The 118,968-nt window shown below is 50.5% G+C and overlaps 9 protein-coding genes across 17 annotated transcripts; 8 read left to right on the forward strand and 1 right to left on the reverse strand.

The window, feature by feature from the left end:
• Positions 1–7,548: 7,548 nt before the first annotated feature.
• Positions 7,549–11,369, reverse strand: YOD1 (YOD1 deubiquitinase). The gene is made up of 2 exons (XM_086765894.1): positions 11,148–11,369; positions 7,549–10,656 (listed from the first exon to the last, which is right to left on the reverse strand). The coding sequence occupies exons 1-2, from the start codon at positions 11,353–11,355 to the stop codon at positions 9,950–9,952; spliced, it is 915 nt and encodes a 304-aa protein (XP_086622020.1). The 5' UTR covers positions 11,356–11,369; the 3' UTR covers positions 7,549–9,949.
• A 256-nt stretch (positions 11,370–11,625) lies between these two features.
• Positions 11,626–29,956, forward strand: PFKFB2 (6-phosphofructo-2-kinase/fructose-2,6-biphosphatase 2). Of its 6 annotated transcripts, XM_086765367.1 has the most exons (16): positions 11,626–11,717; positions 12,338–12,463; positions 12,582–12,678; positions 13,029–13,095; positions 13,243–13,317; positions 13,431–13,487; positions 13,976–14,100; positions 14,472–14,679; positions 14,890–15,036; positions 15,608–15,712; positions 16,349–16,478; positions 17,042–17,104; positions 17,673–17,746; positions 19,327–19,572; positions 20,906–20,928; positions 21,561–22,064. In XM_086765367.1, exons 1-16 carry the CDS (start codon positions 11,627–11,629, stop codon positions 21,616–21,618), a joined length of 1,692 nt encoding a protein of 563 aa, XP_086621493.1. In that variant the 5' UTR covers position 11,626; the 3' UTR covers positions 21,619–22,064. The 6 variants fall into 6 exon arrangements, 4 of the variants coding, with proteins under 4 accessions (XP_086621493.1, XP_086621494.1, XP_086621496.1 ...); XR_015260961.1 differs by lacking the exons at positions 19,327–19,572; positions 20,906–20,928; positions 21,561–22,064 and adding exons at positions 23,819–23,929; positions 29,890–29,956; XR_015260960.1 differs by lacking the exons at positions 19,327–19,572; positions 20,906–20,928; positions 21,561–22,064 and adding exons at positions 23,819–23,929; positions 26,246–26,433.
• LOC104475489 (complement component receptor 1-like protein) lies at positions 29,914–37,548 on the forward strand. The gene is made up of 13 exons (XM_086765363.1): positions 29,914–30,048; positions 30,555–30,746; positions 31,260–31,359; positions 31,915–32,000; positions 32,375–32,587; positions 32,687–32,869; positions 33,438–33,626; positions 34,094–34,291; positions 35,135–35,317; positions 35,646–35,834; positions 35,963–36,142; positions 36,292–36,455; positions 36,653–37,548. The coding sequence occupies exons 1-13, from the start codon at positions 29,961–29,963 to the stop codon at positions 36,806–36,808; spliced, it is 2,121 nt and encodes a 706-aa protein (XP_086621489.1). The 5' UTR covers positions 29,914–29,960; the 3' UTR covers positions 36,809–37,548.
• Positions 37,549–37,889: 341 nt separating this feature from the next.
• On the forward strand, positions 37,890–44,030 carry LOC147598011 (membrane cofactor protein-like). The gene is made up of 9 exons (XM_086765958.1): positions 37,890–37,965; positions 38,900–38,962; positions 39,652–39,831; positions 40,318–40,497; positions 40,964–41,146; positions 41,702–41,890; positions 42,019–42,198; positions 42,675–42,874; positions 43,092–44,030. Exons 1-9 carry the CDS (start codon positions 37,890–37,892, stop codon positions 43,251–43,253), a joined length of 1,413 nt encoding a protein of 470 aa, XP_086622084.1. The 3' UTR covers positions 43,254–44,030.
• A 939-nt stretch (positions 44,031–44,969) lies between these two features.
• Positions 44,970–52,650, forward strand: LOC147598012 (complement decay-accelerating factor-like). Of its 2 annotated transcripts, XM_086765374.1 has the most exons (11): positions 44,970–45,105; positions 45,373–45,561; positions 46,055–46,246; positions 46,801–46,900; positions 48,112–48,194; positions 48,664–48,858; positions 49,074–49,133; positions 49,256–49,384; positions 49,494–49,682; positions 50,008–50,104; positions 50,900–52,650. In XM_086765374.1, the coding sequence occupies exons 1-10, from the start codon at positions 44,970–44,972 to the stop codon at positions 50,097–50,099; spliced, it is 1,365 nt and encodes a 454-aa protein (XP_086621500.1). In that variant the 3' UTR covers positions 50,100–50,104; positions 50,900–52,650. The 2 variants fall into 2 exon arrangements, with proteins under 2 accessions (XP_086621500.1, XP_086621499.1); XM_086765373.1 differs by having other exon boundaries at positions 50,008–52,650.
• Positions 52,651–53,770: 1,120 nt separating this feature from the next.
• Positions 53,771–64,032, forward strand: LOC104483176 (uncharacterized). 3 transcript variants are annotated; one of them, XM_086765365.1, is made up of 16 exons: positions 53,771–54,115; positions 54,495–54,791; positions 56,862–57,053; positions 57,722–57,913; positions 58,148–58,244; positions 58,410–58,495; positions 58,709–58,903; positions 59,364–59,435; positions 59,996–60,022; positions 60,691–60,754; positions 60,937–61,047; positions 61,278–61,469; positions 61,642–61,737; positions 62,422–62,538; positions 63,255–63,452; positions 63,592–64,032. In XM_086765365.1, exons 4-16 carry the CDS (start codon positions 57,778–57,780, stop codon positions 63,611–63,613), a joined length of 1,413 nt encoding a protein of 470 aa, XP_086621491.1. In that variant the 5' UTR covers positions 53,771–54,115; positions 54,495–54,791; positions 56,862–57,053; positions 57,722–57,777; the 3' UTR covers positions 63,614–64,032. The 3 variants fall into 3 exon arrangements, with proteins under 3 accessions (XP_086621491.1, XP_086621492.1, XP_086621490.1); XM_086765366.1 differs by lacking the exon at positions 53,771–54,115 and having other exon boundaries at positions 54,224–54,791; XM_086765364.1 differs by lacking the exons at positions 53,771–54,115; positions 54,495–54,791 and adding an exon at positions 55,219–55,309.
• A 1,405-nt stretch (positions 64,033–65,437) lies between these two features.
• Positions 65,438–74,605, forward strand: LOC104483969 (complement component receptor 1-like protein). Its single transcript, XM_086765372.1, has 12 exons — positions 65,438–65,605; positions 65,889–66,074; positions 66,784–66,880; positions 67,618–67,700; positions 68,598–68,789; positions 69,222–69,404; positions 69,908–70,090; positions 70,229–70,322; positions 70,672–70,757; positions 71,323–71,529; positions 71,925–71,948; positions 72,169–74,605. The coding sequence occupies exons 1-12, from the start codon at positions 65,554–65,556 to the stop codon at positions 72,210–72,212; spliced, it is 1,431 nt and encodes a 476-aa protein (XP_086621498.1). The 5' UTR covers positions 65,438–65,553; the 3' UTR covers positions 72,213–74,605.
• Positions 74,606–75,378: 773 nt separating this feature from the next.
• CR1 (complement C3b/C4b receptor 1 (Knops blood group)) lies at positions 75,379–100,151 on the forward strand. Its single transcript, XM_086765362.1, has 39 exons — positions 75,379–75,451; positions 77,109–77,291; positions 77,969–78,151; positions 78,322–78,498; positions 78,673–78,855; positions 79,484–79,666; positions 79,837–80,013; positions 80,192–80,374; positions 80,654–80,878; positions 81,173–81,364; positions 81,621–81,720; positions 82,029–82,114; positions 83,076–83,270; positions 83,665–83,844; positions 83,939–84,130; positions 84,289–84,388; positions 84,555–84,640; positions 85,661–85,843; positions 86,193–86,372; positions 86,904–87,086; positions 87,239–87,421; positions 87,606–87,688; positions 89,855–89,859; positions 90,528–90,624; positions 90,813–90,993; positions 91,145–91,327; positions 91,625–91,831; positions 92,033–92,224; positions 92,479–92,578; positions 93,106–93,191; positions 93,917–94,096; positions 94,518–94,565; positions 95,844–96,026; positions 96,332–96,514; positions 97,822–98,001; positions 98,232–98,261; positions 98,420–98,495; positions 98,754–98,838; positions 99,620–100,151. The coding sequence occupies exons 1-39, from the start codon at positions 75,379–75,381 to the stop codon at positions 99,641–99,643; spliced, it is 5,550 nt and encodes a 1,849-aa protein (XP_086621488.1). The 3' UTR covers positions 99,644–100,151.
• Positions 100,152–101,256: 1,105 nt separating this feature from the next.
• LOC104473901 (membrane cofactor protein) lies at positions 101,257–114,240 on the forward strand. The gene is made up of 11 exons (XM_086765741.1): positions 101,257–101,414; positions 102,540–102,728; positions 102,937–103,033; positions 103,743–103,828; positions 104,356–104,562; positions 105,323–105,505; positions 106,404–106,592; positions 107,212–107,403; positions 107,736–107,762; positions 108,456–108,522; positions 112,335–114,240. The coding sequence occupies exons 1-11, from the start codon at positions 101,315–101,317 to the stop codon at positions 112,384–112,386; spliced, it is 1,389 nt and encodes a 462-aa protein (XP_086621867.1). The 5' UTR covers positions 101,257–101,314; the 3' UTR covers positions 112,387–114,240.
• The last annotated feature ends 4,728 nt before the right edge of the window (positions 114,241–118,968 follow it).

Raw genomic sequence — 118,968 nt, forward strand, 5'->3', positions numbered from 1 at the left:
CCCCGCCGCACCCGCCGCTGCCGGCTCCGCTGCCTCTCGGACTTCGGAAGACGCTGACCCGCAATGCTGCTGCTTAGTCACGGCCCTCGCTCTTGCCGTCAGCTTCCTCCTGGCAAAGAGCTTCCCCCGCCACCCTTCCTCGGGGGCCGTGGGGTGGTGTCCCCCCGCACCTTTGGGGCACGCCTGGGTGTGTTTGGGCACATGCCTGGCATAGCTCGCGCGGAGCAGGGCAACACTGGGAGCCGTGCCCGGGCTGCAGCGACACGCCGCGTCTCCATCCACCCCAGGGGTGACGCCAGCAGCACCCCAACGTCCCTTCTGCTTGCAGCAACCATTCTGGACGCAAGCCGGACCCCTGACATCGGTGGGACACAAATATGGCAGCAGCTGACCGACAAACAGCCTGCCATGGGGATTCCCAACAGCGAGGCCGTCCCGGGCGGCGGAGGGGCCAGTTATGCTCGCAGGGTGTGTGGCTCAGCTCCCCGCGGCGAGAGGCTGAGCAGCCTACAAAAGGCGTAATTACTTTCGGATGTAAAGCATTAAGCTCCCAGAACTTAACCACCGATTAGGTGTTTTCTCCGCGCGCGTTGCCCATCCTTCGGAAGAGGAGGATGGGGCTGCGGAGGCTAACGAGAGCGGCAAAACCAACATCCCCCCCCCCCCGCAACACGCGCGGGCCCACGCAAGCGGATTTTGCCTGTCAGGAGACAGAGGAGCTCTTTGTGCTGTAACCTGGCCGCGGCACGCGGGAACGCACTGCTGCTTTCTTCCTGTGGTTGTTTTGGGGGTTTTGGGTTTTTTTTTGGTTTTTTTTTTTTTTTTCTCCTTGTAGCAGGATCAGGGAATTAGATCTAGCGATAAGCCAGCAGAACTGGCTGCTTGTTCAGAGCGTTAGACCCTGAAAGAATTCCTTTGTAATTGGAATATGCCGCAAAAATCAGATTTCAACACCCACGCGCTGACAGACCTAATCCTTCCACGCAGGAGGAGTTTAGCGTTGCAGTCTCAGCTTTGCGTTATTTACTGCTTAAGTTACGTTTCAGTAAGCGGCGGTATTGGAACAGTGACACCTTTGATTCTTTGAATTTGGATAACTTCACAGCCAGAGCTTTTAGCAGAGACACCAGCGGAGTTTGGGGGTTTTTAGGCCTCTGTGAGCCGCGCGGTTTTGCTGTGCGCCCAAATATTTGCAACGCGAAATGCAAATCTAGTGCTAAGCAGCAAGGGGCTACCGCTGCCTGGTCAGGATTGCTGCAACACCCCTCGCAATTTGAGAGAGAAAGAAAAAAAAAAAAAAAAACCACTTTTGGGAAGTGAAAGTCTTGCTCAAACTTGACCCAAGCAGCTGGATGGAGCCAGCGTCCACCGTGCAGGGCCCAGCTCCAACTGGGGTCCCAACAGAGCCGATTTCTCCGTGAGGATGCCCACCATCATCAGCCCACGGGAAGAAATAATTTGCTCCGGTTCAAACGGCACTTACAGAAACACGGAGCAGCAGCCGGGGCTCTGGCGCCCGCCGAGCTCCAGCTCGCAGGGAGGCAAAGTTCAGCCCCGAGTTCGTCGGGCGCTGGAAAGGATCGGCGCAGAAACAAGAAGTTCATTTTCCTGCCCACTAGTTCTCTGATGCGATTACGGCTCTAACGCCTTCATCCGGCTCAGGAAAGGGGAAAATCAGTGTTGAAAAATACCAGTTTTTATGATTCAGAAGGATTTTACAGTTCCTTCCTTCCTCTGGATAACACGGCAGTTCAGCCACAAGCTAAAAATACGATTGAGCACTAAAATTTAAAGACTTGGTACTTGAAAAGCCATTTTTCAATGCTGTCTGTATATTCCTCCACTAAAAATGCCTTTAGAAAAAGCTAGTTTTTCTCTCAAATAAAAGGCCATCTCGTGCAGCTTTTGTGACAGCTGCTGTAACTGTCCTTCACGAAGCTCGCTGAGCCCTCAGACATCAAAGAGGTGCTGGGTAGCAATTAATGCTAATTGCTTTATGTGAAGAGGCCACTTTCTTTTAAGCCCAGTGCTACTACAAGCGCTCTATCCCAGCTCTCCAGCAGTGTTAAAGACCCTCAGTAGTTTTTGCCGTCAGCTGTTCCCCCTCTGCCTTACGGCTGCTGGCAAAGGGCTTTGTCCTGGCCAGCCCAAAACACGAAACAGAGCAGAACACCCGGTGTGGGCATTGTCCCAGCTGCTCCTGCTCTGCAGCGGCTCGGACCCCACCCCAGGGCGAAGGGAGACGACGGCAGCCCACCCGTAGTTCCTCCTATCCGAGCAAGTAAATCAAGCGCACGGAGCCGTCGCCCAAGCTCTTTGCTGTCCCCAGCACAAGTTTCTGGTCTCCCCAGCTTCCCTCCCGCCGCCACCTTTAAACCACCTCATCCGTCTTCGCCGGTGCCACCTCCTGTGACACCTCCACCACGCTTTCCCCTTCCAAAGACAAACACGTCTGGAGCCCCGCGTCCCATCCAGGCAGAGACGCTCAGCCCCTCACCCCCAGCCATTCAGCAGGAAAAGGACAGAAAGCAGAGGACAAGAAAGAATAGAAATTATTTTTTTTTTCTTTTTTTACCAGGACATCCGTTGTTCTGCGCTGCCTAAATCCTTGTCCCGGCCGTGCCTATCCCAGGACTTCTTTGCTTTTCTGGGCTAACCAAACAGAGCCGGGTTACACATTAACTCACCTCCTCGGCAGAGATAAGGCTGCGCGGGTGCTCGGCAGGTGGGTGCCACGGGTGAGCCCCCGGCCCCTCACCGGCATCCAGCTGCGCCGGGGCGAGAGAAACTCATCTCGCACCCGTGCAAGGTGGGTTTGCTACTGCTCCGGGCTGGGATCACAGCACAGCCAAGCCCCTAAAACAGCTTCGTGTCCTGACCTGAAGCAGCCGGGTCCCTGCGTGCCGCGCGCTGAGCTGCTTTGCTCCGAGCCGGCGCGGCGCAGGCAGAGGCGCAGCTGCAGAAGCGGGTGGCAGCCCCGGCACCCAGTTGCCCGGGAGGCTGCGTGCGGCTCCGCTCGGTACCACCCAGCTCACTCACTTCCCGGCTTGGCTGGCGTCCTCTGATGTCCTCGGCGCGGGTTTCGCTGGAGACTCCTTAATCCGACAGCCTGTTCTGCCGCATAGCTGCTCGCTGACATGCGGAGGAGTCGAATGCGCAGCCCTGACCAAAGCGCTTTTGTACATAATAATTAAGTCCTTTGCTGGGTGTTTGCGCCCTGCGCTGCTGAAGGCATTACCCCACAACAGGTTTATTCTCTTCGGTGGTTTTGTGCACAAGGTCCCTCAGCTCAGGGTAGGACCTGGCTCCTTGTCGGCTCTGAAAACACAGGTTGTTGCCAGAACAGGTATGTACTTGCATATCACCAGAGCTTTCGCAGAGACCGAAAGTTTGCCGCCTGCTGCTCTACGCTGTAAGGAATTCTTGTAAAGACAGGTTAAAAGCCATTTGAGAAGGGAAGCTCCACCACTAAGCATTGTTTGTGTGCTGGGGGAGAGGACGCCCGGGTCGTGCGCAGCTCTGCAGCTCGATCTGCACGCGCTGCCCGGCTGCAGCTCCCCTTCGCCCCTCCTGGCATCCTCCCCTGCAGGTGCTGGGCCCCTCTGTGAGTTCCCTCCCCATCTCTCTCATGCTGGAAACTCTTTCCTTCAAGAGGCAGCTCGAGTCCTAAAGCCTGGGTAAAGCTAAAGCCCCCGAGACACCCATCACACTCCTCTTCCCCTCAGCCCCCCTCGCTCACACTGACACCTCAGAAACTGCTGCCAGGGCATTTCCTTCAGCAGCATCCCATCCTCTGAGGATGAGGTACCACCGCTGCTGCCTCTCTGCAAGGGGAAGGTAAAGAAAAGCCCAGTTACTCCATCTCCAGCACTGGGTGACACCGAACCCCAGCACCCAACCTGCCCAGGTGATGCTGCAGAAGCAGCGGAATGAGCTGCAGTGACTCATTACTCCAACTTTGGGCTTTCCTATTAAAATTACAGCTTTTCTCTCTGATAAACAATGCTTAGGCCATTGCTCCTCCCCAGCGTAGACTTGTCTCTGCTCTGCAAGGCGCTCCTCACGGAACAACTATGAATATCCAAGCCGAAACCCTGCAGCAAACTTGCAGAACTGATACAGCCACCAGATTTACTCAAGTTTTCATGCTTCAATGTTTGTTTGTTTGTTTGTTTGTTTGTTTTTAAAAAAAAAGGTTGTGTTGCAATGTCTGTTCCCTGCTACACAGAGCAGGGAAGTGGAAACACCAGTTATTTAAAGCCGTGGCAGGATGGAGAGCAGCAGATGAGGCAGGAAGCGCAGAGGTTCCCACCAGCGCTGCCGAGCCCCAGCTGTGCGCGGTTAGGAAAGGGAAGGTGTGTGCTCAAGAGCAAATCAACAAGGCACAGGCTGCTGGGAGCCCCAGCCAGCCCCGCTCTGGCCCGCAGCAGAGGTAAGAGATGCGAACGTGGCACCTTGGGAGCAGCAGCCCGCGCGCGGTGACAGTCGGCGGTTGCAGAGCTGAGCGCGGGGCTCTGTGCGAGCACTTCTGGACGTGTTAACTGGTGTCGGGCTGGGTGGTGTGGCTGTTTAAAGTCAGATTCACGCGGGTTTTGTTCAAGTCGCACCTAGTTCTGAGCCTGCTGTAAGAGAGGGAGCAGCTCAAACCCAGAGCTATTTTCTGATTGTACAGGCACAGTGTGAATGAGCAACCGCTCCAGGACAGGGCCCAATAGTGGGAGGACTTAAATCTGTGCAAAAAGAATAGGCAGAGCTCACTGCCTGCAGGGTCTGTGCAGGTCAGGAGACTGTCATGATCCATTAAGAGAAGTCTTGAGCTTCTCTGAATCAGATGCCCGGAAAGAACCTGTTCTTTTTCCACATTCCTCTTCCTCCGACAGCTATAAATAGCTAGAACCCAAAATAAAGCGTGATTTCATATATATGGCATGAAGTACATGCAAGTAGTCAAGTGATGCAGAGAAAACTGCACAATGCCATGGAAGGACTTTGGCAAGGTAACAGACTCGTCGTGCCTCACCCTGTTCATAAACAAAAGAACAGAAATGATTCAGTCCTGGCCCTGAAGGAAACGCGGCCGCACGGCGTCACTGATAAGATACCTGTTAATGTGACGACGTTTATTTGACTCTGTGGGACACTTTCCTCACACCAAACTGTATGCACGCTATGTGTGCTGACAAATCAGTTACGAAAAATACCAGGTAGTTAATACTTAGTGTTACACAGCAGGTTAGAGAAATAATTAAATCTCAGTATGGCTATGAACTGAGCAAGGAACCCCATTTATTATCCCTGTTTTACAGAAAAGAGGTAGAGAACTGAGGCGATCTGTTTCATAGCTTGGTTAGCATTAACTCTACATCAGAAATAAGGCGTCAGCTCTCAATATATAATACAATTCCCAAGATTTTCCCCAAGGCTTTAATTAAAAATAGTAGACAAGGACACTGCAATCTTGGACAACCTGCAGAAAGCATTCTGGTGCTCAGACCCAGAGGAGTGAAAAAGCAATATTGATTTCAGCCAATTCGGAGAAATTTTATCTGTCCAGTCCAGAGCAGAGCAAAACCTGATGGCAGTTCTACAGCTGGATGGGTCGTTTGATTTAAAATGCAAGCAGACATTTAATTTGTATGATGAAGCGTTGTAATTTTCAAAATAGCAAGCTGAAATTTTTTTTGCTCCTCTTATTAAAGAGTTTTCCTGCCAGGGAGAGGTTTGCAGGGCTTACCCAGGGGAGGGTTCGCACGGGGCAGGAGCCAGAGCCGCCCGCTGATGCTGCCTGTGCTGCAGGCACTGAAATCTGCCCAGCGCAGATGCTTCAGCAGTGATGCGTCAGTCCGATTCCTCAAAAACTCCATCGATACCTGGATTGCTGTGTTTAAGGCAGTCAGCAGAGAAATTCTGCATTTTCTTCAGTCGTGCCCGTCCCCTCACTCTGGCTTCCTCAAAAGTTGAGCAGGGCAAATAGATGCTGCTGCCCAGGTCTGAAATGCAGATGAAGACGAACGCTGCGCTCCTGTGTGGGGTTTCTTGCCCCAGGGCGGATCACGATCGTAGCACTCTTGTATTCTGGAACCGGTCTCTAGAAAAAGCGGGATGGTTACAGGAGACACTGCTCCCAAACTCTCTGTACAGCTGGTCCTTTTGGTACCTGGCTCTAATTACACAGAGGAAATATTTAACTCTTTTTTAAAAAAAAAAAAAGTTATTGTTGAACAAGTTGAAAGTGAAGAAGCTGCAATCTGAACAGGTTGTGAGGCCACGTCCCTCTCTCAGCATGCCTGTCTCGGCCATGAGTCAAGGGAAAAAGGGAGTGAGACAGAGGGAGAGCAGATGCAAACTGCTCGAAGGCCGCACCGCACAGATGCGAAGACCTAGAAAACGCACTGGTGAGCGGCAGTGAATAGGGCACAAACCTGAATTCAAGAACTGAGGCACAGGCTACGCTAAACAAGTATGCATGCACGTCGTTTATTGGTGCATCAACAATTTTTGCGATTCAGGGCACGTGTTTAAGGAAATACGTTATAGCAACTGATCCGTACCGGTGACACACAAACCAGACCGCTATACCCCCAGATTATATCTGTAACTAAAACTTTTTGAAACGTTTGCTAACGCTGCTCATTTTATTGCCCTGGGAACGCACGCTGCCATCGGTGAAAGTCCTTCCTTGACACCTGCTCCATTTGTACGCTCAGACCGGCTTTCAAAGTGCCGTCGTAACCACGAGGCGTGCATCTCTTCATACAAGGTGAGGTGTTTGTGAAAGGCCACGTGATTAGTGTGTGTTAGGCTCTTCTTTAATTAAAGAATGAATTTAGTGCTGGTGAAACAGCCAGACTGGCACCAGGAAACCAGAATTATTTATTCAGTTGACGATCCAGAACTGCATAGAGTGGTAAAACAATACCAGTAACCCAGCTGGTAGTGAGCACACTGCAAAGGTAAAAAATTCAGTTTCCAGGGTCCATTGAGTAACTGACCTCTGCGCTGAACTATTCCGCAAGAAAATGAGGGCTTATTTTAAATGGAAATATGAGTCAGGGTAAGGACACGAGCCTGTATCTCGCAGGCTTTCCGGACTGGTCCGGGCATGTGATTCTATTCCCCGCCAGTACGTGAGCCTACGTCCCACAACACCTCTATTCCAAAATACCTGTAACTAACATCTTGCTGTAAATTAATCACAGCTCAGTGCAGAGGTATGAGTGATGTTCAGAAGTTCATCCTACTCGAACTGGGATGCCATTTTTGTGACCCTTCTGTAACTGTATCATTAAAGGCAGGCCAATGCTGGCAAAAAGATACAAAAAAACCTGCTAACACTTACAGCATTTAGAAAAAAGGGAGTTGTATGTTAAATGTATCCGTATCTTACATTTTAAATAGTGTCAATACTTTCTGTTTTGGAGAGTTTAGGAGAATCACGTAAAGTTTGCCCACTTGCAGTCAGTACCACAGGTTCCTTGCTCTTTCAATGAGTTTCTCAGTGTGCAACGGTACCAACAGCTTTATAAAGACGAATTACAGCAGTTCAGCTGACATTTTTTAATCAAAGAGATTTTATTTTCTAGGCAATGAAAGAAAACATCCAAGCAGTGATGTTGACACATTTCCCTCCAATGGAACTGATTATCTGTTAGCAGGTCTCCAACGCAAACATGACATAGCAAAGCTAAACACTCCGGATTAAATAAAGATAATTTTTAAAATACTGCAACTGAGAAATACCAAAAAAATATTTTTACACAGAAAATCCATCCTGGATACAAAGCTAAAACCTAAGTGTTGCTCCCCAAAGTCAGTGCATTTGCAAACATGGCAGACAATAAATACGTATCTTCCACTTCTGTTTCAAAGACAGTCACCTTGCACACCTCGCTGAGGTAGGTAGTACGTCCATTTTACAGATGGCAAACGGTGAGGATCAGCTCCTTGTCCAAGGCGTCCCGCTGCTTCAGTGGGAAAGCTGAGAACACAACTGAGGGTTGACAGTCTCTTGGTCTCATTCCTAGACAGTATTTCATCTCAAGCAGTTACAACACAGTGTCATCTTCAACTTCTTTTGACCTGTCAGGTATTTCTTGTAGGTTTATAAACATCAGCTTCTAGAGGGCTGGTCTTAATGCTGGGTTTGGGGTTTTCTTTCTAACGACAGGCTAAAAGAAAAGTGGGCTTTAACACTGGAAGCTAAGTGGCTCTCTATAGGAAACTCCTAGCAGTGCTGATGTGTATTTTAATACTGAATTTAAAAGAAACCTGGTCCATAGTGCTCTTGGTGATTCTACTCTTCACACTTAATTATTCATGCCTCAATTCAGCAAAGCACTTATGTAATTATGTTCCTTCTTAAAAAGGCCCTCCTGTATTTCAGGGTCCAACTGGGAGTCTCTGCTGAGAACTCCAGTGAAACAGGCTTTTTATAGAAAAGAAGGTTTTGCTGCACCAGGGGTTTATCAAGACGCCTTAACAAATGGAGGCCTCCAAAACTGGACCTTAGATTCCACTTGGAAAGCAGGTTTATTTCTGCCTCAGTCTGAAGATGTATGTTCTTGCTCCCCATTTGTAAAAGTGCAAGGAAGGTAACTCAAAACAGAGTAACAGAAAATAGCAGGCTAAGAGTATTTTAAAATTCAGTAAAACAATTATGTGTTGCAGGCATTTCAAGGAAAAAAATCCCTTTCAGTAATATGCACCTTTACAGCACCTTTTAAAAGACCCCAAAAGCACTTATTGTTAAGCCTCACAACCCCACTGTGAGGTAAGATATATCACACCAATTTCAACCTCCCTGATTCTGAACAGTACGAGAAGTAGGGCAGTTCACGTAGCTTATTTTGTTCTGAAAGTTAACTGCACCCTTCATTATCAGAATTAAAGTCTTGCTACTAAGTAGTCACCGGTGACAAACCAAACACATTAAGGCAGAACGCAGATGAAGAAATTTCAAGCTTCCCTTCTGGGTTAGCACTTTGTCCTTCTAAAAAAGGCAAAACTTTTTACCGGCAAAGAGCGAGAACTACACCTTAAAGTGCTAATTTACAGTATTTGGAATCTGGTACAGCTTAGTAACACTGTAGCAGCGAGATCAGCTATACTCAAGAAAAGTCTGCTTAAATGTAATTAACAGATGCAAGTTAAGTCACTTCCCTAACTATGATATTTCCCTCTTGCCAGAATTCCAGATATTATTACAAGGAAGAATCCAAAGTATTTCAAGAAACGTGCCTCCGTTCTGACACAGTGTAAACTCCAGGGGGTTGATAGTTATTTTTCAAGCAACTAAAAACTACCTACGGAGGATTAATAAGTTTATTCACTTAACCACCTACTCGTTAATTTAAAGAAGGCTATCTTAAAGCTGAGAGGCCATTTCTTTCTCTAAAGCCATGACTTCACACAAACAATACAGTCTACTTCTGACGGTAACGCGGTACAGGGCAGCTTTGGAGATACTCTTTCCGTTAAACGTTGTGCACCGAATGAGCAGTTTCCCCTGCAGAGTCTAATTCTTAGTACAGGTAATGCTGATACGTGTTTCCCATATCCTTGGACTGATTTAATTACCCTGAAGACACAATACAGAGAGATTAACTCAGTAATTTAGAGGCTAGATTTTACGCTAGCGTTGAACAAGCCTGGTTTGTACGTGTGCTCAGATCACGTACCCAAAGAGAAGATTATTTCAGAACTCGAGTTTTAGCTGCCAGTGTATACTACCTGCCAAAGTTCTATAAGTTAGCATGCGAGAAGATACCTATTTCAAATCTGTTGGAAAAGTCACTAACCATAGCAAACCTGTGCGTCTTGGCCGTCGTTAAGTTAATACGCTTTTCAAGCTTTGTGAACGGAATCTTATGATTATATACAGCTTATCTGGAAATCCAGAATTTGATTCTGGATTGGTGAGGTAGTCGATGTAACCATCCTCATGCAGACGTCACACTTCTCCGAAGTTGGTGTGTCCAGTCTCCTTGGCGTGTTCTCTGGCTTCCACTTGTCCCGTCAGTCCCTTCTGGCACACCATGCACCTCAGCGTAAAGCGATTCACGTCGGTAAACTGCCTCTTCCGTCTGGCTTCATCTGCCAACTCCAACGCTTGCGCAAGAACAACATCATCAGTTGTGGAGAAAATTGTCTGCGGAGGAATGTCCGAGTCGGGGATTTTACGCTCAAGTGGGTCGTAATGAATCCCATCATAAATTAAAAGGACCCGCTTAGTGTAACCGGCGTCTTCCCCAAAACGGTCAATTCTGACTGTCTGTGTGTCCACCACACAGATTTCGCACTGGTAAAACTTGGATAAAATGGACACTTCGATGGCTCCTCCCCAAGTCTCTTCTCTTCTGATCCAGTCGCAATACTCCCTGTTAGTTTTCCCTAGAACTGCCTCACAGTAGGATTCAGGATCGCTTGCTACTATCTGGGCTATAAGGCTGCGCATCTCCGGAGGGCAGGCTGGGTCATAAACGCCTCCCTCCACCACGTAGTACACACTGGTGAAGAGACAGGAGTTATCCGCCGGGACAACCCTCCTGGCGAGCACAGGCACGGCTTCCCTAACCAAGTTAGACATCGTTCTTTTCGCAACTACAGGCGACTCAGTCTTGGGTTTGGACGTGTCCTCTTCAACTATGAGAGTGTCACCTGTCAGACACAGAAGGAGGAGGAATTGAGAGAAACGTGCAGACGGGAGTTAAAGACGATCCCCCAGAAAGAGAAGGCGGTTTCGTTGTTATTAAGGCTTGCTCTCGTTTTCCCCAGCCGCACGCTATCCTGATGGAAAACAGCCTCGGCCAAAGCAGCCGGTAGCACCGACCGAGCGTACGCGGGGTGCTCCGCCGTACTCACCCGCCGCGTCCCGGCTCCCCGGCCCCTGCCAGCCCCACGCTTTTGCCTCCGCACCCCCGGGAACGCTGACAAAACCAGCACGGGCGAGGAGTCACTGCCGAGCCGGGTGTTGACAGCCACCCCCGGGAGGAGGAACCGGCCCGGCAGCCGGCTGACGAGGGGCGTGCTGGGCCGCAGCCTCTCTTAATTACGGTAATTACAGCCGGCGGGGCAGCGGAGGCCATAAAGCGCCGGCGCCGGTGCCCGCCCCCCGCGGCGCAGGCCCGCGGCGGCCGCCCGGCCCTCACCCGAGTGGATCCCGAGGTCGCCCAGCCGCCGCTCGCCGTCGCTGAGATCCAGGCTCCGCGGCGGGAAACCGAGAAGGAGACGCTGCGCCGGCACGGGGACGCCGGTGAGGGCGGCCAGGGCGGCCTGCATGTCGCGGAGGCGGGAGTGTGCCGTGAGACCGGGCAGCGGGTGGGTGCCGCTCCGGGCCTTGCAGCGCAGCCGCAGCATCCTCGGCGGGGCCGCTCCGCCGCCTCCCCGCCGACCGGCCGCCGCTTCCGCCCCGCCGCTCCCGCCCACTCTCGCGAGACCTCCCTCCGCGCCCCGCCATTGGCTGGGCTGCGGCCAATCGGCGAGCCGCCGGAGGGGTAAAGGGAGGGGGGCGGCCGGACGCCGGGCTCATTTGCATCGCGGGGCGCGCCCGTGACGTCGCGCCGTTGGCCGGCGTGCGGTTTGCATCTCATTTGCATCTCATTTGCATGCGGCGCGGCGGCGCGGAGCCATGTCGGCGGTGCCCCGGCACGGCGGGACCCCCCGGGACACGGCCCCCCGGGGCAGGGCCGGGGCGCTGCGCGGCGGCGAGAAGAAGTGCTGTGAGTAGCGTTTAATGGGTTTGGGGGGGGGGGGGAAATTAAAAACATGCGTGTATAATTAGGGGGTAAGGCTGCTCGTGCCGCTTAAAAAAAGCGCGAGTCTTCCCTAAAACGCGTTTCCATCCCGCGCGGGGGACGCGCTCCCCGTGCCCGGGGGGAGCCGGTCCCGCGTGGGTGGGCTGCTCTCACCCCCAGCCTCCCGGGTTTTGTCTTTAGGATCCCCCGACCCCCCGCCTGGGCTGCTTCCCCCCCAGAGCCGCCCCTCCCCGGGCGCTTTCCCGGCTCGCTTCGCCCATTTTCCGAGAGAACGTGACCGCGCTCTTAAAAGCATCTTTCTGCTGCCCTTGACAGCTCCTGCCCCGTCGGTAAATAATTTTAAGGCTAAAAGACCTGTGTTAGTCCCATTAGTGCTGATGCGCCTCATTAGCTAACGCCCGGGAGAGCGCAGAGCGAGCCAGCCACTTAATTAGCGGCGATGAGCCCGTTATGAGATGCACGGTGGCGGTCTGCCCGGCCAGGACGCGGGGATAGCTTTGGGTTGGGGCTCTCTCCTTGCTCTCAGATGCTGCTGATGCCCCTGTTTGGGCTTTTTAATATATTTTTTTTTTTTTTTTTTTCAGCCTGGGCTTCCTACATGACCAACTCCCCGACGCTGATCGTGATGATCGGCCTGCCGGCGCGCGGCAAGACCTACGTCTCCAAGAAGCTCACCCGCTACCTCAACTGGATCGGGGTGCCCACCAAAGGTGCGTGCGGGGGGCCGGCCCGGGGCGGGGGTGGCTCTGCCCTTCGCCGAGAGCGCTGTGAGATCCGTCTGCCAGTGCCATCGCTCTCACTGCGCTCATTTTTTTTTTGTGCGTGAAGTGTTTAATTTAGGAGTGTATCGCCGGGAAGCCGTCAAGTCTTACAAGTCCTATGACTTCTTCAGGCACGACAACAAAGAGGCCATGGAAATCCGCAAGTGAGTCGGCGTCGGGGGCCCAGCCGATCCGCGGCGGTCTGGTTAGGCTCAGTTCTTGGCAGCCTCTGCGTGTGAGGAGCGCAAAATGGCGTTCAGTGCCCGTGAAACCGGGGGAGGGGGTAGCGCAGCCTGTGCGGGGATGCTGGCAGAGGGGCTGTGTGTGCGAGTTTTGTCGTTGGCACGAAGAGCAGGGGCTGCGAACGCCGGGCGATGGATGAAGTGTGAAGGGTGCCGGGGTGGGCGCTCCGTGGGCGGAGAGGGAAGGCGTTGACATCCCTCCTCGGTGGTTCGGAAGCCTTTGGTCTGAGCGCTTCGCGCCAGCTCTGACCGTGCCCCGCTTTCTCCCGCAGGCGCTGTGCCTTAGTGGCTCTCGAAGACGTGAAGGCGTATCTCTTGGAGGAGTGCGGGCAAATAGCGGTAAGGCTTTTTCCGGCCTAAACACGGTTTTATGTCCGGGTAGTTCAGCATCCCATTTGGGGATGCGATTGTAATCTCAAACTGGTGGGGGCCGGTTTAAAAGCTGTAGATAAACTTGCTCATTGCTACTTATTTGTTTTCCCCTAGGTGTTTGACGCGACCAACACAACTCGAGAAAGACGGGACCTGATCTTAAATTTTGCTAAAGAAAATGGTTTTAAGGTAGTGCTTCTGTAGTTAATGTGCAGTAGGGACTGCTGCGCTGAGGGTCCCGACTTTTGATTCAGGGTATGGTCCTTGACTCTCTGAAATATGCTTCCTTGCCTTCTTCGTAGGTGTTTTTTGTGGAGTCGGTCTGCGACGATCCAGAAGTCATCGCTGCCAATATCCTGGTGCGTGCCCCATTTTCCAGGCTCAGCTGCCAGCGCCTGCCGCGGGAGCTCGGTGCAAGGTCACCGGCTGCGGTAGCTTACGGCGATATCTGCAAATGCCTTTGCTCTGACGTTTCCCCTTGGAAATAAGCAGCTAAGGTTTGCAGGTTTACAAAAGCTGAGGGTGCCATTAGTTGCGTGAGAACGTGGAAATCAAACGAAGCTGAGGAATGTTTGACCTTGAAGCGTGTTTTCGTGGCTGGGGAAGGCAGGCAGCGAGCGGCTTGCAGGGCCGGCTAACGGCGAGCCAGCTGTGTCTGTCGTGGGGCCAAGCGCTACAGCGCCTTCAGAGCTGCCCTTTGTTCCCTCTCCAGGAGCAGGTTTTTCCACAGGGCAGCGGTAAACAATGCTCATTTGTTTCAGAAGGGAAGAATAATGTTATTCAGTTTTGCTTTTGCTCCGTGTCAAGTTTGCTCAGCTCTCACAAAGCGTCCCTGTCTGTTGATCAGGAGGTGAAAGTTTCCAGCCCGGACTACCCGGAAAGAAACCGGGAGAACGTGATGGATGATTTCCTGAAGAGGATTGAGTGCTACAAGGTCACTTACCAGCCTCTCGATCCCGACGCCTATGACAAGTAAGCAAAGCCCTGGGGTGGCTTTGTCCCCGCGCGCGCGAGCCGCTTTGCGTTGTCGCTGCTGTTCTCCGGCTCAGGATGCTGCAACGCCTCCGCTGCAGCCTCCGCTGCCCCCAAAGCACGATTGCTTGTGTGAAGGTGATGTCCTCGAGCCCCAAGGGATTTGAAAGGATCTTTCTCTAGTGCGCTGCAGTGTAGTGCAGCTCCGTGTTTGAGCAGGGCAGTTTGGGGTCTCTTCTGTCCGCTGGAGCGACCCAGCGGTAGTGCTGATGCCTGTACTAGAGGATAAATAGCTAGATTACACCCACCAGTGCACGTGCTTCGTTTTTAAAACCAGTCGTGTGGGTGTTCTTATTTTATGTTGACTCCAGAGATCTTTCCTTCATTAAAGTGATCAATGTGGGACAGCGGTTCCTAGTAAACAGAGTCCAGGATTACATCCAGAGTAAAATCGTCTATTACCTAATGAACATTCATGTCCAGCCGCGTACCATCTACCTTTGCCGACACGGTGAGAGTGAATATAATCTTGTTGGCAAGATTGGTGGGGATTCTGGTCTGTCGCCGCGCGGGAAGCAGGTACGTGCTTGGCAGCAGCCGGGTTGCTGTATTTGTGGAATGTTGTGTGAGCAGGGTCAGAGCCGGGCTCTGCATCCCACCCCTGCGAGGGGCAGCCCCGCAGCTGGATGTGCCGCGACAGCCACAGCCCAGGAAATGATGCTTTTGATGGGAGCAGCGGCTCCTGCTCCCTCCTCACCTCCCCCGACTTTTTTTTTTTTTTCCCCTCAGTTTGCTCAGGCGCTGAAGAAGTTCATCGAGGAGCAGGAAATCGTTGATCTGAAGGTGTGGACGAGCCAGCTGAAAAGGACGATCCAGACGGCCGAGTCCTTGGGCGTGACCTACGAGCAGTGGAAGATCCTCAACGAGATCGATGCTGTGAGCAAAACCCTGATGGGAGCCTTGAGCTTTTTCGAAATGAAAAATATGTTTAAAAACAAATTCATCACGATAAACTTTACTATTTCCTGTTTGTTGATGACCACATCCGTGTGTAATGTACTCCAGCCATCGTCACGGGGTGTGGGATGGTTTGGTACAGGGCTGGCAGTGCTCGCAGCTGCTAGACCTTGCTGTGAACGTCTCCAGCTGGTGTGGAGAGAAAATAACGTTGAGCATCCCAGGCGTCTGTCACACCGTCCTGGGTGGACAAAGGTTACTGCTCCCGCTCCCGTTCTTTCAGGCAAAAGAAATCGCAGGGCTGCTGCTGTGGAAATGAACGCTTGCCTTCATCCCTGGCAAGCAAGGGTTTCGAAATGAAACCCAAAGCCCGTCCTTTGCAAACCACCCTGGACGTGCGGCGCACAAACGCTGAGCGTGTGGCTGTGCCAGATGCGACACCTACAACTTCTGTCGCGTAAAGGGATCACTGATCTCAGCCGCTGGCTTTTGCTGCGTTGTTGTACCTGCGCTGAAGCAAGCTGTGGCGTAACGCGATTGTCTTCCTCAGGGGGTGTGTGAAGAAATGACCTACGCAGAAATTGAAGCCAAGTATCCAGATGAGTTTGCCTTGAGGGATCAAGAGAAATACCTTTATCGCTATCCTGGAGGCGAGGTGAAGACCCTTAAGACGTAACAATAAGCTACAGTATACATAAAACAAATACATATGTGTAGAAATGAAGGGCTTTACTTCATTTTAACTTTTTCTGCCCACGTTTGTATGAGAAACTGAAAGCATTAGGCTCCGCAGTTATCTTTTGGAGGAAAGGTTTCTTGATTTCCTTTATCGCTCAGTCAATCAGCTGGGCCACTTGCGGAGCCCCTTGCTGCTCCCCTCAGACGCAGAGGGGTTTCTGCGTCCCGCTCCTTCAGCTGAGCCCTGGCTTGTCACTGTGGAAAATCATCTCGGAAGGAAAACGGCTGTGGGTGGGGTATGGAGTCGCTTCTGGTTTTCCTTCGCAATCCTGTTGAAATGTGTAATTTACTGTTTTATTTGTTTTTCTTACTGCACTCATTTAAGAGTTACCAGTAACCTGAATGCTCCTGTAGTCTGAGGGTTGCTGACATTAAATTTCACCTTCTGTTGTTTACTTTTTTTTTTTTTGCTATATTTGCCAGCTCATCCATAACTTCTGCATTTTGATATTTTAACTGATGTTTTCCTGAATGGGAAGCTGTGTTAATTGCTACTTCTGCTTTAAGCCTCTGTTTACAAAACTCCCTGAAAAATTCCTGTTTTGTTTTTTAGTCCTACCAGGACTTGGTCCAGCGCCTGGAGCCGGTAATTATGGAGCTGGAGCGGCAAGGCAACGTGCTCGTTATCTCCCACCAGGCGGTTATGAGGTGCCTGTTGGCTTATTTTCTTGACAAGAGTGCAGGTACAAAAATAAATGTGTGATGTTAGGGGCTGGCTTCTCTCGCTGCTTCCTTTACAGAGCTTTTTGGGAGGGTGGCTTTTAATTGCTGGTTTAATTTTTTTCACAGTGGAAGAGCTGCTTAAAAAAAAAAAAAAAGGAAAATATTTCTGAAAATCTTTAACCGTTGCGTTCCAGCGGTGCACGGAGCTTAGCAAGAAGCTGAGAAGCTTCTCTCGTTGCGAGAATTGCAGATAGGTGTGCTGTGCTGCTGGTTTTCTGCTCAGCCGTGGTTTCTGGAGCTGTTTCCACCGGCAGCATCCGCATAATCTCCGGGGGATTGTTTTTTCATGTAAAAAAAGTTGTTTTTTCTGGTGCATCGGGAGCCCGGGAGGGATTTGCAGCAGCGCTCCATCTCAGCCAAACGCTGATCCCTCGCATGGCGTGCTGGCCGGAAACCAGCTCCGGTCTGCTGGGGAGGGCGGCCGGAGGCGCGGGGGGGCTGCGGCAGTCGTGTCCGATATTTGCGATGTGAGGGGGGGACGGCTGGCCCGGCACAGCCCCCGTAACGCCCGCCTCTGCCCTAGACGAGCTGCCCTACCTGCGCTGCCCGCTCCACACCATTCTCAAGCTCACGCCTGTGGCGTATGGTAAATATTGTCTTTTTTTGTTTGTTTGTTTTGTTTTCCCCTCCTGGTCTGTGTGAGTGTGTGTGAGTCTGACGCAAGTTTGTGTCTGCAGGCGTCAGCAACCGGACTTGCTGTCGGTATTTTCCATGTATGTTCAAATACAGCGCTGGGGAGCGGGAGGGTTTGGGGGAACGGGGGAGAGGAGGTCTGTGCGTGTTCTCCCGTGGCCCCTCTGAACCCAGCGATGATGGTGGATGTCACCTGTTGAGGAAGAAGCCCCGTTTGTGCCTCCAAAGTTGGGTTTGGCTCTGGGGTGCGATCGGTTAAAACCGGCTTTTCTGTGTAGACCTGTCGTCCGCGTCACACAGGGCTGCGCTTCTGCTGGGAACGTCAAAGCCAGAAAGCAGCTAAAGTGTAAAAGTCTGTTAATAGGTTGAACTGTTTATGAGCTGGTTTATTTAAAAAAAAAAAAAAAACTAAGAAATTTATTCCTGCTCGCTTTCCATGCTGTTTTCAATATAAAAAAAAAAAAAAGGTTATTTAATAAATTAGCCTTCCTCATGTAAACTTCTCGTTCTCTTTGGTGAAGGGTGTAAGGTGGAGACGATTACCCTGAGCGTGGAAGCGGTGAACACCCACCGCGACAGACCCTCGCTGATCGCAGTAAGTCTCGCTGCGCGGCTCCGGCTTGTTCTCTTTTGTTTGTTTGTTTTTTCAAAAAATAAGTAACTAAACTGAAACGCTCTCAAATACCTGCTAGAAATGGCTGATTGCTTTCAGTGACCAGGACTGCTGCAGAAATGGTTCCCAAAAGCAGAGTTAACTGTAGGTTGAATTTATCAGTGTCCTTCCCAGGCCAGGGCTTGATATTTTCCAGAGCTGTTCTGGGAAGCAGAATGGGCAAATTCAGGACGTATATTTTTAAATTCCAGGTCTTGTTCTCAGTTTTTGGTGAAGTATTTGCTGTTGATGCTCATTAATCATGACAATTTTGAGAATTTTTCTCGTCTCGATGAGCTTTCTCTTTCCGCAGCCGCAGACAGGGTAAGGCTGGGCTCTGGGACGGGTTTTGGGGGCCGGGCTGGCTGCTGGCACCTGGGAGGAGTGGAGGTTTTTCCCTTGTCTCTGCAGATTTCTTGCGTGTTTTACAAGTGTTTGGTGCAAGGCAGGGTTGTGGCGTTCCTAAGCTCTGTGTCCGCCGGAGCGGGAGGAGGTGGGTCCGGTTGACCTCCCTTGCGCCGGAGCACTGGAAACGCAGACTTTGACCGGTTTTGTGAAATCCCGTCTCTCCTTAAAGACCCGTTTGGCCATCCCCCGTGTCAGCAGAGCGCAGAGCTGTGTGCTAAATCCGTGGAGGCTGCTGCTGTTTCAGGTGCTCACTTTTGCAGAGGGAGTGCCGCATAGCCGTTGCCTGCAATTAACTCCCCCAATTAAAGAGCACAGAGCAGCCCTCCGCTTTCCTAGCTCGAAGTGCATCACGTTTTAAGTTCTTTTGGTACGTTTAGGCTTCGAGCTGCCTCTCGCCGCTGTATTTTATAAATTGCTGTTGGCCGCTTGCCTGGGATGCGGTTATTCCTGTGTCCCAGCGTAAAGGAGCCCTGCAAACAGGGGTGGAGGAGCCAGGACCTGGAGGTTTGCGGAGCTAAATCCAGGGTGCTGGAGGGAGGATATCTGCGGCTGGTCCCATTCCGCTGGTTTCCAGCTGGGCGTTTATCGCTTTGCAGCTTTTGTGCGATGCCTGCGTCGGAGCTGTTGCTGCCCACACAGAAGTCGGAGGCTGTTTCCGTTGTTCTTCGCTTTGCTTGGGCAACGCGGCTGCTTTGAGGGAGCAGAAACACAAAGAAGGGAAAGTTTTTTGTTGTGTTTTGTTTTTTTTTTTTATTTTATTATTATTTTTTTTCCCCCCTAATTGATGGCAGGGAGAAAAAAAAGAAAATTAAAAAACTGAAAACCAAACCCAAACAAACAAAGCCACTTAAGCAAAAACAAAAATCCCAAAGGGAAGTAAAACTGCTGAAAAAAGCAGACTTTTCCAGTGGACTCGGAGCCAGCTGGTCGGGCAGAGCGGGTCGTTTCCCAGCGCTGGTGCTCAGCTGGGGAAGGCAGGGAGCAGCGGTGCTGGCACGGGGTTCACCGAGCGAGCGTGGGGTGCCTGCGGGTGGGGATGCCGGAGACGCGTGCGATGCGGTTCTAAACTGTGGCTCCCCTTTCCTTTCCTTGCCGTACCCTCCGCCTGGGACCAGAGCAACCCTCCCGCCAACCAAACCCCCGTAAGGATGAGAAGAAACAGCTTTACGCCGCGGGCCAGCGCGGACACGGTAGAGCGCCCGCGGCACCACAGCGTCGGGAGCAAACCTCTCGACCTGCTGGGGCCTTTCCCGTCCCTGCAAGCTCGAGATGGGGCCGACCGGTCGCAGCTGCAAGGGGGTGTCCAGGCGGTCCCTTCCCTACGCTCCCCCTCCCCGCCGTCACCGTCGCTCCTCTCTGAGGTACAGACCCTTCCCGGGGTCCTAATCACTGTCTGTGTTCCCACGTGAAAGTCATTCTGGATTACACTCCCTTTAAAAGAAAGAAAAAAAAAAAAAGGGGGGGAAAAAAAACCCTAAACCAAACAACAAAAAACCTCCCAAACCCCCAAATTTGCCACATTAAACTAGAATTGTGATGCCAGAGGCTTTCAAAAATCAGGCTCCGTGCAGGCGAGTCTCCACCCGTGCAGTGGGGTTTTGGCAGGGTGGTTAATTCTGGGCAAGATCTCAGCAAAAACCTGGTGGGGAAGGAGTTACAAATACTCTTTCTGTCCTGACTTGGTATTGCAGCCAGGTGCTGCTGTAGCCCCAGAGTGACTGGGCAGAAAATGTTTGCGTCCCTGATTTGCTGGGTGCTGGTTTCCCGCAGATCCCGATGTCAGCAGCTTGTTGAGCAAAAGTCTGGGCTTTTTGGGTGCCCAAACGAAAGCAGCTGGGGTTTTGGTTCCTGGCGTTTCTTTATAAGCAAGTAGGTCCTCATCAGTGCTGGATGTGAAGCCTTCTTTGCTTTTTTGATCATTTAAAATTGTTTCTCTGCTGAATTAGGAGTTTTTCCGTGCCTGGGAGAGCGGGCTGCACACTGCTGCCCGTCAGACGAGGCGGAGAGGAGACGCGTGAGGGGCTTTGGGGGTTTTGGATGGGCTTTTTTAAACCAAAGCTCTTTAAAAAAAAAATAATCCTGGCTACTTTAGAGGTTAATGTTTTCCAGGCTATTCAGTGAGCCCAGTTTCTGGTTCCCCTCCTCCCTGTTAGCAGAGTAAGTGGCTGGGGAGTAAAAGAAGGGGCGATGCAGCACTGGTGAGCATCACTGGTGTTTTCGTACTCGGTGAGGAGCGTGGGGCTTAGACATCCCCAAAATCCCGGGGCTCCAGGGGGAGCTGAGCCAGACGGGGCTTTGCGTTGGGGTGGGTTTGGCCACCACCCGTTCTGGATGAAGCCTCAGCTGGAGAGGACCCCGACTGCCCGGGGTTTGGTTTGTGGGTGTCTCCAGCTGGGCGGCCCCAGGACAGGGCCTGGGATGAGGGAGTGTTTCGAGACCCTGGGCTGCGGGGCCGTGTGGGTGCCAGAGAGTTGTGCTGTCCTGGGACCTCTCGCCTGAACGGAGCCCCGGCAGTGGAGGAGGTGGCCGGGCACCGCAGCGCGCGATGTCCATGCCTTTTATCATCTCCTGACGTGAAATCCTTGGGGCTGCTTCACTTCTTCCCTCCTTTGCTTTGCTGCTTTTACTGCTGTTTCAAAATCTCCGTTAAAGTGCGCTGTGAGCTCTCCTGTGCTGTTTCTTTTTCCTTTGCAGCCTCAAGGGGGAAACGCTTGCCTGTGAGTACCGCTGCGAGCAGCTCTGTGTACTCTTTGGGTTTGTAAGTAGGACGCCTCTTGATTAACACTGCATGGGCACGGCTTGGGGAAAGACAAATCGTGGAGCAGAAGGAAGTGTAATAATCTGTCGTTAAGGGGGAGGAATGTGTTACTGGGCTCAGCCCGTGGATCTGCAGGGGCTCCAGCTGGACTTAACTGGTGTGTCGTGCTTGTGCTGGCTGCCTGCAAAGATGTGTTTCACCCTGAGCTTGCTCTGTCCCTGACCGGGACGCGGGACGGCTCCGCGCTGGCACTGCCGGTACTGAGCGGGTCCCGCTTACATCTCCTCTCCGCCCGGGATGGGGGTGCGGTGGTGACACTCACCACAGGGATTTTGTGCGAGTTGTTGGATCGCAGCCTGGGTGGGAGCGACGCTGCTCAGCCCCGGCTCCCCGTGGCGCGAGGCAGCCGGGTGGGTTTAGCGCGTGCTTGGAGAGAAGCTGGGTGGATAAACCTCTCTGCGTGGGTGGCGGTTGTCACCAAGCCCTCACTGTTGTGTCCCTTTGGAGGCATCTTTCCGTGGTGGCAAAGTGCAGGATGGCATTTTCCGTGCCCCAAGGGGAGAACGTGTCCTTGTCTGTCCCCCTCTCCAGGGAGCCAGCGGCCAGCGTCACCTGCGAGACCTTGGCTTCCCTCTCAGCCTCGGAGTAAGGGGCTGGGACGAGACCTGGGCTGCCGGCCCGCGTGGAAAGGCCAGAGACGCCCTCGCTTCGCTGTGCTCCCGCCGGCCCCGTGCTCTGTGGCTGTGGCAGACCCCGCTGCACCCCCTCGCTTGGCTTACCGGGCGTTTCGCCTCATGCTGACATTTTTTTCTTTTGTAAAAGTCCTTTGCAATGTGGGTGCTGTGTCTGGGGGCACAGCAGGTCCCTGCGTGGGCCCGTGGGACGGCTCTTGGCGGCGTGTGGCTCCCGCAGTGCCCGTGCCGCGTCCTCCACGCGGTGCCACGCCGGTCCCCGTGCGCCGGGGTGACCCCCAGCACCCCGTTGCTCCTGCCCACCTTTGGGAGTCCGACGGTCTCCTTCTGTGGGAGCAGCAGGCTGTGCCAGGGAGCACCCAAGGGTGGGCTCTGAGGGGGCACAAGCGTCCTCAGAGCCTTCGTGTCGCGGCGCGTGGGCTGCCAGCGTCGCTGCCGACCTGCTCTCGGCACAGCTGGTTCGGTTTCCAGATCCGAGGCGTTACGAGAGGATTTGGGTTTGGGCGGGGAAGTCGCTCCCGTTCCGCTGCGGCAGGGCGGTCCCCGCGGCGACGGGGCGCGGGTCTCGCTGCCGTAGGACGCAGCTCGGCTCTTCCAGGGAGGAGGAAGGCCCAGCTCCTGCCTCTGCCCGGGTAGTGTTCCTCCAGGCCTGAGACCCTGCTGCTGGACTCCGTTTGGCCGTCTGGATCTGCGGTTTTTTACTTTAATTGCACTTTGTCCTCGAAATCGCTCTTCCAACGGTTTTCTCCATGCGGCTGCTCTTTCTCCATCGCTGGTATTCACGCACACGTCCCAGGACACACAGGCGTGGGATTGATCCTGAAGTGCCATCCCTCTGTCTCCTGTTCCCCAGTTTGCGGTGGTGTGTTTAATAATGCTGGGAGCTCGTGATAAATCTGAGAAATCATCGTTCCTGTACTGAGTAGTGTTAATTTAGAATTAAATCAGAGGGAAATGATCCACAGGCTGAAAATCAAAGCCTTGCCCCTGTGGGTTTGCCTTTGCTCTGGGCTGGAAGGAGCCGTGCGTTTAGAAAATGAATATGCGGGTCAGCTTTGCAAAATTACATTTCTAACGCTGTGCTGAAAGTGTTTCTCTTTCCCCTGTGTTCAAACAAATAACACAGAATTCCTAGGAGGGTCTGCAGGTAAATGACGGTACCTTGGTCCAGCTTGATCCCAGTACAAACCACCTCCCTTCTTAGCGCTGGTGTTTTGCTTGAGAAAGGAGCCTGTGAGCAGCCGTCACGGATTACCTCTGCCTGGCGATGGTTGGGAAAGCTCTTTAGAGAAATATTTATTTATTTATTTATTTTTAAATTGCAAATAGAAAATATGTAGGGTCCGGGTTTCCTGACTGCTGGATTTTAAGTGTTGATGCACACTGTTAATTGTCAGCAAATTGGCTCCATAGCTGTGCTGGCGTTTTTTATTGCGAAACGCTGCTGGTTAGGTGAACGACGAACTGCACGTATGGATTTACGCGTCGCTGTGCCGTCTCCAACAGCTGAGCGGGGCGGGCACGGGACGCCGCGCAGCCGAAGCCCTCCGGAGCATTTTCTGTGCTCTGAGACGTTGCGTGAACAGCTGTAGGAAATCCTGGCTGACAGATTTTTAACTCGTGATTGTGCGTTTGTAAATATATAACTCACTCGCGCTGACCTGAGCGTGTCCTGTTGTCCGGCGGAGCAGTAGAAGGCGTTTTATCGAAACTATAAGTATTTGTTATGGGTAATATGCAAAATATCTACTCTAATGCTTCTGTAATGCAAACATAAATTTTTCCTGGAAGTGTGCTTCCCTATGGAGAAGGTAAATAAAAGCGACTAACCCTGAGTAGCCAGCCTGCTTCGTTATTGCCGGCTGTCCCACGAGGTAATTGCAGTAAAGCTGAGCTTGCACGGACGGAGCTTTGCGAGAGGTTAAAGGACGATGCAAAATGTGAAGCCGCTTCGTATTTACTCAAGGAGGAGGAAATGAGTAAATCCTTAGGTACCGTCACGGAGAAGAACGGCGTGGAGCTGGTTGGATCCTCCTGCGCCGGCGGCCGCTGCGGCGTCTGTCCGTCCCCAGCGCCGAGCTGAGCTCCGCTCTTCCCTGCGTCTCTTCTCCTGACTCACCCTTGGGATAACCTGTACCCTTTCTCTCTCCTTTGTAGCAGATGGCCGGTTTAACGGCGTAGGAGTCCGCGCTCTCCCCTCGGATTCGGCTGGGATTTCCGTGGCCGGGAGGAGCCCTGCGGATGGGAGCCGAGCATCCCCGGAGCACAGTGAGCCGCGCACTGCTTTGGCCAGTACTCTCCTCTGAAATGTGTTTTTAGAGTCTGTCTGTGCCTTTTCTGTCTGAACGCTGGAATGTCTGTCAGTGAAGTTGGACAAAATTTATTACGGAGGTTTTTCAACCTGCTCTTAGCGCGTGTGAGCTAACGCATCCCTCGGCATTGCTGTCCCGCGTCTTTCCTCCTGGTTAGAATGCAAAACTAACGGCAGTGCGCGTGAGGGCAGAGTGATCGTATGAACCCGCTGAAGCAGCTTTTCTTCAAAAGACGTTTTATCAGACCAAATCCCAAGTTTTTATTTAGCTGTTGCCGTTTCCAAGCTCAAATGCAGTTCTTGTGGTGTTTAACCGTTGAAGGAGCTCCAGGTATTGTTTGACTTTGCTTTCATGACTCCAGATCTGAGTCCCCCAGTCTGGGGGGGCTCTGGGAAGGCTTTTTGCAGGCGGTAGGACGCGAGGCGCTGGTCAGGGTCAGCGGATCCTGCGGGATGTCTCCTGTGAGGGGCAGAGGGGAATGAAAGCTCCTGCACTGGGAACGGCGCAGCCGCCAGCGCTGTTGAATCTGAAGTCGAGTCCCGCTTTAGCTTTGCGCCCTGGTCTAAGCCTCGTCCTCTCACTCATTTTTCCTGGGTTTCGCGGACGCTTTTACCTATTCCAACAGCAAACCAGAGCATCGGTTTTCTGGGTGTCTGGGAACAGCGTTGGCTGTGTGTGCAGGGTTTGCAAGAAGCGTGTGATTTTTACCAGTTGTCTTTTTAATGTACCAAACTTTAGGCCCACAGTAAGCTTTTAAACTTGCCTAGAAGTAAGCTGTGAATGTTACTGATGTATCATGCTGCCTTTAATAGAGATTAAGCTGCTTTCGTGCATAGACTGTGAAACTCCCCTGCGGCGTGGCCCGTGTGATGGCCGCGTGTTACTTCAGTCCCCACCAAAACCCCAAACTTAAGTTTTCTTCCGTAAATCTTGACTCGTGTTTTGCCAAACTCCATTTTACCCATTCCTGTTCCTGCAATAAGGGCAGAATCCTCAGGTTGGGTGAGGAAAGGAGCGTTTAGCTACGAAGCAGGAGGCTCTGCTGGACCTGCTGTGTCCAGGGACTCCAGGATTTGTACAAGCAACTTCTGGGACGCAGGTTGCTCGTTTTTAAATGTGTAAATAAATGCTGGTCATACCCACAGCAGGGATTTGCGCTTGAGAAATGTCGGCGCCCTGGCCACGGAGGAGCTCAGCCCTGAAGCCTGAGGTTTACCTGGGGATTTTGAGCTCAAACCCAGATGTTTTAAACACTCTGAGCTTTGATTTGATAAAGCTGAGGTGGAGAGGCCCATGGCAGAGGCCCAGGCTGTGATCCTAAGCATTTAGGATTTATGTGGAGCAGAAGCGTGTGTTGGTCTAAAGCAGTTGCGCCGTGGAGGGAGGAAATTCGGTGGCTGAGAAAAACTGAGTTTTATTAGTTTTGTTCCTTTCGTTCCCACCGCGGCGCAGGTTTGCCGCAGCCTTCTGCAGGAGCAGCACTGTCTGTTCTTTGCTTTTAAATGTTACAATGCTTAGAAACAAGCCAGAAAAAAAAAGGAGGAGAAAAAAATACATTGAAGGAGGAGATTTCTGGCCTGCTGCGTGGCAGTACTCGCTGACGGTCTCCAGTAACGCTCTGAACGCACAAACCTGGGCTGGCTGCTCCGACCGAGAAACCTCCCGCTCCGCGGGGAACGCGGGGCAGAGATGTACTGTAGGACGTTTACGCACAATACGCTGTTGTAACTTGCTAAGGAGTTAATTATATTTGTATCTCTGAGTAGTTAATGGCTGTAAGGAGACAATAAATATATATATATATATATATGTATTTACCCGCCGGGATTCGTGAATGTAGCTGCTGACACGTTGGCGGTCGGAATTGTTTAATCACCGCTAAAAAGCGGCTCTGCAGGTTTGGGTCGCCGATGTGGGTCCCTTCTCCTCCTGAGCGGGTCCTTGCCCTGGCCCTGGGCTGCGGGATGGAGCCCTTCGCAAGCTCTGCAGATGGCAGCGTTTGTGCCCCGGTGCTTTAGTTAATTTAATTTAATCATAGCTGCCTCCTCCTGCATTTTAACTTTCAAAAGGTGTAAATACACGTGTCTAGAGCAGAGCAGCAGCCAATGTGTGATTGTCGTTGCTGCTGTGTGGGTGGACCATAGCTGACGTGACCGGTCCCGGGGTCCTGCCGAGCCCCGAGCTCCTGGGGCAGCCAGGCTGGGGTGATGGCAGCGAGCTGCCGGGTCCCCGTGCCAGATATTTCCTTGCAATCACCTGATTTCCTTGGCAGTGTGCGGGCAAATAACCTCAGAATAAACAACGATTGCACAACGCGCCTGAACTGAGGACCAGCTTGTGCTGTCGCTCGTACCGGAGCTGCCGGTAGCGGGCTGAGGTGGTGAAGTTGGAGGCGTGGAGGTGGGCTTGGCGCCTTCGCGAGCGTTGCACCCCAACTTTTTCTCTCCGCTTCTAGCAGCAGATGCGCGGGACCCGCGTCGCCGTCCCTGAGCTGGGGACAGCTGCCCCAGCAGCGTTTACCGGTCATCCAGGAGAAAAGCGGTCGCTCGGGCAAAGCCTGCTCCGTCTCTGCTGCCAGCAAAATTGGAAAGTGAGGAAAAAGGCTTAAAAGCAGGCCAGGTAGCCTGAGTTTGTGTACGCTGGCTGTGACGTGAGAGCTGCCGCCTCTAAGGCGTCCCCTTCCCGGCAGCTCGGCCATGGGTGATGGGGGAGCCGAGGAGCGGCTTCCCGAAACCGCCTGCCCCGGGGTACGTCCCGAACCCTCACCCAAAACCTCCCAGAGCCCGAAGGGCGCTGGGTGAGCTCTCCCGGTGCCACCTCCACCTCTCCCGCTGCTTCTCTGAGCACTGCAAACAGCGTCTCTGTGTTTAGTGTTTGGCGAGATAGGGGTTACACCTCCACTTGCAATTTTGCTACGTTACTGCTTTCTAATTTTTTTTTTAGGTTTAAAAAAAATGCAGCGTATGTGAACTTGTGCTTTATGTTGTCCACTCTGTGCCCTTGAGCATAAATATCCCGTGAGCATTTATTTACAATAAAAGAGATTTTAAAGAATACAGATCTAGTTTCCTCTGTTATTTTTCATTATTATTTGTTATAACTTTCTATTGTGTGCCGGTTTTGTGAGGTAACGGTGGATTCGGGAAGGCCGGGCAAGAGCGTTTGGAGGAAGAGGCTCTGCGGAGGAGGGCGGGTGTCCCTGGCTTTTGGGAGTTGGCCTGGGAATGGTGAATCCTGCACCCCGGTGCTACTGCTGCCATTCCCTTCCCTCATCAGTTTTATGGGTGTTTTTTACTGGAGCTACTGGCTTTCTGTGGAGCTATTAGGGTAGGAATACTTTTTTTTTAAAGTGCATCTCTTTTTTTCCTAGGAGTAGGGGAAAAAAAAAAACAGTCAAGAGGAGCAACTGGTGTGGCTCTGATTTCCAGTATCTGGAAACCAGCTGGTCCCGAAGGGACCCGGCCTGAAGCCTGAACAGAGGTGACCCAGGCTGTGGTCAAGGAAAACCCCTTTTATCCCGTTTATCCCTCGGCAAGCTGCGGGTTGAGGAGCTCTGAGGGGCGTTTAGCAGCCGTCGGAGCCGGGGGTGGCTTTGCCCTGGGTGATGCTGGGGGGCACCACCGCCCCGGGCAGGTGCTGAGTAACCTCTGGGGTGCCCCCGGGGAAGCTGCTGATTTTTCGGCACACAGATCAGCTTGTTCTGAGTCATCTGGGGGGAAAAAAAAAATAAATAAAGAAATCTTGAAAGCCTATGTTTGTGTTTGAGATAAACCAGATTCTTGTAAATATTTAGTGGAGGTCAGTTCCTGCTCAGGAGTGACGAGGGGCCTGTTGTGAGCAAGCCCCCGCTCATGGGGCGAGGACAGGCAGCTTTGCGCCCTGTTTTACAGATTAAGAACTGAATCCGCTTTGTTGCGTTTTGGCACGGACTCAGGTGAACGTCAGAAAGGTGCTAGATCCCACCAGAGGCGAGGATGTGGTCAATCTTTCTGGCAAGAACTCCTCAGGTTTGTCAGAACAAAGCAATACTTGCGAGAAGCGCGGCGCGGGGTAGAAAGGCCGTGGCCGGGTTCCCGACGGCGATTCAAGCCTGGATGGAACTGCAGCCAAAGTGCAAAAGGAGCAAATGGTCACAGCTTCTGCGAAAACGCTTCTTACTGGGAAATGACCCGCCAGCGACGGCCGGATTCGGGAGCAGCTTTTGTTGAGATGAAGGGCAGCTGGGTTTCCCGGCGTGGACCGGGGTGTCCAGCTGTGAGCGATGCTCCCTGGCACCTCGTGTGCTGCTGAGCTCCAGCCAGCCTTGCTCTGATGGAATTAGATGGAGCTGGTTGAAGAAACCATATTTTGAATGCTGGCCGTGGGCTTTTGAGGTCAGAAGAGACGAGCTCGCGGTTGAGATGCCCCCAGGGCATCGCCTGGGGACCAGAACCGGCCCAGTGCCGTTGCTGCGGAGTGGAACGGGCAGCGTCCCGCTCACCAAGGATCATTTCAACAAAGAGCTGGCAGCTCTGCACAGAAAACAAACAATTTCAACATCTGCTTGGGCTGCATTCAGTATTCTAATTTTCACTTTGTGGGTTGAATAAACTACTTCTTTCTTGCTCAGAGGAGGAGTTAATGATTTATGGGTCAACTGGCACAGCTCTGGTCTCTGCAGAATTCAAACTTTTCTGCGCGGAGCCATGCCCAAGCGTGTAGGCGTATCATAACTCCTCCTTCGGCGCTGTGGTGCCCGGAGCCGGGGGGGACCAGACGAGGACGGTCATCGCTTGTTCTTGGAAGAGCCGAACGCACCGGGTCTCTCCATCTCCTGCCACCAGACCTCCAGGTGAGACAACTTCCAGCCGTACCGCGGTAGGTGATGTTGCTCTTGGGAACTGGATTGGAGCTTGCTTCCAACGCTAGCAGGCAGAAAGATTAGTAAATGAAATCAAATTAAACCAAGGGCTGTAGCAAGGACTGAAGGAAAGCCAGAAGAACGGAAGAGCCAGGAGAAGCGTTAGGTTTAGGGCAGAAAGACTCATTTCCAGCAGGAAGGCAGGCGCTTGGGGTGCAAGTAACGCTGGGAGGGTTTCAGCTGGTAAACGATGATCCTTGATAAAAGTCAGCGAGGACTCTTGCTGATCTCCAGGGGTGCCAGGTCAGTTCAAAGAGCACTTAAATTCCAATTTGTAAAGCAATTCTCTCCTGAACGGCTTGTACGCTTCATAGCTGTAGTTTATGTCGTTTGCACGAAACGGATGTGCTGTTTCGGTTTGATGCTTCTCTCTCTCTCTGCCTGTCGTTTATTCTTAGGGGACCGTACTCCCTCCAGCAGGATTTCATCTATGAATTTGCTTCCGAGAGATTTATTGCAAAACCAAAATGCTTTACCCGTTAGATGAGTTTCAGGGGACTTTTCCCAGAAGGCACAGATAACCTCCTGGCCCTGCAAGCACTAATCTGGCTGATTGGCTGGGAAGAGCACTGTGTTGGCAATAAAGTGGTTTTAAGTCAAAGCTGACCAGCTATAAAGTATTTATGTTATGGTTTGAGTGGAGCTGTTAGTCTTCCTTTTTTTTCCTTTTTAAAATTTCAATCAAAAGCTGCATTCTCAAAAATGCAAAGAAATGAGACTAGTGGAACAAAGCCTCTGGGAATTGCTTAACTTCTACAATCCGTTGTTCCGGTTATGTTGTGTTTTCACGTCTCTGGGTCTGATCTGCTGGAGCCAGCCTTCCTCACCCAAATCCAGCTCTGCCCCGGCGACCCCGATCCTCCGCGCTGGGTCCGGGTCTCGTCGGCCGGAGCGGAGCTCCCGCAGCTTCTGGTCCCCAGCTGCGGCCGTAGGACCTGCTTGGGGCTGGAGAAGGGAGACCTGTCCGAATGGGCTACGGCTATCCTGAGGATAAGGACCCCCTGCTCTTTTTACAGGTGTTTGGCCTCGAAAAAGAATGTGGTGACTTCTGTGGGATCTCCAGACGGAGAGGCTGGAATAAAGAAAGATGCCAGCTTGGGAGCTGGGGAGGCAAAGGGATCACGCCGCTGTCCTGCGGTTATTCCTCGCCGCCACTCTTGTTGTGGCCGCCCAGAGTAAGCGAACGCAAGGAGGAAGCGAGTCCGTCGGGATAAACAGATCTGTCAAAGAAAACCTTTTCCTGGGGTTCGCAAGGCTCGGATCCTTCTCTTTTCCTCGTTGCCTTTGCATTTCGAGAATGAAATCTTTGTGATGAGAATTTGTCTTCCTCTGCCTTTTTTGCTTTTCTGTGTGAAGCAGACATAAAATTATTCCAGCTGAAAAAGATGCAAGGATTTATGCTAATTGGGGAGGGGAAATGGCTATCTGGGCTTTGTGCCCAGCCTTTGAAACTGCTGGTGAGGTGTGAGGAGGGAGCAGGACCTCGAGGGGTGATGCTGCTCCCCTGTCCCTGCCAGCCCCAGCCGTCCCCAGCCGCAGACTGTGCTTCTCCTCTTTGTTCCGAGCTTTAAGGAGTTCTGAGGCCACCAAAGTGTCCTCGCCTGGCCCTTCAGAGTAAATCAGGCCTGAACTCCCACTGCTTTTCTTCCCAGCATCCTTCTGATGGCCTTTCTGTCGGCAGGTGCCTGCGGTGTTCCGCCGCGTCTCCTGACTGCAGAGCTCAAAGAGCAGTACCGTGGCATTACCACCTTCCTCCGAAACTCAATGGTGGAATACGTCTGCCGTCCAGGCTACGTGAGAAGTACTAACACCCGAAGCGCCCTTGTTTGTGGAAGGAACAACGAGTGGCACGGAACAAAGGAGATGTGTAAACGTGAGTATATTTTGGGTTGACTTTTGATTTTGTTGTTTATTCGCTGATGCTATCCACTCATTTTATCCAAGGTGACCTCGCGGGATGGTGGGGGATGAGTGACCTGACGTGGAGCACCGCTTGTGTTCTGCTGAGTACTGGCAATGAGGGCAAAAGCTGAAATTTGCTTTGGTGCTGGCTGTGGTTGATTGCTGATTCAAAGGATGTTCCAATGCTCAGGCACTTTGTAACTCTTGGTTCAAAAGAAGTATTTCAGACTTGCGGTAGGAGAATCCTTTAGCTGTGAAGAAAGGCTGTCATGCTTGCCGGGGTTACTGCAAAGCCCCACTGAGGCTGCAGGTCATGATGCAAGTCTTAACAGCATCATGAACCGTGGAATCCTTTAGGGCTGGAGGTCTCTGGTCCATCCTCCTACTCAGTATTGGAGGAGACTTCTGCTTTCCTGCTGCATTTTCCTGATCCTTCAAGAAACTGAAAAAAACCCAAACTAACTCCAGTCCTGTTGTCCCCCAGCAAAACCGTGCCCCTACCCTGGAGAGCCAGCCAACGGCAGACTCATCCTAGAAGAAAAGTTCAGTTTTGGCTCAGTGGTGAACTTCACCTGCAACACTGGGTAAGCCAGGAGCACTCAGGGCACGGGTCCTCTTCTTGCCCAGTGATTTTTTTTGAAGTCTTTTCCCTCTGGATTAAATCCCGTGCTGTCAGAAGCCTTAGGAGTGTAGGTAATTGCAGACTGTGATTGAAATATCTATTTTTTTTTTTTTCCTTCGAGAGCTTTAAGATTGACTGAGTTTTCTTAATCTTGTACTTTGAGGCAGTTCTTCCTGAACTGGAGTCCGCTCTCCTGGCCCTTTCTGAACCATTTCCAAGGTTTTCAGTATCTTTTTGAAGAAAAGACATGAATACTGAACTCAGAGCTGTAACGATAGCTACAGCTGGCTGATAAAGTAGATGTTTTTCCTTAGAAACCATATAGGTTGGGTTTTTTTGTTTGTTTAAAATTGCTTTTGTCAAAAGCCAGTGTGTTATCGAAAAAATGATGTTGATGGCAAATTTCTGATCAGCTGTAATAGTGATAACGAGGACCAAAACCATCCTGATGGTGATGTTATGGGTAATACACAAACCTGAGTTTGCTGAGCAATTCCCTCTCCCCTGTCTCTCACAGGTACAGACTGATTGGAAATTCTCAGATTCACTGTGTGCTTAAAAACGGGATTGTTACGTGGGACAGAGATATTCCCATCTGTGAGCGTAAGTAGAGCTCCTTGATTGATCTACAGCCTTGATGTTACTGGGGATGGGTTAAGAAGCAGCCGCCGTGTCCTGCTAAGGATTTCAGCAGTTTGATGCGTGAAAGACTTTTTCCGTTGTATTTTTCTTCCTGCCGGAAAATTTATTCACTGTCTGGGAGTAAGGCTGGTGTGTAAGACTGGTGTGTCCCACACTCGCTCAGCTGCCTGTGGGCTGGCGATGTGCAGCTCCCTTGAGACCTGCTCTGAATTTCTGGCCCTTCTGGTGCCTCGTGTTTCAATTTTTTTTTCTTACCAGACCTTTGGTTCTAAACAAATTGAGTTCTCTCTCTCTCTTCTTCTTCCCTCCTTCTACCGTTTCTCCCCCCTGCCCAGCGATACCATGTTTGCCGCCTCCGGAGATAGCGAACGGGGAGCACAACGGAGGTGACAAGGAGCTCTTTGAGTACGGCATGTCCGTCACGTACTCGTGCCACCCTGCCCAAAGGGGAGAGAGACCTTTCTCGCTGGTGGGAGACGCCTCTATTTTCTGTACAACCACAGATAACGTAAACGGTGTCTGGAACAAGCCAGCCCCAGAGTGCAAAGGTGAGCCCATGCTGTGCTACAAGAGTGTTTTCCATACCCTCATCTCCCCTCTTGAGCACAACCGCTGATTTCCTGAGCGCTGACCTTTCCCTGACGCAGTGGTCAAATGCAAGCACCCGCGCGTGGAGAACGGGAAGCTGCTGAGCGGGTACCAGGCCGAGTACACCTACAGAGACACGGTCATGTTCGACTGCAACTTCCGCTACAGCATGAACGGCAGCGACATGTCCACCTGCACGGAGAACGGCCTGTGGGAGCCCCCGCTGCCGCTCTGTCAGCTCGGTAAGCGTCACGGTCCAAGCGCAGCTCCGCGTGGCCCAGCAGCTTTGCTTCGGTGGAGCTCCTGCCCATCTAAGAAAGCGTTAGGGCTTGAAAGTGATGGCTCCAAGAGTTAATTTTTTGGATGGTGTTTTTTTTTGTTTTGTTTTGGTTTTTTTTGGCTAATCTTTCTGTAGCGCTAAGGTGACTTTAGGAATTTATGACTTGGGCCGTAGAGATTAAAGCCTTGTCCCGTTCAAGCTGGTGCGCGTTTGGTAGAATTCAAAGGGACTCAGTTAACCTTCCTATACTCAATGTTTCGGAACTTTGTTGGCAGAGCCTCAGGTAGTATAAACTTTTAGGAATTACATCTCATTATAACAGTGAAAATTACCATACGTTCTGAAATTATTCATATGCTTTCATTTGTCTCCTTTGCCTTCTCTCTTTAGCATCACTGAACTTGACCAATTAAGAAAGAACAATGTGAGCCCCTGATTTTTCCCCAAATTCTCTCTCTTATTTTACAGACCGTTATGGACCTCACTGATTTGTCGCTGGCAATGCCCTTACGTTGGTATTTCATTTCCAGGTAGCTGTGATGACCCTCCCGACGTGCGCAATGCTGTTAAAGCAAAACTTGCTGGCAATCTGTTTCCTGCGGAGACTGTGGTCACCTACGAGTGCAGGGATGGCTACCAGTTCAGGCCGGGAGAAACCACGCGGCACATCACGTGCCTGCCGGATTTTACGTGGACTGAAACTCCGCAGCCTTGCGAAAGTCAGTGTCTGTTCCTTCGGCTTCCCTTACCCTTGTGATTTGGGAAAATCATTGCTGAGTGAGGAAAGCGTACGCAGTCTGCTGTTGTGCAGATGGCAGGGTCGGGGAGAGAGGAGAGGATGCTCCGGGGGCCCAGCTCAGCGCATCTCCGGCCTTTGACTCCTGAACTCCTTTGGTTTGTTCCCCAGCCGCGGAGTTTTCTCTGCCTTATTCACCAGCTGTGCTTTCTAGCGCCTCGAACCCGTGGAAAAAGTGTCGGAGCCCCTCGGTCCATCCAAGGGGAGGTTGCAGTCGCAGCATCCCTTGCGAACACCCCGGGAGCGCCCAGGGACGGTGTTGGGGCAGACTTAGCATTGTGATATGTCTTTGTCCTACAAAACATTCACCCTTCTGTTTACATCTAATCTGCTGTCATCCACATAGCTTTCGCCATGGTTTCACGCTCGCTAATGTCTGGCATTTCTCAGGAGTTCACTGCCCAAATCCAGACGTCAGGAATGGAAAGCCCTTATACCTGTGGGAGAGGAAAGACAATTACATGTATGGAGACAGACTGGAAATCACGTGCAACGATGGCTATGCTGTCAAAGGCCACAGCAATAGCGTTGTGCTGCAGTGTATGAGTGATGGTAGTTGGGATCCAGCGGTACCGGAGTGCACTCCAGGTAGGTGGGAGTGAGTGAAGCACGTTGGCTTGCTGACTGATTATATCTGACTGCGAAGGTTTGGGTCACTCTGTACCGTGTAGCTGTCTGCTGACGTTCAGAGAAAAGTCTGCAGGTGGCCTTAGCTGATGGTAGCAGCAGGATACACTGTCCTGTATCCCCAGACCTGGTGCTCCTGCGTTAACTTGGAAGAAACAGGCAGCAAAAGATCCAGGTGGATCATTATTTTGGGGTTTTGGCAGGGAGCTGAGCTAGTCTCTGGGGAGGTGGGATGGGAGGGGGAGGTGCTGGTAGCTTTTAGAGGCGTTGGAGGTTCCTAAGAAGCCTGGCAGATGTTTACTCAGCTGGAAGGAGATGTGGTTTCTGCTTTGGACAGCAGCTGAGCTGCTTTGCTGACATGTGGCTTGGGAGCAGAGGATGTTCTCAGTGCATTTCCCCTCTCAGAAGAAAATGCAACAGCGTGAATAGCTGACACTGCTGAAGCTGATAACCCAGCCATGGGGCACCATAGCAAATTTGGTGAGGTGCTGGGAGTGGCCTGAGCCCAAAAGCTCAGGAAAACCTTGCCAGGAGGAAAGAACCTGCTCCACCTCATAGGGCAGCCAGCATTAGAGCATGGACCATTCCTTGTCGTGGCCTCAACAGCCTCTGAAAAACCTGCTGGTAGAAGCAGAATCTCCTTTAGGTTACAGAGGAAGCTTTGAGACCTGCGTCTGGATGACAGCCACCTTTTTTTCCCAGGGTTGTTCAGATGTTCTTGATAACTGTCTTCCCAACAGAAAGCGTTTTCCCTGGAGTTCTTTCTGAAAATATATTACATCTTTTATTTTCCGTTGTTTCTAGAACTTCGCTGCCCAAAGCCAGAGATTGCTCATGGAAGGGAGAGTTATAAAAGCAAAGATGACTACACAATTGGGACCTGGCTGAGGCTGGCGTGTGATTCGGGCTATGCCCTCCTGGGCCAGGACTTGACCGAGTGTCAAGCGGGTCAGCGCTGGTCTCCCCCGTTACCGTTCTGTGATAAAGGTATGCGGCACACAGTGCTGAGCAGAGATCTCGTGCATCGGCGATCAGAAACAGCAGCCAGTCGGTGACCTGCCTTCAGCATCCGCTGCTGGGGGACGGGATGATGGTGGTGGGCTCGTGGGCGGAGAGCGTTCGGGTGCTCTCTCCCTGGAGATGGGGAGCCTTGAGCTGGTGGGAGAGGGGAGGAGCCAGGCAGCAACTTCTTGTGCTTTGCCACACCACAAACATGAAGTTAACTCTTGCACTGATTTCCCAGATGTGATTTTGATTCTCACCGGAGCATGATAATCGAGCATTCCTTTTCTTACCAGTTCCCTTTATTCCACAGTCTGTGGCCCTCCTCCACAAATCGCCAACGGGCAGCACTCCGGCCTGGGAAGAGAGCAGTTTCCCTACGGCGCAAAGGTGACGTACAGCTGCGCGCAGGGTCTGTCCCTCATCGGGGACGACTCCATCTACTGCACCTCCGAGGACGGGGAGAACCTGGCGTGGAGCGGCCCTGCCCCGCAGTGCAGGGGTGAGCGGTTTCTCCTGGGGTGACGGCCGTCAGGGGGTCAGGAAGGGGGGGCTCCGCCTGGATCCCCGTTGTCCCTGGGGACGGGCAGCAGCCAAACCGCCGCTCCCAGCTCTGCTCTCTTCCCGCAGTGGTTCGGTGCCCCAGGCCCGCGGTGGAGAGGGGAAGGATGACTCCGCAGCGGTTCACCTTTCCCTACGGGGCGGCCGTGCGGTTCTCCTGTGACGAAGGCTTCGTGCTGCAGGGCGATGCCGAGAGCCGGTGCCTGGCCGACGGCGCCTGGCACCCTCCCCTGCCCACCTGCCGCCCAGGTGGGTACCAGACCCGGGCAGATGCCCCGGGTTTGCCCAGGCCAGGGGTGCTGCTCCTTGAATCACCAGTGACAGGTGGAATTCGCAGGGCGTTTTCTCCTCTATTTCTGCCCATTACGTTATTTTTTTGACATGCATTTTCCTTTCAGTTCAGTGTTCCCGACCCTCGGGACAGGAGAACCTAGTGATTTCCTCTTCTGAAGACCTGTACAACGTGAATGATGCGGTGCTCTTCTCCTGCAAACATGATGACCATCAAGCATCAAAAAGTATCTGCTCAGCTAATGGCACTTGGACACCCCCGCTCACGTGTGTAAGTACCACCATCTGCCCAGACTTTCTCTGTGTCTTGCTCCGCTTGTAGCCTGGAATAGCGCTGGTCCCACTTCACGAAAGTAGCTGCTTCTTTCCGGCCGGGCTGGCCTGATTGAGGGGCTGCAGGGGGATGCTCAGCGCGTCGGTCCCTGCAGCAGTCTCATGCCCTCTGCGTTTGTTTTGGTTTCTTTAAAGAAAAAGCGTGATACATGTGAGAAGATTCTCCGACACAGGGAAGATTTCCAGTGCGGAATTCCTCTGACAGAACTGAAAACTCTGCTGGAAGTCCAGAAACTGTACCTGGAGATCCAGAAACTTGAGAAGGAGCTAAAACCCACGACATATGGCTGACTGTCATCATGGTATAACAACCGTCCTCTTCGCTTGTTGAATAATCATGCTGACTGAGGATTGTTTTATTCCTTCATAATTCATACTAATACTTCAGTAGCCAGAACAAAAATTACCGATCAGTCAAGGAACAGCTTTGCTCATCTGGGGAGTCAGGAAGTGACGACTTCTGTTAGAGCTCTCTGGGTTGGGTTTGCACATCACTTTAGCCGTTTTAAAGCTTTACATTCAGTTACGTTTGTTACACTGACCAGCACGCAGTTAGAAAGGAGCCGAGTGGAAAGTAAACTTCTGTCGGAGCCGAGCAGACGCCGCGCGGCGAGGTAAGAGCCGCCAGCCCACGCTCGCCCCACGACTGCTGCTGCCCTTCAGCCGCGGTCCGCGACAGCCACGCTGTTGGTGTGTGTTGCATTCATTATTGTGAACGAGCACGTAACTGCCTCATTAGCTGTGACCCTCAGAGCAGGCACAATGAAGAGAACTTCCAAGCCTGTCTTCTAGCAAAACAAAACCACCAGATTTTCTTCCCAGGCAGGGCAGGTGTATCTGAGGCAGTGGCCGTGCCGCGCGCTGCATCTTTGCGCACCACGAGCAGCTGTTGGAAACGGAAGTGTAAAAAAGAAGTGGCTGAACTGTTTCTGCAGTGTCCAGTAAAGGAGAAGCGCTCTGCTAGCACGCGTCTTGTGATCAGACCAGCGCTCCTTCACCACGCGATTACAATAAAGCTGCAATTGTATTGACGGCTGTGTCTGGCCTTTAATAATTCTGTCCTATGTAAGCAAAGGAAAGGGAGGCTTCGATATCACTGCTTCCGGCTGTGAAATAGCTTCATTCTGGCTGTCCCCAAACGGCACAGCAGCGTTCCCTCCCGTGGCACGTCCTTGCCGGCGAGCTCAGGGAGGACAGCCCTCGCCTTGGGCAGGTCAGAAGGGCTGGGGGGTGGCAGCGTCAGCGTGGCGTGTCTGGCCTGTCCCATCCCCGACTTCCCACGGCTGCTTCCCCTTCCCCGCGCGCTGCGATGGGCTCTCAGCAGGGAGAGGCTCTTGCCTTCCCGCGGCGCGGGGCCGGCAGCTCGCGCACCATGGCGGTGCTCCTGCGCTGGCCGGGGCAGCTCCTGGCAGCCGTGGTCCTTGTGCTGCAGCCCACGGGGAGTCCCGGTAAGTGTTGCTCCCTTGCTCGCTTTCCTTCCTTCTGTGGCTCTGCTTTGCTTACGGATCAAGTACGGAACGGCCGGGTTAGCAAAACTCAGCGGGAGACCTTGAGCTGAAGTCGCTGCTCGCCTCTTTGTCTGCCCGATGCTCTTGTGAGGACGACGGGAACTCGGTGGCTGCGGCGAGTTGCCCCTTTCTCCTCTTCAGCTGCACCTTTAGATGCTTGCAAAGAGCCACCCAAAATTCCCAATGCTTTTCGGAAGTCTTGCGTTGGGACACAGGGTACCGGTGTTGGGTACAGCCAGCTCAGACGCTACGAGCTCGTCCCTGAGGCAGCCCGCAGCCGGACCTCTTGTCTGTGAAACTTCTGCTCTGGAGCTCAGAACTCGTGTCGCAGGGAGCGTATCACCCTCTGCCTTGATTGTCCGTGCGGCAGCTGAGAGGTTCCCAGGGTCGGAGGATGTCCTTACGGTCTGGGCCTGAAGATGAGGGTGGTGGTAAGATGGGGAGAGTCAATTAGACAGGTGATAGCCGTTATAATTTAATTAAAAGGGCCGTAGTTAGCGGTTTGAGCGGTGTCGGGTCGATACCAAGGTTGATGAGACAGCCTGTAGAGGTGCTGAAGGTGGCTGTGGAATTGTTGTGCGTCAGGCTGGCTGCAGGACAGAAGTGGGGGGCTGCTGAGTAGTACACGGCTCCGGGAAGGGGAATCACTCACAGTTTCTGCCTGGAAGTTGACAGTTCCTTTAAAACCAGGTGGCCTGAGAAACTTCTCCAGTGCGTGCAGCATCCCCAGCGCCTCCCTGCAGAGGCGTCTGCTGCCCCCCGGCTGCCAGCTCTGTCCTTACACTCTTTTTATTTCATTTTTTTTATCATTCGCGGTGGTTCTCAGAAGTCCATTGTCCCAATTCAAACGTAACACCCAATACCCATGTCCCAGTACCTAAGCTGGGGCCTGGGGAGGATACGTACAAGTGGGGTGATGCTCTTTCCACGGGCGTTGGTACCAAAGGCAGCATCGTCAGCGCTGCCCCGGCACGGCGCGGGTGTGAGGGTGCCCGGGATGCTGCTGTCCCGGGGTGTGAACCGGGTGTGATTTTAACCGAGACGCGCTGTGTCTTGGTGACCTGCCAGCATCTCCTGTGAGGCATGAGGAAATCCCAGTTATATCTGCCTTCAGTTTTCTTTGTTGTTACAGTTTGTGACCAGCCCTGAAATATTTCTCATGGGAGATAAGGACAAAAAGGGGGGGGGGGGGGTGTGTTTTGTGGGTTGTTTGTGGGTTTAGTGGTTTTTTTGGGGTTTTTTGGGGTTTTTTTTTTTTTTTTTGAGACATCAGTGATGTGCGTGTGCGATATGCAGTTTCTGGAGAGCCTCTTGTTTACGGTAAAGCTGGAGATTGGGGTGCGAGCACCCCGGGGTCACCCTGCTCCTGAGTGCGCAGGCGAGTTGTACTGCAACCTGCCAGAGCGAGGGCAAGGGCAGAAATCGGGTTTGATGGTGTGTGATGGAAATGCTCCACATCTGGAGTCCTGCTCAAGCGTGCTTATTAACCCCTCATCCCTCGGCTTCGGTCGCTGCGTTGGTTAAACCCGTCCATCGTCTCTCAGTGGACAGAGGTGTGGTGGCGGTCGGTCCCATAGCTGTATTTGGTGAGAATAACAAAAGCCCCATTTGTGTGGGGATCCACAGGGGTTCAGTGTCCCGTCCCAGACATTTTGCACGGACAGCTGACGCCGGCGCAGAACTTCACCTACGGCAGCACCGCCACGCTCGAGTGCGACGCCGGCTACGTCCCCGTGGGTGCCACCACCATCGTGCGGTGCCTGGGCAGCGGCAGGTGGCACCCACGGGTGCCCGCCTGCACCCTCGGTACGTACCGCTCTCTGCTCCCCTCGCCTCGTCTCCCACGGGCAGCTGCCTGCCTGTGCTTCGCCAGAAGCACGAGCAGCGTTCGCTGGAGAGGGCTCGGAGGGTGGGCGCCGCCGCGAGCCGCACGGCCTGACGTTGGTGGGGGGGTTCCCCATGCTCTTTCATCTCCGCTGGGCGACGCGGCATGAGGCTGTCCGGCCTCGCTGCAGGGAACACCCGCTGAGAGGCAGAAGCGTGGAAAAATTAAGACTCGCTAGATTTGCATCGTTCGGTGAATTTGCCACCGTTATTTTTTTCCATTTCAGTTCACCCCACCACACCCCACAGCGATGCTCAGTGCCGCTGCTGTCCCTTGCTGGTTTGGGGGGTTTCTACCCTTGCCCAAGGCTGGGTTCCCCCAGGCAGGGCTCAGCTTCGTCCCCTGCGGGGCTGTGGGGCAGCTTCCCGAGCTCTGAGCATCCATCTCACCCCCTGCTCTGGCACCAGGTCGCTGTCCCTACCCTCCCACCGTCGACCACGCAGACCGAAAGCCTCAGCGCGAGTTTCCAGTGGGGACCACCGTGACCTACTTCTGCAGAGCCGGGTACGCTTTGCTCCCCGACGTCTCTCCGATGACCACTTGCCTGAAAAATTTCACGTGGTCCGTAATCCCAAAGCTTTGCCAGGGTAAGTATGCCATTTCCTTCACTTTGCCAAAAAAGCGTCAATTTAATGGTGTGGAAATAACATTATTTTCAGAATACCCACTAGCGCTGCCGTGCCGCGAGGACTGCATTGAGCAGAGCTTTGGCTCTCGCTAATAATAATTTTGCCGTTCGAAGGGTAGCATGGCTGAAAAGAAATGATGACGCAGGGATGCAGCCAGTAACACATCATCCCTGCAGCACGATTTATAGCCAACGACAGGGCTCAGACCATTCCGTCTTTCAAGAGAAACGGTTGCTATCACAGAATTCCCATCCCTGAGCACGCCAGGTCCAGTTAGTGACGTCTGTCAGCCTTAACAGGCTGCTGGGCAGGTTTTTTGGGTCAGCAAGCCCCCACGGTGGGAAAACACCCCCGTGCAAAAGTCTCCTGCTCTCCCCTCCCCACCCAAACCATGGAAGCTCTTTCTGACGCTGGTGTTCCTCAGTGGTGCAGTGTCCCAGCCCGACCATCCGCCACGGGAGAGAGGTCAGCCCCAGGAAAGCTGAATACATCTTTGGGCACCAGGTGGACTTCCAATGCGACCTCGGCTATGTGCTGAGGGGCAGCCAGAGGATCCAGTGCTGGTCTGACGGGACGTGGAGACCCCCCGTGCCGTACTGCGACAGGGGTGAGCGTCGACGGCGTGAGCGCGGCGGGGGCCGGGAATCGTGTTTCTGCAGCGGGGGTGGGACGGCAGTGAGAAAATCGCGTGACATGAGCATCGCTTCGTGGAGAAGGTGGTGTTAGGAAAAGTGGTCTGAGTCACAGCGTTAAACGACTTGAATGCTTTCGTCTTCTATCAGAACTGTCACTGGTTAAAGGTGTTGGGTCACGGGGCTTGCAGCCGTTTTTCAGAGGACTGTTCAGGGGGTTTATGACACTCACAGCTCCCTGACCCCATTTATAAGCAGGATCATTTCTCACGGAAAAGAGGAGGGGATAAGGGAAGGCCAGCTGAAGGGGAGGGGATGGAGGCACGTGCTGTGATACTGGGGCCGTGCCGTGCCATGCTGGTTAGCTGGGTCCATCTGCGAACAGAAGCGAATCCAGGGCAAAACCTGGTGAGAAACGAGGAAGATGTTGAGAAAAGCAACCCTAAGTATAGAAATGGAGAACTGGCTTCTCCTGTTACTTCCCTGCACTTCTGTCTCCCTGACTTAATTCTTCCTTTATCCTCTCACAGTTTGTGATTCCCCTCCACAAATCGCCAACGGGCAGCACTCCGGCCTGGGAAGAGAGCAGTTTCCCTACGGCTTAGAAGTAAAATACACCTGCGTGCAGGGTCTGTCCCTCATCGGGGACGACTCCATCTACTGCACCTCCGAGGACGGGGAGAACCTGGCGTGGAGCGGCCCTGCCCCGCAGTGCAGGGGTGAGCGGTTTCTCCTGGGGTGACGGCCGTCAGGGGGTCAGGAAGGGGGGGCTCCGCCTGGATCCCCGTTGTCCCTGGGGACGGGCAGCAGCCAAACCGCCGCTCCCAGCTCTGCTCTCTTCCCGCAGTGGTTCGGTGCCCCAGGCCCGCGGTGGAGAGGGGAAGGATGACTCCGCAGCGGTTCACCTTTCCCTACGGGGCGGCCGTGCGGTTCTCCTGTGACGAAGGCTTCGTGCTGCAGGGCGATGCCGAGAGCCGGTGCCTGGCCGACGGCGCCTGGCACCCTCCCCTGCCCACCTGCCGCCCAGGTGGGTACCGGCTGGGAGCCGAGCCCGCGGTGGTGCAGAGGTCGGGGTGCAGCGCTGCGTAGCTTTACAAAAAAACCCCTATTGATGCTTACCAGAAACAGGTGAATTTTTCTTGCCAGCCCTGTACAAAGGAGGCTCTAAGACAGGTCAGGAGACACCGGCGCTATCAACTTTCTCTCCGGTGCGCGTCCTCACTGACAGATGTCCATCCGCAGGCTCTGGCACGGAGCTGCCTGAATGGAGGTGCTGTCAGAAACAGCAAATGCGTAGCACCTCTCAGGGGCTCTTCTGACCTTCACCCTTCCCTCTGGAAGGCCTGGGGAAGTAACTGTGCTTTAATATTTATTCTCACAGCTCCACAGATTTAATTCACCTGCACTGGCTCCGTCTTCTCAAATTTTTTAGGTTTTTTTTTCCTACCTACATAATGATGACCCTCTTGCTGAGCTGCCTTCTGCTGTGGGTTTTCCTTTCAGTTCTGTGTCCAGAACCACAAGTGGCCAACGGGAGGCTGAAAAGCCCTTCGGAGGGTAAAACGGGGTACGAAACAAATGCGACGGTTACGTTTGAATGCCTTCACGGATACCACTTTTCAGCCGACGGAGACCCGTCCGCAGAAAACTCTCGGACAGCCACCTGCTTGCCAGATGGCAACTGGACCCCGTTGCCCAAGTGTGTAAGTACCACAGCCAGCTGAGCTCCCGGGTGGATGCTGCCTGACTTCTGGTACGGAAAATAACTGCTGAGCCGCTTAAAAGCCTTTGCTGTTTGGTACCGACGGGGGATGCAGCCCACGCCGGGGCAGAGCTGAGGCGTGGGTGGCTCTCTCTGCTGCGGCGCAACCTTACACGTGGTTTTTTGGGGTTTGTTTGTTTTGTTTTGCTTTTTAACAGAAGAAAGAAGGTGATGCTGATGTATGCGAAGAGGTTCATTCTATTAAAACCGTCTTCGAATGCGGTGTGCCTCAAGCTGAAGTGAAAACTCTGCTGGAAATACAAAAGCTGTTTCTGGAGATTAAAAAGCTAAAGGTGGAACTACAAAACTGGAATGAGTGAGTCCTGTAACGCACTGTAACGATCAGCTTTCCTTTGAACACGCAGCTTGTGTGGCCACAGTATGTGTAAGGCAGCTCTCAGTTATTTTACAGTTCAAGCTTGCGTGCCAGAGAGAGAACCAGAGTATGGGAGATTGTTCTTGTCACGCTAGATGCTAAAGCAGAGAGGGGTTTTTGCTCTTTTCCTTAAACCTGACCAGCTTTGCTATGTAACAGACGTGTTATTTCACGTTTTATATTAGGAAGCATAGTAAGAAACTAAACTTAGCTGCTTTGAGTCACTGTGCAAACTGTGCTAAGCCGAGGGAAGGGGGACTGAACGCCACGGAGGCGAACGTCCAGCTGAGCCGAGCGGCCGGCGGTTCCCTCTGAAGGTGCCTCTGCCGTCATCTTCCCGCCGGTGCCTTGCGCGCGCGCCGCACCCGCTGCCCACACCCCGCTCAGCCCGTCATGGCATCGGCATTGGCATGCTGCTGCTGCCTAGAAATAGCAGTGACGTGAGCGTTTAACGGCGCGGTTTCCTGGTAGCCCAGCTCGTGATTTCCGCTCACCTAGTGAAGGGCAGCGACATCTAAGAAGTGCATTTGTAAAGTCTTCTGTTCGCTCATCCCTGGATTTAAAAGAGGCAACAGGTCTCTGGCCCAGCGCTGCTGTGCTGGTGTCGTCTTCCATCTCCCTGTTTCTGCCAAGCAAACGCTAAGAATAGATGTTGTCAGTTTAAGTACAGAGAATCGGGCAGCAAAGCTTGTTCTTATTACTCAATAAACGCCGATCAATTTATTTCACTTTGTGATGCAGCAATTACTCCTTCCCCGCAGGATTGCAATAAAGACGGAGGTGTAACCTGGCTCTCTTGTCATCTGTCCCGCTGGCTGTAAACTGGGCAGATTTCCAGACTGGTCCAGTGGCAGTTCTGACCGAGAGCCCTGGCAGCCGGGCGGTCGCGGTGGGCACGGTGCAGCAGGCAGCCGCGCGGCCGAGGGCACCGTGCAGCGGGGCTGCACCCTCCTGCGCGACACCTCGGTCCCCCCCGCGCCGAGCTGCCCTGGGGCTGCGGGCAGAAAGAGCCTCAGCTCCCAGCGCGAGGCTCCTCGGAACCCGTAAGCGTGAATAAGAGCTGGGTGCTACGTCCCGTGTGTGCCTAAGGCCGTGTTTGAGCAGTCTCGGCTGACGTCCGATGGGATATCTCAGAGCGTTAGTCAGAGCGCAGATGTATTTGCTCGCACTCATTCCTAATTACAAATGAACCTGGCAGTCAAGGAAAAAAAAAAAAACAAGAAAAAAAAAAACCAAAAAGGATAATGCTTTCTTTTTTTTTTGTTTGTTTCACTAATTCTGCTTACGGGAGATCTGTGGTGCGTTACCTGCCAGCAAATCACTCAGGAGGCATTTTCTTACCCTGGATGCAGCTTGGGGCTGGGTGGGGATCTTTTTGGTCCCAGCAGCATTGGGTTTTGGTAATGCTGTGCTAGTCAGCACTCACTGCTGGTCTCGGGTCAAATGAAAGGGTTGAGTTTTCCCGAGCCGGTGGATGAGAGTTGTCCTCCACCCCTGGCTGCTCTGCGTGTTGCTGCCGGACGGTTCGGCTCCCTGGGTGTCCTGGAAAGGTTCCCACTGCTCCAGAGGCTTGGCAGAGCGTGCTGCTGCTGCATCTCCTCCCAGCTTCGGAAACAGCCCCTTGGAGCCGGCGCTGCTCGACAGAGAACAAATTGCTGCAATGGTGTCTGGAGAACCAGGACGGGCGAAGCACCCAGGCACCCTGAGCTGCGGGGCGCTCGCTGGGGCGCAGGGGTCCGGCCACGCCGTGCTGCTCCTGGCCTTGCTGGGGCTCCTGGGCGTGCCAGCGGCTCATGGTGAGTATGGGGATGCGGGATGTGTGGGGAGGACCAGCGAGACCTGCCCAGGTCCCTCCTGGCTGCTCAGGTGTTGCGGGGTGATGCCACCCCTCCTAAGCCTGGGGACCCCTTGCCTGATGCTCTCAGGGATGCAGCCCTGCCCGGTGCCTTCTCCCAGAGCAGAAGCCTGGTCCAGCCCAGCTGTGCTCCTGGGATGCTCGCTGGGGCTGGAGAAGGGGCCCGGGGCATGGGGTCCTCACCCAAGGAGGTCTTCTTCTGCTGCAGGTGTCTGTGGGCCCCCACCTCCCATGACCCACTCCAGACCGTCCAGCGACGAGCATGCCAGCAGCTTCCCGGTTGGATCCAGGGTGACGTACACGTGCATCGGAGGCGCCATCAAAATCCCCGGGAGGACGGACACGGTGGAGTGCCTGCCCGGCGCGCGCTGGTCAAGGCTGCCCGAGCCCTGCGGCCGTAAATACCTCCTTTCTCCAGAACGCGGTTCCTCTGTCCGTCTCTCGCTTGGCTTAAAATTTCTGCCCCTTACAGCGGCTGCGCTGCAGCGGCACCACCCCTCCCGGCGACGTACAACCCCGCTTCCCTGCTGCTCGGAGCTGCCGATGGGCACGGGATCTGTGCTTTTCGAGGGGGTCAGCCGGACGACGGCTGGAGCCCGGGATGCTCGCACGTCTCCCGAGCCCCGGCTGGCAGAGGCTGCCCCACGACACGCGTGCGTAACTTATTTCCCACTGGCAGCTTCACCTGTGCGGTTAACGCATCTTCATCTGCGCTTTGCAAAAATGCATTTGGTAGAGTAGCAGCCTGGTTACAGAATTAACCTGTGACGAACATGAGGAGCTTTCCAAAAGCACCACAGTGAGCGCGTTTCTGTGGGTCCAAGGGTTTGGTTTTTTTTGCATGCCTCCCGGAGAGCGGCTCTTTCAGGCCCGCTTTCCTTGACTGCCAGGGAGCTGCGCTGCCCCGACGAGGCTGCGGTTTGCTGCCCTGTCCAAGACAGACGAGAGAATTAATTTCTTTCCTGTTGGGACCAATGTGAGCTACGTCTGCCGCCCCGGCTACGAGAACACCTCGGAGAGTTCCCCCACCAGCACCTGCCTCGAAAACCTGACGTGGTCGGAGGCGGCTGAGCTCTGCAGGAGTGAGTAAATCCGCTCTGCCCCGCTCCGCTGGCCGAAAACCAGCTGCGGAGCCCGGAGCGGGTCAGGTACCGCGTGCTGAAACGCAGCTGGGTCGTTCTCATCCCAGCAGCTACAATTAACACAAATTTGGGTGGGTATTCCTTGGCGCTAATATTTAGGACTGAACAATGGGAGTATTGATTTTCATGTCAGTAAATATGTTCCCATCTGGGCACACGCACAGGACAAAGGCGCGTTTGTAATTTTAGCGTTTCTTTGTGAAATCCATGTAATATTAAGACCGATGATGTGGCAGCAATACATCTTTCACGGTTGAGTGACTTAGTGCCAGTTTATTGAGATGGAAACATCTCTGCAAATATTCTCCCCTCCCCTCCTGCGAGATGCTTCCCGCTGTGAGCGCGGAGCCCGTATGGGATCCACACCTTCGCCGACAGCCGAAGTAAAACGCTTGGGGTCCGTCGGGTGCGGCACTCTAAGCCTGCCCTCGTTTAGCCTTTTTTCTTTCCCCATGGCCGTGTGTTCCCTCTAACGGCGCCCGGTTCTCCGGCAGGGAGGTCCTGCGGCGCGCCGGCAGCGCTGCCCGGCGGTGGGGTGCTCGCTCTCACGGACCTGCAGTTCGGGGCGAGAGCCGACGTGTTCTGCGAGGATGGGTGAGTGGCGGGGCGACGCCCCGAGCTCCCGCACGCCGGTGCCGATGCGGGAATACAGACACCGGGCCAGCGCCGTGAACTCGTGGACGCGGGCCGGGCTGCTGTTTCACAATGTACCACTCCACGGCGTTGCTCATAGCGCAGAGCACGGGGCTGCTTTTCCCACTTGAACCACAGCTTTGGGCTGGGAAGGAGTAAGGCACAGCTGGAAAGAAGGGCCTGGGGTCTGAATTTATGGCTGGCTTTGCAAGTGTGACCCGGAGCAATTTTATCCGCCCCAGGGCATCTATCCCAACGCAACTGCTTGCAGCATCAGTTTATAGGTTACTTAAAACAGGTTACTTAAAATATGTCACTGTAAAATACTTGAGATACAGTGGATAAAAAGGGGTTATGTTTGACTTTTAAAAATTCAGTGATGTTCTGCTAGAAAAATTGCAGTGAAGCACACTTTCCATCACTTGACGGGCTGACTCACGCTTTCTGCCTGCTTCCAATCAGGGCACAGATGCAGCAGACAGTACAAAACTGAAGACTCCAGCTAGTATTCCTCCCTCCCTAGCAGGAGCCAGCTGGTATCATCAGGCTTGTTCTGCCAGGCTGAGCAGCTGCAAACGGAACTTTTTTTTCCTCCAGATATTCCCTTAGGATGAATTCCAGGGAAATGACAGCGCGTCCCACCCTTCTGGGGTTCGGTTAGTCTTCGGCAACACACATCAGGGTGGAGGGATAACGTTATCCATCTAAGCAAGATCAGATACTAGACATCATCGTGTCCCAGGGATGAATTTTTTTGAACGGGAGGATGTAGTTCAGGGATTGGGGAAGGTGTCGGTGCTGTCAGAACAACATGTATTGGCTTCCAGCAAGCCCATCCAAAAGCCACATTAACGAGATGCAGGTCCCTACTGCCCCTGGCTGGTCCCTGCTAGCCCTCGCTACGTGCTCCGCTAGCCCCAGCCACCAGCTCTCCCGGCCTTGCGATGGAAGATGCGCTCTGCAATGAGGCAAAGGAGAGCATCGCCCGAAAATAGGGATCCTGGCAGAGAGCAAGGTGAAGGGGCTGTCCTCGAACCAGCACGTATCCGCACGTCTGCTTGCTTTAAAACTGCCTTTTCTGCACTCCTGGTCATATGGTACCGGGGAAAAATATTGTTCTCAGTTGCTGGATAGTTACGCTAATTTTCCTTTTCTCGTGTATTTTCACTCAGGTACAAATTACACGGGAGTAACTTCATCCAGTGTCAGCTTAAAGGAAATGATGTTGAATGGAGTAAACTTCCAACTTGCGAACGTAAGATTAATCCCGCCTCACTTTTCACCTCACTCCAGTAGCTCCTGCACACTGATGGCCAGTCCAAACCCGTCTTCACACATTGCTTTTGTCGATATTACGTGGCAAATGCCACCAGCGCTGCAGCTGAGAAATGCCCTTTTTGCTGCTGACGCTGTATTTCAGCAGTTTCGCTCCCAAAAGATCAACTTATTTTCCTGTGATGTAAGGTAGCGGTGAAGGTGACGGGATGAGATTTTGCGGAATCATGAGCCAGGGCACGGGAAGTCGCCTGTTTATTCGGAGTGAGAGGGAGAAAATGTGACAGCAGAAACAAAAGAGAGAATCCAGACAGAAGGCAGTGCTGGCTACCCATCCTCAGTCATCCAGAAAATTTATTCTCTTCAAGGATCTTAGGTGGAGTCAGGAAACGTTCTGCAATTTCATTATTACCGAAGCTTTTTGCTTGTGTTGACCTTCTTTCCCGCAGTAATTACCTGCTCCTCACCTCCTCAAATTACCAATGGAAAGCACGATAGCGAAGGTGTCGAAAAATTTACTTATAACTCAACCGTGACTTACAGCTGTGACCCTGGCTTCCAGCTCCTTGGAAACGCGAGCATCCGCTGTACGACTACGGACAAAACAGACGGAGCGTGGAGCGGAGCTGCGCCTGAATGCAAAGGTGGTTCCAGCCCAGTTTCGTATTTATTGAGAGTTCGGTATTTAGCGTGCACCAGCTTAACGTATTGTGACGGCTTAGCGCAGGACACGTCAGGCGTAAGTCAGGTTGCAATTTTAAAGAGAAAAAAATGCAGTGCTTGCTAAAGTGAGAGAGGAATGAACGGTCTGTGCAAGAAGGCGTGGTGCTCCTAGCAATCCTTGCTCTTTCCACCCTAGAGAAAAGCACATCTGTCAAACCTGGAGCAAAGGACGTGGAAAGGAGTCCTCCTCCCCAAAGTGAGTTGAAATGATTCTGCACTGAAGCAAGCCCCACGCTTCCCAACTTAACGTGCTCCTTTACGACATTCCTATGAAAAAGCCGTTTGATGAATTTCACACCGCGATTGTCATTCTTTCAGATTCCCGTGGCAATGGCATCCAGCCACCTAAGAAGGCTTTCACATTGGAAATGAAGCTCAGCCTTTACAAAAAGTCGCTCCAGAATACCGTCTCCTTCTCCCATTCTTCTTCCTTCTCCAGGACACAAGGTCAGTGCCAGCGGCTCGTTCGGAGTTCAGGGGAACCCATCAGTGGGACTCCCTGGTTACTCCCAGTCCTGTGCCTGGAGCTTTCAGTTTTTCCCGTGTTTCTCTTCAGTGCCAAGGGGCTGTGCTACCCCACCGTTCAGATTTGTCGTGCCTTTGTACAAAACCCAAACTTACTACTCTCCTGGGATGAGCCAAGGATCCGTGTGCCCTCCAAAGTACATGGGCATCTCTGGCATCCTCCCTCAAGCCAGCTGCTTTGAAAAATTAAAACGGTCTAAAGTTGCATCATTCTGTGGAAGTGAGTGATTTTTTTTTTTTGTCATGTTCTTTTCTTCTGTAAGTTTTCTCTGTATAATTCATGTTTTTCACTGGTTGGGCATCTGGTTCAAAGCTCAGGTTTGACTGCACTGACCTCCTTTTCTCAAAAAAGGTTTGTTTTGTATGAAATATACTTTCACTTGTCAATTGTTTCCTTGCTCTCATGTGTTTTAGAGATTTTGCTCAACCCATTTTTTTTTTTTCCATATTGGAAAGCCTGAGATAACTTTACACCGCGTAGCCTTTAAGAGTGCTGGGGCTTCTGTCCTCGTCCCAGCACTAACATCAGCCTTGTTCCTCACCAGCGAGGTCGTGGGCAGCCAGGAGAAGCCGGACGTGGCAGAAGTGCTGCTACAGCAGGTTCCCCATCCGCTGCAGGGGATCGTTGTACCCGTAACGAGGGTGAGTGGCGGCCGCGGGGGAACCGGTGCCTGTGTGGGAACCACAGGCGTGGAAATTGGAAGTCATAAAGACAAAACGCGCACCGCAGGGTCTCGCTCCCCAGCTGGAGGCGGGATGAGAAGCATTTCTCTGGTGTCAGGGTCAAGCGGGACTTGCCCATCCCTGAGCCACGTCTCTTGAGTCAAAACCAGAAAATCTGTCACCCTTTTTGTGGTGGATTTTGTGTGTGAAGCCGCGCAGCCCGGGGCTGTTACACAAACGCGATGAGGCTGGTGCCTAAGCCCAAGTCCGGAAAAGCCCCCGCGCAGGTGCAGCGCGGCCAGGAGGGATTTTCCCCATTGCTCCATGATTTCTCAGTGGTGAGGTTTGAGCCTAGCATCGCCAGGCTGACGTCCGAGACCAAGCCCCCAAGGTATTTGTCTGGGCTGTCAAATAAAGAATCCCACTTGCGGGGTTACAGGCAGGGCAATGGGGCTGCGGCTTTGGGCACGTGTGGAAGCGTCTGTAGGACAGATGTTGTGTGGTATCGGTGCATGAAAAGGGCTCCAAGAAGGGTTTTGCAGGCCCTAAAGGAGATGAAGTTTGGTGATACTGGGCCTGTCGTAGGAACAAATGAAGGCTAGAAGCATCCTAGGTCATACATTATGGAAGGAAAGAGGAAAACTTTGTCCTTTGATTTTGCCTAAAAATTTCTACTTTATTATATAACTTCAGAACAAAGATGGATTTAAAAATCTCTTCCTGTTGGTTTTTCTTTTTTTTTTTCCTCTTTTGCTATTCTTGGCACTTCTTCAGGAGATTTTATCAAAGCAGCAGCTTGACACACGGTCTAACATGTCAGAAATTCCGCTTTGCATTCTACTTCAGGAACTCGGCTCTGCTGCCCCAAAACACGGGTCCTGCAAAACCAGCCCCAGAAGGCTGGAGCAAGGGATGAGGTGGGGGAAACGGAACGGTGCCTGGAAACAGGCTCTAGTGCTGGAAGGAGGAATTCCTTTGGGCCTTTCTAAAGTGCGGTGCTCAAAGTCACCCCCAGACTGGGTGGGATTTTAAAAATCTGGGCAGAAAGCTTAACTCTCCTTGAAACTACAGCTGGGCTGATCTTCACGTGGACATTTCCTTACCCCAGGGTGTGTGTGCAGCTGGTGGGAAGCACGACGGCAAGCACACGGAAAGATTCATCTGTAGCTTTGAAGCAGTTTATTTGTGACGGGTCTGCCCTCCCGCAGCGATGCCGTGACAAAGGGACTCCCGTGGAAGAAGTCCGGAGAGGAAGCATTTGTACTTTCCCTGCGTGACTGCAAAGAGCCCGGGCACAGGCTGCTCTTCCTGCCATTTCCCTGCAGCCGTGGAGAAGACACGCAGTTAACCGGGATCCCATCTACCTGCAGATTTTGTTATCTTTTCAAACAAAAACTGCACTGTCAGCATAAAGCGTGGAAACCCTTTGCCACCTTCTGTTTCTGAAGCGCCCCGTGCAGTAGTCGTTCTTGTTGGGACTCTTACACTTTGCTTTAAAGCAAAGAACAAGTTAGATCAGGTCTGTCCCACGAACGAAACATCTTTTTAATTGTGATACGTTGTGATGTTCCAAGAAATTGATTGAAAATTATGCAAGAGTTGGCTGCTTCCCATAGTTCCTTCTCCTATCCCAGTTTTTAATTCTTTCAGCAACTTCCCCCTAACATCCTGAATCCTGTTAGAGTTCCCCACAGCTCTGACCAGCCCTTTTTTCAGGCTGCAGGTGGGAAGCCGCAGCTTCTCAGAAACCCCTCCGACCTTCTGCAGAACTTCTGACGGAGCTCGGTTATGCCACAACCCATCTTGGTGTTTCCACAACCGCCCGTTTCCTTGCTCGCTAGCAACGCCGACCTGCTGCCACCACAGTCGCCGCAGAGACGCAGAGTCAGAGGACGGGCTGTAAAAAACCCAAATTTCTCTGCTGGGCTGAGCTGCTCCCTTAACTTCCCAGGAATTTCTGGCTGCAGCGCAACCCGGTTGCAGATACACCCATGATGGCTGCCAGCAGCGTCGCGCTGAAAGCAAAATATTGACTTCCCTTTCTTACAAAGTTATGAGCTCGGGTTTTTTTTTTTTCAGGAAATTACAGTACTTCACACCCTAAATTGAATATTGACCTTTATCTTTGGTACTTTAAACACTTTCTTTAGCAAAAGCTTTTTTTTTTGTATCAGACACAAGCTCTTTGCAGTGTGTATTTCTGGTCAGGCTGTGTAAAAGATAACAGCCAGCAGCGGTTTGTGTGTCTACCGATCTCGTATTTGAAGGAGCTACTTCTGCTTTCCAAAGGGAAGGCAGCTCTGTGATGCTGCAGGCTGTGAGCGCACCGGGGAAGCCGCTCCTAAATCCGCTCTCCGGTGTCGTCATAAAGCAACGGAGAGACTGGGAATGTCAGATTCATGTTGCTGGCTGCTTATCCTTGTCCTACACCCATATCCTCTGCCCTACTACAACACTAGTTGCCTTGTATTTAGGTGCCTTTTGGGGGTTTTATTTACATTTACTAATAAAGGGTAATTGTTTATAACGGATAACCCGTGAATTCAACTGCCTACTGTTCCCTTTTCATATTTTATGCTCTTTTCTGGAAGGTATCAGCTTTTAGAGATATCTTGACAACGGTTCGACTTGCTGTTCAATCCGTTCTTTATCAACACTTATTTTTTTTCTAAATAGCCTCCTAAGCAAGTTTAACCCTTTTTTTTAAAAAAAAAAAAAAAGCGCGGGCCAGGCTCCCCTCCGCGGGTGCCGTTGCCATCTGCCCAGCCCGATTTCTGCAGCGTGGGGAAGGGGTGGCGCGATGAGATAAAGCCAGTTGCCCTCGGTGGCTCCCAAAAAGCGGGCACAGCCCCGCTATCGCCCGGTTCAGCTGCCAGGGCAGCTCCTGCCCGGGAGATTTTGATTCTCGGTCGGTTACTGGGGCAAAACGGGGCAGCAGAGGTGGGTGGCGGAGGGACGGGCTGGTGGGATCCGGGCGGTCTCCGCAGGTACGGATGTCCCTGCGCGGCCTCGGGTGCAAGGGGTTACCCTGGACTCTGTTAGCGAGGGGATGTCACGGCAGAGTACGGGAGTTGGCTCCTCTGCCCTACGCGAACCGAGCCGCTCCCTGAGGAAACTCGCTATTACAAGATGCTGTTGCCAAATACTTCTTAACGCCTCGCTGCTGAGGTCACTGCTGTAAGCCATTGCAAGAGAACTCCCCAGCATTTAAAGCTCTTTTATTTTGTTTTTTTTTTTTTCTTTCTCGATTAGCAATTTCCTCTTGTATTATGCAGCCACCATCCAAATTCAGACCCCAGGTGACCAGCGACCTGTAAAAACACGTGGCTGAGACATCTCCATGGAACTTGTCAACGTGTTTACAAGTAAGTAATTTAAAGGAATACATTATCCAGGCTGCCTGACGCCTCCCTCAAGAAAACACCTCTTGGCCTTGTTGCAAATGCTTTTGTGCTGGAAAGAGAAATAAAGAGGGAAAATAAAAGTAAAAAAAAAAAGGTAACTTGGAGCTTCTCAGTGGAAACATCGCTGTTTCCTGGATAACAAAGGCAGGTAGAGGAGGGCAGGGTGCTGCCGGCTGCCCTTTCCTCGGCGTGGGGGGACACGTGGCCCTGCAGCAGAGCAGAACGGGGCAGCAAACACAGCCCCAGCCCTTCCCTCGGCTCTGCCCCCCGCCCCGCGGGCAGGGGTCCCAGAGCAGCTCTGCTATCGGCACGGAGCCAGGGCAAACTGCTCCTGTGCCCGGCTGGGCCCGAGGACATTCCTCAGCCTCTGCGGGCAGCGCGGCGTCTCGTTGGAAGAGTTTTGTGTCTTACTGGGACAGTTACAGTGGAAACGCTGGCATCCCTGCTACGTGTCGTGCACGGGTGCTGACAGAAGCAGCTCTGAAGTGGGGCCGATCTGCAGCCCTCTGGGACCCTGTGCACCCCTCGGGCTGGAGCAAAGCCCTCTTCTCTCCTCTCTTCTTGAGGAAAACCTCTAATCACTGAGGTTTGCTCCTAGGGACGGGGAGGTGACGTTGGAAGATGGTTTTGGTTTCGGGGGGCTGGTGCCCCGAACTGGGCCAGAGAGTGTTGGAGGCCCTGGGGAAGATGCGGGAGGGTGAAGATGGGGGAGACCCCGGTGAAGATGCAGCTCTCGTCCCCCCGTGCAGCAGAGCCGGTGCTGGGGGACGAATGGGACCTTTCCTACCCCTCCCAGCTCTGGGTGTGCTGCAGGGTTCACAGCCCGAGCGGGCGAGACCCACGTGCTGCATCTTTTTGGTGTTTTGAGAGAAGGGGTTAAAGAAATTTTCGTGGATGTGGCCTTGATTAGTTACAGCTGTGCATACTAAGACAAATGGTGCTATCTGTTGTGTAAATTATCAGAGGTGGGAAGTCTTGCATTCCTCACAAGGACAGTTCCTGATAAGAACCAGGGGGCCTGGCCCCTCCAAGAGCCAGCTAAACCGACCCTACGGCTTGGATAAGAGCCCAAACATAACTGCGTCTGCAGGAAAACAAAAGGTTACTAGCGGTGACGAAGAGGAGTCACCTATCTTCATCGAGGAACCCCGACGACCACCACCACGGGGCACTGCGCAAGCGCAGGTGGGGGGAGTTTATGGAAATGACCCCTTGGGACTAATTTTAATACGAAGCGGGGATAGCTCATGCTTCGTACGAAGGTAGGCATAGGTGTATTGTGAAACTTCATGTGTATGTGACACCTGGCTGTATACGTTCAAAGTGAGGTGCCGCGTCAGGCGCGCACGGTTTTGGCGGCCCGGCGCTGTAGTAAAGAATACCTGCTTAATAGTTACGTGGACTAGTAGGTTTCTCTTATTTTAGCTTTTTCGGCTTCAGTTTTTTCCTTCTTCTCCTTCGGGACTTGCCAGCTCTGGAGAGCAGGGGTCTTCACTGGAAGGTGCAGATAAAGGATTTGAGGGAGAGGACGGGGCTGGGGCCGGGGGCAGCAGGTTGCTGCACAGCTGCGGGGGCTTCCCCCAGCCCACGCGCGGCCGCGGCTCCCACGCGTGCTTTTGAGCAAACTCCTGCCTCCCTGCGCGCCCCGGGCGGGGCCGGACGGGCGGGGCCGGACGGGCTGGGCCGGGCTCCGGGCTCCGGTCCCGGGGAGCGATGGGCTCCGGTCGCTGCCCGCTGCTGCCGCTGCTGCTGCCGCTGCTGCTGCCGCCCGCGGCGTGGGGTGAGCCCACGGAGGGGGCTGGGGGTGATGGGGGGGGGGGGGTGTGCGGGGAGACCTGGCACCGTGGGGGTGCGCTCCGCGTGTGCGTGCGCTCTGGGTGCGTGGGTGCTCTGTGCGTGTGCCCACTCCGTGTGCGTGGGTGCTGTGTGTGTGTGTGTGTGTGTGTGTGTGTGTATGTGCTCCATAGGCGTGTACACTCCATGTGTGTGTGTGCACTTCGTTTGCGCTCCGTGGGTGTGTCCACTCCGTGTGCGTGGGTGCTCCGTGTGTGTGTATGTGCTCCACACGTGTGTGCGTGCATGTCGTAGTTCAGCCCCGATCGGGACCAGACTACGCAGTCTGTCTCTCGCTCCCCCCACCCTCCGAGAGAACAGGAGGAGATGATATAAGAAAAACGGCTCGAGGTTTGAGATAAGGACGGGGAGAAATCCTCAAAGTTACCGTCACGGGCAAAACAGACTCGACTTGGGGAAAATTATTCATTTATTACTACAAACAGCAGGAGAATGAGACAGGGAACAAGATAACCTCCCCCCACCCCTCCCTCTTCCCGGGCTTAACATTATCTCTACTACCTTCCCCTCCCGAGCGGCACGGCGGGGGAAAAGGGAATGGGGGTCGCGGTCAGTTCATCACACGTTGTTTTACGCCGCTGTATCATTGTCGGGGGAAGAACTCCTCGCATTCCTCCCCTGCTCCAGCGTGGGGTCCCTCCCACGGGCCACAGTCCTTCGTGGAACTGCTCCGGCGTGGGTCATCTCTTCCACGGGGTGCAGTCTCTCTAGAACAGCTGTCCCAGCGGGCCCTCCACGGGCCGCAGCCTCTTTCAGGCCTCCACCTGCTCCGGCGTGGGGTCCTCCACGGGCTGCAGGTGGATCTCTGCCCCTCCGTGGACCTCCATGCGCTGCAGGGGGACAACCTGCTCCACCATGGTCTTCACCACGAGTTGCAGAGGAATCTTGGCCAGAAGCCATATTACTCCTCCCCCTCCTTCTTCACTGACCTTGGCGTCTGCAGCCGTTCCTCACAACAGGCTGGCAGACGCCTCTCGGGATCCTTTTTACATCTTATTCACTTCTCATCTCCTCTCCACTTCTTGCAGCCGGGCCGGCCGAGTTGGGCCCAGTTGGCTGCCCGGCGGGAGGCCAGAGGGTGAGGCCTGCAAGGCCCATGAGGCTCGCGCCTCCCCCCTCTGCCCCCTGCTCAGCTGCTTCACATCTTCTCCTCCTCTTTTTTTTCCTGTTTTCCCCTACTTAAATACGTTATCGCAGAGGCGTTATCACGGGACATTCTGCTACCAATTGGCTTGGCCTTGGCCAGCAGCGGGTCCACCCTAGGCCCGGCCGAGTCCACTGAACAAAGGGGAGCGACTTCTAGCAGTTTCCTACAGAAGCTACCACCTTAGGCCCCCCTCACTAACAAAACCAGAACATTGCACGTCACGGGCGCGTGTGCCATGCTGCCCTGCGGACTCCGCGTGCGTGTCAGTGCTGTGCCCCGCCCAGGGAGCTTTCGCAGAAGCCCCACTAAACCCAGTTCTGTTTTGCTACAGGGGACTGTGGGCCCTTGCCCAGCGTGAACCACGCGAAGCCCCAGGAGGACACCAAACACCAGGGGAACTTCAGCGTGGGCTCCAGTATAACCTACATCTGCCTCCCGGGTTACGTTAAAAGCCCCTCGCTGCCAGACACCATACAGTGCCTTCCAAACTCCCAGTGGTCCACCCTCCGGGAGTTTTGCGGCCGTGAGTATTTCACTTTCTGTGGAACGAGTTGCTTAGAGGCGCGCGCTGCTTGGGGAAACATTTACTGCTTTAGCAATCGCCGCGCCGGGGTTTCCTCATCCGACGTGACTCACGATCGAGTTGCCAGAGAGAGAATCTCTCGCCGTCCCTTCTTCCTAATTCTGCTGAGGCCGCTGGAGCTGCATGCAGGCGCTTGCGTGTCAATAAAAATGGATCAGTCGCTGGGGCAGGCAGAGGAACGAGGGCCAGGACGATGGCGAAACGCTGGCCCGGCTGACACAAGGGTTAACTGAGCCGGGAGGTTTGGCACTGGGGATCTGCACCCTCAGCAGGGCAAACTGCCTGCCCTTCCCCGCAAACTGCCTGCCCTTCTCCGCAAACTGCCTGCCCTTCCCCGCCTCACCGGTGGCATTGGCAGGGGAGCTGACCACTGCGCTTGTGAACGATTGTAAGGGGGCAAATTTTAACATTTTAAATCTTTTTCATTAAATAGTCATCTAGGAATGATGACAAATTACCAACCACTTTCTTAAAAATATTTGTGGTATCCATGTTCTTAGGGAGGCTTGTGCGTTCTCACCTGGGTTTCTGTTTATATATAGTTGAAAGCAAAATATTATGATTTTTGCTGGGTAACTGTACGCTTTGGTTGGCTTTGTTGTTGCTAGGTAGCTGTCCCATCCTGCCACGTCTGCCTTTCGCCAGGATATCCCAAGCAGACCAAATGCAGAATTTTTATCCTGTTGGTGTCACGGTGAGGTACGACTGTCGCCCAGGCTACGAGAACACCACAGGCCATCTCCTCACCAGCACGTGTCTGGACAATTTAACGTGGTCAGCAGTTCCCGAGCTGTGTCAGAGTGAGTGTCGCCGTGTCATTTCATTTTTTCCAACATCCTCCCACAGCTGCACCCGCAGCGCTGCGTTCCGAGTGCCGCGTCTGATTTGTATTTTAGGATTGCTTTTTTGTGCTGACGTTTAGCATGAAATACCATCAGTTGCTTGGTTTGACATTGCCATGCTGTCATGAAAAGTGCCTGTGGGGTTTTTTCCCATCCTTGTAGCATCCTAAGGATAATTTTATTCTTTTTTAGAGAAATCTTGCGGTATTCCAGCGAATCCAGAACACGGCAAAGTTATCACAAACGATCATCTCTTTGGTGCGAGAGCAGACGTGGTTTGTAACCGTGGGTGAGTGCGAAGCCAGCTGCCCCCTGCATCCCAGTCGCCTGGCCAGCGTCACTGGTGTGTGAGCCAAGACAAGGGGCTCTGCCTGCCGGGTCCTTGGCACCTCTCTGGGGTGACGTGTTCTTGGTTGGTGACCACAGATTTGGGGATGTGCCTTTACCCCTGCAGGTACACGTTAAAGGGAGCGTCACCCAGCATCTGGTGTTACCTAAGAGGAGATGGAGTTGCCTGGAGTCAGCTTCCAGCTTGTCAGGGTAAGTGACTGGAAATACCAAATATTCCAGCTCAGAAATATCGAATCATGCATTGATTTTACTAAACGAAGCTCTGGAAGGGAGCCAGCTGCTCCTGCGGCCACTGCAGCGCGAGCCCGGGTGCAAGCAGCCCGTGGGTTTTCCTCCCGTCACATCATGGAGAAGAGCATCGCAGGGCTCACCTCCCAAACTCTTTTTCTTTTTCTCCCCCAGCTATTTCTTGTCCTCCACCTCCACCTATTCCCGATGGGAAGCACAACGGCAATGGTACAGAGGAGTTCACATACGACTCAGTGGTGATGTACGCGTGTGACCCCGGACTCCAGCTTTTGGGAAACAAAACTCTTCGTTGTACAACAGACAACGGCGTCAACGGTGTCTGGAGCGGGTCTCCTCCCGAGTGCCGGGGTGGGCGTTGCTGGATAACTGTCCCGTTCTCCAGTAGTTTTTCTTGCTGTGTGGTTAATTAGCCCTAATTCCCTTCTCTCGGAAGGGGCAGGACCCCAGTCTGGACAGGGGTTCCCGCAGGGTTTGTTCCCAGGGGAGCGGCGTGTGTCAGTAACCGCAAAGCTGACGGAGTAAACCTCGCGATGGATTTCTATCTCGTGTCCAGCGAGACCCGGGCAGTAAAGCCGAGTGGGACGGCAAGCTCCCCTCTGTCCGTAGGGCTTTTAGTGTCACCCAGAGGTCCCCGTGTGACTTCCACAGCTCTCGCTCTGGTAGCCACAGCTGCACAGGCTGGAGGCCACCTGCCCATGCTGCACTGACTCCTCACTGAAGTTATTTTATGTATTACATATACATGGAGAATTATCTAAAATAGAATTCTGAGTGCTTTTCCTTTATTTTTTTTTTTTTCTCTCCATAGTTGGCACTACAGCAACACCAAGCCAGACTGAATCCTTGGAAGAGAAGACACCGGAGGATCCTCACTGGCTGGGTGAGAGTTCAGGAGAGGCTTTGTGCCTCGGGGTCGTTTTTATGGCTGTAGTGGCACCCAGGCTGGGCACCTGTGACCCCGCGTGCTGTTGGATTTCGGCCCTCGCTGTGCCTTCTTCATTTCTTTTGGTGGGTCCATCTCCCAGTTTCTAAGGGGTTCCCACGGCCTTATTCCCTGGTCCAATCCCCTTTTCTCCCTGCTCCCATCCGAGTGACTCCTGATGTGATACGGGGTAGGATTTTTGATGCTCGAATCAGAAACCACTGACGTTATCGTGGCCATAGTTGGATGTTGCTGCAGGTGGAGGCAGCCTGGTACAGACCTCCGCTCCGTCAGTGGGGAGAGCCGGGCTGAGGGACTCCAGAAGAGCATAATGATGTGTGTGGAAGTTAATGACAAGTTAGTTTAGAGCATTTTGTCCTCTCAGCAGTGTTAGGGTTGTCTGGGTTTGAATAGTACAGTTCTGTGGGCATAGATCAAGGAACTTCCCTATTTAATTGTCAGCATTGGTAGCTTCGATTTTTTTTTTTTAACATCAATTTCATTATTTTCTTCTTTAGCAAGTATCCTCATCCCTTGTTGCATTGGTAAGTAGTTTAACATTAAAAATACACTTCCCTAACCCAGAGCTGTTATTTGCTGTTCAATACCTGGAGTCAGTGGTTTTGATTTATCCAGTTTACTGCCCCTCGGACTCAACGTCTCTGGTCGGGATTCGGGGGTTTCTCTGCTGCTGGGTAACGCAGCAGCACGGAAGCAACCGGATGGATTGGCTGTGTCTTGGTATAAAATGTTACACCAGCTGGGGATGAAATGAAAGAAACCAGCCAAAACCCGCCCTGTCACCCTGTGATTGATAAAGTTGATTTAAAAGGCCTTGGCAGGCACAGAAAAATAAGAGATTAGTGAAGCTGGGAACATCCTTGTTGCAAAAGAGATCAGGTACTAAAAATGGTGAGTATGTTTAAAACACAAAATAAACAGGTGCTGGCGATAAAGGCACCAAATAACCAGAGATCCCACCCCTCAGAGGACCAGCGTGGCACCACGCGTAGCAGCGGTTTCTGTCCTGGGTTCAGAGACACCGCAGGCGTCCGCGTTGTTCCGGCTGGGAGCGAGCCGCTGCGTGGTGCTGGGCAGCCCCGGAGCAGGGGGTTTGCTGCCAGTCTTCTACCAAACTGCAGTATTTAACTTCAATTACTTCCAAATTCGTTGTTTATTTTTAAATTTTATTTTTTGCTTCTTTGTTTCTTAGTTCCCCCAGTAGCCCTTGGAGTTCTAGCTGGCATCATCATGAGATGGAGAGACAACAGAAAACAGTAAGTGAGCCTAAGCGGCCCCTCGTCAGTGATAATTTTCCCTAACGATAACTGGTATTTCCTTTCAAGCTCTGACAGATAGTAATTCCCTTCAGTACGTATTTGTGTGGTTAGTGCTGTCATTCCATGTTGCTAAGTTGGTTTGTTTTATTCTATAAATTTTCTCCGTTCTGTCTCTTCAGCTCTTACAACATGCGTTTGCAGAAGCACGAGACAAAGGGAAGGGATGCACCGATGCACCCAAAGATAACGGGCGATCAGAAGCAGCTTGTGCCGTGGCATTCCTATTTTTGGTAAGCTTGTTTACCAAAAGCTTGTGCCTCTCTTCCAGCTGTACCCACGGATCTCCCCGGGGTTATTTCTAGCTAAGAACCTTGCCATGCCTGACCACACCGGTACCGCGCACCTTTGTGAACCCACTGCTCGCCGAAGGGGCGACGGCTGCTTCTGGGGAGGGCTGGGTGCTCACTAGCCGCTCTCGGGGCTTGGCCGGAGGGATTCCCCCCATCTCTCTCCTCTGCAGCCACACGACGAGTTGCCACGTGTGTCCCGCCTGCGAAGAGTGGCTGCACGCCGACCTGGCCCCCGCCGCTGAGCCCGCGCCCCACGCCTGTGCCACCTGCGAGGACTGGCTGGCCGCCCAGCCCGGCGCACCGCGCACCTACTTGGTCTCCAGAATCGGCGACGGGGAGAGCCGGAGCCCTGCAGGCACGAGGTACCGCGCCCGGCCGGGTACCAAAATTCCTTTGGTCCCTCTAAGTCTAGTTCTAGCCGTAGAAAGTATTTGCTATTTAGAAAAAAAAGCGGTACCGTAGGGCAGTAATCGCTCTCGGGAAGTCGCGTGTCCAGGCGGATTCAGGTTGTCCTCTCTCCATCTCCGCGTTCAGCTCTCTCGCCGAAGCCGCGGACGTGCTGAGGGATGAGGGCGCAGGAGAAGCCGTTCCAGCACGGAGTGAGGCAGAGCAGCCCACGGACCACGGAAGGTCTGTCTTCTATCTTCCACTTAAAAATACACAGATGCCATGGTGGGCTTGAGGAAGAATCATTTCAGAGCAGAGCAGAACTGGGTTTATTCAATTTGAGGAGAAAATAAGGGTATTCTGCACCTCCTTGTTCATTCCCACTTTTTCCCCATCTTGATACTGTGCTGAGTATTATAGCATTTAATTACTTTTAAAACACCAATCTCTCTGCTTTTTTTCCCCTCAAACAAAGGTGCTCTGGACAATTCTTGTGCTTTGTTCTCTCAGTGCTTTCAAAAGTCGTTCAGCATCGCCCGTCTTTCTCCCGTTTCCTTCCTTGGGTTGCCCAGACACCTCCTGCAACGCCCAGTGTGCGGGGCTGATACGGAGCCGCCCTCCCTGCTCCCCCTCTGCTCTGTGAGAGAAACCCCAAACCAAAGCGTAGCTGGGTTTGCAGGTTGGAGAAAGCGAGGTTGGGAACTGGGGGTCTGGCTATGAAGAGGCATAGAAACATCTCGTACGGCTTAGCAAAGCAAGGGAGGTTTGTGACCGAGCTAATTCCCCGTTGAGCCTGCAGGCCAAGGCAGGTTTTCATCCTGGGACGGTTCCTCCGTACCAGGGGAGATGGAGGTGCCCAACCTCACGGTGATTTCTGAGTGTCCCTAGAGATCCTCAACGCACATTGTCCATGGTCCTTCTCCACAGCGACCACCACGTCTGCCCTGTCTGCGAGAACTGGCTGCGCGCCCACCTCGGCCAGTGCCAGAACCGTCCCGCAGCGCCTGAGCAGCGGCCGGAGGGACCCCACCGGCGGGATGAGTGGTGAGTGCGGGGCGGCCGGTGCAGGTCAGAATCATTAGGGTTGGAAGGGACCTTTCCAGGTCACCCAGTCCAACCCCCCTGCCAGGAGCAGGGACATCTCCAACCAGATCAGGTTGCTCAGAGCTCCGTCCAACCTGGCCTGGAATGTTTCCAGGGATGGGGCATCCACCGCCTCTCTGGGCAACCTGGGCCAGTGCTCCACCACCCTCGGCGTAAAAAATTTTTTCCTAATATCCAATCTGCAGCATGGGCCCCTCTGTTCGCATCAGTGCCGAGTGCTTTTTCCACCTGTGGTTAGTTTGTCTCGGGCAGAGCAGTGAGGAGGTGAACAAAGCGATGCTCTACGCTCAGTTTATTTTTCGACACTTGCCCTGTGCTCGCCCACAGAGCTTCCTTAACAGAGTCACCATTGACAGAGGCAAAGTCAAATAAATATTTGGTTAAAATAAACATGGTTTGAGGTGCGCATCTGCCTGCCTTAGCTTTTTACCAGTCATTTGTTTCCTGCTGTTCCTTGCTTTTAGCCCTAAACCTGGAGGAGCTGTTTCAATTCTGCACTTGAGAGTTGCTGCCTGTTTGAGTTTAAAAAGTTAATATCTTCGAAATCGTCAATGAAACCAGCTTTCGTGGGTGCCGGAGCCGGTGCGGTGTGGCTTGGCGATGAGCAGTTCCCCACAGGAACCCGTCGGGGCTCACCCTTGGCTCTGTCTCCACAGCCCGTGGGGTCCCGTCTGCCTTCCCTGCGCTGACCGCCTGCACCTCTCCCTTGTCCACAGCGACGTGGCGGGCTGTCCCGTGTGTCCCCTGGCCGGGGAGGGGACCCTGGCCCACCTCGTCCCCCACCGCACCCCCGGCTGCCACGTCTGCCCCGTCTGCGCGGCGCCCACCCACGCGCACCTGTGCCAGCCCCGACGGTAGGGACCCAAACCGCCCGTGGGGTCACCGCGCCTTGCGGCCACGGTGCCACGAACCCGAGGCTGCGAAGGCCATTCCTCCCAAAACCCGGGGGCTGCGGCAACGAACCCTAACTAACTGCTGGTTTCCCCCTTGCAGGATAAATGCCGCAGCATCCTGAGCGGCACGAAGCTGGTGGGAGAGAGGAGAGAGGGGCTGCGCTGCCTCCCGACGCTGCAGGGATGAGCTGAGTGCAGTAAGGCAACCTGCAGGCAAGCGGCTTTGGAAAGAAGCAGGAAAATCAAACATACTTCAAATTCAGCTCCGTGTTGGTTCGCTACCTACTCTTTTGTTTTGGTGTGAAAAAACTATTTTTGCACCTCTTGAAGTGAGGCTTGAAAAATTCAGTAAATATCTCTTTCCACTAGGAAAATCATTTCATAGCAGACATCCTCTTTGCACAATCTTGCAAGATTTACTTGTATTTTTTAAACTACTGTTTTACTGAGGTTCTTTTACTAGTGTGCACATGCAAAATTTGTGATATTTATAGCAAAACTGTTTTATAAAGAAAAGGAATATAAAATAAGCAATACTAGGCTTGGGTGTTGTGGGTTTTTTTTAATTAATTTACTAATCAAACCTTCTCCTAGAGCACTTTAAATGGTCCTGCAGTTTCATTGTTTGCCGGATGTGATCACCGCTCAGGTAACTGCTGTCGCTCAGGTAACTGCTGCTGCCGTGTTGCGCTGTAGTCCGGGGCACCTTTCCTGGGAACTGTGAGGACGGAGGCAAGGCACTGCGGCTGGAGCAGAACCCATTTCCAGCCCAGGCAGTACCAGGGCAATACTGGGGAAGGTGCGCGCTCCTCTCCGGGTGTAATGCAGCGATAGGACAAGGGGTGATGGCTTCAAACTGGAAGAGGGTAGGTTTAGATTGGATATAGGGAAGAAATTCTTCACGGTGAGGGTGGTGAGCTGCTGGCACAGGCTGCCCAGAGGAGCTGTGGATGCCCCGTCCCTGGAAGCGTTCAAGGCCAGGCTGGATGGGGCTCTGAGCGACCTGGTCTACGGAAGGTGTCCCTGCCCAGGGCAGGGGGTAGGACTGGATGGTCTGTAAGGTCCCTTCCACCCCAAACCATTCTGTGATTCTATGAACTCGCTCTCAACCAACCCCAAGTGTTCCTGCACGGGTCGTGCTGGGCATTCGGAGGGTTTCACCGACTGCACCCTGCTTGGCGTTCACCAGCATGTCCTCCTTGATTTGTTTTGGCATGACAACAAAATTAACAGCAATAACACAGAAGCTGTAAAAATTGCCTTTCTGCTTTATTGGTGTTTGCCAAGACAGTGAAGTTTTTGGTGTTCTGGCAACAGGCTGTGCCATGGGCAGGGCAGAGAGGCATCGCACAGAATCTCAACCCAGTTCCGTCACTGGGTTTGTTACTGGCCCTGGGATGCGGCACGTTTCTGTGGGCTTGTGCCGACCTTTGAGGAGGGCGAGGTGATGGCCATCTGAACGCTTTCCCCGTTGGTCCTCGCTCTGGACTGTGGCCCGAAGGTAGCGGGTGTTGGCTGGGGGTGCCCAGCAGAACCCCAGCTCACCTTGGACCTCGCCTGGTGACGCAGAGGGAGAGGCGCGACGTGGAGAAGACGAGGACGCGGTGCCAGCCAGGTGTGGCAGCAGGACAAGTGCTCCTGGAGCTCCGGGAAACCACGGTGAGCCCGGGTGGGCCCCGGGTTGCCCTTGAGCTGAGGGGCAGGGGCAGGGCGGTGGGGTGGACCCACGCATCCTTGGCAGCATCCCTCGGGGGTAAGGCACGCCAGCCTGGTCACCCCTGGGGGAAACCCTTCCCGTCGTACCGGAGCGGGGGAGGGAGCCGTTTTTCCATTGGGGAAAAATAGAAGGGAAAAAAAAAAAAAAAAGAAAAGAGATGAACCCAGCGCCAGCCGCCCGTGGTCTGCCGTTTCCTCCCGATAAAGGAGGAAGCGGCCGCGCCCCTCGGTAACCGGATAAAAGCCTCACCGGCGGTGACGAGAATCCTGTCCGCCCCGGAAAGGGGCGTGCTCGACTCTGCGCATCGCTGCGCGCTGCCCCGCGGAGCCGGTACCGGCAGCGGCCATGGCCCTGCGCTGGCTCTGCGCGGTGCTGCTGGCGCTGCCCGGGGCCGGGGGTGAGCGGGGCTGCGGGGGGCGAGGGGCGGGTCCGCGCGGGGGTGGGCTTGCGTGGGGATGGGGCTGCGGGGAAAAAAAGGGCTGTGTGGGGCTGGGACCGCGTGGGGATGGGGAAGGGGCTATGTGGGGCTGGGGCTGCGTGGGGATGGGGTGGTGCGAGCGTGGGCCCGCGTGGGGAAGGGGCTGGGGCTGCGTGGAGCTGTGGCTGTGTGGGGATGAGCCCACGGGGGGAAGGGGCTGTGGCTGCGTGGGGATGGGCTAAGGCGAGCCCCCCGCCCGCAGCTGAGTGCCAGCAGCCGCCGAGGTTTGTCTTCGCGGAGCCCACCACGCCCCTGGAGCAGTCCTACGCCGTGGGGACCGTGCTGAGATACAGGTGCCGCCCGGGGTACACGATGGCCGGGGGCAAGTCACCCGTGATCACCTGCCTGCCCAGCTCCAACTGGTCGGAGAACCCCGACTTCTGCATCGGTGGGTTCCCCCCACGCGCGGGCTCCCGGGATTGGGGTGGGGGCCCTGCTGCGCCCCAGACCCTGCCTGCGGTTCAGCGCAGATGAGGAGGACGCTCCCTGAGTTGGTGTTTTTAGGAAAATTGAGAACAAGTGCTCGTCCCGCCTGCCTGGGGTTGCCCTTGCTGCTTAGGAACCTTAATCTCTGGGGGATGATCTCTGCCCTTATTAATTACGTTACCATCTGGTGAAACCGTGTAAATGCTGGAATATATTTGCACAGAAGCAAGGTACGGTGCGGAACAGGCTGTGGGAGCCTCTCGTCCCCGTGGTGCAGCACCTCTGCCGGCCCTGGGGCCGTCAGTGGGTCCCTCCCTTGCCCTTCCTCCTCCTCTGCGCCATTTCCCGACGGACTCGGAGCTCTGCCCGGAGCCCGCCGGGCTCTTTATCAGTGTCCTTTCTCAATAAGCCTATAAACCTTGGCTTTTTTTTCATTTGTCCTTAGCTTTATCTGTGTTTTTATTTGCTTTTTAGTTGTGTTTTAACTTGTAGTTCCTCAGAATTTAATGTGGACCTTTTATCATTTCTGAAAGTGCTGGTGCTTGCTCGTGAGGGAAGTTAGGTGCCCGATTAAACGTCCATTGGTCTGTAACAACCCAGAACAGCACTGTCACCTGCCTTTCAGTATCACGTTGTAAAATCAAGCTGATGCTGATTGCTTGCCCTTCCAGGGAAGTCATGCGGTCCACCGGACATCATGAACGGCAACTTTGAGTTCACGACCGACCTCCTGTTCGGGGCGACGATAACCTACACCTGCAACGTGGGGTAAGCGCTGGCCCAGCTGCCGGTGAGCTGGCGGAGCCGAGGCTGGGAGAGAGCACCCACGGGAGCCTCGGAGGCTTCTACCCTCTGGGGACCGTCACCTCGGCAAGCACGGGCACGGCGGGAGGGGTTCGGAGCGGGTCAGGCGCTCTCCTGCTCTTGCTGTCAAAACAGGCTATCGTCTGGGTGAGCGTGGTACTTGCAGGTTGCTTTTTGGCTGCTTTGCAAAGAATTCAGTGCCTCTCCCGCTGGCGCTCCGCAGTAATTCAGGGTTCGCTGTTGCGCGATGGGTCTGGCTGTCCGCGTCTTAGCTAAGGGCTCTGGGGAAGAGCGAGCTGCGGTGTCCTGGGGATACTGGGAGCGGGCGAGAGGGAAAGCGAGCGGTTCAGGTACGTCAGGGACGCCTAGCTCTGCTCAGAAAATAACTTTCTGTTTGGATGCACCCCTGCACAGCACGGGGCGGAACAGGCTCGGGGCAGGGATGCCGTCTTGCTCGCGCTCCTGTGAGCTTGTACCCGCCCGCTGCAAGGACTGAGTTTCCTCTGAGTGCATCATATCTTGTGTTTCTTTAGGTACTGAGAGAACTGTTCTCTAGGAGGCCTGGCTGGTTTTCCCCTAGGGTTCAGCTCCTCCAGAGCACACCGCATACCATTAGAAACTGTACAACTTTCTGAATTTCCCAGGATTTTTTTTTTTTCCACTTCTTTTTTTCAAAGCGATTCAACCTTTTATTTCCTTAGGTACCGATTAGTTGGGAGGCCGTCAGCGCAATGCGTGCTTGAAGGCAATGAAGTTTTTTGGGATAACGTTCCATACTGTGCCTGTAAGCAGATCTTAAATGTTTTGTGTCCATCTCTTCCCCGAAGCTATTACAAAGTACCTGCTAGTCTGGGGAACGGCAGGCAGACGCTCTCTTCTTGGCACCTAATTCCAATTACCTTGCTGACTCCTCACCTCTCCCCCAAACAAGCACTCTTGCTGGAGCTGGGAATGAAAACTAAATATTGAGGGGGATCTGTGGAAGTTGGCAGCTCTGTAGTGGGATCTGTGAGAAGGGCAGCTCCCGAGGGTGTTGGTTGGTACTGACGCAGACGCCGCGTCACTCATCCTGGCAAGGACATCAGGCAAGCGTTGCTGAATTGTTCAGCAAGAGCTGCGCTTGACCAGGACATCCAAAATCTCAATTTTCAAAGGGGAAATAAATTCTAAGAGTTTTGTTGCTGCTATTTGGACAGCATCCCACATTTTTAGCATCCTATGGGATGGACCTGACCATCACTGCTGATAGCTGAGATGGTTTGCTGCTGTGATCGGTATTCTGGCCTCATCCTCATTAGCTCAACGAAGGCAGGAAATGTCACTCTGGCAGGTGAGGGTCCCAGACTGCTTGGTGAGACCATGTTTATTGCCTCCAGAAGGCCCCTTCTGTAGTGTTTCCTCTTGGTGCTGTTTTACCATTTTAACATTTATCCATTTATAAAAACCCTGGAAAACATTCAGAATTTAAAGGCACCTTCAAGACGTTAGGTTGAGATGATTGCTTTTTTATTCCTGTTTTTTTCTTTGGCTTTTATAATTTGTTTTGATTGGTTTTTTTGGTGGCTTGTTTTGGTTTGTTTGGGGTTTTTTTGTTTGTTTTGTTTTTTTGGAGTAGCTAGACCTCAGTTTCATATTCTATGGAAATATTTTTGTGTTTTCTTGCTGTTGCTTTCCCGTGCAGCTATTCCCTGTTCACCACCTCCTGCCATCCAGAACGGGCAGCTCATCGACGGGGACAGGGACTTCACCTTCGGCATGGCTGTGACCTACAGCTGTAACAAAGATTTTGCTCTTATTGGAGAAGCTACGATTCACTGTACGGCGGATGAAAACCTCGATGGGATATGGAGCGGTCCAGCCCCTGAATGCAAAGGTAAATGTTTTATTTCTCTCCTTATTCTTTTGACTTCAGGTCTCGTCCCTCTCCCGATCTGTACTTTCCCAGTGGGCTGCCAAACATGAGGAGTTTGATTTGAGTCTCAAATGATTCCCAGAGAGCTTAACGCAGTGATGTCCCGAGTTGTGGTGGGAGGCAGGGCTTGGTTTAACAGATTCTTCAGCCCGCAGAAAGCTCCCTGCCCGTGCCCAGGGCTTCCTGCAGATAAGAAATGAAGCTCTCGTGTGCGCAGGTTTTTAACGATGTCTCCGTTCATGGAGTATGGGCAGCCCAGTGAGGGGACTCGCCTCTCTCCGAGCGAAAGGGCGGCCGTTCTCCTACAGAGCTGCTCGTGTAATACCTCTGGTGTCACTGTGGGGCTTTTCCTTCTCGTCATAAATACTGTCATTGTCTTACCTTCACTTTCAGTGGTCCGATGTGAGAATCCAGAAGTGAAAAACGCGAGAAGGGTATCTGGCTTTGGCACTGAGCACACCTATAAAAACACAGTGGTCTTTGAGTGTGATCCTGGCCACATGTTGAACGGTAGTAGCATAGTTACTTGTGAAGCAGACAATACCTGGAAGCCATCTCTGCCAACGTGTGACCCAGGTGAGTACAAACAAATGTATTCCTGTGAGCAGTCAGCTTCCAAACATCGTGCGCTCACAGCCATGCCCTTGCAGAGCGTCCTGGCTGGGGTCCTCGGAGGGCAGCCGAAGCCGGTTATATATTTAGACCTGAAGCTATTTATTTGTGAGCTGCAAATGATCTGAAAGTGCACTGAAAGGAGAGACAAGCTGCCTTCTCCACCTGGCAGGCTTGCCTCACCAGCTTCCACGCGCGCTGGGGATGTGTGGCTTCCGAGCTGGTCCTGTGCTTTATGGGGGCAGTCAGTGAAGGAGCATCTCTGCTCGATCTCTGTCTTTTTTTCTCGTTAAGCAAACTGTGGAATATGCTGCCGTTTAGTAAAGGGGTTGGCTGCAAACCATATCCCAGAATCTGACGCTCAAACAGGTTGAGATGTTGTGTGCTCCCAAACACCCGGTTGGCTGTTGTTACTGCAGACCCTTTAGTACTCTTCTGTAGCTAACCTTGCTCTTGTCCCCAATTAGTTTGTGGTCCTGCTCCGAGCTTCCCCTTCGCCGAGTTAACGAGGGCTGTGGGTGACAGCTCTCTCGCTGGAACTATGCTGAAGTACCACTGCAAACCGGGTTATGCTGCCGCAAAGGGGAAGTCCTCTGTCGTCACTTGTCTGAGTGACACAACTTGGTCTGCAGACCCAGAATTCTGCGTACGTGAGTATCGACGTTCCTCTCCTGGCTTGGCTGATGGTACAAGCGATCTGTACGCGCTTGAGCTGCTACTTCTCTGGAATTTGGGCGATGCCCATCGCTGGGTTTGAAGTAACGCCCGCGCTGTTTCTTTTCTTCTAGGACAGGAATGTCCTCCTCTCAAGATAGAGAACGGGGATGTGATTGCAGAAAACTTCCTGTTTGAGACAGTTGTGACATTCACCTGTCACTCTGGGTGAGTGGATCACTGCTTATCAGGGACTGACTCAGGGGGCAGAAGACAGTGATAACATCCACCACCTCCCTCCTCCCTGGTTTCCCAGTGCAAAAGTCTCCAGTGGAACCATCTGTTATGTCTCCAGTGAGATGAGCCCGTGGCACGTATGTGTGCTTGGTAACGCAGCGAACCGCTCCAGTTCGGCTGTTATCAGTGCCCTCGTTTGGTGGCTTTGATGTGGCCAGATCCCATTTCCTAGCATCAGCAACTTCTGATTAATAACTCGCCTGCATGCAGTGGTGGGGTGGTGGGGGAAGAACCCTTTCTGGGTCATCTTCTGGAAAGTGCTGAACTTCTCTTTCCTTAGGTATGAATTAAAGGGGTCGTCTTCTGCCAAATGTGTGGTATCAGGAAATGGAGTTGATTGGGATGCAGCGTCTCCATCCTGTGAAAGTAAGAGGGGAAAAACGCTGCACAGAACCACTAAGATAATAGTTGGGACTGTGCTGGTGTAGCTGCCTTGCTGGTGGGCTTGGGCTGCTCTTACCTGTGCTCCCTAATTCACTCAGCTGTAAATTCGTTATTTCAATACTAATTCCTGCTGCGAGGCTTTAGGTGCAATATTCTCATACAATTCAGAAATCGTGCTTTTTTTTTTTTTTTCTTTCTCTAGTTACCAGGGAAAGATGAAGATAATTGGATGTTAGAGCTCTGTCCACTCAGTTTGGTATAATGCTGAGATCGGGTGCTATGAAGTCAAAGTATAGCGTTATGTGAAGCTAGAAATGGCTGAAACATTTCTTCTAGCCTGATGAGGCACTTCTGTGGCTTCTTTCCTGGGGGGAGATCCTGGAGTTGTGGCTCCCGGGCTGTAACTGAGGTCCAGAACCAAGCGAGAAAGCTCAGAGTATTTTCAGTCGCTGGTAGATGCGTGGCGTTTGGCTGCACTCCTCCCCGTACACCTCTTCACCTGTGCAGTTAGAAGTACTCAGACGCTCTTGCTGATGTTCTCCTGTAGGAAAGCTCCAAAAAGTTCTCTGTGAAGAGCCCCCCGCGATTGACAACGGGATGCACAATGGCACAAAGGGCACAGACTTCGTCCACGGCTCCGTTGTAGCTTATAAGTGCAGGGATGGCTTCACCCTGGCTGGAGCAGCCTTTCTTCAGTGTATCGCAGGAGACGGATACCGGGGAGTCTGGAGCAAGCCCACTCCTGAGTGCAGAGGTGACTGTCTCCTGTGTCTGTCCTGCTGCCTCCTCTGTCTTCAGAATACCTATTTGTTCCTTCCTCTGTGGATCCTTAAATCAGATAATTCTGCTCAAGAGTAAGCCTTTGATGCTTCCTGAAACATCTTTGGTTAAAACCTGGTGCCAAAAGAGCACAATCAGGCTGCGGCATGGACTCGCAGGCTAGCAGCAATGTATCCTGGTAAATTCCTCTGGGTTTTAGCCGATAGACATCTGTGGGGTTGGGCTGCGCAGGGGTCCCATTCTGCCTGTTGCCCGGATTTTCTTCCATATGCATTCACTCTGATTGAAGATCCTGCATGTTGTGTGGTGGGATGAATTACCGTGCTGAATGGGTGCGGAGTTTCACGTTTTGGCTCGCTTCCTTTCCAGGTGGAACGAACATGATCACTGTTGGTGAGTAGCGCATATCCCCGAACCCCCGTACCCAGCTCTTGCCTGTCTTGATGTTATTGTCTCCTGCATGTTCTTCTTGAAGTGTTGTCAGATTTCCATTGTTGTTGCTTTAAGATCATACTGGGAAAAAGGGGGAGAGAAGGTAAAGGGGACCAGGGAGGGAAAAGACAGTTGAATATGTTTGAGGTGAAGACTTAAACTTCTTATTTGTCTCTTGTAGGAATCTTCCCCCTCCTCCTGGCAATGCTGGTTATGAACATCTAGATCAGGGAACGGGCAGTGCGGGGAGGCACCTGTAGACCTGTTGGACTTGATGATGCTGATCTTAGTGCTCTGATTTTCCCACCTGTGAAATCGGCCTTGAACCCGCAACCGACTGACTTTGGATGAGAAAGCACTCGCACTTTTGGCTGCAGCAGCTGTGTGTGGCGTGGGACACGGCGGCTCGTGCACGGGGCTGGGCTGGGCGGCTCTCAGAAACCCGCTGCAGAGATCCCCACGTTAAGCGGCAACAATGCCAAAGACCTTCGCGCTGCAACAGAGCCCAGAAAATCCTGCGCTTGGGTAGCTCCACGTGTTCAGCTCCTCAGCCCCGCTAAGGTCGTGTTGTGCCTGGTCCTGAGGTGAAAAGTGCTGCCGAGAGGATGAACAGTGAATCGCGTGAGTGATACGTACTTGAAAAAATGGTTTCATGCAAACAGGGTGCAGAAGCTGGCTGTTATCTGTGAGTCCTGAAAGCTCTGAAAATGTTCATATGAAAGCGCAGTTGTAGCGGTTACTTCAAGGCAAGTCTGAACCGTTGTGCAAACAGCAATCCTTACAGATCAGTGATTTTACCAGAGAGAAAAAAAAATTAAATGCCTCAATACAAAGAGCTACTATTCCGACTCTTCCTGTATGTACTAAAATGACTTTTACAATTCAGCTGCAGGTCTCTGCCCTGGCACTATCTCTGTATCACACCAAGGCGTCCCCACCCTGCGGAAACGCCCTTCCTGGCTCTGCGGTGGCTCAGCGCTTCTCTCGGAGCGGTGACGCGCTCGGTGGGCTGAAAGCCCCGTGAGGAGCCCGGCCGGGCGGGCGCTGAGGTGCAGCGGTGCCCGGGCCGGATGCAGAACTTGCAGGTGTCTCGGCAGATGCCACCAAACATCAGAAAGTTGCTGCGTGTGAACCTTTTCACTTTCTGCCCAGATGCCGCCTGCCTGGGGTGACTCTGAGGCAGGGAATCGCTGCGTGAATGTGCACTTAAAAGGCTTTTTTGGGCGGTGCTGTGCACCGCAAAGCCAGCTCAGCCCCGGGACCCCTCGGGGATGCTGTGATGCTCAGGGAGGAAAAGCAGGTTTTTGGCCTTGCGCTGCTGGCGGGCGGCTGCGCAGGGCGACTGGTGCTCGGACGCTGCGCCCAGAGTACGCACAGATGGACGTGAAGCCAAAGCCTTAATTTGCTCCTCGTGGGGAGCGGGACACAAACCTCACATCTTTTATGCACTTTGTTTTCATCCCGTCTGACCTGACCTTGCGCTCGGTGTGTTGCGGACAGTTTGTGAGGGCGGATAGAGGTGAGGGAGGACGCGTGCTGTCCCCAGCTCGATCCAGGCCTTGGCGGTGCCACGAGGCCAGCTCGGATGGTGGGACCTCACTCACCTTGTCTCAACCAAAGACGCGGGCAAAACCGCCCTTGATTTGTTTGGCTGACAGAAAGCCCACGTTGTGGTGTGGGTGTCCTTTCCTGGTTTTAACTCGGCGCCGCTGAACGGTCGTTTCATAAGCTAAAGAGGTGTGTAGTGCCTCGTAAAATGGAGTAAAGATTTGAAAGCTTCCTTGGAATACTGTTTATAAAGGAAACAAAACTGACAGGGTTTAACTTCAGCTATTGCCTGATCCAGCTTGAGATGCTGGGACTTTTAGCTGCTGGTGAAGCAAGACTTTGAGGTTCAGGGTTTTGTCTGACGCAGAGGTAAATGCCCCATCTCTGAGCTTGTCATGATGCGCAGATGGGAACGGGAAGTGTTCAAAATGTGTCTACTACAAACCTTTTGTTTCTGCATTTTTGCCAGTGCTTTCCTGTTAACAGGAACACGCATCGAGTTAAAGGGTAAAACACAAACGGCCCTTTCCATCAACACGTTACTCTTGTTCCAGATAGACCCGCAAAGTTCTCCCTTCCCAGCAGAGAACCATCCTGCTCAGCTGGATGCCGTTTTCGGAAGCCAGTCTTGCAGAACAAACACTTGCAGATTGTTGGTTATTTTTGTGCATCTTTTCCCGTAAGCCACGTGGATGACTAGACGAACAAAACGCAAATGTAAAGCCTCGTAGCTCAGTGTCATGTTCTGCTTTGTCGTTTTAATCCCAGCACAATTGTCCCTACGGCATAGCGCAGAGTGGTTTTCCCAAATGATTTAACAGCTGATTTGGGGATCAGTTTGAAATGATCTCCCCACAACCAAGTGGAAGGAAATGTGAATGCTCTGACATGGATTTTGGGTGGGTTCACCACAATTTACTGTTGGAGAGGGCGTATCTACTGTGTTTGTAATTGAGTTGTACGTAGTTTTACTTTATAATCTGAGTGTAACCACTCAAGTGCAATTCTGAAGTATACACCTTGGATATGTCAATACTGGAAGCTCTCTGTCAATAAAAGGGATAAAAAGACTTGAGTGGCGCACGTCTTGCTGCTTGTTCTAGGCTCAGGAAGCATCCTCCGTGATGTGAGGTGGGGAGCTGGAGGCTGCTGCGGCTGCTCCTACATCAAAGTCCTGTCCGTGGATTTTTATTCTTCCAGCCAGTGGTGAGGGATGACGCTGGCTTGGATGATCCTACAGCAGCCGGGGTCGGGTCGGGAGGATTCAGGTCCGCAGCTGCCGGGCAGTGTGCGGGGCTGGGCTGCACCCACGGCCCAGAGGGACAGACGCGTCCCCAGCTGCCGCTGGTCCCAGATGTGCAGGAGGAAGGAATGCCCTGCTCTGCCCTTCCCGTTCCCGGGGAGGTGAGCCCCCCTCTCCAGCTGGGTTGTAGGAAGGGCTGCTGTCACTGCATGGGGACTTGGGACAGAGCCCAGGCCACTTCCCCTCGCCGAGGATGCTCGCCGAGGACGCTCGTCGCAGAGGGCACAGTCTGGCTAAGGGCACCTCTGTGCCTGCACCGACCCCTCTTTCACAGATGCCCGTGGACCACACAGTGGGTCCCAGGGGCCCATCCTCCCCCACCAAAAATAGTGACAGAAGCATCGTGTGGGACCTGCATCCTCCCCGGGGGTGGTGGCTGTGCTCACCGTGTGCTGGGGAGCCCACGGGTTCCTGTCCTGTGGCCCCGGGAAGCCCCGCAGCTGTGGCTCCTTCCGCATGTGGTAGGCAGCAGGGGGAACTGGGGTGTCCATATCTTCCCACAGCCCCCCGGGAGCTGCAGTTCGTGCCGGAGACCGGAGCATGGTGCTCGCCTTCGCCCTCTGCCTCCTGGGCAGCTCTGCTTTGCTGCTGGCCACCACGGCAGAGGCTCAAGGTAAGGGAGACCGGCAGGTCTGTGGCTCTGGGGCCTTCCTCTCACTGCCCTCCTCTTCCTCATCCCTACTCCTCTCCTTGCTGATCCTTTTGCTTTTCCCTGCGGAGGCAGATAGGAGCCCTGTGCTGGTCCCAGGTGGACCTCAGCATGCCAGACCCTGAGCATCGCAGAGCCTCTGAGCTGCTCTGCTAACGAAAAAGACCCCATGGGACCGCACCGGGGCCACCCCGTGCCCTTCGGTGGCCGGGGACAATGGAGTTACGGCTTTGCTACGGGAGGCTATGGAGAGTCTTCCACAACCTGTCCGGCTTCTTGTAACAAGGGGCTTGACCTGTGCCTTTGAACTGGATACGGTGCCTTACAGCAACGAGACGGGGAGCCCGTTCCAATAATAGGTCGTGTTTGAGCACTGTCAAGTTGCAACTTGCTGTGATGCAGAGAAATGCACTGGAACTGTGCCGTTTGGCGTGTTTGCTCTGAACGCCTGCAGGGCACGAAAGCCTGGCAGGGAGCCCGGGGTGGGACAGCCAAAACCTACAGAAACTCGGCTCCGTCGCTGCAGCGCGATTAGTTTACTCCTTTCCATCTTACAAGTGTTGGTGCTGCAACCTGGCTGCCTTGGCAAGGTTTGAGAAGTGTTTTGGTACTTTACAGAGGAATTTCTCCCTGTATCCCCAGTCATGTTAATTATTCACTGGCATCTTGAGGGTCCAAAGGCTGATCCTCCTGCTTTAGCTGGCCACGGTGGCTCAGTGGCAGGGAGGGAGTCAGGCATCAGTGAGTGCGAAGGGTTGGATTATGTTTAAAAAAAAAAAAAATCACTAAGTTAACACTTTGTAAAAAGGTTAAGTCATATTTTCTTCTGTTATACTTGGGTTTCTGTATGTTCAGCTGCTGTATGTGCATGTGATTTGCCAGCCCTGTGGAAGTAACTGCCGTTGCTCGCGTGTGCTGGTGGATGCTGGAGAGCTGCGGTTCTCCAGCAAAGCCAGCCGAGCCGAGCCGTGCGATGGGCGAGCGGAGGGCGCGGCAGAGACGGGCTGCACCTGAACAGCCCAGAGGGACGCAGCTGTGGCCCTTTACTGGTCACCCAAAGGATATTACCAGCGAGAGGCGTTTCTTGTACTTTCCTTCTACGTTCCTACCTCCAGTCCGAATATTTGCCTACTGAACAAAAAGCTGCTTCCCTGCGGCTTTGGCTCTGAACACTGTCTGTCTGCCTGCCTCTCCGCACATCTGCCTCTCCGTCTCTTTTTCTCTCTCCGGGGGTTCAACGCAAACAGCCCCAGGTACCCCTGGAAGCACAGCAGCAGGTTCACGGCCAAATCCCCCCGCGCCTTGTCAGGTGCAGCAGAGGCTTCGCCCTCGCTGCCGTGGGTCAGCCCAGCTGGTTTCTCCAGGTCGGATCTGGCCCAGGGGATGCGCTTCCCATCCTGTGGGTTCTGCATGCAGAAAGGCCATGAAAGGCTTTGGCCTTCATGGTGATCAACAGGAAATCCCAGACACTCCGTTCTCATCCCAGCTGCAGCTTCCACCGCGTCCCATCATTCAGGGATCACCAGGCTGCATGGACACCATCAACACAGCAACCATCGCAGGCAGGAACAGCTTGAGAGGCACGTAGATAAACAACATTTTATTTCTCTCTCTTTTCCAGTTACTTGGTGCCCGCTCCCACGCATCCGGAATGGGAAGAGAGTATCCACTGCTCGCCGTTTCTACAGGACTGGGGACACCGTAAGCTTCGCGTGCTTCGCAGGGTACACCTTGCAGGGCTCCCGCACGAGCACATGTGGACCTGACTTCAGATGGAGCCCACCTCTGCCAGTGTGCAAAAAGGGCAAGTGTCCCAGCGCGGCGGGAGCGGTGACAGCCGCGGGGCAAAGCTCCCTCCGGTGTCCTCTCAAATTCGGTGGGAAAGCAAAGCTGGGATGCATCTGTCCACTTCTCAAACCGAAGTGCTGCCAGCTGGGCTCTCGGAGGGGCAGGAACAGCTCAGAAGAAAGGAGCTGGGGTGGGACACGGGGATGGCTGCAGCCTCCCTGTCCTGGGCTGCGAGAGGGATGGGGAGAGGTTAACCCCGGGGCCGAGCTGCTGCGTGGCAGGAGGCTGTAACCTCCCCAGCGCGCTCAAGAGCCCCAGGCCAGCTGCGGGACAGCCGTGTCTGCTGCCCAGGGGGATTTCTGTGACTCTGCTTCTGGTCAGATGTAGGATGTTTAAATCTTCCTCCTGGAACGGGAAGTCATCACAACTTCTCACTGCTTTTGCTGCTTCCATGTCCACATGCACTTTCCACCAAATCCCATGATGAGCCTGTTTGTTAGTAATTTCCCCCAGCCACAGTGCGATTGTGATCTCAGTGCTGCTGTACCTTTTGTTAACTAATGCTTTCATCCAGCAATTAGAACAAAGACTGAGCGGAATTCAGGCTCTGACCCTCATATTACCCAAACAGTCCCAGCAGGACCCAAAATAGCAAACAATTGACCCCCAGGGCGATTTCTTTTCCCTCTCCAGAGGTGATGTGTCCTCGGCCACCAAACATCGCCAATGGGCTGCACAACGGACAGTCCTTGGAGAAGTTTTCCCGGGGAGTGACCTTGAACTACAGCTGCAAGGACGGCTATGAGATGGTCGGGAACATGTCCATCAACTGCACGGAGACCGGGGTGTGGAGCTTGCCCTTGCCCCGCTGCGAAGGTGGGTGGATGCCTCATTGCCAGGTGTGAGGGCTCAGCAGAGAAGATGCTGGATGTTGTGTAGGAATGGTGCTGACAGGCTTATGGCAGTGAGGAGAAGTGGGGGGGCTGTGTGTGCAGGATCTGGCCCTTGCATTGAAGTTTAGAGGATGCCATCCATGTTCCCCACAGCAATCGGCTGCAAGGTACCCGTGGTGCAGAACGGGAAGGTCCATCAGCTACAAAGCACCTACAAAGCTGGAGAGACTCTTTATTTATACTGTGACAGTGGTTACGCTGCAGACAGCTACGAGACTCAGTGCCAGCCCGGGGGGACCTGGGATCCGCCGGCGCTCATCTGCGAGAGGGGTGAGTGCAGGTGTCTGCTGTGGCCCTGCCCGGTGGGTGCTCCTTGACGGCAAGAACAGGGGGTGCAGGCGGAGCCGTTCCTGCGATGGGCTTTAACCCATCAACGCAGCATCACACCGACCCCCTTCCCCTTGCACACTGCCCTCTCACTAAGATTTTGTTTCCCTTTTGCAGTCCGACCATGCCCCATGCCTCCAGCGATCACCAATGGACATCACAACGGCCAAGGCAAAGACAATTTTACCATGGGAATGTCTGTAACATACACCTGCGATGCCGGCTACTACCTGGTTGGAAACGCCGTTGTGTTTTGCAGAGCATCGGGGAGCTGGAGCCGGCCCGGCCCTCGCTGTGAAGGTGCGTCTGTGGTCTGTCCCCTCAGGGAGAAGCTCGTAGCGTGGCTCTGAGCACAGGGGAGACCCTGAGCACTGTCACTGGGACCTTCAGGGAAGGATTCCATTCCCCTTTAATGAAGCACGCAGTTGTATAATACGTAAAGAATAAGCTTACATCCGTGAACGTGGAGCTAGGAAATTTCTGTAACTGCTGCGTGTGCCGTACCTCTCGCGCTGGGGCTGGGTGCTGGTGACCCCGCAGTGTATGTCCAGGAACTGGCACATCACTTCACCTGAGCCCAAGTGCCAAGGGTCTCCAGAGCCAGCGCCCTCCTCCCAGAGCTCTGGTGGCATCGCAGCTGGCCCAAGACAGTCCTGGGGACTGGGCACGGGGTGCAACACAGTTTTTGGGAGGAGACCGGATGGATTTTTATGAATCAATTCAACGTTCTTTGTCCAGAAAAGTTTAAGGAGAGATGGGACACCCAAGGGCAAGCTGTCAGGACAGACCCATCAGGACCTGGGGTGGGAGCCCTGTGCCATCCCCTTTCACCATCCCCCATGTCTGATGTGCAGGAGGTTTGAGTTGAATTGTCTCTTGGCATCACCGCTCCCAGACACTCTCACGGGCTTTCCTCCTCCCTCTCCAGAGGTGATGTGTCCTCGGCCACCAAACATCGCCAATGGGCTCCACAGCGGACAGTCCTTGGAGAAGTTTTCCCGGGGAGTGACCTTGAACTACAGCTGCAAGGACGGCTATGAGATGGTCGGGAACATGTCCATCAACTGCACGGAGACCGGGGTGTGGAGCTCGCCCTTGCCCCGCTGCGAAGGTGGGTGGATGCTTCATTGCCAGGTGTGAGGGCTCAGCAGAGAGGATGCTGGATGTTGTGTAGGAACGGTGCTGACAGGCTTATGGCAGTGAGGAGAAGTGGGGGGGCTGTGTGTGCAGGATCTGGCCCTTGCATTGAAGTTTAGAGGATGCCATCCATGTTCCCCACAGCAATCGGCTGCAAGGTACCCGTGGTGCAGAACGGGAAGGTCCATCAGCTACAAAGCACCTACAAAGCTGGAGAGACTCTTTATTTATACTGTGACAGTGGTTACGCTGCAGACAGCTACGAGACTCAGTGCCAGCCCGGGGGGACCTGGGATCCGCCGGCGCTCATCTGCGAGAGGGGTGAGTGCGGGTGTCTGCTGTGGCCCTGCCCGGTGGGTGCTCCTTGACGGCAAGAACAGGGGGTGCAGGCGGAGCCGTTCCTGCGATGGGCTTTAACCCATCAACGCAGCATCACACCGACCCCCTTTCCCTTGCACGCTGCCCTCTCGCTGAGTTAGACTTTCTCTGCCTGTTGCAGTCCGACCGTGCCCCATGCCTCCAGCGATCACCAACGGAAATCACAATGGCCAGGGCAAAGCATTTTTTACCATGGGAATGTCTGTAACATACACCTGCGATGCCGGCTACTACCTGGTTGGAAACGCCGTTGTGTTTTGCAGAGCATCGGGGAGCTGGAGCCGGCCCGGCCCTCGCTGTGAAGGTGCGTCTGTGGTCTGTCCCCTCGGGGAGAAGCTCGTAGCGTGGCTCTGAGCACAGGGGAGACCCTGAGCACTGCAACCAGATCCTCAGAGAAGCTGAATGCCATGTAAAGGGTTGCGTGGTATAAATTTCAAGCCCTTCTATTGCAAAGGTGGGGCTGAGGAGGTTTCTGTAGATGTCACGTAGGTTTTGGTGTTGTGATATTTTCAGTCTGTGGGGTTTTTGTTTTGTTTTGTTCCGACTCCGTTTGCACATCACCTCTGTACATCATCATTTCCAGTGACTGTCTGCATAAATCCAGATATAAAGAATGGAAGGCAAGTTGATGGTCAAGGACTTATCTCTGCGCCCGGGCAAATGGTGACGTTCCAGTGTCACGACGGTTACAGCCTGCAAGGCAGCCCTCACATCTTCTGCCAGGAGGATGGGAGCTGGAACGCTCCTGTGCCCGTCTGCGACAGGCTGTACCCTCACCAGGAGCTCTCAAACAGGCCTGAAACTCCAGGTAAACGGTGACAGAGCTGCCTTGGGGTACACTTCTATTTCACGTCCCCTAACCCTGTTTAAAAAACATGGTTAAAACCTGTGAGCGGAAGATTGAAGTATATCCCGGGTATAAGAACCTGATCCTCTGGAATCCTTTGGGAAAATAGGTTGTGTTTGTTTAATAATGGCTATATTCAAAATAAACAATTTTGCAAGGCAAACCAAATGTATTTCCTCGTTACAGCGTTCTTCTGTGCTTGCACCCTGCATACCTGTCCTGCCCGATTCTCATGTCTGTTTTCTGTCTCACTAGGTGGTTGTGGTGCTCCTACAAGGTTATACTTTGCTGAGCTAAAGGAGGAGCATAGAAATGAGATCAATTTTTCTGTTGGGAAGACTGTGCAATACACTTGCCGACCTGGATATGCTAAACACCCAGGAATGTCACCTACTATTACATGCCTTGAGAGCGGAGCGTGGTCAGAAGCGCTAGAGTTCTGTAAAAGTGAATAGCTCCTTGATTTGGTGTCCATTGTTCAAGAAGGAATAGGTGCTAGGTTCTGTCCATGCTGCAAAAATCTTCACCGTATTCTGGTGTTCAAAGAGTATGTGACTAGTAAAGCCATGTAACTTTACGCTATTCGAAACCCGGTTTGGGTGTAGCTGGAAATGGGGACACATTACGGGAGCAATAGCCGCGTCTGTTGTGCCATGGTATAGACAGGGAGAAGCCTAAAATTAGGTTTTTTTTCCTCCCTCAGGGAAAGAATGCAGTCATCCTGGTGAACCTGTGAATGGGAAAATTGTTTTCCTAGGCAATCTGCCGTTTGGGTTGTCAGTGACCTACAGCTGTGAAGAAGGGTAAGTCCTGGTTTGGCTACTGCTTAAAACACAAGGAGAGATGTGTTAGGTAAGTCTCTCTTTTTCCCTCCCACTCATCCATTCCCAATAAACGGATTATATGGAGATGCCACCTATAGAGTTTCACACCTATATGAACACATAAGGTGTTCTCTATCATGTACAACGTATGGGTACGGTGGTGCTGAGCGAGAAAGGGAACTTCTCCTTCAGCTTTGCTGGCAGCAGGGCTATTGCGCCGTCCGGGGTGGTGAGGAGGAGGCAGATGGAAATTACTCGGGATGAATGTTCAATCCTTTTAACACCAGGTACAGGTTAATTGGGCAAGCCAGCAGGCGATGTGAGATTTCTGGTGAACACGTTGCATGGAGTGGCGACATTCCCACTTGTCAGCGTAAGTAGCTTACGGCTCTGGGGGTTTGCACGGATTTGGTAAATGTTTTCCAACAGAGACTGCCAAATCTTTCCAATCAAAGCTTTCAGAGGGAATTTCTCTGCTCCGTGGGCATGAAAAATATCAGAAGGTTTTGATGTCGTAAGAAAATGTTCTGGGAAAAGGCAGATCTCAAAGTTTAGTGGATAATAGAAAGCAATGTCCCAGCTGGAGCTTTTTCGGCAGTGCTCGGGTATCCCTGCTCTGACTAACACCACGGCCCATTACAAGAGAGGAAGGGAAAATACTATCTCCAGCTTAAGGGTTGTTACTGTTAGACACAGAGGGACCAAGGCACAGCCCCAAGGAGAGGCAGAGGGCTGGGGGTGGGCCAGAAGGGGAATCCTAAACTCCCAAACCGCAAGCTCTTTTGTACTATGTGCAAGGATAACTGGTGTGGACCCAGAGAGTTGCCGTGCCGCACCTCAGCAACTACACCTGGGAGTTTCTCTGCTGATTAAGTGCTGTTGCTGATTACGTGACAGTTCCATCTAAGTAAGAAACATTTACTGGTACATTCCGGGATTTTAAAGCGTTTTCTAGATTCTCCAGGTACATATTAACCTAAGGTGACATACAAATTTCTGCCTCTGCGTGCCTTTGCACTGTGTGCAGCTGAAAAATCAGGATTTTACACAGATGATACAAAAGAAATATTTGCTTTTTTACTTCTTAAACAGTAGAAAAGGTAAAGCATGTAGGTATTTCCTCCATAGAGGTCTGTCTTACTGGTCTGCTTTCTAACTGTCATAGAAATGGCCGGCCAGGGAGATGGGAGGCCTACAAGGCCTCAGCTAGAAGGTCGATTCCTTGCAGTTCCTCCATCTCTAGGACAAGTGTTTATGTCCCACATAAACATGAGGGGTTTAAAGTACTTCGGTGCTGCTCTTGAATTTAGAAGCCTTGTTCTGCACCTCTGCAGGTATCCCTTGCAAGCCGCCCCCGGACATTCCCAACGGGAAGCACACAGGCAGGCTGCTGGACGAATTCCACTTCGGCACATCTGTAACATACACCTGCGACCCCGAGTACCCGCTCCACGGAGAGCCCTCCATCCACTGCACCAGCCAGGATGGGAAAAACGGCGTGTGGAGCGGGCCCCTGCCGCACTGCGGAGGTGGGGATGTGTGTGCACGTGCAAATACCGGGGTGCGATTCTCCCGGCCCTATGCTTCACATTTGGAAAGACTAGGAAACCTCCAGGCAATTGCATTTCTTGCCTGGGTGCCTGCTAGGGCAGGATTTGCGTGGGCTGTTTTCAGAGCTGAGGCCAGGCAGGGAGGGGGAGGCTGGAAGACCACTCGCTGCCTCCAGCATCCCCGGTCTCACCTTTCGGTTTGGGTCTCTCCCTCCGCGTTTGACATCGCTGGATGCGGGCAGTACAGCATCTATGGGGAAATTATTTTCAGACTTGTGTTTTAAAAGGGATTGCAACCCTAAGTGGCTTCGCAGCCGCACAGCTCTGCACGCTGCCTAAGCGCCTGTTTTGAGGACCTGCACTTCTTTTCCAGAGGAAAGATGTCCTGTCCCGCAGATCCCGAATGGGAGAATAGTCTCTCCTAAGGCTGCCTACGCACACAAGGACACCGTTGCCTTTGAGTGTGAGCCAGGCTACGTTCTACGCGGCCACAGAGTGGTACAATGCCAACTAAATGACACCTGGGAGCCACCCGTGCCAGCCTGCGAGCAGGGCAAGTGTTCCAGCAGTGCTCCTTCCCCTGCGCTCCCAAATCTGCTTTTTTCTCGATTCCTTTAACAACGGGGCTGGCTTCTCTTTCTTGGCAGCTGGCTGCAACGCACCTACCAGGCTGCCGTTTGCCGAGCTGAAGGAGCCGTTCAGCAACCAGACCGTCTTTCCCATGGGCAGGACGGTGGAATACGTGTGCCGGCCTGGGTACACGCAGCACCGGGGGATACCGCCGACCGTAACGTGCCTCAGGAATCGGACGTGGTCTGTGGCACTGGAGTTCTGTAAAAGTATGTCCTGCAAGTGCTGAAAACCTGAAGTGTCAGGCTGAATTTTCACATTTTTCTGGCTTTATGGATTTCTTTGTGGTCCGCTGTCCGTGTCAGCATCCCTGGGTGGGATGCGAGTGAGTGGCTGAGGGCTAACGGCGGCTGACGTTCCCTTCCAGGGAAACAATGTGCTAACCCAGCGGATCCGGCGAACGGCAGAGCTGTTGTCCTGACGGACCTCCTCTTCGGGTCCAAAGTTAACTACACTTGTGACGAAGGGTGAGTCACGCAACTAGCTGAATTCCGCTGCCAAGTGAGAGTGAAACAGCTTTTCAGCTTTACATGAAGGACCCTAGTTCCCAAGTCTTGGCTGGCACTTACAAGGGCTGTAAAGAAATCTCAAGTCTCTCAATGTAAATTATGAAATCCTTCTGTGTGACTCCAGGTACAAGTTGGTTGGAGGCTCTCAGAGGACGTGCGAGGTCTCAGGCATACGTGTCGAGTGGAGTGGACACGCTCCTGTCTGTCAGCGTAAGTAGGCCACAACAAAAGGTCCTTGGAGATGGCTTGCAAGAGACAGCGGCACATCTTTCGAGACAAAGATTTTATTGCAAAAGATTTCGCAAGTGACTGTATGTGTAAAATCTTTCATTTTCCCTTTTGTTCTGTTTTGGTTTGGATTTTTCCAAAAATGTTTGCAAAGGTCTTTTCTTTATCCTGGTCCAAAGTGGGAAAACCATTAATATTTTAAACTCCCTGTTACTGGAGTAAGTATTTCTCACTGGTCACGTGTAAGAATGGTGTGGCCAGTCTGCTTCTGCATGTGTGGAAATGGTTATGGAAAAGGAGGTAAGAATTGTCCCACCACCTTCAGACATGGGCAGCAAGGAAGAGACACACAGGAGAGCGCAGGTTTTCCTTCCCAGATGTGGTTTTTCCATACAAGGTTTGTCCCTGGATAATTTGGGTCATCGTATCCAGAGAGCATCACTGCTGGGTCGGGTTCATCCCCGTCAGTTCCCTTTCTGGGAAGCGTGTGTGTCCTGCAGACACCGGGCTCTGCTGCAGCGCTGATGCTAAAAGCCACTTGTACGTGCCTGCAGGTATCGTCTGCGATCCGCCTCCGGATATTCCCCACGGGAGACACAACGGGCACTTGAGGGGCACCTTCTCCTACGCAGATGTGGTCACCTACACCTGCGACCCTGGGCATCTGCAGGCTGGGGAGCCCTCCATCTTCTGCACCACGGTGGACGGGGAGCACGGCGTGTGGAGCGGGCCGCTGCCGCAGTGCGGAGGTAGGGCTCTGTGGTGTGTGGGCGTCCGACCCTGCCGGCAAGAGTTGGTTGTGAGTGGTGGAAGGAATGACCGTGGCTGCAGTGAGGGCTGCACCCACTGATAGGAAGACACCTAATGTAAAAAATATATTTATTTCAATGATTTAATGGAATTAATTGTCTTCCTCCTTTGGTTTTTGAAGGATGGATTTTTTTAAATTTCTTTTTCTTGCTCTTTCCATATTTCTTATCTGCCTTTCCTTCTCCTTCGCAGAGGTGAAGTGTCCCCCTCCTCCAAGCATCGCCAACGGGGAGCACAGCGGCCAGCCCTCGGACACCCACCTTCCAGGCTCGGCGGTGCAGTACACCTGCAGGGATGGCTATGTCCTCATCGGGAACGCCTCCATCAGCTGTACCGCTGGCGGAACATGGACCCGGCCCCGGCTCCGATGCGAAGGTGTGTTTGTGTTGGCTTCTCCTATCTTTCCCTGGGGCCTTTCTTCCTTCTTGGCTCTCAGTTTAATTGCTACAGACCAAATCTCCAGTGAGAGGCTGAGGCTGAAGGTCCCACGGGGAGGAGCAGCTCCACCTCCCTCTGTGGATGTACCTTTCTGTCCCTCAGCAAGGACAGACTCTCAGGCCCAGTTGAATAATGATATTTTGTGTAAGAATAAGAGTCAATAATGTTGACGTGTCCATGATGGTGATGGCAATGTTCAGCAGCAGGTACTATCTGTGGTCAGTACCCCTCAGCACCCAGGCTGGGCTTCACGTCCCCAGCGGTGCCTTGTGCTCTTCACTTCCAGCAATCGGCTGCAAGAGACCAGAGATCGAGAATGGAAGAACAACTGGGCTGGAGACCATGTACAGACTCACAGACACTGTTGTCTTCGAATGTGATTTTGGTTATGCCTTGAAGGGCTCTCAAGAGTCTCAGTGCCAGTTTGGGGGCACGTGGGACCCTCCTGTCCCCATCTGTGAAAAGAGTAAGTGTAAATGAGGCGGTGGGTGGTAGATGATTTCTTTTGAACCACGGTGTGCGTGCACCTGGCAGGGTGCAACCCACTCACCTTGGAGATAAAGGGGCCACTCTCCAGGACTGGAAAGAAAAACATGCACATATCTGTCCTCCCATCTTCATAATCCCCACTCAGTTCCTTGTTACGTAGAGCTTTCACCTCCTTAAACGAATCCACAAAGACAGAGCGAGCCAGCTGGTGTCTGCTCTTGTTCACAACCACGGAAAAGCCAGAGCAAGCTGTTAGAGCCCCAGATGGAAACCAACCACTGTAAATGCTGAAACAGTGAGAAATTATCGCCCGTGATGTCAATAAGCTACAAAAAAACACAGGCAGGAAGATGGGTGAGGGCAAGATGGAAACATAATTCATACACTGACATCTCTAGCTGTTCGGAAAAAGTTAATGGGAAAGAAGCGGAAGGGCTGCCTTACCCTACTGTGAGTGTTTGTTGTACCAGCTCTTCACCAGTTATGACTTTTTTTCCCCTCCTTGCAGTGCTACAGTGTCCCTCCCCTCCAAATATCAAAAATGGCCACCACGAAAGCCAGGATGTGAAAGCGTTCATCCCTGGAATGTCAGTGAAGTACTACTGTGACCCAGGGTACGTCCTCACCGGAAAAACAACCGTTTCTTGTTTGACATCTGGATCCTGGAGCATCCCTTATCCCCGGTGCGAAGGTGAGCTGTGAATGCTGTTACTCATAGCAAAAAGGGAGACCATTGCTGTAGTGTGACTTTCCCTGAATTTTAACCTCACAAAAAAAAAAGGGGGAACCCCCAGCTCTGGCAGCCGCTTCCCCAGCCCGTGCTCTGCCGCTTTTCCCTTCCAGCAATCACCTGCCCCAGCCCTGAGATCCGGAACGGAGAAGTGGCCGAAGGACAGAGCGCTGTGTACCGTGCCGGGGCCAACGTCACCTTCCAGTGCCACCCAGGCCACGTGCTGCAGGGCAGCCGCGAAGCCGAGTGCCAGCCCGATGGCCGCTGGGTGCCCGCTGTCCCCGCCTGCCAGCCAGGTGAGCGCGGGCACAGCGGGGGTAGAAGGAGGCTGCTTAGGGCCATCCTTGTGCCGGGGGCCCTGAGGTCATGCTCCCTGCCTCACGTGCATCACTTCAGGTGTGACAGTCTTCTGTTGTGTCACACGTGCTCCTCCGTGGGGCAAAATCACTCAAACGCCGTTCTCTGCTCCTGCCCTGTCAGTGCTGCCCTGTCCTCCGCCTCCCGTCATCGCCCACGCCACGCACAGCGCGGAGCTCGGGACAAACTTCACCAGCGGCATGGCCGTGAACTACAGCTGCCAGCCCGGCTTCTCCCTCCTCGGAGACCCCTCCGTCTCCTGCACGGCCTCGGGGACCTGGAGCCTCCCGTACCCACGCTGCGCAGGTGGGGCCGGCTGCTGCCGCGGCTCCCCGTGCCCCCGCGGCTGGCTGAGCATCCGTCCCGTGCTCGGCTGAGCTGGAGCAGGCAAACCTGCCAGTGGGCAGAATTGGCATGGGGAGGGGGAACTGCTCGTCCGGCAACACCCACGGGTCTGAGTGTGCTTCCAGCGCGCGCAGTAGCTGTGTTCACTTTGGTGGTACTGGCAATAACTTGCTGGCATTGCTGAAGCCTGTGGTTTTCCGTCACGAGACAGTCTTGGGTGTTCTAATTTCTGAAATTGCGAATTCCTGCACTCTGTGGCCCAAACACGACGCACTCTATGCTGGCAGCGCCGCAGTGTAGGATGTGCGGAGTGAGGAAACACCAAACTGGCTAAACTGGTCTTTTTGGGGAGTTGTTTTAGTTTGGGTTTTTCTAAGAACACATAAATTGGGTGCATGTGTCCTCACATGCTAAGTAAGTGTCAATTTATGTAGACAAATGTCAGAATATAGAAGAGAGGTTAACACCTTGTGGCTGTAACAGTGCCTACCAATGCGCTTGTCTCTCCTCAGCTGTGTCTCGCAGCCCGCACGTATTTCTCACGTGCGTTTTGTTTCCTGGCAGCTGTCTGTGGAGCACCACCAGTGTTACTGTTTGCTGAGCTGAACAAGGAGTTCAGAAATCAGACGGAGTTTCCTGTTGGGAAGACTGTGAAGTACACTTGTTGGCCTGGATACATAAAACATCCACAAATATCACCAACTGTTACCTGTCTTGAGAATCAAACGTGGTCGGAAGCCCAGGAGTTTTGCAAACGTATGTTTTGCAGATGCTTCTAGTTTGTTTAAATAGCAGTGTGACAACTGAAGCCTTGAAATGTCTCCCTTTCAGTTGCCTCCTCCCTGGGGTTTGGGCAGATTCCCAGCATTAGTGTCCCTTTTCCTATGGCACTGAGTTAGAGCAGCTTAAAACCAGGTCTTCTTCTGCCCAGGGAGAAAGTGTGGTCATCCAGGAGAACTGGAAAACGGCAGAGTTATCGTTACAACAGATCTCTTCTTCGGGTCAACGCTGAATTACACCTGCAATGAAGGGTGAGTCCCAGCCAAGCTCTTTCAGTAATGCTTCTGCTCTCCCTGCAGCGCCTTGGCACCGCATCTCTTCTCACAGGAGACCAGTGCTTGTGCCTCTGAGCTCAGAGCACCCCAGTGTTGCCTGCACAAGGCGATGCTGGAGGAGAAACTGGAGTTCTCAGGGCTGAGAGAAAATCAAAACCACCCAAACGATCAGGGAAAACCTCAGAATCCTTTGGTCGGTTTAAAATGGTTTTGGCACTGAAGCAATTCTGGTCTTCAGAGCTGTCTATTGCTGGTCGAATTTCTAGCCCAAATGGCAACAGAAATTGGAGAAGGGGATTTATTTACAAATTTTTAAGTGCTAATTAGAGGGCATGACCACTTGAGTCTGGTCATGCGGAGGGTCTGAGGGGAAAAGGTGGGTTTATTTTGAAAGCTTTGGCTTAAACCGGAAGCTAAAGTGGACTTTTCTGGAGGACAGAAGGAAAAGTAGAGGGCATGGCAGCTCCCTGAGCCCCCCAGGGATGTACTGCCCATGCTGACCGTGGGGACCCAGGTCCCCACAGGAGCTAAGGTGCACAGCTTCAAAATCACAGTATTAGACATCAGCTAAGGCAATGCCTGGGGGCTGTGGAAGATGCGACCTCCAGAGACAGTCCTGTAGTGACAAGAATGACTTTGTTTGACCCCAGGCACAGGCTGGTTGGAGCACCCCAGCGGCACTGTGTGAGTTCGAGCTCTGGGACACAAGTGAGATGGAGTGGTGATGCTCCCACCTGCCAGAGTAAGTACAGAGCGGCAGGAGCTGAACAGATTGATAAGAAATCAAACACAGCACAAAAAGATTCAGATTGGTGCTTTCCTGGGGAAAGATCTTCCAAGGCAAAGATGGAGAGCATCACTGCTGGGTCGGGTTCATCCCCGTCAGTTCCCTTTCTGGGAAGCGTGTGTGTCCTGCAGACACCGGGCTCTGCTGCAGCGCTGATGCTAAAAGCCACTTGTACGTGCCTGCAGGTATCGTCTGCGATCCGCCTCCGGATATTCCCCACGGGAGACACAATGGGCACTTGACGGGCACCTTCTCCTACGCAGATGTGGTCACCTACACCTGCGACCCCGGGCACCCGCAGGCTGGGGAGCCCTCCATCTTCTGCACCACGGTGGACGGGGAGCACGGCGTGTGGAGCGGGCCGCCGCCGCGGTGCGGAGGTAGGGCTCTGTGGTGCGTGGGCGTCCGACCCCGCCGGCGAGGCTGCAGGTAGTGCAGGGTGCATGCAGGGACGTGCTGCAGGGCAGTGGCTGTTCGCAAGACAGGAGGGGCTGGGGCACCACAGTGCCCTCGTCATCCCTGCTGCAAGAGCCCTTTGCAGTCGCTGGGGGTGAGTGCACAGAAATAAGTGCTCCTAAGTCCAGAGGACTGGAGCATCTGGATGGACTGTGGCCGTGAGCCGCAGCTGAGGGATACCTGTCTGAGACTTCCCCACCTCTTACAGGCTGCCAGCTCAGCTGCAATGCTCCTTTGCACCAAGTCACTCATTTTTCCATATTCCTCCTTCTTCTCACTACTGACATGAGTACGGTTTGGCTCTCTTCCCCCAGTGTTGCAGTGCTCTCCCCCTCCAGCCATTGCCAATGGGAAGCACAGTGGCGAAGCCACGGCGGTTTTCACCAGCGGCATGTCTGTGAGCTACGCCTGCGATCCTGGCTTTGTTCTTGTTGGAGAGGCACAGCTTAATTGCACTTCTTCCGGAGCCTGGAGCGTCCCGGCCCCTTGGTGTGAAGGTGCATTCACCTGCCTTGTTCACTTGTGGGTGTGCCAGTGATAGAAAGGGATGATGGGAGGAAAGGAGAGAAAATTAAAAATCCAAATACTGTACTTGGAGAGACTCAGTTCTCTAGTGCTAAATGGGAAAATGAAACACAAAACCCAATAGCCCATCCTGTTCTCAGTGACGATTTCCTTCCCTTAGAGTGGCTGTGTCCCTCCCCATTGGCGATTGACCACGGCCAGCACGATGGCAAGGATGTGGAAGTGTTCATCCCTGGAAAGTCTGTAAATTACAGCTGTGACCCCGGCTATTCTCTTATTGGAAATACAACTCTATACTGTACGGTCAATGGAACCTGGAGCATCCCTTATCCCCGGTGCGAAGGTGAGCTGTGAATGCTGTTACTCATAGCAAAAAGGGAGACCATTGTGGTCACGCAGCTGTCCTGAATTTTAACCTCACGAAAAAAAAAGGGGGAACCCCCAGCTCTGGCAGCCGCTTCCCCAGCCCGTGCTCTGCCGCTTTTCCCTTCCAGCAATCACCTGCCCCAGCCCTGAGATCCGGAACGGAGAAGTGGCCGAAGGACAGAGCGCTGTGTACCGTGCCGGGGCCAATGTCACCTTCCAGTGCCACCCGGGCCACGTGCTGCAGGGCAGCCGCGAAGCCGAGTGCCAGCCCGATGGCCGCTGGGTGCCCGCTGTCCCCGCCTGCCAGCCAGGTGAGCGCGGGCACAGCGGGGGTAGAAGGAGGCTGCTTAGGGCCATCCTTGTGCTGGGGGGGGCCCTGAGGTCATGCTTCCTGCCTCACGTGCATCACTTCAGGTGTGACAGCCTTCTAGTTGTGTCACACGTGCTCCTCCGTGGGGCAAAATCACTCAAACGCCGTTCTCTGCTCCTGCCCTGTCAGTGCTGTCCTGCCCTCCGCCTCCCATCATCAGGGGGTTTGTGCCTGCATCCTTCCTGCATGTTACCCTGCCCATGCCCTTGTTTCATTTTGTTTTGTCCTCTCTCTTTAGTGCTTGAATGTCCTTCACCTCCAAACATTGACAAAGGAAATCACAACAGCCAGGACTTGGAAGTTTTCACTCCTGGGATGGTCGTAAATTACAGCTGTGACCCTGGCTACCGCCTCCTGGGAGAGGCATCCATTTACTGCTCCGACTCTGGAAACTGGAGCCTCCCTCTTCCTCGGTGTGCAGGTACACTGGCGTTCCAAGATGGGAGTTATCGATAGTCTGGGAATTTCTGCTACTGAACACCTGTAGGGCTTGTCCTTTCCCTTACTCTTTCCAAAATTTTGAATCCTTCAGCCCTTACCCTTTGTTTTCAGTTTTTCTTGTAAATTTATATACACTCAATATACATTTTAAGACAACTTTTGTAGTTGATGTCCCTACTTCTCCCTGGATTTTCTTTCCTTATAGGTGGCTGTGGAGCACCTCCAAACTTAACCTTTGCCGAGCTAACCGAGGAATACAAAAATCGGATGGAGTTTCCTGTTGGGGACACGGTGCGATACAGCTGCCGGCCGGGATACGTGAGACACCCTGGAGTATCCCGAACTCTGACATGCCTCAAAAACCACACGTGGTCTGAAGCGCTAGCGTTCTGTAAAAGTGAATAGCTCAATCACTTTGGTGTTGGTTGTTGAAAACTGTCTAAGCTACATTTGTGGGTTTCTTAAAGCAATTCTTTAAAAAAAAAAGATTCATACATGGCTTCACTAGTCACATAGTTTGGGCAGCTATTGGCCTTTTAAAAATCAGATCTTTATTGGTGTCTGAATGTGGACAGATCCTGAAGATACCTTCTCATAGTGCATTACAGAACGGCAAGAGAGGAGTTTAAACTCAGCCTTGTTCTTTCCCAGGGAAACAGTGTAAATACCCAGCAGCACCAAAGAACGGCAGAGTTGTTGTTCTGACAGATCGCCTTCTCGGGTCAACTGTGAGCCACACGTGTGAAGAAGGGTGAGTCCCACGCTGCCTTTGCTGACTCCGTTTCTGAGCTCAGAGCCCACTCCTCTGTGCGGGCTGTCCTCCCACGGCAAGAATTTATATTTTGGTTCCGGTTATGCCACGCTTGCCTCCTCAGGAAAGGGAGACTTGTCTCTCATTTTTCGCTGCCTGTGCTCGGTGTATTACTTTGCAAACTTCAGTTTCAGTCTGCCTTCTCAGGTGGCCACCCAGCAGGAGCTGAGATTGCAAGCGAGCATGTGCTGCAAGGAGGTTTCAGCAGTTTGGAAATTACTTGGGTCTGAGTCCTGATTTAGCACCTGACCGATCTAATCCAGAGTAGTTTGGGATCACTGCTGTTCCTCTTGGATCAAGGAAGAAGGATCTTGGTGTCCTTCATTCCTGTGTGTCAAACCAACAGAAACACCTCCAGAATCAGAAGGCTGCAGAAGGAGACCTCAGGGGGTAGTCTCAGAGTAGGAGTGCAAAATCTAGGCTGAAAGATTTGGTATCAACTGGCATTTCTTTCTGTCTAACTCCAGGCACCGGCTGGTTGGACAGTCTCATAGGCGATGTGAGATTTTTGGAGCAGATGTCGCATGGAGTGGTGTTCTTCCCATTTGTCAGAGTGAGTAGGTCACAACTACATCTGGCCCAGAATTGCCAAATTAAGTCTTTAAAACGAAAAAGTGGCATTTCCTTAAAATAAATAGAACCTTGAGGAGTAAGACTTTTTAAGCATAATATTCCTGTTTTGCTTGCTTGGTTGGTTTTTTCTCAAAATCTTTCGGATGCTGGCTTTTGATCTTTCAGAGTTATGTAGAATGAAGAGTTGTGAGATGCCTGCAAGGATTTGTCCCTTTTGATTCACACACACAGATAATAAATTAAGGAAGAAATGTGTCTTGTAGCAGAAGAGTGGGATATTGAGTAAAATTGAACTGGGATCTTCCAAACAGTCTACTGTTACCCAAACCACAAGGTTGTTTTGCAGGGGCTGATCATTGCAATTAGTCTTTTCTTCAGATGGAATTGCTTTGGAAGGCATGAGCTTGGTATAGTAAAGCAGTTCTGAGAATGACTAACAGAGCTTATGAATTTCTACACCATTATTTACTTGGAATGTATCTGCATTATTCTGTTTAGAGGCACAAAACTATGTTTATATATACAATAATGTGTTAACCCTAGGGTACCTAAAGGAACTAAAAAGCCCTCAGTTGTCGAAATTATTCTTCTGTGAGTCTCCAAGTACTACCTGTGAAACTCCTCATGTTAAGGATGGCCTTCATATATGTGTTGATTACAGCATACATATGGCTTCCTCTTTGATATAACAAATTTATTTTTCAGAGGTGGTGTGTCCAGTCCCACAGATCCAGAATGGGAGAGTATCTGCTCTTAAATATCGCTACACGTACAAAGATACCGTTAGCTTTAAGTGCCATAAAGGTTTCACCTTGCGAGGGCATCACACAGCCCAGTGCCAAGCTGATAAAACATGGGATCCACCCGTGCCGGTCTGTGAGCAGGGTAAGTGTCAGCACTCAGACTTGTTATCATTGCACAGTCCTCCCCAACTGCTCCTATCCACTCACTCAAGCTGAAGTTGGCTTTACTTTTCCTGTTTGCTCCAACTACTTTAAGGGGAAATGAGAAATTGTTCCTTTTATTTCTACCTCTCTTCTAGGAAATGAGCCAGGTTTGGGGTAATGCTCTAAGTATAAGCGTGATTTGCACTTTTCTCACCCTGCTTATTGCAATCCATAATCCACATTCTCTTCATTCCTTGAAAGTGAGAAATTTGGTAGCTTCGTGGCAGGACATTGACTATCAGAGAGGCGTGAAATTTTTGCTGGAAATAAAAAGGCAGGATGATGGAAAATGAAGGTAAACTTGTGCATTGTATTTGCTCAATGAAATGTGTATTTTAAACTCTTAATGCTGCATCTAGATGGAGTGGCAGAACACTATCATCATCCTGATACCACAACGAAGCCAGGTAGGTCTATCACATGAAAAGGCAAGATTTACTAAACACTAACTCCTCCTCCCAACCTGTCTTGCTTTTTGCAGTGAAGAGAGTTAGTTGCACTTTTTTCACTCTCTTGTTACCACCTTTTTTACAATTGAACATCACCTTCTCCCTCTCCTCTCTCAGTAGTGAAGTGTCTGCCTCCTCCACGCATTGCTAACGGGGAACGCAGCAGTCATCTCTCAGACACTTTTGATGTGGGAGCACTCGTGCACTACCGCTGCAAACACGGCTTCTCCCTCGTTGGGAATCAGACCGTTCGTTGTACAACATACGGAGTCTGGAGCCGTCCCCTTCCTCGGTGCGAAGGTGCGTTTGTTCTCTTTCCACTGAATCTTCTCAACTTTCTGAATGCATTAAACCTGTAGTGATATTTGGCCAAGGACTTGCTGAAATGAGCTGTTGCTTCAACAAACTCCACCACTAAAGAAAGAATGAGGGCTCTGTGGCCAAGAATGAGAGCTCTGGCTAAATGCTCCTCTCTATCCCACATAAATTTCAGTCTAAGGGGTTCTCTGTACCCTCGTGTCCGCTGTTGGGTGTGTGAGTTGGGAATGGAAAAGCAGTCAGATTGGAGTCCCTCTGTAGGCCTGAAGACATCGTTACGATAGAATGCAATACTGCTGATGTCCCAAAAGATCTCCACAAGCCCCAGTGCCAGCCTAGGAGCACATGGGATCCTCCACTCTCCCATCAAGGAAAGAGGAAAGCGTGTGTTACTTGTCCTTAGGCAGCTACCCTTTCTGACCTTATTGCTCTTGGTAGTGTGTTGCAACGTATTTAGGAGGAGAGAGGAATCTACAGTCTAATGTTTTGATCTTGAAGATCCATCTATCCTAATTTTTCTTGTTCTTATTGCTGCAGTATCTCCTGCCTCAGTTTCTCACTGTGAACACCTTAAAAATGAGCTTCGGGCAGCTGTAAGGATACCTGTATGGATGTTGTAATAAGATGGTCTTACAACTGTGGAATTCCTGTATCTATATGAACTAATCTCTCCTCTTATCTGATATACCAGGACAAATGATGCTGGGCAATGTTCCTTTGTGTCAGAAGAAATGTGTGTGATGCCATATGGGTTATAGATTATTTAGGGTGAAAGGAGGGGCAGGAGGTTGGGCAGGGCTGGCTCTGTGTGTTGTATTTGGTGCTGTGGGAGCAAGCGTACAGCCATCCACAGGTGCTGAAAAGTTTTCCCTCTTGCCTTTATGAGCTCTGTTTTGATCTGCACGCCTCTCTTTTTAGCGCTGCATTGTTCCAAGCCTGCAGATATCGCCCACGGGTCTCTCAGTGGCCCAGTAAAAGCATTGGCGACTCCTGGAACATCTGTAAGCTACATCTGCGAGCCCGGCTTCTCTCTCATTGGGACGGCATCCATTTATTGCACACAATCTGGAGCCTGGAGCCATCCTCCTCCCATCTGTCAAGGTGTGTTTTTGCTCCAGAGAGCTGAGAAGAAAGGACATTTAACATGACTTGCCTTAGGGAAAGGTTTGTATAAGGACTAAATCTGAGTCTTTCACGACAGAACGTGTGATAACAGTAAGATCAAGTTTATACTTCTTTCCAAAGCCTGATGGAGTTCCAGGGTTATGAAATCAGTTGTTGAGCCTAGCTGAAGAAATTAAAAGGGAAGAATCAAGGCTGCAATGGTACGGTGCCTCAGCTACTCTCTGGCAGTCCATCAGGATACTCATGTCCACACTGTTGTTTGTCTCTCCCTGACTTTCCAGCTGTGAAGTGTCTCCATCCTCCAAACATCACCAACGGGAAGCTTAAAGGCAACATCTCTGACACTTTTTCCTATGGAGCATCGGTATCCTACATCTGTAGTCCTGGTTTTTCACTCGTTGGGAATGCTTTTATCAACTGCACGGCATCAGGAACCTGGAGCCAGCCTCCTCCTCGGTGCAAAGGTGTGTTTGTGCTTAGTTTGCTCATGTTGTTTGGAATTTGTGGTGGCAGAATCACAAATTGTGGAAGGCAACTTTAATTCTTGCATGTTTTCAATCTCTGCTTTTGTTACTATGAATGAGTTGTATGCTAACTTCCCTCCCTTAAAAGCATTTTACTTTTAGTAGAAGAGTAGAAACTTTTTCCCTTCCCTTTTTGCATTCTCTCACTCCCCAGTTATCATTAACAGAAAACACAGGAAATTATTATATCAGATAATCTGTCTATAATGGACAGTCTGTACAATCTGACAATCTGATTACTCATGATCCTGACTATTCCCTTCTCGGAAAACTTCTCTATATCTGTGACTTAGTACTTCTGTGTGGCTCATTGTGAAGGTCAGTCATTAGGCAAATGACTGAAGGCAATTCATGAATGTCACAAGATTCCTAGCGTGGGTGTCCCTGCCCAGAAAACTGGACAGTCACTGGAATAAATTCATTACCCACACAGGGTGCTTCCTTGGTGGAGCTGCACCCACTCAGTGACTCAAGAGTTGAAATGCACTTGGATAACAATGAGAGGAAATACCGCACCAAATGCTTATGTACATAAAACAGAGGCTCTATAAAGAAAGCTATCTCAGAAAAATTCTCCCTGCCATTCCACATTCTTGTGGTTTTGAAGTGTCCTTAATAACTATTACGTGTGAAAGTAAAAATCAATATTAAAAAAAAGACATGAAACAAAGCTTTTACCCCTTTGGTCTCCCTTGAGAAACTTCTCCAGAATTCTTGAGCTTGGACTGTCAAAGGTGATTAGACACTTAAATTGAAGCAACTAACTCATTTCATTGAAATCAGTGGTATAAATAGCTTAGACAGCTGGATTAATTAATAAATTAATTATTGATAAATAATATGGCTGGTGACATCTTTTAAGAGCAAGGGACTTCTACAGACTGGAAGTGGGTTATAGGCAGTTGGCTCTAAAGCTCCCACAGAATTCTTCCCTGCTACACCTTTCTTCTACAAATGTTTTGGTAGCTCAGTATCACAAAAATCTCTTCCTCTGGCAGGCTTCTCCCCAGGTACCCCTACTACACATCATTTTCCAAGTGCAGTACCAGTAACAAACGTTCACATGTGGGAGCAAGACACCTAGCCTCTTCTGGAGCCACAAATAAACGAATTACCCTGTGAAATAAGAATTAATTCCTGGTTACATTCAGAAAGATTTCAGGAACAATGTCTTAAATAACCCACAGTTGTATTTCTTGTATTTTACCTTCCTTATTAAATGTCATTTTTGGTACTTTTAATTTCAGAAATTGGATGTATATTCCCGGAAGTTCAAGGTGTTAAGAAAGCCATAAAAGGAAACAGTTATCGCTTTGGGACTAACATCACTCTTGAATGTGATGATGGTTACACGTTGGAAGGCATCAGTCAGGTCCAGTGCCAAGAAGACTTCAGCTGGGACCCTCCTGTACCAGCCTGTAAACTGAGTGAGTGAAATGTGAACGAAGCGAAGATCAGAAACTTGCAAATGCATTTGAAACATGCAAATGTCTTATGTATTTTTAAAAAGTATATAATGGCATGGTTTTTAGGAAATCCTGTATTACAGGCCTTAGCAGTAAAAGCTTTGTGTGATTAAAAAGTGGTTAACTACAGCAGAGAAACGCCATATTTTGTTAGAAGAGTTTGCTGATTTTTCTTTTTCTCTCCCCTTCAGCATCACGCAAGTCTGGTTCAGTAGGCCTAGGTAAGCAGCTTAGAAACACTTTTGTGGCCAGATCTTTATGCAGTCGCCTCATTGGTACCATTTCCCTCTGCTTACTTTGAAGATATACCTCATTACGTCTTTCGTGCTGATACGCTTTAAAACATACAGTGAGAATAATACGCGCTCTTCTCTCTCAGGAGTCGCAGCTGCGGGAATCCTGCTTCTCCTGGGGGCAGGCATTGTCTGGAAAATTATTTCTAAGCAGAAGGAAGGGTAAGGCAGTCTTCTGGATGTTCGTTCATGTCCTTTGTTGCCAAGTCCCAAGTTTTATAGGCTTTATACACTTGAGTGTGCCTGGCTCTTGTTAGTTTTCTGTCTTCAGCTCACGCTTGCAAACTGTACAAGGCACAACAACCTGGAATCAATGGTGTGGTTATGTTATTTTATTTCAAGACTCTTCCTTAGAGGAAACCAACCTGAGTGTTCTTTTACAAACCAGTACAATGCACTGTTTTCTTCTTTTTCACTTAGCTATTATAATACATATGAAAACTACAGTTACCAGACCCCTCTGAACCACACCACTGAACAGAAATGTTCATGTCTTCCAAAGGAGGTATGGATTTATATTCCTCAACATAAAATACCAGTTATAGCTGCAAACTTGAGTTGTTGCAATATAGTCATTCAAGTAGAAAACTCTTTCCCCTTCAGTCTTCTTGTAAAATGCTTTATTTTGCTGATAAAATAAGACACTGTTTTAAATGTACTGGGTTTTTTTTAAACATACTATTTTTCTTTCTGATGTTGTGCAGATACAGCTTACATTTCATACACCTTTGAAATGTATTGAATTAAATCCTGAAACTGTTCTACACACCACACGTGATGCCTGTGTTTCCTTTTCCGTAATCTGAACAGATGACATTCAAGGGTCAGACTTTCAGGCTCTGCCTTACCTCTGACATAAAATTGCTTTTGTTTGTAAGGATTAGGGGAGAGTTTGCTCTCTAAAAAACTACCTTACCAGTCAGTGTCAGAAAAGGACACTGAACAAGGCCTTTGGGGGTTTTTGCTTTCTTTTATGGTTACTGCAATACCATTTTCACTCACAGGTGAATCTACTTTCTATGCTGAATCTATTGCAGATAACAGTTCATTTTCACTGTTAGCAGCACTCTGAACATAATCAGCTTTGACTACAAAATGGCACCTGTAAACTTTAGCTTTTCTTTTTTTTTTTTTAATAAAGGCTGGTTTCAGATCATTCCTGCCTTGAAACAATGCATTTTCCAGAAATTCTCTCCTCCCTTCCTGAGTTATGATGCAATCTCCAGATACCAGTATGAAAACAGGAAAAGTCTAATTTTAACTCCAGGATGTCATCTTTTTCCTAGGCTGGGCATCCGTGCTGCTGTTAACCGGGCATTGGACAGAGAGCGGCTGCAGGTTGCATGGAAGTGTTGCTCATGTTGAGACTGAAACTCTGTGGTGAAAAAGGCACTTTACTGTAGAATGAACATTAATTCTCCTTCTGCTCCCATTAATTACTGTAAGGAACTAACAAAGTTCAAACTGCACGCAGTACAGATGCTGTTTCAGAGGGACTTCTGCATCTGCTGCTGCCTGGTGAAGAAACTTTGCTTTCTCTATTTGCAAACCCTGTGATAAGCACGATCTACAAAAGCATTCCTGCGCGTAGGTGGAACTCACAATTTGTTAAACCGGAGATTGTTTTAATACCAACTGTGTTCACAGCCGCAGCGGCAACAGACACTGCGCTGTCATTTTCTTCCAGGAAGGCTTTGTTGCAGTGTTCCTCCACAAATGCTTCACCTAATAAAAGTTGAACATGGGACAATAATTGCTTTAGGTTTTGTCACTCCTTTTGCGTCCCTCTAGAGTTAGAAGTAATTTTATTTATCGATTTTGAATACTGCTCTACTCAGCAACACACAGTTTGTCTTCCCAAGGAGAAGCAGCCCCGCAGAAGGATGTTCATCCTGGGTTGGCACACACCACCTTTATTTTTAATTAGCCTTTGTCGGCGTTCAAAGCACAGGAGCTGTGCAACTAAACACACTTTGAAGCTTTTCCCTTTCTTCCGGAGCCAAAGGCGGCTCTCCGGGGACCATGCCCAGGAAGGGGCCCGGTTTCCCCAGGCTGGGGCCTCTCCCCACAGCCCCAAACCACATCAGCAAAATGAAATTGGAAGTAAAATGTTTCACTAACATTTTTTTTTGTTTTAAATAGGGTAAGTCATTGTAACCTTCCCAACGGCTGGAACCTAACACCCTTGAAGAAAAGGAGGGATTGATACCAGACTAAAAGAGCAAGTTATTCACACATGTTCCTTCTCTGCAAGTGGACTGTAGAGAGGTCACCAGACTAAAAGAGCAAGTTGTTTAAAGATGCTCCAAGCTGAATAGTTGCCAAACTTAGCTAGGTAACGATGTTTTTCTTAGGTTAAGTAGCTCGTTGCTCAAGGCCTGAGCAAGGAGAGAGGGGTTTTACGCCCATTTGGGCTGGTAGATATTTGGTAACGCGTTTAGGATGTCGAGCACGCGGCAGCAGTAAGTTCAACTGAAGAACACTGACTTTTGGGGGCCTGCGCGCACCAGAGGGCCACCGACCCATCTCACTACCCATGCGCAATAGGCATTTAAATATGCTAAACAGTTCCAGGAAATGCGATGAATGTACTAACGATTTATCGGAAAGCTAATGCATATGTATGTATAACCTCTCTGTATCTCTTTGTTTTCGGACAACGGCACGCACGTTAGGTGGAGCTATCCCCCCGTGCATCCAGCGCTGTAATAAAGAATGCCTGCTTTCCAAAACTCCACATTGAGCCTCAGAGAGTTTCTTGACCGGCTTTGACGGTAGCACGGGCTCGCCGCCATGTCACGGCCCCGCTGGCCGCCGCCCCGCCCTTCCCGCGCGGCTGAAAGGCCCCGCCATGGCGGCAGCCGCTCCTGGGGGAAGAGGCGGGCGGCGCAGCGCGCATGCGCCCCAACCGCGCGCTGCGTCTCCGTTCTCGCCTGAGTGAGGGGCGCGGAGCGGCCGTTCCCGCCGGCGCCGCCGCGGTGATGGGGCCGCCGCGCCGCCCGCCCGCCCGCGGCCGAGACCTGGGCATAGGTCTGGGTGTGCTGCTGGCGCTGTCGTGGCTCGGCGGAGCGCGGGCTCAGGGTGAGGAACGGCCGCTCGCTGCCCCCCACCCCGCTATGGCGGGGGAGCGGCCTAGTGGGGTGGTGATGGGCGGGGGGGGGAGCTGAGGGGCCGAGCCACCGCGGCCTCCCGTCCCCGAGAGCAACCGGGAGGAGGGGACGAGCTCGTCCTCCCCGCCCGTGGCCCCGACGGTGCTGCTGGGCTGAGGAGGGGGCCTGCCGGGCCGCTCCGGGGGGGCGGTGGGGAGGGAGAAGGAAACGGCGGTAGGCGGTGGTGGGAGCAGCGAGCTTTCCGGGCGGCTTCGGCGCGGTTTGGGGCGAAAAGGGGAGAGAAAGGGTGTGTAGCGAAAACACGCGTACTGGCCTTGGTGCTAACGGATGCTGGTTCTGACCCGGAGTTTGGGGTTGAAACTTCTTTTATGGTTTGGTGAATCTGTAAACGGTAATATAAATAGATTGGAAAGGAAACGAGTAGGTATTGTCAAAGAGGTGATGGTCTCTGTCGTGCGTGAGTCTTGTAAAGGCTGGGCGGATCTGACACTTCTGTCTAGGTTGCAGGTCTTGAATGTGTTTTTCTGACTGCTCTGCTGTGGAGGAGTCTTAAATCTTCAGCATTAACTGCGCTTCAGAAAGTCCCCGGGTCTGGAGCTCTCTGTGGGATTGTGTAGCTGGCTTGAAACTCGCCTTTATGGTCTGCCTGGCCTTTTGTCTTAGGAAAGGAAGTTAACTGTGCGAGTGTGGCTGGTTTGTTTGTTTCTCCTGCAGCGAGCTGAACTGGCGTTTTACTGCAGATGGGTACACAGTGAGTTCAGTCACGTGTTTTGACTGCAAGAATAGGGCAAATGGACAAAAATAAGAAAAGCGTTGTCTGGGTAGAATGATAAAGTTTTGACAAAAGACAGTAAGTGACCAGGGCTAGCGTAGAGTTGCACACTGAATGCAATTAAAATATAAAATAAAAAAATGAAACCTACTTGAATAGAGCTCTTAAAGAGTTCTCACTCTTAAGAATGTCACTACTTTGATTTACCAATGAGTCCTTAAAACCTACTGAATTAGCCCGACTTCTATGCTGTTATGCCTCAACCTGTATCTCTTCTTGGTGACAAGATTGTTTATTGCTTTTTCCTTCCTATTACTCTAACAGAGTGTATGCCTCCAGATAGGCTGCACTATGCCGAGCTCAATGAGAAGTTCAGCACAATGAAGAGCTTTCCTGTTGGAACGGCGGTGTCGTACATCTGCCGGCCCGGGTATATACAAATCCCGGGAAAAACGGTATTTCGTACATGTGGTGAAGACTTACAGTGGTCACCCACAGAGCAGTTCTGTACAGGTAATGTGTGCATGAGCTCTTTTGCTTTTTGCCTTTGATATTTAACAATTTTAGTTGGTTTTCAACTGGCAATTAGTATTCTGTAATATTTCAAACAAATGCTAAGGACTGTAAGAACACTACATGCCAGAGACTTAGTCTTTGTATATAACTATACACATGTAGTTTGTCTTGTTTGTTTTTGTTTTTTCTTTTTCCCTTCCCATAGAGAAAAAATGTAGCCATCCAGGAGAATTAGAACATGGTTTTGTTAATGTGACAGCTCTTACATTTGGTTCAAAAGCTACGTTTTCTTGTGAAGAAGGGTGAGTATTTTGGTGAAGTGAGTGAGTCCTCTTATTTTTTCTGTTTAGACCAGCTTTGAACCAAGCCCAAATTTTCTTATGGAGGTTCCGTTCCAGTTCTGACTTGAATGTCTATTGAATTCTACCCAGAGCAAATGAAATTACTGTTAAATTTTGTTTGGTTCCTGGTTTTACTTGCTGTTTGTGTCAACCAACGCTTAAGCTTTTTAGTGAGATTCTACAGAGTGAAAGCTAGGGTGTTACCTCTAATGACTTCTTTCAGTGCTCCTATGGCAGAGGGAATACATATATATATTTATCACCCTTCATTGTTATAGTGAATAATGGCCCACCTGTCTGTGTATAGCAAATTAAGTCAAATTAACCACTCACAAGGGTTTTTTTTTTTCTCCCTTTCTTTTTAACAGCTTATTTTTTTCTACTATTAGTAACTTTAGGGCATTAGTATTAAAGGGTACACATCTTACAGTGGTGAGACTTCCATCAGGTCCTTTAGTGAGGTCTCATTTGCTTCTCCTGTTTTCAAAGTTGAGACTGTTAGAAAAATTAAAAAAAAAAAAATAGTTACCATTCTCATTACAACAAAAACCTAGTATGTCATTTCCCCATAATCACAGAATAGAATTGTATAAACAAAGTTTCTAGCTGCTTGTTGGAGCAATGAGAGACTTCATAAGTTTCACCTCTTTAAAAACTTTTACTTATCTAGGTTCAGATTACTTGGAACTGATGAGATTTCCTGTGTAGTTAAGAATAAAGCTGTTGGCTGGGATAGAGATCTTCCTTTCTGTGAAAGTAAGTAATTTACAACCTTATTTAAGTTTATGTTCAGATGGTGGTAGTTTGTGTAAAAAGCAGCTTTTCCATAAGCTTTCCAGTGTAAGGAATGATGGTAAAGTAGGACTGATTTTTGGTGGTGGTTTTTGTGGGGTTTTTGTTTGGTTGGGTGTTTGGGTTGGGTTGGTTTGGTTTTGTTTTTGGTGGGGTTTTTTTTTGGTTGTGGTTTTTTTTTGTTTGTTTTTTTTTGTTTGTTTGTTTGGGTTTTTTTTGAGCTACTCAAGATGTGCCTGAGGAATGACCACTGAAAAATACTATTTATTGTGGTAATTAGCTCATATTAGTTAAAGTCTGCCTCTTACTGGAATTGAGACTCCTTATAATAGGTGACCATTGGTAACTCTCAGTTATAGCTGTAGCTTGTCTTAGGAATAGCTATATGTCAGATTTTAAATTAAATTACTTGAAAATCAAGGCTCACTATTTCCGAGATGAACAGGGTAACAGCAAAATTCTGTTGACTAATTTGTGTGATTTATTTCTAGGAATTCCTTGTGAACCACCTCCAAGTATAGCCAATGGGCACTACACTAAAGCAGACCATTATGTTTATCAGACATCAGTAACGTATACGTGTGATGCTGTATCAAAAGGCGTGGATCCCTTCTCACTGATTGGCCCGGCTAGTATTTACTGCACATACGATGCAAACTCAAATGGAGTTTGGAGTGGACCGCCTCCACAATGTAGAGGTTGTTGGATTTTTTAATATGCTTCTTTATTATAGAATGTATGACTCCAGAACAGCAATATTGGTCCCTTTTTTTTGGAGGGCAGGGGACAGGGAATGGGTTTCCCGGTAGAAAAGAAGAAACAGGTTCTCTGGTGCTAAATTTGATATAGTTCCAGTGGAGACTGGATCAGCTGCGTTATGGATATTGATTGGTTATGACACAGAATAAAGTTATTCTACCACGCTGTTGGTAGAAGTGACAAGACAAAGTGAAGGAACAGAGAGACCATAAAGAAAAATTGTGTAAAGAGCAAGAGTGTGGAAACTAGATCATGAATAGTAAAAAGGTAAGGAGGAACTTTTTTTTTTTTTAAACATAGCTACTATTGCAAGTGCAGAAATAAATGCAAAGTGCAGCAAGCACAAAGTCTTGCTTTGCAGATGTTGGGAGAAATATCAGGTGCTTGCATGTTGTCATTTGAACCCTAATCGATACCACTTCGTTTTCTGAAATTTTGCCGCTATACAGGAGTATGTCTTTTGGAAGTGGAATGTGATTATATAAATTATTACAATTTCTTATTTAGCTGTGTACCACTACAACTCGATAGCTTAAAACAAAACCTCCGCCTTCAAGAGAATAGCCTTTTTACAAAGCCCCTCCAGAACAGTTTGACGCATTAAATAAGGAAAATTACAAGTAGTAGAAGGATGCTGTGTCTGTTGCAAAGATACTGAGAACAAATGTTTCAGAGCTGTTTTTCTTTTACCTATTTCAGTGGTCAAATGTGATAATCCGAAAGTTGAAAATGGAAGAAAAAAAACTGGATTTGGACCTTCTTATAGCTATGGGGACTCAGTCATGTTTGAGTGTGATCCAGGCTATTTCATGATCGGGCCGGAGGTAATTACCTGTGAAGAAAACAACACCTGGTCTCCTCCAGAACCAACTTGTGAAAAAAGTAAGCCTTTAAATAGAAATCGATCTTCTCTTCTGTGTTGAGAATGTTGTAAGTCTGTCTTAGCTAAAATTTAAAATCATAACACTGTAGTTGGAAATTGGAAGCTAAGGAAGTTGACATGGAGCCTCATCTGTGGACAACCGTTTTAGGTGTTTGAGTGACTCCTGGAATTTGTGGCGTGGACATACTGTGATGCTACTGCATCATAGTAGCATCACGGTGGGTTTTTTTGTGATTTCACGTGTAAATCAGGAAAAAAGATGTGTTTCTCAATTCTGATAGAAAGAACTAGGAGGAATGAGGGAACATATACAGTCCTTCTAGAGTAATCAAAATCATTATGTGTCTGTGTTCTCTTAGGCAGCTCTTGAACTCTTACATCACACGAGATGCCTGGAAAGTGTAGTACGTTGTTAGATTTTGATCAAGGAAATTACTAAGTCAGTACTAATTTGCAGCACTGGGGACATTGCAGAGATCTTTCTTCTTTGTGCTAGAGGGAGAGGGAATGTTGTAGAGTACAGGGAGAGAATTTTTTACTTACATGCTCAAATGGGTTCCCAAGAATGAGAACAACTTCTGCAAAGAGTATGTTTGGGTGCTCCTCATGAAGGAGTCTGATAAGGCACCTGGAAGTGATTTTAGACCTTACAAAATAATTAAACAAGAAATACTAATTTCTGAGCTACCATATCAAAAGATCATCTTAATGAATACCTGCGGTGATGTTTCTTTGAAGTCTTCAAAGGAAACTTTAAAACATAAAATTTTGGTAAAGTTAAAGTATTCAGATATGCTCATCTATTTGTCTCACACAAAGACAATGCGTATTTGTGGAGTGAGTTAATGAATTATGAAATATTTGAAGTTTGTTAACACTAAACTTTTAATGTGTTAGCTACTGCAGATGTATGTGGTGCCCCAAAGATCACACATGGAGTAGTGATTCCAGTGAAATCTGTGTATGAAGGAGGAGAGTCTGTTCGGATAAAGTGCAATACTTACTGTACTTTTCCTGATGGCGCTGAAGAGATGACAGTAACTTGTCAAGGACAAAATGCCTGGAGTTCTTTACAAAACTGTACATGTAAGAAAAACTCTTGATTGGTAGAATCAGGGGCAGAGTGACAAGTTCCAGACGTCTTACAGAGTAATGTGCAGGCTCTGAAAGTCAGAGGTCTGTCAGCAGGGCACCTACAGGTTATGTTAGTAGGGTTGTGGGTGTCTTGGGGTGGAGTTTCAGCAACTGAGGAAGGTTTTCAGTGGAGTTGGAGTCCTTGTTCAGTCTTAGTTTTGTTTATGGAAGCTGGTGAAGTTCAAAAGCCAGTGTGAAAGATCTGTTCTGGGGGTGTTTTCTGAAGATTCTTCCTTTCATGATGAGAGACTTTATTCTCTCCTCACTCTTGCACCATGTGATCACTTGTTATAATGTAAACAGAGATTGTCATTGCTTTGATGGAACTGTTTGTCCTAGTGAAACAGAGACGTGTATTTCTGTTAATGTGTCTGATGCATGTCCAGCAGCAGAAGTATCTGCAGCCTCTAGGAAGAAGGAAGCCTTTGCATATAAAATGTCTTAAGGATTGACTGAGCTTCTGTCATTTACACAAACGTAGGGACTTCCTGATGGCAACTCTTTGAATCTGCTTCATATACCAGCTCAGTTCTTGGACTTTTTTTTTTCTCTTTCTTTCCCCTCTTTCCAGGTAGACCTGAAAGTTCTAGTTTCACTCCAGACATAAATCATGGTAGAGTAACTGATGGTCAGAAACCTTCATATTCTGTCGGGGATTTTATTACGATTGAATGTTACGCAGGCTACACGTTACATGGTGAAGCTCGTATTCAGTATATTGGGAAAAACCAGTGGATTCCTGGAGTGCCGACTTGCAAGTTAAGTAAGTATGAATTACAAGAATTTCCACTAGAATGAAAATACATGTAACAGAAGCTTTACTTCTTGGGGACACTCTTTTGTATTCAAGAGAAATCAATTAATGCAAACTTCCTTCTTTATTTTGACATAAGAAAATAGCTTTAGGTAAAATCCATTTAAAAACAGGAATATTTTGAGGTGAATAAATGTTATGATATAAACTGGCCTACTGCAAGGATTGTGTTGACAGAAGTGCTTGGTCTATTTGAAATAACTTTGTGAATATTTTTATAATAATGTTCAAATAAGAAGCATGTGTGTTCCTCTTGTGATACTGATTCACTTTGTTTTTAGGTGCTTATATTGTGGCCATCATCTGTGGTAAGTATCTTACAAAACCTGAACAAGATACAGTGTGGATTGTATTTTTTATGTGGGATTGATACTCTAAACACCACCTGTGACTGCAGTAATATAACACAATTTTGAAGTTTTGGTTATTTTAAAATGCTTGTCAACTTCTAAAGCGACATAGTTCAAGAAAAGTTAAGTTTACTTAGCAATTATAGATTAATTTCCTGTGAAATGCGTACTTCTTCATGTATATGAGGCATCAGATTTCAAAGGTGGTCTTCTGCAACTTAGTCACTTTCATAAACTCCTTAGAGCTCGAGTTTACTGGAAGTGTGAATAAATAACCGTGCCACTGAACAGAAGTGCTTAGTCTATCATCTGTCCTTACATTTGTCACCCTCTTTTGTAAGCCTACCACTTTCTTATAAACTGCTTGTAAAAAGTAATGTTAGGATGTTGACATATTTGTTTCATGTTACTGAGCTGGTGGGGTTTTGGTGGTCACTGTTCTTGAGCTGAACTGTCTTGAAGAGTCTTGAGCAAAGTGTGAAATAAGCTGTGCAGATTTTAAGGAGGTTTTTTTTTTTGGGGGGGGGGGAAGGATTGTATACGACTGTGGATGAAGACAGTGCTATTTCTGCAAAAAAATTTTGAGGCTTTTTTTTTTGTGAGCTAGAGGTGATCTTTTTCACTCTAAGGCTTTTTTAATTATTCCTAAAGTGATTGTGGCAGTTGTGGTGTTCCTGGCAGCCTTCTGGGTCTATAAGAAATTCTTTACACAGAATGGGTGAGTAAACCTGCTTTTTATTCCTGCAAATTTCTAAATGACTGAGCAAAAGCAGTGCTAACGCGTATGTAAGTTTTTCTTGAGCTTTGTCTGCCCTTTCTTTTTCAAATGCCTGATGATTATATGTGAGCTTATCACAGCAGCTGAGGGGAAGCTAAAGTGTCTAACAAATATGTTTGACTTTGGTTTTGTATCTGCTGTTCAAATAAGCTGCTAATTAACACTTGCACTAATATCAAGGAAGCAAAAAGTCTGTTTTTCAGCTTGTATTTGGCATAGGTACACTTGCCGAGGAAAGTACTGTTTGCATCTGCTCTAAAACTTGTCAGTTTACCTCTTAAAACCAGTGGTAGTATTGGTTTGTGTGGGCTTGTGTTATTTTGTTGGTTGGATTCCCTCTGGCATCACTGGGTCTCACAGACGTTAAAAGCCAGAGTGGTTTACATGAACTGGAAGCCTTGCAGGTGTACTAAGGAACTTCCTCTGTTCTACACAAGATGTGCCAGTGGTAGCGGAGGGTAACTGGAGATCCTTGAATAAAATAATACAGGCTGAGTTATAAGGAAAACTTGAAAAAAAATTTGACCAAAACCAGTCTCTCAGTGCTGTTTGAAAAAGCAGATAGTCAGCTTTGCTGCTAGAACGTGTAATGTGTGGCTCCACTTCAGTCTTTTTCTCCTCCAGCAGCAGTGATTGGTGTCTCGGTGTTAAAGCCTTTCAAAATCAACTGTAAAATAAGATGCATAAGTCGTAAAGTTCTTCTGTTTTTAATGAGACGTACAGGGCCCTTTGAACTTTGTCTTCAAAACAACTGATTGTTATGTATGCTTTTTCGTGGAGGAGTGGCAGGAGTTTTAAGTGCCTCTTTGTGCATTGCTTCTTGCAGTGTGTCTTATTTTATCTTCTTGAAAAAAGCCTATTTTGTTGGAGGAATAGTTTGTAACACGTAAAATACTGAAAATTCAGAGCAAGTTAGGTGGTACACATAGAAAGTTATGATAAGTATCTCATCAAGACTGACTTAAATTCCACCAGATTTTGTTAAAAGTTATCTGAGGGATGTGAAGCAAAGGAAGGGATGCTGTAAATAAAGCAAACCAGAGGGAATACTCCTGTGGTTCGTATCTATAATGCAGTACACACAGTAATACTTGGGAGAACCCTGAAGCTAGCGTATATCCAGTGAGGTTTCAGCCTTAGTATCTTCCACATGGGCAGTACAGCATCGTTACAAGGGCCAGAGTGGCCCTGTAAGCTGAGTAACTGTGTAGCTCTCTGCTGCTAAGTAATTCAGTGCTTTTGAGCAATTGCTTTTCATCCATGACTTCGATAATCTGCAGTCTGGATGGCCCAAATAAGAGTACGTGGGAGTTAATAGTATTAAGGCCACACTTTCTGCCTTCGTATGTGGAGAGGCTTCTCAGGGTGTAAAAAGGAGGAGGGATCTAAAGCAACATCCTGAAAAATTAACAATGCTGTATTCTTGAAAATTTTACAACGTGAAAAGTCTTATTGCACCCAATGCTTTCCTTAAGCTTCCCTGGCTTCCTTGCTGTGAACATCTGACTATTAAACCTCTTTTTGTCTGAAAACCCGATCTAATCTCCTCTTATTAAGGCCTAGATCTCTCTATTTAGTTTTCTGGTTTCCTGATGTAGCTGAGCCTCTATGAACTGTTGTGCTTCCAGTAGCTTATGCTTGCTGGATTGCAGTCTTCAAATTACAGCAAAAATCTTTTCTTGCCCTCTTTCTTGTGTGTTTAATCTGCCAGTTTTATAGGACGTTGAATTAGACCTTTTTCCCCTTCTGCTGTGCAGCTCGTATACAGTTGATGAGAGTTGCAAGGAAACATGTATTTTAAAAACTAATGTGCCAGCTGAGATGGAAGAAACTGCACAAATGAATTAATTGAATCCTAAAAAGGTATACACTTTCCACTTAAGCTTCATTGTACAAGTCCAAATTAAGTGTCTTTTTTATTATTTACTTAGAATTTCGTGAGAATTTCATGGAATCTAGCTAGCTGTGAACCTCTGTTTCCTATAGGAAAGATGGTAATAACTATTCATTCATTTTGGGAGAATAGGATATATTACCTAAAGAATTATCGTTCAGTGTTGTAAGCGATGGCTTCCAGTGACTGCGTATCACATTTCTTAGTTTTGGGTTCTCTTTAAAGAATGAGTGACGCTTTTCTGTCAGATAGAAACTACGTACATACTCAGTAGAATGCTTGCACCTGCTTCAGTAATGTGAAATGGCTTCCAGTGGTGTGTTACTTTGGTTAGCTAACAGTGTAATTCCCTATAATTTGAAGACTGTTGGAGCTGGAAACCACCTTTGCTGCATTACACGGACACTAGAGTTGTAAAGGTATTGTGCATCCCTTCAGAGAAAACCAGAGTACGTTTCTCTCAGAATTACTGAGGCATGTGCGTTTTCAGCTTTCTAGAAGAAAAATAAATAAATGAAGATACAAATAAGGTCGTCTTTTTACACCTTTTTTTTATAAAAAGGTGATTTGTTTTCAAATTCAGAAGCCTTTAAAAGAGTCAAAATATAGTTGCCTGTTTGGAACTGGTTTCTTCTCCTGTATTTAAACTGTGGCTTAGTCTGGTAATCAGATGCATTTGATGATAGTTACAGTTGCACCTGCACTTGTGTGTGGTCAAATTTACTCTTTCAAAAACCGAACTCTTCAGACAGAACAGATTTAAGACAGGACAGCTTAGTTTCACTGTTCCTCATCGGTATCTTGCCATTACTACCTTAACAGTTAGTTTGCACTACAAATGCTCTTGTAAACTAATAATATCTTCACTTGTATTGCTTTTCTCCATTGCACGAGTTCTGACAACCTAATGGTTGAAGTGTTGTCTCTTATTCTAACTTAATGCAGAAGTCTTCTCAAATGCATAGTCTTGCTTTTATTTGCTTTCAAAGTTTGAGATGACGTATATGAAAATTAAGCTTGGAGTTTCTTCCAAAATAATGTATGGATTAAGGAATGTCACCTTTACCTCTGAAGTATGATGTTTCTAATTGAGATAGGTTTGATTTTCTGGATTAGCTGGGCTTATTTTTGGAGAGGGAAAAAAAGGAATTGAAATAAGAACTCTGTTGCATTCTGTCTCCAGTCTTACCTCTTGCACGTGACAATGATAAGATAAATTAATGGTCTGGTATGCACTATTAACCTCTGAGTTTTTCTGATGATGTGTAGAACTCCTTAGAGACCTCAAGTAATAGTGCAGAGGTTTGGTATGGATTTTTTTTTCTGGAAAGCAGAACAGGAATTATTCAATACTTGAAAACACAAATGTATGGATGCAATTATGAATTTTAATTCTCATATGTTTAAATATTGTCGATTTGGTGTTAGCGGACTACAAAATCAAAACTCTTACAAACTAATATTTAACTTCTGGTTATAAAAAGTACTAAACAACATAGTGTATTTAAACTACAAGGGAGGCTTCTGATGTAGTCTTCAAATTAGTTAGGAATCCTGTATCTATTCTGTTCTCAGCTTTTGATACTACTCAGTCATGGTCCTTTCATCACTTGAAATGATCCATTTGGATCAAATGCTCTTCTGCTCTGTGGGTCGTTCTTAGCAGTCTAGCGGATGAAATGAAGCAAAAAAACTCCTCAGTCGAGCAGTTGCTTAGTAAGAACAGAACAAATAGTGATTTAGTATCATGACTTTAGCTGTTGATTTTAACGATAAAACTAAGGATGTGCTTTCAGAATAAATGTAAAAACTATTTAAATGTAAAAATCTCTGATTTGACTTGTTTTTTTGTTTGTAGGAAACGTGACAGCACTCCATGTACTGCCGAATATAAGATGTGTAAAGCATGAATGACCTTTTTTGCGGGTGGGAGGGAATTTGCAATTGAATATACCTATGAGAAATGGAAAATTATTGCACTTGCATTGAGTTTCTGTAGGTTAATATCTTGTACTATGTCTTACACCACTGAGTAAATGTAGTAGATCATTAATAGGGTAAAAAGACTCTATCTATCTATCTGCTTTTCCTGACAAACCACTTGTATTGTCTTGTCTGTGTACATGAAATGATCTTGAAGGCACATACCTGTAGCATGCAAGAGTGTCTTTCGGCGGGAGCACTGGACATATCACTGTCGTAGTACCAGCTGCTGCTGCCTGCTGCCTTCAGTGCTACCTCTTTCTTACAGAAGACTACCAAATATTAGTTCTGCTCTCTAAAATCTGAATGTGCTTCTCGTTCATTTTTGCAAATTGAGGTGATATAAATGATTGTCTCTTGTATTCTGAAATGTTTTATTATTAATTTCCTTAAGAGATTGGCACTATTAAAGGCTATGTCTTTTTGAAACTATAACAGTTTAGATCTATACACTACCTCTTTGTTTGCCAAAATTGATTTCTGTATATCTAATTAATTAAAATGTGCCTTTAAATCAGAGGTTTATAACTTTTCCATTGCCTTTAAGAAGGGAAAAAGCCATATATGTTTCTCACTCTTTGATATAGTCCCAGAAAGACTCCAGTGGTTTTGTTGGAATGGAAAACTGCAGGTTTCTATAGCAAAGGCACCCCTGCCTTTGAATTCCTTGACCTGTTGACAGAAAGTACCTAGTTAAAGAAACAGCTGAGAAGTCAGTGGTGGCCATCTGCTATCAGGAACACAGTTTAAGTTCCTTAGGATGCTTGACTCTTCTTGAGCCTTGATGTCCATTTCGGAGATAATTTTGTTGCCTTTCAGGATAGAAAGAGCCCTGTATGGATCTAGCTTCCTTGCCTTTTTAACTTGAAATCATGCATTCAAATCTCTATACAGACCGTGGTGCTAAATGTAGCTGTACAGTGCTAGATTTAGCATCAGATATCTGTTGAGAAACAGAAGCCTTTCCCTGTCTGAAAGGCTTTTCATGTTAAAGAGAGACCAAACCAGCTTAGTTGTAGGAGTGAAGGAATGGGTGTGCTGGCAGTGGGGGTAGGTGCGGTCTCTTTGTAGATAGCTGCTTGCTTCATGAAGCGTTTTAGTCAAGACTGTGACTGCAGGAGCTCCCGCCACAGCGTCTGCCATGAATTGAGACTTGGATGTGCGTTGATAGCTGTTCCTTTAATTCCTGCTTGCTATTTCTAATTCCTTATTAAAACAAACTTAATTAGGACAGGTTTTGGCTTTGCGAGTCTCTTGAGTTTGCTATCAACATACAGGCAGCTTAAAAGAACCAATTTTCCGAGAAAAACCAAATTGCTCCACTTTGGATGGCTCAGGCAGCATTTAAACTCTTTTTGTTTGTCTGTGGTAGATTGACACTGCTTTCCACTGTTGTGAACAGATTGTTTGAATAACATAGAACTATTTAGGGCTTTATAGGGCTTTTTGGGACAATCCCAGCAGATCTGTTGTCAGAGTTTGTAATAGTCTCTGGTTATTAAAAAGCGGTTTTGGCTGTGCAGAATGACTTGCTGTTCATTGCCTAGCTGATACCTAGTTTGATAATTGTTTGTAAGCACTATGATAATACACTGGGAATTGAGCGTGTTGGTAGCTAGCTAGCTTGATTATGGATGGCATCTTCAATGTTATATGCTGAAATGCACTTAATGCTAAAGTGGAATAACTGTAAAAAATGGCCTTATTTTTACACTTTTTCTGGATGTAAAGACTAGTGATGACTTGTAATATTACAAATAAAAATGTTAAATTATTTAGCAGTTAAGTGTTTGTCTTTCATTCTTCATGTGGTAAGCAGCTATTTGCTCGTTATTCTTAAGACGATTTTTCACGTACCGAATGTGCATGAGGTGGTAACTGTCGAGATCGAAGTTTGCAGTTTGTCCGCAGAATTACTTAATGGTAGTGTAGAGAATGTGTTTTAACTGGCTGAGCAGTCTCATAGCCTTTTGGTTTTCTTTTGGAAGTGCAGAGAATTTCCCAGAACCTCCAAAACCTTACAGTGTTTGCTCCTGAAAAACCTGGTAAAAATTTGATGGAGAAGAGGCAGGTTATCATGTGGCTGTCCTGATGCAACAGCAAGTCAAGAGCAAAGCCCAGAGAGCGTCCTAGCGTTTTTGTCCAGTGTGGCAGATGTAATCCTTAGGGAGTTTAGCTTAGGCATTTTTAAGTCAAGTGTTCAGAAGAATGTGATTATTTTAATTGTATGAGGTTCCCACTCAAAATGTACTTAATTTTCTTTGTGAAAAGATGTGTGCAGTCAGCTGCCTTACAGAATGAAGCCTTTCAGAGGGTATAGAAAAATAACTAATATGCCAATTTTTTTTTTAATTTGTGGTTGCGATACTCAGAATCAGTTGGTGTGGATGGTGAATTATGACAGTATAGAGACTACATAGCTTTGCAATCTAGGAAGTTTTGGGATTGCAGTGAGCATTGATGAGATAAGTAGCTACTAGGCAGTTTGACTGAAACGCTACAAATTAATTTATCCTAATTGTCATGAATTCTGCACCATTTTCCTAAAACTCAGTCCCATATGGATTATTTCATTTTAGAATCTAGAACTGATAATTAAGTCATGATCACATGAACTTTGTGCTAAGAAAAAGGCTGGGTGTAATAAAAATGTGTTGTTGCCATCTACTGGTAAAACAAGTTATGTTCTCACTGTGGGAGTTAGAAAACGTTAGGTACAGTGTTACATTATCGTAGGTACACTATTACCGAGCTTAATGTTCTGTTAAGGAGTGTGAAGTGTCAGTGGTTGGTAGGCTTCTCGTTGTAACACTTAAAATCAGTGTAAATGTTCATTTCTGAGCGTGGTTCGTACAGGGTGCTGAAAATGGAGCTGAGGACTGAAAGGAAGAGACTTGCAGCAATTAGATATTGTCCAGCAGGGAAACCTGTAATCTGTCTACGTGAGACAGAGCCCGAGACCAAGTAGCACACAATTTTATTTAAAAGGAAAAAAAAAAAAATCTGAGTTAATAACAGGTTAAGGCAAACAAATAGCACATGGAATATCGCTGGTCAGAAGGTTAGGTGACTGTGCTCTCGCACAGGGACCCTGGCTTGCTTGAGTTGAAGAATCTTAGTTAGGTGTTTGAACAGATGCTTCGCTTGCTCTTTAAGCATCCCTCCTAGTTGGACGTGATGCTGACTGTCCTCCTTTTGTGCAGGATGTTCGGCCTGTAGGTGTAGCTTCGGGTCAGAGAACAGAAAAGCATACCGTACGTGTTTGTGAAGCAAGATCGTGCTTTTGATGGTGTTTATTTACAAGGACTTTAGGGGGTGGGGGAATGAAGTTTTCCATTACTGTTGCTTTTCCCCCTACATCATAACCGATTTCAAATGGTGCTAGACAAAAACTGAGACTCTGAACACCAAGAGAAATCGGTCAGCCTGTGTAAGAGACATTTTGCTGGCTCAGAGAAGAATCCTCTTGTAGATGACAGCTACGCATTCTTTAAAGATGACTGTTCAGTGGTCTGATGAAATGCTTCATCCACACAGCGATTGTCTTTTCTGTGTATGACAACACGTTTGACGATCGTGAGGTCAAGCAAAAAAGGTTTAGCTTCATTTAGTTGTTTGGATGCAAGGGCATAGAAATTGTTTGAAACATTACTAGAAGTTACCAGCAATAAACTTAAAAAATAATTTAGAAAAAGGAGTGGGTTCTGTGTGCACCAGTGTGACATCATCATGATTGCTGAAGGCACTTTTGTATTTAACTGCCAAGATGAAATTGTTGGAAGGAGTTTCTGTGTTTGCAGAGCAAGTCTCTGGGAGCTATGGAGTGATAACTTATGGTGATAGAGTCCCCAAGCACAGAGTTGGCAATACGTTTGCTCTAAGTTAGTAAATTACACGTTAGGGTCCTAGGGTTGGTATAATAAAGGAAATGTACTCTGCCTGTCAGGATGCAAGAAGTACTGCATTGGTTCTCATGCAACTTTCGGATCACTTTACTCTGGACAACTTTAACTCAATATCCATTGTTTATTAAGTAGAAATACATTTGAAGGAAGCTGTTCCTGTTGTGGTCCTAGCTTGAGAGGATGTATACAGTGGTTGTATAAGTGTCTAGAAATCAGATGATGTTACAAAGTGGATGGCTGGCAAAAAAAAAAAAAAAATTGGAAAAAGTGCTGTTTAAAGGAGTAGATGCTGTCGGTGAAGGTAGCAGCTGCTTGGTCTCTTCCCACGCTGTGATTCTTGCTCCTAGAACACTGATTTCAAATGGTGCTAGATACAAAGTGGGAAAATCTAAGCCACCATGTGAAACCAGCTTCCAGAGGAAGACACATCTTGTGCATGGCAGCAGGCTGAGAGAGAAAATCCTTCATCTCCACCGTACCTGGAGAAAAATTCATTTGTATAATTTTATTAGAAAGTATGATAGTGAACTTAAGGATAGTTATTTTATTGACACTTCTCTGGCATCTTGTGAATAGTTGAGGCTGATGAAATAGTTGAAATGAAATAACATGATGATGAAACCACTGCTCTGGCAATGACTAACTTCCTATCGTAGCTAGGTGAATATACTGAAGCTGTTACCAGCAAGTAGTGAAAAAGGTCCGATTTCTGTGTAGTGCTGAGTATGCTACTGATGGGGAGGGGGTTGTGTCGCACAGGAGCACTTTTTCCTGCCGTTGCAGATAGAACCAGGCTATAAATCTCACTCTGTCCAAGGTAGAGAGTGTTCTGACTTTCCATCACTTACTGATCTCAGCATCATCAGAGAACAGATCAGGTGCTTTTTGTGACAGGGAAAGGCAATGTGACTGTTGTGCTGGAACTTCCTTTGTCAGCTGTATCACATGGCCTGTAAATAGCATGCTTTTCATAAGCAAGGAGTTGCAGATTTTTGTGAGATAAGTTTTAAATTCTTGACAGACAATGAAAATAAATTGCATGGGAACTACTTTGAGTGTGGGTCAGAATGAAACCTAAAAAGGGAGCATTTGCAAATCTAACTGTAGGTGGTTCAACAAAAGTTGTCGGAGTTGGAGAGCGTGGAAATGAGTGGCTGACAGTTGTTGGAAAGGGAATAGATCTGAGCAGGGCTGTAGTGCAGCACAGCGGTGGCGGTTAACCTGTGGTATACAGCTGTGAGTACACTGGGAATAGATGGGCTGTCCTGAAGCCTGTGAGTGGCTGCACACCGGCGTATTTGGGAACCATTACACCCTGGCTGCAGGGTCTAACCTGTGCAGAACCTGATGTAAAATGGAATAAAGTGTGGCAGAAGTAGAGTTGGGAGTTTCACTTATTGATGCCCTGGGTTTTTGGCAACTCTGTGCATTAGTTTTGTAACCAGCTCCAAGAATCTGCTTCAGTGCCTACATCCTAATGCACACCCACAGACAGCTCAGAGAAAAAGAGCGTGTCCTTCCAAGAAAGGGGAGGTGGAGGAAAGGGAAAGAACTGTACTAGATTACTATGTCTGGATATTTGCTGTAGTTTCTAAATCCATTAACTGGGGCAACAGGGTGAAAGACAAGTGGAAAGCAGGTTCCCTCCCCAGTGTCTGTCTTGCTGGCACAGTTATTTATGAGGCACCCTGTATTATCAGCATGAAGATTTACTACTGAAAAGCTGGACTAAGAGTTACTGCTGACTAGAGGTCAGTTGCAGCCCAGATAAAGTACCACAGCAGCATCTTTCAGAAAAAGGCTCAAAGTGAGGGCTGCCTTGGTTTGTTTTTTTTTTCTTATCTCAGTGGTAAGCATGTGCCTTAACAGTAAAAAGAGATCTTTAATAAGGTTTTCAAAAAACAGTTGGTGGAAATGTCACGTACGTTTCTGCTGCTGAAAAGCAGAGCTTCCGTAGCTATGAGACTTCCAGAGTCCAAACTGGGTCTGAACGCCTGTGCATACCTTCCCCTCCCCTTTCCAAAGCAGACTAACCTTTCCAGAAATACTGTGCAGCAGTTGAAGACCAATGGCTCATTATTTACAGTTTGGTAAAACCAGGTTTCACTTCAGAATAATTAAGATGCTGCTGCCCTCCTCCAGGCTCCCTGAAGCTTGCCCTGTGCCTTAACAAGCTCCCCTTCCCTCCAGGCAGCCAGAAGGTGTCGGCCCTTTCTGCCAAACGGCAGGTTCACCTTTTATGAAGGATGTCTCTGTGACAGTGTATGCTGTTCTGTCCGGCCTAGTAGCATGCTTGGGCAGGCAGCATGCAGAGGGGAAGAGAAAAAAAAAAAAAAAAAGAGTAGTTCAAGACGCTGCGATACACAGCACTCAACTATTAATATGCACACATGCAGGAAAAATAAACCGGCGCTTGTCTAAAACACTTGCTGGGTGTGTGTTGAATGTATACGTATGGACACACACACATACGTGTGGAGACAAGCAAATACTCTCAGCTCTAGTTGGCTTTGTCAAAGTATTCTGGAGTTTTCAATAAATAATAGCAGAGAAAGGACAATATTATCGTTCTGCTTTTTTCCTCCTTTTTCAGACATGTTTTAG

This window comes from Chlamydotis macqueenii, chromosome 23 (genome assembly GCF_036417535.1).
Source record: "Chlamydotis macqueenii isolate bChlMac1 chromosome 23, bChlMac1.mat, whole genome shotgun sequence".
Lineage (NCBI taxonomy): Eukaryota > Metazoa > Chordata > Aves > Otidiformes > Otididae > Chlamydotis > Chlamydotis macqueenii.

What these genes read in the sequence shown, in the direction of transcription:
- YOD1 (XM_086765894.1), bottom strand. Translation starts at nt 11,355, where the DNA reads ATGCTGCGGCTGCGCTGCAAGGCCCGGAGCGGCACCCACCCGCTGCCC. An exon ending in CGACCTCGGGATCCACTCGG is followed by an intron (nt 10,657 to 11,147) that starts GTGAGGGCCGGG and finishes TGTGTCTGACAG; the next exon opens with GTGACACTCTCATAGTTGAA.
- PFKFB2 (XM_086765367.1), top strand. Translation starts at nt 11,627, where the DNA reads ATGTCGGCGGTGCCCCGGCACGGCGGGACCCCCCGGGACACGGCCCCC. An exon ending in TCCTCAACGAGATCGATGCT is followed by an intron (nt 15,037 to 15,607) that starts GTGAGCAAAACC and finishes TGTCTTCCTCAG; the next exon opens with GGGGTGTGTGAAGAAATGAC. An exon ending in TTTTCTTGACAAGAGTGCAG is followed by an intron (nt 16,479 to 17,041) that starts GTACAAAAATAA and finishes CCTCTGCCCTAG; the next exon opens with ACGAGCTGCCCTACCTGCGC.
- LOC104475489 (XM_086765363.1), top strand. Translation starts at nt 29,961, where the DNA reads ATGCCAGCTTGGGAGCTGGGGAGGCAAAGGGATCACGCCGCTGTCCTG. An exon ending in AGATATTCCCATCTGTGAGC is followed by an intron (nt 32,001 to 32,374) that starts GTAAGTAGAGCT and finishes CCCCCTGCCCAG; the next exon opens with CGATACCATGTTTGCCGCCT. An exon ending in GGACACCCCCGCTCACGTGT is followed by an intron (nt 36,456 to 36,652) that starts GTAAGTACCACC and finishes GTTTCTTTAAAG; the next exon opens with AAAAAGCGTGATACATGTGA.
- LOC147598011 (XM_086765958.1), top strand. Translation starts at nt 37,890, where the DNA reads ATGGCGGTGCTCCTGCGCTGGCCGGGGCAGCTCCTGGCAGCCGTGGTC. An exon ending in TGCTCTTTCCACGGGCGTTG is followed by an intron (nt 38,963 to 39,651) that starts GTACCAAAGGCA and finishes GGGGATCCACAG; the next exon opens with GGGTTCAGTGTCCCGTCCCA. An exon ending in CGTGCCGTACTGCGACAGGG is followed by an intron (nt 41,147 to 41,701) that starts GTGAGCGTCGAC and finishes ATCCTCTCACAG; the next exon opens with TTTGTGATTCCCCTCCACAA.
- LOC147598012 (XM_086765373.1), top strand. Translation starts at nt 44,970, where the DNA reads ATGGTGTCTGGAGAACCAGGACGGGCGAAGCACCCAGGCACCCTGAGC. An exon ending in GCTGCCCGAGCCCTGCGGCC is followed by an intron (nt 45,562 to 46,054) that starts GTAAATACCTCC and finishes CTTGACTGCCAG; the next exon opens with GGAGCTGCGCTGCCCCGACG. An exon ending in AGCTGCGCCTGAATGCAAAG is followed by an intron (nt 48,859 to 49,073) that starts GTGGTTCCAGCC and finishes TTTCCACCCTAG; the next exon opens with AGAAAAGCACATCTGTCAAA.
- LOC104483176 (XM_086765364.1), top strand. Translation starts at nt 55,243, where the DNA reads ATGGGCTCCGGTCGCTGCCCGCTGCTGCCGCTGCTGCTGCCGCTGCTG. An exon ending in CCTCCGGGAGTTTTGCGGCC is followed by an intron (nt 57,054 to 57,721) that starts GTGAGTATTTCA and finishes TGTTGTTGCTAG; the next exon opens with GTAGCTGTCCCATCCTGCCA. An exon ending in TGGAGAGACAACAGAAAACA is followed by an intron (nt 60,755 to 60,936) that starts GTAAGTGAGCCT and finishes CTGTCTCTTCAG; the next exon opens with CTCTTACAACATGCGTTTGC.
- LOC104483969 (XM_086765372.1), top strand. Translation starts at nt 65,554, where the DNA reads ATGGCCCTGCGCTGGCTCTGCGCGGTGCTGCTGGCGCTGCCCGGGGCC. An exon ending in GAACCCCGACTTCTGCATCG is followed by an intron (nt 66,075 to 66,783) that starts GTGGGTTCCCCC and finishes TTGCCCTTCCAG; the next exon opens with GGAAGTCATGCGGTCCACCG. An exon ending in ACCTACACCTGCAACGTGGG is followed by an intron (nt 66,881 to 67,617) that starts GTAAGCGCTGGC and finishes TTATTTCCTTAG; the next exon opens with GTACCGATTAGTTGGGAGGC.
- CR1 (XM_086765362.1), top strand. Translation starts at nt 75,379, where the DNA reads ATGGTGCTCGCCTTCGCCCTCTGCCTCCTGGGCAGCTCTGCTTTGCTG. An exon ending in GCCCTTGCCCCGCTGCGAAG is followed by an intron (nt 79,667 to 79,836) that starts GTGGGTGGATGC and finishes TGTTCCCCACAG; the next exon opens with CAATCGGCTGCAAGGTACCC. An exon ending in AGCGCTAGCGTTCTGTAAAA is followed by an intron (nt 92,225 to 92,478) that starts GTGAATAGCTCA and finishes GTTCTTTCCCAG; the next exon opens with GGAAACAGTGTAAATACCCA.
- LOC104473901 (XM_086765741.1), top strand. Translation starts at nt 101,315, where the DNA reads ATGGGGCCGCCGCGCCGCCCGCCCGCCCGCGGCCGAGACCTGGGCATA. An exon ending in AGAACCAACTTGTGAAAAAA is followed by an intron (nt 105,506 to 106,403) that starts GTAAGCCTTTAA and finishes TTAATGTGTTAG; the next exon opens with CTACTGCAGATGTATGTGGT. An exon ending in TTCTTTACAAAACTGTACAT is followed by an intron (nt 106,593 to 107,211) that starts GTAAGAAAAACT and finishes CCCTCTTTCCAG; the next exon opens with GTAGACCTGAAAGTTCTAGT.